The 110,808-nt window shown below is 35.9% G+C and overlaps 2 protein-coding genes across 3 annotated transcripts; both read left to right on the top strand.

Annotated features, from left to right (window-relative positions):
* Positions 1 to 20,116: 20,116 nt before the first annotated feature.
* LOC149773619 (synaptic vesicle glycoprotein 2C-like) lies at positions 20,117 to 99,686 on the top strand. 2 transcript variants are annotated; one of them, XM_089946350.1, is made up of 12 exons: positions 20,117 to 20,164; positions 34,738 to 34,785; positions 43,819 to 43,980; positions 46,159 to 46,321; positions 57,235 to 57,356; positions 62,118 to 62,278; positions 64,376 to 64,450; positions 70,601 to 70,711; positions 71,581 to 71,669; positions 74,914 to 75,155; positions 81,203 to 81,362; positions 88,621 to 99,686. In XM_089946350.1, exons 1-12 carry the CDS (start codon positions 20,131 to 20,133, stop codon positions 88,802 to 88,804), a joined length of 1,551 nt encoding a protein of 516 aa, XP_089802476.1. In that variant the 5' UTR covers positions 20,117 to 20,130; the 3' UTR covers positions 88,805 to 99,686. The 2 variants fall into 2 exon arrangements, with proteins under 2 accessions (XP_089802476.1, XP_089802475.1); XM_089946349.1 differs by lacking the exon at positions 20,117 to 20,164 and adding an exon at positions 31,005 to 31,183.
* Positions 99,687 to 99,742: 56 nt separating this feature from the next.
* Positions 99,743 to 103,202, top strand: LOC149773620 (uncharacterized). Its single transcript, XM_089946285.1, has 2 exons — positions 99,743 to 100,075; positions 100,644 to 103,202. The coding sequence occupies exon 2, from the start codon at positions 100,722 to 100,724 to the stop codon at positions 103,200 to 103,202; it is 2,481 nt and encodes an 826-aa protein (XP_089802411.1). The 5' UTR covers positions 99,743 to 100,075; positions 100,644 to 100,721.
* The last annotated feature ends 7,606 nt before the right edge of the window (positions 103,203 to 110,808 follow it).

Raw genomic sequence — 110,808 nt, forward strand, 5'->3', positions numbered from 1 at the left:
GGGCCTGTCCTGTACACGTCTCCGTCCTCGACTTCATTTCACTCCCCATAAAAAAATCTATAAAAACCTCAGACCCTTTTTCGTCTGTCTCACACAGTGTGAACATGACGTCCCTTCAGTCGCATCTTCCCGTCAAATTGATTCGTGCCTTGTATGGCATCAGTCGAGAAAAAAATCCACAAACACGAGCTCGTGTCTTAGAAGCTAGTCTCAAAGAAGTCTTACGATGGTTCACGGTGACGGCACGTCAATTACTCCAAGGAATCATTCAGATTCCTCATCAAACCAAACGCTTTTTCGATCGAAACAAAGTCGCTTTGGTCCAACTGGCCGATCCCCGCATCGACACTCAAACCAAAAAACAAATCATTTTGAAACCTGGAGGGAGCGGTACTCTAGGAGGGGTCATCATTCGCTCTCTCTTAAGATGGGATCCTAATGCCCCCAAAGTTATCCCCAAGAAAGAAGTCCAACGAAGCCCCAAGAAGAAGAAGAAAAAGACCAGGTCCCCAAGGAGAACTTCTCCAGTGGCAGGACCCTCCTCTGACCAGACACCACCACCCCGGAAAAAGAAAAGAAGCCCCCAGAAAAAGAAACAGAAAAAAGTCCCCAGAAAAAGAAAAGTCCACAGAAGAAAACTAGTCGCAAGAAAGGTACTTCGGCCAGGACGCAACCTTACACTCGCAAACCACGACCTGCCACAGCGGTGACTGCGTCTCCGGCAGCCTCACGTTTATCCACTTCTCCGTTAATGACACCCAGAACTGAAGAGTACTTGGAGACGTTGATCACACCAAGAACTTCTCCGTTGATGACCCTCAAAAGAACTTCCCCAGTGGCAGGACCCTCCAATTTAGCGGCAGTGGCTGCTGCTCACAAAGTACCTTCTCCCAAAATCAAAGTCCAAGAAAGATCGGGCATGTTACAAAGTTTACTGGATTTGTCCAAGCAAGAACTGGCTCGATTTAGTCCGTTACGTACCCCTGCACGACGTGTCATGCCTGTCCTCAAACTGATACGACGTAAAGACAATCAGTGGCGACGCGTTCCAGTATAAAAAAGGTCTGTGACCAAGTAGGGTATCAGTGTTTTTTTGGTGCTACTGAAGACTCAAAGATGTCACCCTCCAGAAAACCCCAAGGAAAGAAAAGGAAAGAACTACCACCACGTTTAGTCAAACATGGGGACATGTTATCTGTCCTGTCCAAAGCTTCTCCACCTCTACGAAAAAAAACTCATTCAATCGGCCTCCAAAGAGGTCATCGATACCGTGTGCGAATGTTGTTTGAACGTCTTGAAAGGCACGATCCCTTTGTCCAAACACCAGAAACAATGCTTAGGCAAACATCGTCACGTTCTTCGCCAAATAGTTCAAAAGAAAATTCCCATTCGTCAAAAAAAGAAGATGTTGGTCCAACGTGGAGGCATTTTACCCCTCTTGTTAGGTCCCATACTGAAAGGAGTCTTGGGAACCATGTTGGAGGACTGGTGGGAGCAAGATAAAAAGGCCCTCGGAAGTCCCAAGATCTCAGAATCGACCCCTGACAACCCCATGGAAGGACGAAAACTAGCTTTAGTGCCTTACAAACGATGGATGGAATACCATCGGTGGCAAGAACAACGCACCCCGCATTTACTTCCCAATCCCAAGCTGAGCGAGATGTCCCAGTTACAACACGAATTGCAGTCCTTGATGGATCGCCAAGATTTGTCCGAAACAGAAAAATCACAAAAGTACGGTCAACTCTTGCAACGACTGCAACTCTTTCACCACAAAGCTTTAGACGAAACAGCTCTACCCACTCTGAAAGATTTTAAGACCTTGATGAAAAGTCCAGCACCATCACCAGTACCAGTACCAGTACCAGTACCACCAGTACCAGTGACCAAGACAGAAAAAGGAAAAGAAGAAGAAGAAGAAGGGTTTCAAACTCCACCAGAAAAAGTTAACAACACCACCTACCTCCAGAATTGGATGGATTAAAAAGATGATGGCCACCCCTTCTTCATCACAAGAGAAAAAGAAAGTGAAGACAGAAGTGAAGATAGAAGTGAAACAAGAACCGATATCCCCCGCTCAGACATCCTCCTCTTCAACACCTATTGCCGGTCACACACGCAAAGCATTGCAATCCAAGAAAATACCCCAAGAGAAAAAGAGTAGCATCCTCCAAGAGTGGGTGCTTTATTAACACACCAACCAACACAAAAAAAAAATAAAAATGGAAAAAGTCTTAGCCAGCATTTACTACGATCCCTCGCATCCTGCAGGTTACGCAGGAGTTCAAAAATTGTATCGTGCTGCCAAAACTCGACTGAAAAGTCTCCGTTTACCTCAAGTGCAACGATGGTTACAAGAACAAGCTACCTACACTTTACACAAACCCATTCGACGCAAGTTTGCCAGAAGTCGCACCCGAGTGGAAGTCATCGATCATCAGTGGCAAGCCGATTTAGCCGATGTCTCTCATTTGGCCAGCTACAATCGTGGCTACAAATATTTGTTTTGTGTCATCGACGTCTTTTCCAAATTTGCCTGGGTCGTGCCCTTGACTTCCAAATCGAGCAGCGAGTTAGTGCGAGCCCTGCAACGGGTGTTGAAACAAAGCGGTCGTCACCCTCTTCGATGGCAAACGGACAAAGGCACTGAATTTCTGAACCAAGCTTTCCAAAAAGAATTAAAGAAACGTGACATTCATTTTTTTACCGCCGAGAATCCCGAAACCAAAGCCAGCATCGTGGAACGTTTTCAACGCACTTTGAAAGAACGTATGTGGAAATATTTTACGCATCACCACACTCTGAAGTACATCGACATCTTACCGCACCTGGTGCAAGCGTACAACCAATCTTACCATCGAAGCATTGGACGTGCCCCGCAAGACGTGACTCCCGACAACGAAGTGTTGGTGTTTGAGCGTCTGTTTGGTACGTCCCCGACGAGGGCTGCCCCCAAGAAAAGTGGAATGTTGGCCGTAGGAGATTGGGTGCGCATTGGCAAAACCAAACGCACTTTCGACAAAGGTTACTTACCTAACTGGACGACCGAATTGTTTCGCGTCACTGGACGAGTGCATGGCCGTCATCCTGCCGTCTATAAATTGGAAGACATGAACGGAGAAGTGCTCAAAGGAACGTTTTATTTGCCCGAGTTACAACGTGTCACCAAAAAAGAAGACGACGTGTACGACATCGAAAGCATTCTCGAACGCAGAACCCGTGAAGTGGGCAAACGACGTGTCAAAGAAGTCAAAGTACGTTGGAAAGGATATCCACCCAGTTTCGATTCTTGGATCGACGCTTCGCAAGTCATCGACTATAAAAAGAAGTGACCATCATGCCCTTTCACACAGCAGACGCAGCTACGTCGACCACTCCTTCTTCACCTAGTTCTTCTGTGCAAGATTTACAAAAACCCTTGTGGGTGTGGTGTGGAGAACGTGTGCCTAAAACGCAAATCGTCTTTTTCTGCCAAATCTTCGTGGTGTATTGTGTCATCGGTGCAGCCATCGCCAATTTGAGTTTGCAACAAGGAGACAAACAATTGTGGACCATTTTATTGAGCAGTTGCATCGGTTACCTGCTTCCTAATCCCTCCCTGAAATTCTCCTCGAACGGGAACCTTGTGTCCAGTGCCAGTGTCAGTCACCACTCCAACCACAATCAGAACCCCATTTTAGACGGAGACACGCCTCTGACGTCCAGTAACCCCTCGGAGAGCCACAGAACTCTGGAATTATGAGTCACGAAAACCAATTTTAATTAACCTTACCCAGTGACAGTTCCATTGAGGTGTTTCCCAAGAACACGTTGTGCTGTTACACGGCCAAATTACCTCAAGCCATCCCCTTAGATCACGAAGCCCATTGGGAAGTGGCTTTAGTAGAAATGATTCACCCGACCCAAGTCCTCAATGTCCTTCCCAATCAAAATAAATTTGATGTGGAAGTTCATGACGAGCAATTGCAACAGTGGATGGATACCCATAGCAAATATGAAAAGAAAACCCCTAGCACAAAAAATCAAAGGTACACCATCTATCACTTGTTCATTCCCCCAGGCTATTATTTTAGTGGCCAACATTTGGTCAGCACCATAGCCACCAGGTTTAATGGCGTGTTTCTGAAAGCTTTGGAAAATCTCAATAGAGGTATCGTCACCCTGGAGTACCACAAAACAGCTCGTCGCTTCCTGATGAAATTTCTTGAGGGCGTAAAATGATGACGTTCTTATTTTGTCCTGAATTGTTTGACATGTTGGGCGGAGACATGGAGCTGAGGAAGAAAGTAGAACTAAAAGGACAACCCGAATTACCAGTCATTTACGACAACGATTCTTTTGCCAAGTATTTTCGTACCCCGGTAGAACTGAACCAAGGACTGAATTTGATGTTTGTGTATTCCGATGTGGTGGAGTACAACGTGGTGGGACACACCTCCGTGCCGTTACTGCGTGTCATTCCTTTCAAAGTGGATTCTGCCGCAAACGCTGACGAGGAAGGTGGAAACACTTACCACATCCACCGCGAATTTGTCCATCCTCACTATCTGCCGGTCAGCAAGTCGTATTTGGACACGGTCAACATTACTATAAAAGGAGATTTGGGACAAAATATTCCATTCACCAAAGGAAAAGTCACGGTGAAACTCCATTTTCGAAAACGGTTCTCTCACGACTCGTAAGTAAGTCATGTATCCAGTGTACCGAGGGGTTGCTCGACAGCGAGGACACGGTTTAGGAGATATGTTAAAATCAGCCTTTCGTTCGGTGGCCCCGGTGTTGAAACCGATGGTGACACGCGGATTGCACGCCTTGAAAGATGCGGCACTGACGCAAGGCAAAGAATTTCTCCAAAATGTCATCATCGACAAACAAAACCCTAAAGAAGCCTTCATGAGGGCAGGCAGAAATGTCTTGCTACAAACAGGCAAAGACATTTTAGGCCGACGAGACACACCTATAAATGCCCTGCACGCTAGCGAGTCAGGCATTCAGCAAGGACAAGGCAGAAAGAGACGACGAAGAAGAAAACACCCTTTCACCAGACTTCAAGCTAGAAAGGCCAAGAAAAGAAGAACCGTTCGAGACTTAGACGTTTTCGATTATTGAGAAAAGAGACAAAAAAATGATGCACCGAGAGTCTTGCGCTTGTTCCAAGACGGAACTGGATCTGTTTGCCATGCCCCCCACCATGATGACCATGCAAGAATCCCAATGGGTGGAATTTCACCCCGTCTCCTCATTGACCGATTCCGCTCCCATCGAGTTTGAAATCAAAGGACAGCCTGAAGATTACATCGATCTGAATAGCAGTTACTTGTACTTGAAAGTCAAAGTTCAAGATAAGACTGGAACTGATATAGACACTGAGCCAGTAGCTCCCGTCAACAATATCATGCATTCCTTGTTCAGTGGAGTGGACTTGTACTTGAACAACAAACTAGTCAGTAGCAGCATGGATACTTACCCTTATCGTGCCTACCTGGAAAATCTCTTGACGTACGGAATAGATGCCAAGAACACTCATCTCAATGCCTGTGTGCTATGGGAAGCTGACGAAGCTGAAAAGTTTGAAAATTTCGAAACTGATGAAAAGAAAGACAACAATGATGGATTTGTAGAACGAAGAAAGAGAATCACGGGACCCAACAAAAGTTTAGAACTGATGGATCGTTTGCATTTGGACATGTGGTTGCAAGAGAAATATTTGCTAAACGGGGTGAATGTCCGTCTGAGACTGAATCGGAGCAGTACCGCTTTCCATTTATTGGCTGATACTGACGATAATTACAAAACCAAAATCGAAGAAGCCAGACTCTACGTACGCCGCATGGAAGTGTTACCTAAAGTGGGTAACGACATCAGTCAGACGTTGAGCAGAACGACCGCCAAGTATCGCATACGACGCGTGGAAGTGAAAACCTTCACCATTCCCAAGGGACAGCGATCCATGATCGAAGATCATCTGTTCCAAGGACAGCTACCCAAACGTTTGATCGTTGGTATCGTCGAAAATGAAGCCTTCAACGGAGCTATCGCTAAAAATCCTTTCTACTTTCAACACTTTGGCGTGTCCAAGATCGAAGTCAGTCGCGATGGCAAGACCTTGTGTACCCGACCTTTCGAACCTGACTTTACCAAGAAGAATTACTTGAGATCGTACTTGTCCCTGTACGAAGCCACCGGACAGTTAGGAACCAATACCAGTCACGGTATTACGTACGAGGATTATGCAGGAGGCTATGCTTTGTGGGCTTTCGATTTCACTCCAGACCAAGGCAGCGACGAGGGACATTTCCACCCTATAAAATCCGGCCAGTTTCGTGTGGAAATTCAGTTTGCAAACCGAGACCCTGATGTGACGGTGAACGTCATCCTGTATGCAGAATTCGATAATACCATAGAAATCAACAGTTTGAGAGAAGTCATCCTAGATTATTAGAAGCCATGGAAGACTGTTATCCCTCTTTACCTAGTGAAGAAACTTTGGAGATGAAATGTGAGGAGACCGTGGAAAAAGAAGAAGTGATCATGATGAAGTCGAGATGGCCAGAACAAGAAGCCCATTTAGTCTCCTATTTTGCCAAACACTTGGTGGAAAAAATGACGGAATTGGATCAAGAAAAATTGTTATGGATGTCAAAACGATCATCCGAGTCAAATTCAACACGATAAATGCCTGATGTTGAGTCAAGAAGAAAAATTGGACGAGTATCTGGACGAAGCTTGGAGTCTCATCTCGAACAAAGACGTGTTGTATCAGTGGTATAAAGACTTGCGTGAACATTCTTGTCCACCATTAACCACTCAAGAGATCCATCGTATCGAAGCTCTCCTGAATCAGAGTGAGGAAACAGAACGAATAACCGTTTATTCGTCAGACATTTTCAAGCAAAAAGTCAGGATCGAATTGACGACTTATTATTACCTGTGAAGAAGAAAAAAAACATGGATACCTGGGAACTTTATTACCTTTTGAACCACAGTTCGTATACGGCTTCTTGGAATCCTGTCGTCTGTGCTAAAGATGAACTCCCTCATCGCAAACCTCAAGACCATCAAGCTTACGTGATCAACACGGACGACAGTCATCTCCCAGGAACCCACTGGGTAGCCGTCTACTTTCCTCAAGAAGGATGTGTGGAATATTTCGATTCGTATGGATTGCCCCCTTTGGAAGACGATATCATCGACTTTATGAGAAGAAATGCTCAAACCACCCGATTCAATAATGTGAAATTACAAGGCACAGATTCCTTGGTGTGTGGACAATATTGTGTGTATTTTCTGCATCATCGCAGCCTGGGCTATTCCTTAGAACATTTAGTGACTCATTTTGATCCTCGTTCTTCTGCTAGAAACGATGTGAAAGTAGATCGATGGTTTTGTGACCATTATGCTTATCTTTTGTCTCAAGCTAGGAAACGTAGTGTCCATCAATGGCCTAATGATTTCCAACAGTGGAAATCACAATTTCATTCACAACGTTGTCAGCCCTGTTTAAAGTAGATTGTCAATTGAGAAAAAAATGTTTGTGATTTGAAACAATTGTTTGATGTTATATTGTTGGATTATTGTTAAAAATGTTAGAGTTGTTGTTCAGTGTTAAGCGATTTTTGAATAAAAAATGTTGTGTTTTGAAAAAAATGCCTTTGTGGTTTGTTTAGCTATAAGACTGTTGGATTGATGCTCTTTGACTTCTCTCTGTCCCTCCCATAACACTATTTGAACGTTGCGGCTCGAAAACCGTGTGAGGATGTTTTCCTTCACGTCCGCGCTTTGACTTTAAGAACCGGGGTTGTTTCCAGTCTAACCATCCATTGTCGACTCATCCTCCTAAGAAGATGTGTTCCAAACTAGCTAAGCTCAACGAAGCCTACGTGAATTTGCATAGGGTCAGACACAGTCTGATACCGAAGCCAGAAGAAATAGAGAATGTGAGAATGTTAAAAGTCACTGAAGACCTGATAGAAGAGCTCTTCAGAGAAGAAATGAACAGGGAAAAAGAAGAATGGACAGAGAAGTACAGACTTCAGAGACAGCAGCAACAGCAGCAACAACAACAGCAGCAACAACCTGAACCTGACAGAGGCTTTGTCGATTGTCGTATCGACACCAAAGAGTTCTTCTTCTCTTTCCGAAGAAGCAGACCTATCGCCAGAAAGTCAATCCTCAGAGGACATCGCATTCTTAGAAACTAAAAAAGAATGCCATAGCAAACAAAAAAAACAGCCCTTTTCAGGGCTACCCAATACTCTAGAAAAGAAATAACGATCGATTTGCCAATGTGTGTAGGTAGAGTAGTGTGAAAATAAAGACTAACTCTTTTTTAAAAAATGTGAGGGTATGTGTTTGTGTGTTTGTGTTTGTAAGTGGTTAAGTAAGTTGGTATGGATAGTAGATTACAATGATGTCTTTTTTGGTGTTTGAGGTGTATATTTGGAGTTAGATTGGATTGCTTTGCGTATGTGGATAATCTATTGAAGTGATTTATAAAAAATTTTAAAATAGTGATGGGTAGCATAAAAAAGTGAGTGAGTGTTTCTTTTAGGTCCGTGCGTTGTTTCTTTGGTCATGATCTAGGTAAGATCAATTTTATGTTTTTAGGGGGGATGTTTTCCATCACGTCCGCGCTTTCAGTATAAATTGAAACTCGCTCGGCAGTCTAGCTACCCTTGTTGACTGATCAACACCAAAAATGAACACGAGACTGTCTAAACTGTTGGAACTTCATGTGCATCTGGAATATGCCAGGCGCATATTAAATGAACTGGCCGCGGAAGCCATTGTGGAAGAGGGAAGGATAAAAGAGGAGGAGGAAAGAAGAAACAAAGAAGAGGAGGAGAGAAGATATAAAGAAGAAGAGGAAAGAAGATACAAAGAGGAGGAGAGAAGATACAAAGAAGAGGAGGAGGAAAAGGAGAGAAGAAGAAATTTCAGAATCCCAGAAACCGAAAATTGGGATTCTGAAGCCACATATCCTGCCTCTGCTCTCTCCCCCCAAAAGGTAAAAAGTAACTGGGGGACAAGATGTGTATGTGGCGCCAGGCCTGGAAGGTGCCACCATTAACCAGGTGTCAATGAAGTTCCAAAAAAAACAGCCCTTTTCAGGGCTACCCAATACTCTAGAAAAGAAATAACGATCCATTTGCCAGTGTGTGTAGGTAGAGTAGTGTGAATATAAACACTAACTCTTTTTTAAAAAATGTGAGGGTATGTGTTTGTGTGTTAGTGTTTGTAAGAGCTCAGGTATGTTTGTGTGAATAGTAGATTATGGGTTTGTTTATTGTTTCTTAGCGTATGTGAAGAGTATAGTTTGGGTTTTATTATAATAAATGAGAAAGTAGGGGGATGTTTTCCTTCACGTCCGCGCGTTGTTGTTTTTGGTCATGATCTAGGTAAGATCAATTTTATGTCTTGGGGGATGTTTTCAATCACGTCCGCACTTTAACTATAAATCTAACAGTTTAGCCATTAGAACCCATTCCACGGAATAAAGACAAAGAAAATGGTGGTAGCAACAGCGTTACTAAATCATTTGATAGGCATTTATTATTGGATAGTAGATGTTACGTTTGTCATCGAAAAGATAGAGAAAGAATTCAAATTAGAAAAGTGTCTCGACTGTTTCAATAATTTGAAGGAAGCAAAGGAGATAGTAACAGGAATGATGGAAGAAGAGGAAAAGAGACTTAGAGGATTGATTGACCCGCCTTATGTAAGAGTGGGAAGTTTAAAGGAAGCACTTGAAAATGTCATTGAAGTCAGGTGCTTCTTAGAAAAGATATTGAATTGGACGGAGTGGCGATATGTGAAATGGAGGTTGGACCAGCTGACAAAAACGGAAGAAGTAATGAGGAAAGTGATGACGGAAGAGGTAAAGAACATCAAAGAAAAGTGGACTAAGGAAAGAAAAGAAGAAGAAAATAGAAAGAGAAAAGAAAGCTTTGAGAAACTCAACAATAATTGGATACGAATACAGGAGAAGTTCCGAGCTATGGGTCACCCGGACTGGATGCCTGAATCAGAAATAAAGAAGAAGACAGGAATAATGGCAAAAGTTAGAAGATGGCTACAGAAGTGGAGGAAATAAAAGAAGAAGATAATGATGAAACCAAAGGCCCTTTTCAGGGCCAGCCATATTTTTCGAAAAGAGAATGACTTTTCAATTGCCTACCCCTTTTTTATTTTTTATTTTTTTATAAAAAATATATAAAAAATCCCATGTTCAATTTCCCTTGACGCTATAAAGTCCCACCCTGTTTAAATTCCTTTGACGCTATACAGTCCCCTATTCCCATGTTAATTTCCCTTGACGCTAATATGTCCCACGATTTTTCTCCATGTTAAATTTCCATTGACGCTAATCTGTCCCAGGGGAGTCTGTAATGCTAATTCCCGTTGACGCTAATCTATCCCCCTTCACTACTTACGAGACTCACAATGCCACCGTACTGTAAAACAATAGCAAAAAGAAGTACATGCGACCAGGTTGAATGACGATGTATATCTCATAAATCTTAGGTAATTGTTATATTTTTCTTTTTGCAATTGTTTGATCGTTTAGAAATTCAGAGAATTTTTCTTTTCCGATTGTAATTGTTGGATCGTTAAGTGCGGAAGAGTGTTTTTGGTTTGTTAATTTGTAATTAAGCATCCCCCCCCCAAGTGAACCCCGGGCGATTTAAAATGAATGCTCCTCTGAGGCTTGTGAGGGCCAGGAGAGTTGCACCTAGATTTGTTTTCTTTTAATTAAAGTTTACAATTACCCATTTAAGTATATCTCGTCTTTTTTCGATGCATCGCAGGTCCCCGTCCACTATAATAGCAATTATCGCCAACGCTGACAATATGTCATTCGCGATTTTGGATTCGAACCCATGAAGTCATTTTCACTTGTCCATCGAACGTTTGTCTGTACGCCTTAACCACTCGGCAAACAGACTCTTATATATATACAGCTAAATTTAAATATATAACTATATCAAACAGGCAGACATTCAACATAAACACACACACACACACATATTTAGATCTTATCATTATTTATCAAGTGTTCTAGTATTTTAATTTTTATGTTTAATGTAACAGGCACTGATCTCTTTAGAGCGTGTGTTGTGAAATATACAATTATTAATTTATTTTACCTGTAAATCTTGGCGAGTTATTAATAGCGCATAGGCATTTAACAGTTTCTGGAGCAGATATTGAGATGAACCAGACAGAATTGAGTTACAATAGTCCAGTCTTTAAAGTACTAATGAACACACAAGTGTTTTAGTGGCATCAACTGGAAGATATTTGCGAATGGATCTGATGCGTCTCAGCTCAAGATATGCAGCCTTGCATATGTTCATGACTTGTTGGTGCATTGTGAGAGTACTGTCCAGAGTAACACCCAGGTTTCGTACTGATTGTGTGAATTAAATGTTGGTGTTGCTGATATTTATTGCTTGAGGTAAAGGATGTGAATGAGAAAGTCTTTGTGTTGTGATCAGAATGGCCTCAGTTTTATCATCATTCATCTGCAGCTTGTTACATGTCATCCATGATTTCACATCCAAAATGCAACTCTCTACACCTTGGATGGTAGCATCAACTTCAGTTGGGTGGCTAGATTTGTATATTTGGGTGTCATCAGCGTACAATTGGTGAGACACTGGATGATGATCTATGACACTTGAGAGCGACTGAGTGTACAGAATGAAGAGAACAGGTCCAAGAACAGACCCCTGTGGAACACCACAACATAGATCAACTGGGCTGGAGTGTATTCCATTTGCAGATACAATTTGTGTCATGTTAACCAAGTAGGACTTGCTGGAGACGGTGAAGTAATATATCATGGTCTGTTGTGTCAAATGCTGCATACAAATCAAGGAGGGTGAGGACTGTAATCTTTCCGCTATCCAACGCAGAGAGAATGTCATTAACTACTTTTAGAAGAGTAGTTTTAGTACTGTGGTAAGGGCGATATGCAGATTGTACATTGCTAAAAAGACTGAATTCAGATGAGATACAAGCTGGGATAGAACAACCTTTTCTAAGATTTTTTATATGAATGGGAGATTAGAAACTAGGCGGTAGTTTTTTTAAATAGTTATTGTCTAGTATTGGTTTCTTCAGCAGAGGCTTTACAATGGCAGTTTTGAAAAATGATGGAAATTCCCCGGATGAGAGAGAGGTATTAATAACATCAGTTAGTGAAGGCAATACTGGATCTAAGCACTCAAGCAGCAGTGATGTTGGAATTGGATCAAGTTCACATGACTTTGGTGCACTCTTCATCACGATTGTACGTACGTAATCCATAGGGACAGGTTCAAACAGTTAAAATTTGAACCATTAATTTCCGTGCACCGGCACCATTTAACACTTTGGTTTTTCAAAAATATTTATGAATGCAGAACAAACAGATCATGCGCATGGTCGAATATACTAAATATAGCCAAATGAATGCGCCCTTACGTGCAAAAATACGTATATGCCAAATCATCTAAATAATACTGTATATTGAAAAGATAATGGTCCTAAACTTGATTGGGTTCCATTAAAACAAGATAATATCTCATTATGAGCCATGTAATTTCTCCCCCGAACTGAGAAATGTGGCAATTTTTCACATGTGTACGAATTAATCAGATGTTGATCGGCAACGACCGTGGGTCAATCAGTTATAGCCGAACGCTAGAACGCAAGATCTGATTACGTCACCATTGTAAACTTAGTAAGCCAACACCACGACATGTTGGATACGGTAAATGATCCTTATGTGATGCGCAATCTCGTTTTGTATTTGATATGATGCAGTACTCAGCCTAGCACTTGTATTTTTTCTTTAAAGGCAGAACTGACGTACATTATTGTTTTTACAAGTCTGTATCGTATGCTTATCAGTAAATATGGAAATCTGCAGCGGCTGGGCTTGTCTTTAGCCAAAGTTCGTTTATCAAAGTATTACAGCGCCCCAGTGGATCGCATATTCATCCGAGCATTTTTTCTTCTTCTCAGATCCGCTTTTTAAAACAATAAGCGGGCCTGCATCTCTTCAATCCACCTCGAACAGATTTGTCCGCTACGTGCGAATGCTGTTATTATATTAGTCACTAACGGAATTTTGTTACGAGTCCATGTTCTTCAAATAAGCACAGAAAAGAGCTATTAGCAGCAAGCTTTGTGAAATTCAACAAATAATGTATTTTCCTACAATACAAAGTCAAAATGTATTGAAAAGGAACTTACGGTATTGCGAATTAAATCCCAAATAATCATAGAATTAGAGCACAAGTCCTAATAATTTAAAGTCCTGAATACAATTTAGTAGAAGTACAAATTAAATCAAAAGCTGATGATGATGGTATGTCTGTGGTGGCTTGTAGAAAATTGATGTGCCAACACTCTTTTTTTAATCACAGTAATATAAATCCAGGTACGAATTCGCTATAAATTCCAGTGAATGTCTCCATCCAAGTATTTTATCAGAGCACTTTTTATTTCCAGAAAAATGAATCACTTGAATTCAATAATTTGAAGAAAATAGACCCCAGCCCGAAATAATGCTGGACACAACATATAATACAACTTGATTGTGCTTGAACTTAAAGCAAGAATGAAAAAATCCTATCAGTTACAACACTGTTTAGTTGCCTACTTGATCTCAGGTCACGATTAGCATTTTCTATATAAAAAGTGTTACCTAATGGAAAATAACATTATAGAATGATCCTGATGTTTAAAAAATTAAATATGTGTAGTTATTATTAGAAACCTATTGCTAAAATTAATATAGAACCTCAACTATGTCAAAATACACCAAAGAAATTCCAAAACCTAGACCCAAATAAACATATTTACTTCTTCTATTAATATTGATCCTAATATTAAGCCAATACTCAAAGAGAATATTTTAGCTATGCATTAGTTGTTTACAAAATAAAATTTAAAAAAGTCAATTCAGGTCAAGGAGAAATGAACTCGATTTTGGACAAGGTCATGTCCAACATACAGTGTTACATTACAATAGCAAGTAATGAAATTTTTTAAAAAATTATGAAAATAACTAACAAACGATGCAAATTAAATATACATAACAATTTGTTGAATATATCACATCACTACCTTTGGAGCACTTATAAAAAAGATCGGAATTAGGAGTGACTTAATTAAGGGGTGGTACCTCTTAATTCTAACCTGAATATTTGAACGTTCTTTAAATCTGATTATTTACTTTTTAAACCATTTGTGTCAGATAGTTTTTTTAAGAAAAAAAATAATTTCCTTCCTTCCAAACTTTACTTAGATTGGTGAAATCGTGAAATTTATAAGAAGAAAAAAAACTGAGGAAATGTGGCTTTAATTGATCTCTCTTACCGAAAAAAAAAGCGTTTCGGTCTGACTCTCCAGAAGCGAAACTACAACATGTCTCCCACTGGAGTTTCATTCTCTCTGCAAATATGGCCTAGTCCCTCTAAGCAGACTCCAAATGAGACTGATTTGCCTTCTGTCGGAAGCGGTGATCGATGAAGCATTCTATTAGACATATAACATATAAATTCTAAAATCTAATTCTAGAAAGTGGAACTTTAAGGACATGCAGTTTGATCCAACACATCGTGTTGGATTTCTCGACATACGATATTGAACTCTCAATTACAACCTTCTCATTGGACCAGCTTTTGTCCGCCACGGCGCCTCATAGTCTGGCTGAGCGTGGCAAGACTATATTTGGAAAGAAAATACAATTCCAAATGGTGTATTCACAACAGAAGGCTATAATATTTTGTTCTTGCAGACTCTCACAGCGTTTCTGTCATGCGTTCCATCAGGACTGACTTTCTATAGGAGTTTTTTTTTTTTAAATAGGAGTAATAATTTTTTATATTACAAATTTTCTCCTGAGAAAAGAAATATTCATAAAATGTAATTTATAACTAAAATGTATGTTTAATAGTTCAGACTATGCAATTGATTGAAATATTTTTGGCATCCTTTAACGTTCTGTATTTAAGATTTAAAAAAATGTATTCATGATCAACCTGTCCTGAAAATGAACCTCATAAATTTCTACCGGTTATGATCTCAATTGCTTTTTTTGTTTTTTTTAAAATATAATAAATATCTTTGATAAAGGAATAAGCCAAGGTTTCGAGGGTGGGGGAGAGGGGCACAGTTTTAATGATGAAAATAATATGGTTAATAAGGTATATTACTTGCAGCAGTAACGGTATTTCGTAGCTTAAAATAATCATCAAACAGGTTTTTCGAGACAATTGTATATGTCAAACATTCCATTGACGGGGATGTATATGCATTAATCCCTTTGACTATTTTCAACTATAGATTATCATGTCAACCATGTTATCCATCAGCATTATCAATACACTTATTTGGGTTTAGTTTATGTGCATATTTACCTGAAACACCAGGCAATCTAATCTAATGCCGTGTAATCTAATATTTGCACTAACGTTTGGGATCAAACTAATGTGGCTCAAATTTACACTTCAAGTGGTGTTACACGGGCCTGACTGCATATCTAGGCTTGTTTACTTTACCATGTAATCTAACCTCATTTTTCTTGTATACCAGACGTTGAGCAATAACACATTTAGTATAACAGTTGTTCTATATATAACAATTTATTTATTTATTCTTATTGAACAAAGCGATTTACATTGAACAATGTGCCAGTGCTTGACTCGCATTACGTAAAAATGACACTTTAACTTGGATTCTTGCAGACTTAATTTAGTGGAAATGAAAGTACTGCAATAAAAATATGATTCTTCTTACTTTAAGCACTGAACTTCAAAATAGAAATTATAATCATTTTTAAGACCATCCATCAGCTATAATTAGTTTTTAAATCTGAATATCTCGGTCTATACTGAGAAAATGGGTACGGCAACACCCAGGATCTAAATGCCATCACTGAATAAGGTGCACTGCATGTTTTCAGTAAATCGCCGCTGGCTGTATAAGCAGGTTACACCGTATTATCACAAATCAAACGCAAATTAAGAGTCCACGTTTAAAACTGAAAGTCCTTCTAAAAAAATTTTAATTCCATGCAACATAAATTGGGAAGAAAGGTAAAACTGTTGATTTCCTAAGGAAAGCGTGTTTTTTATGCATACCAGTGATGAATAAAGGGTATGTAATTGGAAAGCTGCGTGTTTTATCCATTCCAATCATATATAAAGAGTATGCAACTGGAAACATGGTATTGTATCCATTGCGATCATAAATAAAGGGTAACAATAATTATGTTGTCCAGAAATCCATGAAGATGACATGCAGTATAACATATCTTTATCCTATACTTGAGCTTGTACGTTTGCCAAATGTTAACACTACCCCAGTTTTTTTTATACCTTTATTAGGACGGACTATTTTAGTAAAAGTAATAAGATTGAAATTTTCTCTAAATTATGTCAAAAATTAGTTTTCATTAAATTATATTGAAGTAATTTTCCATTAAAATATATTGAGATTAAATTCATATATTTCGGTATTACAAGTATAAACTATTTAATAAAGATTGCGCCCTTGTGAGCAAAAAGCAAAACTCTCTTGCACTATACATTTCTCTTGTATCATAAGTCAGCAAAAAGCTACACTCGGTGAGTTGTGTAGGTAGCAGAACCAACAAAAAAAAAAAAAAACACAAAGATTCCCTCTAAATGGGTAAATGAGCTAACGTGGCAGAATTGTCTGTCTAATGACGTACATAGACCCAGACTATAGTCTGTAAGAAACCATGGAGCCTCACTTTGAGATTCTGGCGTTATCCAAGAACTAAACGTATGACTATATATGGCTGCGTTCTAAGAAACTGTAAAAAAGAGAGGGGTTTTGCGGACGAATCAGTCCATTCGTCGGAATCTCAAAGAGGTTTGTGTCGTTACAGGTAAGACCGGGGTTTTTCATATAGTGTAAGGACCTCTCAAAGAGGTTTGTGTCGTTACAGGTAAGATTGGGGTTTTTCATATAGTATAAGGAATTTTAGTGTTAAGATGTTAATGTAAGATCGGAACGTTGCAACATTGGATTATTTTAATATTTCTTTACTATTCTTTAATATAATGTATTGGAAAGTTTAATCGTTGAAGAACTTATATTTCTTTGTAATTATATTATAGATTATAGTATATAAAAACGACATTCGTTGCCAACTTCATACTCAGTAATAGTTAATTTAAGAAAAAGTACTCTTTAAATAATAGAGTTTAATATGTCGACATTTTAGATTCAATTCAGTAAAATATATTTATATTAAATGATTAGTCTGAAATATTGAATTTTAGATTATTTAACTGTCGTGAATTTGTTCGATATTTAATTATCTGTATTGTATTATGAAAGGCAGAAATTATACAAATGTATGATGTTGGTAAGTGAAGGAATATGGTGGTTTTATATGTATCTCTTATATCCGTAATTTCAGTCTATGTAGATTGATATTGGAATGCAATTGTATATGTTGAGTATTTTAATAAAGTCAGTCCATTCGGCGGAATCTCAAAGAGGCTTGTATCGTTACAGTCGATCCCAAAGTACCTCCGCTTGCCATATTCCCCAAGATGTAGCCATATATACGCCGTCAAAGTGACACGTCTTTCAAGAGAACTTGAACTTCTCTCTCTCTCTCTCTCTCTCTCTCTCTCTCTCTCTCTCTCTCGGTCATGGGAATGAGCATTACTACGAGTTTATGAGATTAACAGTCTCGTAAAACCATGATTTAAAATGTAAGACTTTAAAACCATGTGACGTAACTTGGATAGTTTTAGCCTCAACCTGTGCATGTCGTGGATTGTCTGGTGTGAGTCCATTACCATTTGCTGTTTTCAACTTCTTCTAAAATAAAATCACTGCTAGTTTTAACCGAACTTGGCAGGGAGCAATTTAGCTTGAGAGGCTTTTAAACTTTATGACAGACGATGCCAATCCGCCATCGCGCATGGAAATCATTGCTACAAGTAAAAAGACTTTCAAACGTCTTCTTAAAAACCGCTTAACGGATTTGTACCAAATTTGACAGAATACATCTTGGCATAATGGACTTTTAGATGATTACAAATGATTCCCGTTCCGTCATCAAATCTGACTGCTGTTGAAAAATATAGATATGCATGCACCGACAGAGAGAAAGACAGACAGATAGCTGGATAAATAGCCAATCAAATTCATCCTCGTGAAATATCATACAAAGAAAACTACTCATGAATGCACGGACGGAAGTACAGGATAAAGAAAACAGACCACAGACGGACTTATAAAGAACATTATCAATCGCAGCATCTCCGTAAAATAGTTGATATAATGGTGCACAATATATACACAATTTTTATACTACTACTAGTACTACTACTACTACTACTAATAATAATAATAATAATAATAATAATTCCCTTTATTTATCCATGTTGACCTAACAGCTGGCTTACATCATGTCCCTGCAATTAATACTAACATACAGCAATATACGTGCAATTAGTAAAATTCTACAAATTAAGCTGCATTCGAGAAAACAAATATAATAGCAGTAAATGCAAATTTTTAAAGGTTAACATCACCTAGATATTTTACAACTACTTCTTATGAAATGTATTCGGTAAACATATCAGGACTGCTCATGAACATAGCTGTAGATATATAATTTCTTAAAAACAGAAACATTCGGTGCTTGTTTGATAACATGCTGCAAACTATTCCATTAAACCGTACCGGCGTAAGCAAAAGTGTCTTCTATACTCTGGCCGAACCTGTGGTATTTATTAATCATAGTTTTCACTCGACCGTGCACTCCTTGTGCTTATTTTCCTTCTAAGCTAAAAACATAAAATCCATAATTGGCCTCCATCTAAGAAAGTTGAAAAGAAATGATGTAGACGTGTACGCTGTATAATTAATCTTTGCGCGTAAGTGGAATTGCAGTGTACTCACCACACATTAAACAGCAGCAAAATTCAAACAACTGTACTGTACTATTTTCTGATTATCTAATCCGACATAAAATATTTAGAACGTTTTAAAATTTCTGTTGTCCTAGACACATTTGTGAAGAGTGTTTCCACGTGGTTGGACAAAGATGAAGTCATACCCATGAGAATACCTGCAGGTTGGCACATTTAACAATGTTAACGTGCGTGTCAGTTGCTTTTATGTACAAATCTTGACATTTTGGCTCTTCATTACGTTGTGTCAGTTGCTTCCATGTACAAATCTTGGCATTTTGGCTCTTCATTGCGTTGTGTCAGTTGCTTCTATGTACAAATCTTGACATTTTGGCTCTTCATTGCGTTGTGTCAGTTGCTTCTATGTACAAATCTTTACATTTGGCGGTTCATTGTGGTGTGTCATTTACTCCTATGCACAATTCTTTAGATTTGGCTATTCACTGTCTTGTGCTATATACATCTAAGTACAGTTCTGCTTTTGTGGGAGGGGGGGCTGTTTATTGTGTTATGTCATTTACTTCTAAGTACAATTCTGTAGATGCTTTTCAGTGTCCTCACCAGAGCAGTAATCGTCACAATCCGTAACGTGTACGGTTTTTGATATCATAAATTCGGCAACATTTAAACAAGAATATTTGTATCGATAGCTACAACCTTCATAACTCCTCTTGACCTCATAATAATAGATTCTCTGATTCTATCTGCAACCAATGTAACCACACAAAAAAAATGTTTCAATAGCTAGATGGTGCTATTACCTATTCTGTTTTGTTTTATCCAATGGAGCAAAGCGCATTGATTGCCTGGTATCTGGAAAATCTGTGGAGATTGCAGTCCCTAAAGTGTATACCTTAATGTCTTTACCCATAGCCCCATTGGGTTTTAGGTATGTTGGGGATATGCAAGTAAGTCTTTCAATAAAGTAATAATAGCAAAATATTTCGGACCAATCTAAGAATGACTTGCTTTTTCAAGCATTTTATATGGGGATAGTTCTAATAAATTGTTTTCCATAGTATAATGTCATAAAATATAATCAAGAGTAAATCAAAGTTCCCAACATGTACAATATATATCACAACGCAATCTAATCTAATCCAGTTCAGCCCAATCCACTAACTCGTGTTTAAGGTCATATTTACAGCTTCGATTTACACTTCAAGTAAGTCGAATGGCTCGTGAGGGAATAAACTTTGGAAACTCAGGTTTGTTTATAAATTACCTATACATAAATTTATTCGGGACATCAGATATTGGGTAATTGTACTTGTATTTATGACAACATCAAAAGGTCTGGACTTTGCATATTTCCATAGTGAATGACATATGTCCACTTTTCACATTTATTTTGTTTATTTATGATAATTTACAGATTTGCAGGCGAAGAGAAACGCCGTATTTAAACACAAATGTACATACGTTGCATCTCTATTCCATATTGTTGGTTATTTCTGAAAAGTTAAAGTAAAATCAGATTGAACTGTATCCGTACATCGCTCCCGAAAATTCTCACTTTGAAAGAGGGATGAAAATAGCCTTATTGCGAATTTAGTGCTCTCTCTCTCTCTCTCCATTGAACAAAACGATTTTAAAGCTCGAAGGATACACCCTCTTCTATGGTTTAAGTCAACTTTAAGCAGTGGTGGACACGTTAAATAAGTCACATTGAACCTGTTCATGGTACAAGTAGGCCTACTTGTCGAGATGCACCGTCATTGCAACTTTGTTGGCTATTGGTGTAAATGAAAACAGCATTGCAGTTAGAACCCACGCGCGATTTTAAGGTAGTGTTGAATAAATCATGTGAACTATGTGATAGCGTTGAACAAATCTTGTGAAAAGATGATAGCTTAACAGCGTAAGGTTACGGTATAATTTCATCCCAAGTTGCATCATCACTGCTAGTGTATTCTAAATATATGCGTTTGATATTTTGAGTAAGACATACAGGTGAAGCAAGGAGAACGGACGGATAAACGAGAACTGCGGACTGCTTCTTGAAGCTTTCGTATAATAAAAATGGGGTCTTAAACGGAAATGAATCTGTTTCCACCCCACATCATATCGACTCATTCACCGGACTATACATTGACATTAACGGCTATCGGCGAAATGAATATACTTGCATCTAATGATTGATAAAACAACACGTTCTCAATTAAGACAAACATCTTCGCTTTATTTATGTTTATGAATAACTGTGAATATGTGCTCTTTTCTGCACATCTTACTTACCACAGAGGGGCTCGAGTGACCGAATGGTCTGAAGCGCTTACCGTTACGGATCATTGCCATCTCACCTCTGTCTGCGTGGGTTCCAGTCTCAGACTCGGTTGACGTGGTCAGGTGAGTAAGCTTGCCAGTAGCTTCTCCCGGGTCGGTGGTTCTTCCCGGGGTTTTCCAGGGTTCTTCCTCCACCAGTTATACTGGCCGCCATGTATAGCCTATCTTGTGCTGAAAATGACGTTAAACCCTACAACAACAACAACAACTTACCACAGTATCTGAAACAAGTGTACTTGTATTAATATACATCGGCTGAGATCATCCAGTTCTAGCCGACTGTGCACCGAGTTTTAAGTTTTAGATATGGAATATGACAGTACGACCCCGTTATTAACTGGGAGGCGAAAGGAAGAGGTTAAGTCTCGTGCATTTAAACTATCATTTTGAAATCATGTTGGTTTTTTTAAATTTTGCGTGACATGTGCATGGATGGAAAATAATAGTGTTCTCATAACAAGTCTACGTCCAGCTGAATTTTGCGTTTAGGTCGTTGTGGCCTGGATTTTCATGGTCCTTGAACATATTTTATAGATTTTAAGTCAATGTGGTCGACTATCAAGCGGTGTTAATCATTTGCTAAACTTGCTTCTTTGCACAATTATAATGACACGATGTTCAGAAAGTGCTTTCATTTCATTTCCCACGTAATTGAATGTCAAAATAAGCTTGGACTATCGGACGGTTATGAAACGATTGGGAGGTCAGTCATGTATAATGACCACTTTAATTGCATTGGTATCGTAACTTCGTAAGACCTAATGCATACGTTTGTCATTATCATTTAGTAATGGATTTATTGGTAACTATACTTACCTTGAAAATAAGCCAGGTCAGTACACATATTTTTCTTGTCAATGTCACATTTTGTCACGCCTGAGATAACAAATGGTATCACATTCCTGATGGCGGCGATGACGACACCGTTGATAGTATGTATTTAAAGATATGTGATAGGTTTTTACATGTCTGGTACCGTAGAGGTACGGACAATCGAAGCATAATGAACCTTTTGCGTCCAAAACAAAAGCAATCCAAACCTGGATAGACATATCGAAAAAAATTTCATTAAAAATAAGATTCAAATATTTATAGTATCCATGTTTAATTGATCTGCTATCACGTATTTATACTACTTCACGTATTACTACGTTACGTACTATTTTTTGCGTAAGAATCGTAAGCTGCTTTTTTTTCTCCCCCCCCCCCCCGCCACATTTAAACGTGCCTCAGCCACTTAAGGGGCGCTCACCAGTTTTTAGGTACTTTTGAGAGAGTGACGTATGTAAGGTGAAGTTGTTTGCACTTAAAACATACACAATGGAGAGAATGTTGGCATACCTCTATGCTACATTAATGTAATGTGGATGATATTTCTTTGGATATTGTAGTTTTGGAAATTGTACATGATCTATGAACACTGCTAACTAAAATGACTGCTCCCTTGTGCTAAAAAATCAGCCTCAATTAGTCTAAAGTACACTAACCATAGCAGCTATTAAAATAGGGAAAATGAATTTTGCCAGTATAGACAATACCAGTTTCTGAAAGTACAATGAATGAATTACCAAATATATAAAATGTAAAAAAAAGTTATCGGCTCTTTTTTTATACAATTTACCTCTGAAGTTCAGGAAGTGAAAATGACCAAGTGGAGCTAGCACTTTTTTGAAAGGTGCACATCTGGAGCAAGGCCAAGCCGTATACTATATAACCCATAGTACACCCATCAATCATACACCAAAATAATGTGAATTAAAGGTTCTTTGAATTATACCAAAGATATACGAGGTCTTTTTTTAAATATCTAGTATAACCAGTGAGGAAAGCCGGGGAAATTCTTTTTCTTTAAAGTGCTAACCCTATGCAAACTATGAAACTGTAGAGCGCCACCTTAAGCAAATATTAACATGTATGCAATTATTTTTTTATTTTCATATAATTATGTATTATGTTCTGAATAAAAGGGTACATTCATATTGATGTTAAGCATGAAAATAAGCTAATTATGCTCATTTTGCTCTTGCTTACATAATTTGCCATGAGGCATGTTTGTGTGAGTAGTGACCTTAATTATGGGGAAATTAGAAGTCTTAGAATATATGAAAAGAGTCAACTTAAATTTCAAACTGTTGGAATAAGTAAAAGAAATATATAGTGAAAATGTTTCTTTTCATTTATTTGTAATGAAATAAAAAAAGTTAATGATGAGAAAGCGAATTCGCTTCTTCCATATTAAACAATAGGCAAATATTTTACACTTTGACCTTATGAACCTGTTCTGTTCCATCCCTTTTCAAACTGTAAAATTCATTGTTGATGTCTCAGAAATAATTCTGGCTAGTTTCATGTTCTGTCATTCAGCATAAAATTTGTTGTTATGTTAACAAAATATAATATGCATTTTTAAAATAGCTCACTTTTTATCGGGGGGGGGGGGCTGGACTTGGTAGAGACTCTGGCACTCATAAATATTGTTCTGTGGGGAAAATGCAGGAGAATTATTCAAGAGGACTGTTTTGATGCTTGCGACTTAAATTTTTCAGCCATACAATCAAAATTAAATCATACAATAATAATACCTATGTTCTCTTTATGGGGGCGATCACCAGTTATTATGTACTTTTGAGAGAGTGACGTATGTAAGGTGAAATTGTTTGTATTTAAAACACGCACAATGGAGAGAATGTTGGCATACCTCTATGCTACATTAATGTAATGACGATGATATTTCTTTGGATATCGTACTTTTGGACATTGTACATGATTTAAACACACTGCTAACTAAAATGACTTCTCCCTTGTGCTAAAAAATCAGCCTGAATTAGTCTAAAGTACCCTATACATAGCAGCTATTAAAATAGGGAAAATGAATTTTGCCAGAATAGAAAATACCAGTTTCTGAAAGTGCAATGAATGAATTACCAAGTATATAAAATGTATATAAAAAAAAAAGTTGTCGGCTCTTTTTTATACAATTTAACTCTGAAGTTCAGGAAGTGAAAATGACCAAGTGGAGCTAGCACTTTTTTGAAAGGTGCACATCTGGAGTAAGGCCAAGCTGTATATTCTATAGCCCATATTACACCCATCAATCATACTCCAAAATAAAGTGAATTAAAGGTTCTTTGAATTATACCTAAGATATACAAGGTCTTTTTTAAATAGCCAGTATAACCAATGATGGAAGCCGGGGAAATTCTTTTTCTTTCAATGCTAACCCTATGCAAAATATAAAACCGTAGAGCGCCACCTTAAGGCTTGTACCAGCCTAAATTGCCAAGCCAATATCATAGACAGTAACCTATAAAATCTGTCTCATTAGTCGTTAGTTAGTGACATCATTAGCACAACAATGACGTCATTTCTATATCAGCTGGTTCATCATCATCATCATCATCATCATCAGTCTCATGACCTAGTGTGGTCGTTGAGGCACTGTGCTGCTGAACATCTGACCAGTTCCCTCCACTTGATTCGATCATGTGCCAATGCCTGTGTCTCCACAAAACTTTTCCTGGTCCATTCTGTGATGTTGTCAGTCCACTTTTTTCTCTGTCTACCTCTCCTTCTGCCACCCTGGACGCTGCCCTGCAGGCTGTTGTGGATAGACTGTTGGCTCTAGTGACATGGCCATACCATTTCAGCTTTCTCTTTTTGACGGTGGTGAGGAGGTCCTCATATTGGCCTACTTCGCGCCTAATGGTGTTACGCACTTCTTCATTTGTGATGTGGTCCATGTAAGAGATGCCAAGGATGGTTCTGTCGCATCTCATTTCAAGTGACTGGATTCTTCGTTGTAATTCTGCTGTCAGGGTCCATGCCTCACATGAGTACAAAAAGACTGAGATGACTAGAGCTCGCAACAGTCTGATTTTAGTTTTCAGACAGATATTCTTGTCTCTCCAGATGGGTCTTAGCTTTCACATAGCTGCCATGGTTTGTGCTGCTCTTGACAAAATTTCTGCTCTTGATCCCTCTTCAGTGATTATGGAACCAAGATATTTTAACTGGCTCACTGTTTTCAGTTCATGTCCTCTGACTTTAATCTTGGCTGAGATTTGTTTGCCACTATTTGTCATCAGTTTTGTCTTCTCAGCGCTTATCTCCATGTCAAATCTGGAAGATGTTTCATCCAGGTTCTTCACTAAGGTGGCCAGCTCGTCTTCACTGCCTGCCAGTCCATCAATGTCGTCTGCAAAGCGGAGGTTGGTGATGTTACGCCCTCCAATGCTGACTGTCCCACAGTGGTTTTCCAGGGCTTCGCTCATGATGCGCTCTAAGTAGATGTTGAAAAGCGTGGGTGACAGGAGACAGCCTTGACGCACTCCCACTGTTATCTGGAACCATTCCTCCACAGCACCTTGGGCAATTACTGCACTGGTAGCCTTGGCGTACAGCTGCTTGATGATATTGGTTAACGTTTGACCCATATTATACTTCTTCATTGTGGCCCACATGGCCTCATGCCACACTCTGTCAAAGGCCTTTTTGAAATCTATGAACACATGATAGATGTCTTGTTGGTGTTGAGAGTACTTTTCGCACAGAACCCTGAGATTGAATATTTGTTCTGTTGTGCTTCTTCCACTCCGGAACCCGGCCTGTTCTTCAGCGATTATTTCTTCTGCTTGTGGTTTCAGTCTGTTCAAGATGATCTTCAGCATTACCTTACTAGCATGGCTGATCAAACTGATAGTTCTGTATGTTTGGCACAGCTGGAGATTGCCTTTTTTGGGAAGAGTTATCATCAGTGGCTGGGTCCATTGTGTTGGCCATTCACCTGTCTGCCAGATCTTGTTGCAGATTTTTGTTAGTAGCTCTTTCACTGATTCTCCCCCATTCTTGATAAGTTCAGCTGGGATGTTGTCTACTCCAGCTGCCTTCCAATTCTTCAGTGCTCTTATTGCTGACTCCACCTCTTCTTTGAGAATGGGGAAGTCATCATCATTTGAGGAGTTTGGAACTTCAAGCACCTCTGGGTTTCCTGTGGACTGATAGTTGTAGAGTTCTTTGCAATACTCAGTCCATCTTTCTACAATGTCACTCGCTTCTGTGAGGCATTTTCCATTTTTGTCTTGAATGGTACTGACTCTTGGTTGTTTCTATCTGGTGAGGCCTTTCACAATTTGGAATGCCTTTTTGCTGTTATTCTTTATCAGACTGTTCTCCATTTCTGTGCACGTTTGTCCAATCCAATTTTCTTTTGCTTTGCTCAAGGTTTTTCTGATATTCTTGTTTATTTCTCGGTACTTCAATGCCCCTGTTGTGTGTCTGGTGTTTTTTAGTTCTCTTCGGGCATCACACAACTTCAGAATCTTTTCTGTAACCCAGGGTTTTTTCTTCGGGCGATGGAGGCCAATGATGTCCTTGGCAGCTGCTGTCATAACTGTGTTGAATGTGTCTGTCATCTCATTGACATCACCATCCATCACAAGGAGTGGAGCAAATTTTCCTCCAATTGTGGCTTGGAATGACTTGCAGATGTTAGGGTCCTTCAGTTGTTCAAGGTTGAATTTGAGCCTGATGTTCTTTGGCTTGTTAATTTTCTTCAGCGTCACTCGGAAGTTCATAATCACGAGGTCGTGATCACTCCCAACATCAGCACCTGGGAATGTCCTTGTTTTTGCTCTATTGATGCCAGATCGGTAACGGTTTTGAACCAGTATGTAATCGATCTGGTTGTGATGGGTTCCGTTTGGTGAGTGCGATGTCCAGAATCGTGAAGCTTTATGTTGTCCCAGGGTGTTGGCTAGTACCAAGTTGTTGTAGCTTGCGAACTCGAGCAGCCGTCTCCCTTTTTCATTGGTAAGCTCATTGCAAGAAGGTCAACAATGTACTTCCCAGTCTCTTAGAGCATCTTTGCCAACTTTGGCATTCCAGTCTCCTTGGACGATGAGGATATCTTTCTTACTGACCATGTTTAGAAAACCCTGTAGTTTGTTGTAAAACTCCTCTATTTCTTCATCATCATGACCGGTAGTTGGAGCATAGACTTGGATAATTGTGATGTTAAAGGGAGATGCTTTCAGACGAATGGAAATGATTCTGCTAGATATGGGGCAGCATTCAAGCACAGATCCCTTGATGGCTTTGTTTACAAGGAAGCCTACTCCATTTATGGACTTGTCACACTCTCCACTATAGTATAATATATGCCCATCTTCAGTTTGGTGTTCTCCTAGGGATTTCCATCTAACTTCACAGAGTCCCAGAATGTGCCATGTGTAGTGTTCCAGCTCATGTGTCAACTCTTGGAGTTCTCCAATTTGCGCCAGAGTTCTAATGTTCCAGGTGGCGATGGCAATGTTGTCTCTCGCTCTAACACCAATAATCACTCTCTACTCGATTTTTCTTTCATGCCAATAGATATTGTACATGGTGACATGAATAGACTCATAAAAGAAACTTATTGGATTCATAAGTTAGATACTTTGTATTATAATAGCCTTAATGCCAATGCACTATATAAAATTGTATTTGTTAAAATTGATATTCTGTATATCCTTTATAGCAATATAATTATATGTATGACTGTTTGTCTCTATTTTATTTTATTATAATACTGATTCAGGTTTCGTTAGAGACTCGTGTATCTTTTAGATCCTGTCACACACACACACACACACACACACACACACACACACACACATATATACATATATACATACATACATACATATGACTTTACGTAATGACGTAATTGACGTTACATAATGACGTAATTGTTATTTTAAAATAAAAGAGTCATCCGTTTCTTTCAAAACATTTCGTGCTTGAAGAAGCATAAATGCGAAACTAGTTGCACAGAACTTTCGGCGCTTGTGTTGTTTTTTTGAATCCCAATTCATGAGTAGAGCTGAAATATTATACATGAAAGCTGGTGACAGAAACATTTTTATTGCGTATAGGATTGTCTACCTTTTTTAAGTAAGAGAAGGCTGTATATAAAAAAAGTAAAATAAATCCAAGCATGAAGTCCCTAAAACGGTTACATACTAGTAATGTAGTGAATACATTTCAGGTAGTAAACGACAGTCTTATTGAAATGTTTGTTGAGTAGAATAAAAATAAAAAATAAACAAGAAAAAAAAAAAAAAAACATGCACTATGTCAGTAGGTGAAACAACAATTATTTTAATTCTGAAATCTTTTATCATATGGGAAGAAAAAAAAACACAAATCATGAATAAAAACAAAGGACGTATAAGAGAACTGGAGTAGTTGTAAGTGGGAATTGGTGGACACAATGAATTAACTTGATGCCGAAGGTTAATGTGTGTGTGTGTGATCTGGATTGTTTTTTACGTAGCTTTAACAATTTTTCAGTCATATCGCTACAATGTCTGCAGTGTGACAGCTTATAGTGATGTCTAGCACTGGGGCATCATGCTGCAGACATGTAGCATGCTGTCCCACCCAGTCACAATATCCTGACACAAGGCCGACCAGTTCTAACACTGCCATCTTAATGCTGAGCGCCAAGCGAGGCAGCTGTTAGTACCATTTTTGTAAGTCTTTGGTATGCCTCGGCTGGGGATCGAACCCACGACCTTCTGCATCCGAGGCGAACGCTCTTAGCACTAGGCTACCGGAGCAGCATAAAAAAGGTTAATATGAAGGGGTGGTATGGGGACACAGGGAAATCCTTTGCAGAGTAGAACTGAGCTATACAGTGGATAAAAAACATGGAAAAACGTATAAAAATCAGACAGAGTCAAACAACAAAAAGAAAAGAAGTCCTTTTGAAGCAAGCCATCATTTCCAAAGTGACCTTCTGTGGCTTCCCTTAAATCCAGAAACTTCAAGACATGTTTGCAAATTGATAAGCATTGCCAGTGTACACTAAAGTAGTTTTTGGAGCTTTCGTGTTTCGAATACCTATTTCCCAGATTGAAAATAGCTCGTGTATCATCATCAAGAGCATTTCGATCCCGTTAATAGTATCACGGGATTTCTTGGATAAACTTACTATTGTGAGAAATGTAATGAAGGTTTTACCAGTCGAGAGCAAAACATTCACTGTGGAGAGAACTATTGTGGGTGTTTAGCGTACAGACCATCCATTCATGAAGTAGAACGAATTCGATGCTCTTCTTGCAAGCAAACCTTTAACAGTGCCACTTGTTACGAAGAAAATTACACGAAACAAGTTCAACAGCAGAAAAGTGCTTGCAAATTGTTGACTTTGAGTGTACACAAGAGATTGACATTCAAATCTTTAATTTCTTCATAGCTCATCGTGTGTGTGAGAAATACATATTAAAAAAAAAAACAACAGATTTTTCTTGGTCCCAATTGTAGTAAGATTCCAAGGGACGTAAAAGCGACTGTCGTACTCTTCCAAATTTTGCGGAATGGATTTTAGACCATACAGATGACAAGGACATCCAGCGTTACAGAGACTGTCATCTATAAGCTGCAATCAGCGTTACGAAGAAAGTCATCGATAAGCTGCAATCATGGCTCGCAATTTCTTGGGATATGACGAGCAATTTCTTTTGAAATATTATTCAGAACAAGATACCAAATGCCATCAATCACCGTGAAAATTTCTAAATTCATTTACATGAGAGCGGGACAAATGCAGTTTCCACGAGTTATTGGGCCATTTGGAATGACCATAGGTTATTTTCCATACTTTTTCAATATCGAAGCTAATCCAAACATTGTGCTCCCACATTTACCGGACATTCGCTATTACGACCCTGACGCTATGCACAAAACAACGAGAAGCATTCTAATCCTGGTAGCAAACTTACTTTTCATACGCGTTTGACTTTCTAGAAGAAACGTTGATATGGACGTGGACAGTGCCGACGGAGGGGGGGGGGGGGGGGAAACGGCATATATCCCCAGAGCCCGGGTCAAACAACACTTTTTAATTTTATATAAATAAATAAAATTGTTTGAACAAGAAGTTCGAACTAGGAGAGGGCAGGGTGTTTCTTACCCCAGGACCCATGATCGCTCCCTGCGGCCATGGATGTGGATATTTTATGATTATATTATGGGGAATTTTGACAACTATTTCTAGATCAACGAGGTATCGATTCTCTGACAGAAGCTTCTACCATCGCTAAAGCGTGTGAATTATTCTGTCAAAAGAAGTTCGTTCCCGAGAATAAACTAGTTATCATACCCATCAATCCTATTTCCTTGTCAGTAGTTAATATTCCGCCAAAGCTTTGCGCTAGCTCCATTGAATGGATACAACACTGAATGGTGGGGGTGGGTGGGAATTGAAAGTCTTAATGTGGACATAGAACATAATTAATTTTACTATATGTTCTCTACATTTGTTTCTCAGTACTGACCTTTCCACTGTGTGACAATCATTGCAAATCATATGTTAATCTAAAATACCGTCAAAGATGACTTCAAGGTGAAGTTCTTGTCAAAGGTTGACCTGCTCTTTTTTGAGATGCTAGACTGTCAACATAGCAGCATGTAAACAGAACACAGATTTCACTTCGGATCATCACCAAGGCCTTATTACTCACTGTGCACTGTCGTCGAAATACACACAGACAACAACACCCTGAGCTAATATTATCAAGAATAAACAGTTACCATTAAATCCCTACCAAAAATGCATAAATAAAACCACCAAAATGAGAGAGGAGAAAATGTTCTAAAAATAGACCACAGCTACATGAAAGTAGGCCGAAAAAGTGTTGGGCCGAACAACAAGACGACCTGGTTTGGGGCCTAAATGTTATGGTTCGTATGTCCTCAACTTCAATGACAACAACTACAAGCGACCAGTCCAGATAAGCTTCCGATTGCAGAGGAATATTGTCAAAGTGTTATGGACGCTTATCATTCTGTAAAATAATTTAATCATAAATCGATTCAAGAGCAGTTAGTAATGGAAGAAGCTGTAGAAGACGAAGGCAAGAGTGCATATCCCGAAGACAGGGAAAGACTGTTGCACAGGCGTAAGAGTTATTTTGGGACTGAGTTGTTAAAAATGGGCTTTGGAGTTTATTCCCCCACCATTATTTAGTTGATACTCTACCGGCAGTTCGTAGTTTAGTCCTACAGTGTAAGACATATCACATGTTTTTGTTTTAGTGGGTGATGTGTCTTACGTTGTAGGACTATTCGTAGTTGTACTCCGTACCGCTTTTAAAACGCAATGCATCAAGGGTATGAAAAATGCACATAACTTCTAGTGAAAGTTCTAAAATTTTTGTCTTAAATAGTTTAACTTACACCTATTAAATAAACCTAACTGTTGAGTTTTCTGTACCTAACTTCGGATCGTGTAAACACTGATCCTCGAAAGGAGTATAGATAATATATATGATGGTCCAAATAAAATGAATAATTACCATTTAAAGTATTTGCAATAAAATTCTAACACGTTTCACCCATTACTCAAATATTTGATTCTGAATGCATACATGACATGTATCAATTGTATGCATTAATCATCTTATTCAACAATGTATAATTTCTGTAGGTGCATTTACTCAGATTAAATATTAATTGTTCTAAAATATAATTCTAATAGTTAACCAAAGTCTATTCAGTGCAGATTTTGGAATGCTCTGCACCTTAACTGTCATCTAGTCCAAGTTTCCTCTGACTTGCCATCTCATTTTTTATATTTGGACATTTATGTTGGGGTGTAGGGTCAGAGACCACTACCTATTGAAAAGATTCGATCTCCAGCCGAGTCATACCAAAAACTTACAAAAATGGTACTAACAGCTGCCTCGCATGGCGCTCAGCATTAAGAGGTTAGTGTTAGGACTGGTCGGCTTGGTGTCAGGATAATATGGCTGGGTGGGACATCATGCTGCATGTCTGCAGCATGATGCCCCAGTGCCAATCATCACTATAAACTGCCACACTGCAGGCATTAAAGTGATATGACTGAAAAATTGTTAAAGCTACGTTAAAAATCTAAGTCACACACACACACCTATAGAAAATGACATCAGAGGTCGTATAGTCACGTGATATCAATGATAAACCTTAACTAGTGTTGCTGTAGAAAAACAAATTGAACATATAAATGAAAGTCATGTAATCTTTATTGAAAAATGAAAGAACACAAACTTGTCAAAATATTTATTTGGAAAACAACAACTGGAAATCTGTAAATGTTGCAGCGACTTAAAGAAAACCAAATTCACTAAGCAGAAAGCACAGATTGTTTTCGTAAATAATTGGGTAAATAGATTAGAAAAAATATATAGTTCAGTAGATTAGAAAAAATATATAGTTCAGTGAAAGCAAAGTCAGTACGGTGGTCATGTGATACCGGCAAAAATGTAGCTGATGTGTGCTTGGTACTTGTTGAAAATAGTATTCTCCACCCTGCTGCAATACCAACAAGTTTCTGGTCATTTTTCTCAGAATGAAGATGTTTAGAATTAAGTGTGCATTATATCTATTTCCAAACATTATGTGACTTCTGTATAATATTTTCAGATTCTGTGTACAACAACTTTGGAAATTTATTTATTGTTGATATCATGTGACTATTTTACCCCTGATAGCATTGAGATGTTGGTTGCGAGATTTGTATAGTCATGTGACTCAGAATGCAAATGAAGAGCTCCAGGTCAAATTTCAGAAACGATGTACTTTCATCACATCTGTCAACAATTATAGACATGATGAATGCCATGCTTGTGATTTTTGAGAAAATAAATCATATTCCTATTGATTTCATGCAGGTATATCTCAATGAAATGTTGTTCAAGTGTGCTAGGCTGGCTAGAAAGCAGCTTCCCTATGCTGACACCAAATGGTGTCAGCAAATTCCAAGTTTTTGATATCCAGTGGACTCTGACCCTACACCCCAAGAAAAATGACCAAATATCGAAAATGGGATGGCAAGGGTCAGAGGAAACACTGACTAAACTGTTATCAAGAAAGTTATATGCAAAAATTATTGATCACTATGAATGGTAGCCAGTAGACCAATTAGTCTTTAACTGTAAGATGTATACCCTAATATTTATATTGTTTGGTTCAAAGTCTTATTGCGTAAATAAGTGGCATTGTCTAGTGTGTTCCTTGGTTAACTAGCAAGAGAAAAAAAGCCATATTTTCAGGAATATTTCACACACCTGGCAGCCCATGTTGACACCTTTCCACATATTAAAGTCTGTTTTACTCTTACTATGCATACTGATGTAATCTTTTAGTAATGGATTCAAATTCTGGCCCAAGTAAATGGATGTTTTCAGGTTCATTTGACCTACATTTCAGTTGGTTGAAAAGTGATGTGAGCTGAAGAATGCTAAAGTCAGTTTAAGGTGAAGCATGTTTCTTTATTGAAATGAATCAGAATATACTTATATTGATGAAAGTGATTACATAGCTTCTTTTTGTTAAAGGTATTTATCATCCCATTAACCAGTTTTGGCATGCGCTGCTTCCATTGCATTTCATCCAACTGAAATGTAGTTCAACGGAACTTTTAAACATTTTGAAATCATTGGGAAAATGACATCAGAGTAAGTATAGTCCTACTAAAGCAATTAGACTGAAATTTGTGGAAAAGTTGCTGGGCTGCCAGGTGTGTGAGATGTTCGTGGATATTGGGTCAGTGATTCCATTGTCAGTCATCTGGGGAACACACTAAACAATGCCATTTATTTAGGCAGGAAGACGTCAGCTCAAGCACCATAAATATCAGAGTAGATGTCTTACATTGTAGGACTAGTAGGCTAACAATTTGTTCACCAACCTTTAATTTCTGACTTGATCCATGGTCGAAAAGAACTGGGTATAGACACGGTTCATGTTGGAGTGCCTACAGAATTGTGTAATTCCTTTGGATTAATGGGCCACTTGCTATTAAATAATAAATTTATTTGGGTTACAGAGTATACTACTTGGTCTTGCTTCAGATGTGTATGTCTCAAAAGACTGCTAGCTATAATTGATCTTTTTCACTTCCTGGACTTCAAAGACAGATTTGGAAAAAACAAGCTATATATATTTATTACATAATTTATTTATTTTATTTTCAGAAGCTGGTATTGTCTACTCTAAAAAAAATTAATATTCTTAGTTATAATAACTGCTAAAGCTAGTTTTCTTTGGACTAGTGCCAACTCATTTTTTAAGTTCACCGGAGCAGCAGTTTTGATAGTTGTCTGCTTTAGTGCATGGTTTCCATAATTACCACAGGCAAAGAAATTGCAGTCACAGGATAACCGTAAAGGCAGTATGACCCATTTTCCAGCAGGAGACCTTACTAACAATGAACCACCTGTCAAGGCAGCAGGACTCTTTCCCCCACAAGAGACCTAATTAATAATGAACCTTCAGCAAAGACAGTGGGACCCTTTCCCCATCAGGGGCAGTTCCAGGAATTTAAATACTAATTGTTTTGCTCAAAACTTTAAGAATAAAATTGATCTGTCTTCATGTCAGAATCTACCAGGGAAGGAAAATCTTGCAATATCTGAAGGTAATATAAATAAAATTATATATTACATCAATAATTTCTCATTTCTTTTTGCAGACAGAGACTCTGTTGCTGTCCCATATGAGACTGCCTTGAAACAAGTTGGTAAGCTACTTATTTTAGAATTATAATACATTAGTGAAAGTCACTGTCAAAGATGGTAATAGTGAGGACTAGTCATCAAGATTTACAAATTTTATAAATGTCAGCTTACCCAGTGCAACTTGACTGGAAATTTGAACTTGCCTTCGGAAAATTTGAGCTTGACCTAAACATAATATCCCAAAATGAGTAATACAACAAGATAAAATTAAGAATGATATATTTTAGATTCATTTAAACTGGTCTTTTATTTTTACCTTTGTCAGCACCTTGAAACCAAATGCAGATAATTAAGATTATATTTATATATATATATATATATATATATATATATCAGGGGTTGCGGGGCCCTGAGTGGCCGAGTGGTCTAAAGCGCTTTTCGTTACGGATCACTGCCATCTCACCTCTGTCTGCATGGGTTCGAGTCTCGGATTCAGCTAATGTGGATATGTGAAAAAGCTTGCCAGTAGCTTCCCTTGGGTCGGTGGTTCTTTCCGGGGTTTTCCCGGGTTCTTCCTCCACCATTAATACTGGCCACCATGTATAGCCTATCGTGTGCTGAAAAGTGGAGTTAAACCCTACAACAACAACATATCAGGGGTTGCACTACCAGGCAAAGTGGGTCGCTTGAAAAATGTAAACTTCGCCTTCTTATGTTAGGAAAGTGAAAACAACATAGCCCAGCACTTTTGTTTGTACACTCAATGACTGACTGTAGTTTATAACTTTTGAGATACTCCCATGCTGTAGTCAGTAAGTTCTTTGTTGTGTTGTGTCATAAGGTGAAATATATTCAGTGTTGATACCAATTATGCTGGCAAATTCTTGTGTAGTCATAGATGTATTTTTTAATAGCTAACTGACCATTAACCCTTTCTTGAGCAAGATATCAATGCTTGATTTCCTAAATGGCTGTTTGGTGATGAATATATTCCAACTTTAAATGACAATATGTAGTTTTTTTAAATGAAGAGTTTGCATTTTTTTTAGTTTGAAAGTGTAAGTGAACCTGCAATGACAGACATCGCAGTGACTATGAAATACCACTTCATTAGATTGTCTCTTTTCATAAATAATTGGGTAAATAGATTAGAGCAAATATATAGTGCAATGAAAGCAAAGTCAAAATATTATTTGATAGAACATTTAGCCTAAATATTTAATCAAATAGATCAGAAACACATGAGATAATGCAATGTTGTGGAATTTGAATGAACGCTGCAAGGTCAAGGTTGTTTACTGACATTATTCACTTTTGTGAAAATACGAAAACAATAGTAAAGCAAATACTATTTAATCAATGTATGTCATTGCTACTTGTATGTGGGCAAATAAAAAACCCATAAATTTACAGTCCTGTCAATGGATTTGTCATAGCGAAGCTAGAAAATTAGTGGTTGTATTAAGAAAATCACACTTTGTAAAAATAGATTTACAATGGTTGTGTTGATTCAATTGGAAAGAAGGTTCAATCATATATCGACATTAATGCTTCAGTATGTTGTCTGTGAATAGTCACAGTACTGTTTTATCAGCAACAATGAAATTATGATGAACAGTATGGTATGAAATTACTTGTGCATTTTCTCCTATGTACATGAAATAGAGGTTGTTTAAAAGAAGTTCAGAAATATTTTTGACTGCAATTTTAGACAAAAGTTGTAGTTTATTAAGCATTTTACTGACTTGCAATTATTACAAGACTCTAATTTCATTACTCATATCAGTTAAATTAATTACAATGTATAGTTTGTGCTGTATTCTTTTAAAGTCATATGGCCAAAATTCACTGCATGTTATCTCAGTTTAAATATACAACTATGAATACAACGAGCATGAATATAATAATTTATATACACATAAAATTGTGTTGATAATAAACATACAACACAGATATTTCAACTTGTTAAAAAAAAGTATTGCTTAAAACTAATGTCAAATGCATGCTGAGAAATAGAGGACGTCATTAAAATTAAAGGAAAAAGTACACACACACACACACATTTATTACACATCTGATGTGTTTCCTGCTTTGCTTTTACTTCTTCTCTTTGTTTAGCTCCAACTATTTTGTCCAAAGGGAGACATCACTTCTCCCTAAAATTCAGTTTTGGCTTGATCCCTGGTATAGTGTATGCAGATCTAGTTAAAAGAGCAACATTAGACTTGTACATAGATAAATGGATAGGTAGATAAAGGTTTGGAAATAGCTCGATTTTTGAGAGGGAGAGAGAGACAGAGAATGAATGTCAGACTGTTTGTAATGATTTATTTATGCTTATAACTGAAGAATTTGTGGACATCAGTTTTATCCATTTTCTTAACAACTATCTTCAGATCGCCTTGAAATCAGCAGCATGCAAAAACATGTTTGACAGTCTGACTTTTGAGAATGATTTGAAACACTCATTTTTGTTGATTTAATTGTTTGCCAAGCAATAACAATGTATCATTCTCTTGTATTTATGTAAAGAACTGAACATAAACAACCTTTCTGGTTGCTATATTTTCATAACTTTATTCATGCTTTGAACAAAATATGCCATGTGGTTAATAATTAGGGAGCAGTGACTTTTATTACCAAACAAATCTGTCAAAAGAAATTTCATAAGTTGGAACTTATGAGTTAAAATATAAGTATTTATTCTTTATTTGTCAAAACTAGACTAGTAGTAAAGACTCGTAATTATCACATCTGAGAGAGAAAATGTGAGACTGACCTTGACCTTACAAAATGGAAACAACACATACATTAGATGGAAGAAACTGTTGGTTAAGTAGCTTGCACAGTTATGTATTTGACCCAGAACACTGATGTTAAATAAAATTTCTTGTATGTTATATACCTTTCTCAAATTTTTTTATTACTTGCCTACAGTCAAGTGCCATGCAAACTTGAGCTTGCCCAAACCAAATTAGAGCTTTTCCTGGTTGTCAGGCAAGAGTATTTGTAAATTCCTGGCCATACAAGACAGTAACTATATTGTAATGCACTAATCCAGATCAATAAAATGTATCTAGATATACAAATTGTATTGTATATTATCATTTATCCAGGGGATTATTTATTTGGACAGAATTCATATCTTCCAGTGTGTGGATGAAAGCTGTTTGACTATATTTTTGAGTATCATCATTCTTTGTAATTATTATAACAGGTATTATGATTATCATTTTCAACAAGGCAGCAATTATTTGGTGGAGACTGAAGCCTTTTTATAAATAATATCAATATTTATAAGTATATGGTTTGCTGGTAAGGTGTACTATGTAGTCGCAAAATGTTGAAAATGGGGGGGGGGTTTTCAAAAATACTTATCTTCATATCTATACACACCTTACATGACAAATATTTATTACATACAGTCTCTTCTAGTTTTATTCATTGAAAATGGGCATTGATACAGTGTCACCCCGCTATAACACACTCCATTATAACACCAATTTGGAAATAACATGTTTGCGGCATGGCTCTTGCAATTTTATATACATGTATTTTTCTTGCACACAAAAAAATTCTTTCTTAAAAGTACCAAAAAAAAGGTAAAAAGTTTATTATCATTTTGGGGAAGAGATTGCACATGAATAATACAAGACGATTGTAGCATGGCTCCTGAAATTTTATATGTGTTTTTCTTGTACATGAAAAAATAGTTGTTTCTTCTTAAAAATATGAAAAATAAAGTGTAAAAGTTTATTCTAGGATTGCGTAGGGCTTTGCCAATTTTGCAAACTGCGATTTTATTTTCCTTGTTGGCAGCAAAATATACCATCTGGTGATTATTTTATTCGCAACATTGTTGGCTGTTTAAACTTGTATATACAACTATTGGTTTGGAGTGGAGAAATTCAGAGGCCCTATGAAAGGAAGCCACAAACTTGATATAAAATGCACTGAAATTTATCTATTGTTATATAAACAATTTCATTGTCCATATTGACAAACCATCTTAACAGTGCATTGTTAAATCATAATTAGCTATTTTGTTGTTGACATTTCTGGTAATAAATATCAACCGGATGAGGCATTATCTTAGAATCTATCTTTCGTCGGATTTTTTGCTGCTTGTTAGTAATTAATATATTTAAATAGACTGTCATTTGTGTGTGGATGGTAAGTAAAATTCCTCTTATTTCCACTCAGAATTAAATCCTTCAGAACACCCACATTTTCTGTATTAATCCTTGTCATCAGACCAGAACACCTGCATCTCTATCATCCATTGACCCTTTGTTTAATTTCTGATGCATGAGTGGAAGGCAGCATCACTCCACTACCACAAATGTAATTTTAAAAAAAAATATTAAAAAAAAATAACCCATCTTACTTGTTGGTCTATTCAATAGTCAGGGAGGAATTGTAACTACAATTGATCCAACGATATCCAATTCCTTTTTTAAAATTATACCCAGATAAATTAGCTGAAATATCAAAGAAAACATTACCTTTGAAGCACCGACTGTTATGAAAACGTGCTCAGCAAATGCAGAAAAAAAATCAGTCTCAATCATGCAGTACAATTTTTTGATGTTGCCGCCACAATAAGAAACGGGCATTTGTTTGGTTCTCCAGAGCAGGCCTTTAGCAGTGACTTCAATAATGCATGCACCTTTTATCAAAGAAAGCTGATTACAATCTTCAATAAAAACAAAGTACTTTTCTTCAAAGAAGTCAGCACCAAACTTAATTAAAAGCAATGGAATCTGATGGATTTTTCATTTTCCAACGTGACTGGAACACATTTACTGTGCCATGAAAGTTTCCTTTTTGTAGGGAAAAGGTTTATGCTTATGAACACTACCAACATCAGCTTAAAATGCAAACTAACTTTTGCCAACTTTGGAACATACTGAAAAGTAAATGTCCTTCATCATTCATTACGTGATTGTGCTATGTTTATCCACTGAATTTAGACCTATATGACCAGTGACAAAATTATTGAATATTTTAAATCACTGTGTGTGCATTTTTTCAATGGAATTACTTCTATTGTGGATTCAATGCATGTGATTAGATTCGCAGGTGAGTACATAGTGTTGATACTCTATTCATACTATACATAAGACATATATATATATATATATATATATATATATATATATATATATATATATATATATATATAGTGTTCACATATATGTACCAACCCGTGGTTCTCTAAATAAAATAAAATATATGTGCCTTCTCTGTTTTCACTACAGGTGTATTTCCCATTTAATATGCATTGATTTAAGATGGTAACTGTGCCAATGAAACAGGTATTTTACAACCCACATTTATTACACACACACACCGCAATTTGTTTGGGGTACATCCATCATTTTCTTCAGCTGACTGATCTGGTTGCTTATAACACAGTTTGGTCTGTAACATGATCAGGTTCTATGGCTCCCAACTACCCTGTTATAGTGGGGTCACACTTGACTCATTAAAAATGTTTGATAGACCCAGTTGTTATGTTATTGTAACTGTCATTGACGTCCATTAATTAACTTAAGTATCAACATAAAAATGGGATGAAAGCATGATTGTAGAGTTGGTACATTTGAAATTTAGTATTTTTGCCATGGTGTGCATTGATGTTACCTTTTATATTTTCAGTACTTGATCCAATAATCTCCTTAGATATTTTTATTGAATCAGGATAAGTGCATTAGAGTCATAAAATGTTTCACAAAGCATGCATTAACATCATCAAAGTAAAACTAATTAAGATCAATGAAATCAAAAAGAAGTTGAAATAGTTAGATAGCAGTCTTTATTTCCCTTAGACTTAATGTCAAAATCATTAAATCATTTCTTTTTTAATTGCAATAAATGATATCTTCATTTATACTGATTGCCACGTCAAAGTGAAAATCTTTTAGGGATTGTCTTTCAATATGATTGTCATCAGGTAATTCAGTGCACTCTTTGTCATCATGTTCCATAAAACACTCTTTATTCTCTTCACAATCTGTACCTTTCACAATCTGGAAGAATAAAAATAAACATGAACTAGATTTATTGGAGAAGTATTTTAAATATAAATGAAGGAACACTTTTTATTTATATTTTAAAATAAAAGATAATAATGTTCCATTTATTACTTGCATTGACAGAAAAGATAAACCAGAAATAAATACGGCAGCACCCACTAAAGATTTTCTGATCAAATTATATTTCTCTTGCTGAGAGTAAACTATGTAAGTACAAGAGCAACTTACAAATAAAAAGCAACTTTCATTCCTGGTGACAATTTAATAAGGATGACAACAGTTGCAACTATAACTGCTGCTACCAGCCCAATATCACCTATCGGTAACTAAGATCTGAATCAAAATTTAAAATTATGGAAAACTTGCTCTTCCAATCCAGCAATTTCCACCCAAGGGTATAAAGTCTTCCATCCAGTGTTAAACTCCATCCTTCATTGCTTAACCTCTTTCTGTGGAGAAATCACAATGGCCATGGGGGCCCCGAGTGGCCGAGTGGTCTAAAGTGCTCTTCGTTACGGATCACTGCCATCTCACCTCTGTCTGCGGCGGTTCGAGTCTAAGATTCAGCCAATGTGGGCATGTGAGAAAGCTTGCCAGTAGCTTCTCATGGGTTGGTGGTTCTTTCCGGGGTTTTCCGGGTTCTTCCTCCACCATTAATACTGGCTGCCATGTATAGCCTATCGTGTGCAGAAAAATGGCGTTAAGCCCCACAACAACAACAATGGCTATGTTGGAATCAGAATCACTGGCACTGTTAGTGATACCAAATAATGATCTTTGTATCTAGGCCTAGATCACGCTAGATGGGTGCTGGTTAATTTGACAGTTCTTTTTCAATGGTATGTCCATTTTTCACAAGAATGTTAAACATAAAATCTAATATGTTTAACTATTTTGGCTGGTAGTGGAAATGACTGAAAGATATATAACATCACTACAGTAGCTTCCATCATCATTGGCCAATTAAGTGATTATATCAGTGCAGATGAATCCTTCCCTCACATCAAATGTTGTGCACAGGCAGTAACTTTTCTTCCCCATCCAGAATGGGGCAGAGTGGTGGGAAAATAGGCAGAAGTTCATTAGAGAGGTAAAAAATTTGAATGTTCAAAAAATTAATATAAAACAGGCATGCTACTAATTTTTTCAATCACATAATTTTAAAAAACCCAAAAGAAATCTGCATTGTATGGTTTAAAAATTATACAGATTTCTTAGTTTGATTCAGCACAATTTTTGTATGTCTTTTTGTGTGCAAAAGCTGGTATCATCAATAATATGTTTCTGTGGAAAATGGGTTCCATTGATGTGTATGCACATTCTACCTACTTTTACAAGATTAAATAATGAAATTAAAAGAGGTTGATCTATCCAAATGGATGAAGTTTGCTAGCTGTAAAATATGTTTTTATATTAAATTTATGTTAGGTAAGTATTAAAGATCATAAATTTATGAAGTATGTACTCTTGAAATTCGTAAAAAGGTCTTGGAAAAGTTTGGGAAAAGTCATGGAATTACATTTTGTAAAGACTGCAGTAACCCTGTTTCAGTTGTTTCACATTGGTCTTAGCACAGCCAAAAGACAAGTTGTTATTGAACTCAGATTGCAAAAGCATCCAGTTGTCAAGGAATGGGGCTGGATTAGTGCAGAATTAAAAAAAAATTGGAGTCAACTCCACTGTCTTTGCTTATCTGGGAAGAATCAAATCAAGCCCTAGCAGAGACTCTGCAGTACTACCCCCACCCCAGGCAAGGATGATCATTTTTTGAAATGCTGGAATAATTTACCGTAAGAAAATTATATTTATACATAGCTATGGTCCATGAAATCCAGAATCAATAATACAATATTGGTTCATGTGCCTTTTCTTGCAGAACCTTTAGTTGAATATTTGTCCCAAAGATGGTTTAAAGTAAAGTATGGGGAAAATATCATTTATCAGTTTTTACATAAATAATAGGAGAATGATAATTTAAACATTCATCAAATATGCAGTTTCAAGATCATAGACTCCTTATCAAATACACAGTGCAAAGGGTATGTTCTTGAAAAGGGTATGTTGAGTGGTTTTAACAGTATGACACAATTATTCAGATCACATCTGTTTCACAAAAGAATGCCTGCATGGATGATTTATGGAAGGTCATAAATATGTTTCTTGATTTTATCATTTTTCTCAGGACAGTTATTTCAGTTATTAAAACTGTATAAACGTTTTTCTTTTACATTATTTAAAAAGTGAAAGAAGTCTCAACTACATCATTTTCTGTCCACCCTCTAGGACTTCATTGTATTATTATATACTTAAGTAAAAAGTGACATATGAATGAGATCATAATCTAATGATCACATCATTTTAGCTGCACAACAAGTGTTGATTTTACAAAAGCAGACAAACATAAGACCACTGTTTAGGCTGGTGAAAAGTGGTCTTAAGTGGCTGGTGGTCTGATGTTGGAAAGTAAATTTGAGTTTTTATGTAGTAAATGGGACTTAACAAAAATTGTTGCTATTTGGAAGTGGTCACAATGGGAGGTTTTGCTTGTAAATGTTTGGCAATTTTTGGCAGGTAATATTTTCCACAGATCTATAGACACAAATAGGGAGACAGACTTCCATCTACAAGACAGATCATACATTCTTGTTTAGAGTCAGTTGGTCCTCATGTGTTTTATACTAAACATGATACAAGGCACTAGACCTATGTGAGCATCTAAGCATGAATCAGCATGTGCATGTTTGCATGAATCAGCATGTGCATATTTGCATGAATCCGTGTGTGCATATTTGCATGAATCACTGTGCATATTTGTGTGAATCAGTGTGTGCATATTTGCATGTAAAAGAGTATGATATTATGTAAACCCTTCAAATGCCTTTTTTTTAAATAGAGACTTCAGACCTTTGGATGTTTTGTAATCCTTTGGATAGTTATTAGATGGTCTTAGAAATGGATGAGATGTCTTGTAAGAATATTGATTGAATGAGAGGAACGGAAAGGTAGACATTTTACTGCTTGTTTTTGCGGTTTCAATCTTTTTGTATTAATTTACAGGATATGGAAAGTTCCATGTTGTCCTTCTCCTGCTGTGTGGCTGGGCTGTGTCCAGTGATGCCATTGAGATTCTGTCCGTATCCTTTATGCTGCCATCAGCAGAGTGTGACCTTCACCTTTCTTCTGCAGATAAAGGATGGCTTAATGCAATTGTTTTTGTTGGTAATCTTGTTCATATTTTCAGAAGATTATATGTTATTATTTATTATTTTATGCTCATTTTTGACTCCATTAACTTTACAGTCAGAATTATGTAATATTTTATCATATTTACACTTTCATATTGCACTCATGTGTGTCTAATAGTAGTATAGTGTATTAGAAACTACTTTGTAAACAAATAGTGTACACTCTTGTAGTAGGCGCTTTACATTTTGGTTGATTAAATTTGTTTCTGAATGAACTAAAGCAGCTGTTTCGTAGACTGCCATATACCAGCTGCTTTGCAATATTCCATGTTAACTTTTTTGATACAGTGTTTTAGATTTAGGCTAGCAATAGATGCCAGACAGGTCATAAAATTGCTGGAGTCCCTACAAATAGCATGCAAGTGACAGCGCATAAATGTGTCTTTAGCTTGTAATAAGAATGGTAAAAAATATACTTACAGCTTTATATCCTAAATTTCTTCAAAATGTTTCTTAGTTCTGCAGATCCAAATTACATGAGCTATGTCAAGGGTTCCAAAGCTTGATTACACATTTTGAAATTGTACTGTAATTTTGACTACATTCCAAGTGCGATAACATCCTCCTTACTGCACTCAAAATATTCCATAGCATCTTTTTGATAATTACAATTGAAAAAGTTCATATTTTTCCCACAATATGATTCCAAACATACAATGACAGAACAGAAACACACATGCAGATGAGTCAGCATGCTGCTCTTTTGCTGCACAAATCAGATGTTACTTCATGTAGAATTTACACAGATAAATCCAGTCCATAATCACAGAATTTAGTGTCAGTAAAATTTAGGTAATCTTTGATTTTGGTATATTAGCAGTTTAACATTATAGCAAATTACTTATAGTACAAACAATAAATCTTTGATTTTGTTATATTAACAGTTTAATGTTTTATCAAATTTCTTATGGTGCAAACAATAAATCTTTGATTTTGGTATATTAGCAGTTTAATGTTTTAACAATAAATCTTTGATTTTGTTAGATTAACAGTTTAACATTATAGCAAACTACTTATCACGCTAAACAATGAATCTTTTTTTAGTAGCTATACACTATATCAACAAAAGTTAGATGTGCTTGAATGTAAGAAAATCAAGTTTATTTCAACACATGGAATTATCAAATAGCAAATAATGGAATTGTTGCTGAAAGTGATGAAAGTGCCAATAAAATTACCATATTTCCTTACAGCAGGATTTACTGGTCTGAAAATTTTGCTTATTGAAATTCTATTTACTTGCATCTGACCTTGGTCAGAAACTTTGAGAACTGTCTGTCAGGGCAGTCCTAAGCATTTATACTATATACATTATGATCTTTCCATTGCTAAAGCTGAGTGTAAATACAATTTTTGTGAAAGTTAATGTTCTTACTAAATTTGCAATTTTTTATTCTCACTACTCATATTGAAAGGTCACAATGACCTACATTTCCCATTTTACTGGCATGTAGAAAGTGTGTACTTGCCTGGGAACAGAGTAGACCAAGACCTGCCAATACATAGTACAATTGTCCCTCAATGTACAGTGACTCATTGTAGCATGATTTCATATAATATGGGTGTGATGCATTTACTCATTACATCATGTTCTCATAATTTGGGTAAGATGCATGTACTCATTATACCATGATTTCATATAATATAGTTATGATGCATGTACTCAGTACACCATGATTTCATATAATTTGAGTATGATGCATGTATTTATTATACAGTGATCTCATAATATGGGTATGATGCATGTACTCATTATACTAGGATCTCATATATGGGCATTATTGCATGTACTCATTGCACCATGATATCATATATGGGTATGATTCATGTACTCATTATACCATGATCTTGTGTAATGTGGGTTTGATGCATGTAGTTTTTCTGTTGAACAGGCCTCAGTATAAGGCAGCCTCACTTATAATGCATTGCACTTTTATGGTTTCCCATGAGAGAATTATAGTGAGGGCCCACTGTATGTTGTCTAATCAGGATTTATACCATATGCTGTATTTTTTCTTGATGAAACATCATGGTGTGCTGATACATAATACCCTGACAGATTTTGGTCTACACAGTTAGAATTTGTGTATACTGTGAACATGAATAAAGATAAATATTAAACTGTAGTGTAACTGTTGTGTTGCTTTTACAGGAATGATGGTAGGTGGTTACTTCTGGGGCTCAATGGCAGATAGGGCTGGACGTCGATCAATCTTGATGTGGTCACTAACAGTTAATGGATTGGGTGCTTTGGCATCAAGTGCATCCCAAGTGTTTTGGCTGTTTTTATTGATGAGATTCATCAGTGGAATTGGGTAATATGGAAATCTGCTCAGGAAAATATGTGTGAAATACTGACAATAGTTTATTATATACTTATAAATACTGCAACTAATCTTTTTCTGACAATCTGCCATGCACTACTGTAACACTTTTGTCACACGTACAAGTGATTTCCTTTTTGATATCTTCACATTCTGATAATCTGATATGCACTATTGCAACACCTGCAAGTGATTTCCTTTTCGATATCATCACATTCTAACAAACTAGAAGACATCATATGAATGACCCCACTCCACCCAATTCTCACTGCAAGTGTATTTTTAAAATAATCATGCAGATATTCAAACTCCTTCAAATCAACCATCATTCATATCATACTCAGATCCAACCATAGAATGGACTCAAGTTTAGCTTTCAAGCCACCATCGAGGACAATTATAGGGTGTTGGCTACTTCAGACTGTAATGCTTAAGAATCAGTAGACCTCAATGAGGAGAAAGAGACACTGTCTCTCAGGTTCCTTCCCCAATCAGATAGACTTAAGACAACAGATGCCTTCATTACTGATCTCCCTGCACTTGACAAGAATATAGTAGTTTTTCCTATGTCCACTCGTCTGTTTTATGATGTGGACAAAATGTGCTCCATGTCACGTTCAGGCTGTTGGGATTTTGTCTCCTTGGCACTTTTATGCCCTGATGGAGACACCTGGCTCTAGCCACGCATAGGAGCTGATGGCCAAGATTGCTAGAGTCATTGATCAGGGTTGCTTGCCATACCATGGCCAATACTTGATAGATTGATATGATGTGTCCCATGTCTGCAATTCACATCACTCAAACCTCGCCATAATTCTCCCTTTCTGGGCAACCCTGTTTGGGTCAGCATTGCTGTTGGAGGAAGAATAGAGGAATTCCAGAGCAGGCAGCTCATTAACTGCTCCTCCACCCTGCGATTCAACCCACATGGACATTTGAAACCACTCAGCCCTGCCATTGTGAAGGTATGTTAAGCAGTCTCAGACAGAGTATCTTCTCAGTCATATGTACACCAATATTGATCCCTAAGAAGCATTTGTACAGAGCTGGTAATAAACGAATGTTGAGCTTGCTAGATCTCCCCCAAATCACTCAGAAAAAACAGGGCTGGGGTGTGTTTGGTCCAAGTCATTTAAGAGGGCTTTGGTTTCGTTCGTCATCAACCCCTCCCCTTGGCTCTTCAGTCAATTAATGTACCCCTATAATTCAAGATGGAGATGGTGAGATCAACCAGCCTCTCCATTCAAAGGAATGAATATGCATTCAGTCTCGATCTGATCGATGCATTTAACTTCCCAATCAACCATGTTTCTGATGAAAATTCTCCGTTTTGCTTGCCACGACACAGTTTATCAGTTGAGAGTCCTCCCCTTTGGCCTTAACATCAACCCTTGGAATTTACCAAGATTGCATTGTCAGCCTGTTCCAATCGATGTCTTCTGCTCATCTACAATGACGGCAGCGTACCTGGGTGACATCCTCCAAAACACATGGTAAATTCTACCTTACCCCAATGCAGGAACAATCTCCTCTCTCTCTCTCTCTCTCTTTAGATCATCTAGGCTTTCTAGTGAACTGGGAAAGTCAGACGTCCATCCATCCCAGAATTGTGTCCATCTGGGTATGGAATTTTAATCAACTAGAATTTAGTAGTGACTTCCTTTTGTTCCTGTAATCGGAACCATATCAAGTCCACAGCCAACAGGACTTAGATTTCAGCGAGAGAGTTTTTGCAGCTCCTTGGTTTATTCAATGTGGCAGTGGACTTGATCTTGCTAGACCCTCTTTTTATGCACCCCTTACAATAACATTAATGGACACCCCATTCTAAGTCTTCTTGATCAACAGTCATGACTACACCCAAATTTAATCATTCCTGCATCAGTGGCCCATCCCAGGTTGGCTGACCATGGGAATCCTGCTGGAGAAGCCCCAAATGGAAATAATAGCATGTACCAATGCCAATGCACATGGCTGGGTTACCCAAATGTTGCCAGACTTCACTACCATCAGCAGCACATGGAAGCCACATCAATATCCTAGAAATGAAGGCTGTCATTAACACCTTTCACTTCTGAAAAGATAAACTTGGGCAAAATGGTCACCATTAGGTCCAACAGCTCTGGTGATCACCTGTCTCCTCAAATAGCATGGCACCAAATTATCTGACCTATGTGTTCTGATTTGGCAGTTTCTACATTAGTGCAACAATCTCCATGTCAACATACAAATCAGACATATTCCCAGCAGAAAAACCAAGTCCTTTACACGGAATGGTCTTTCCATCAATCAGTCTTCACTCCGATTTGCACACTTTGAGGGCATCCAATGATCGACTTTTTGTGACAAGATGGATTCACAGGTTACCCACCTTCGTCTCTCTAGTTCCAAATCCAGAAGCTTGGGTCATGGATGCACTGTCAGTCACTTGTTAGGGGATTGTCTGCATTTGTTTATCTTCCTGCAGTCCTTTTACCAAAAATAATCCAGAAGATATATGGTCAAAATTGCAAGATGATTCTGATAGCCCCTCTCAGATGGGACAAGTCTTGAGTCACTGATCTAGCAATCAATCTGCTTAGGAAGATTCTGGCCAACCGAAATCTTCTTAACCACCACGGTCACAGGTGTTCATTTCATGCCCAGACAGTCTTCTTCTTCACATCTGGAGAGCCTTACAAGACAGACATTTTAAACCTTCAAGGCCTTCCACTCTGAAGGTTTACAGTGGAAATGGGCATGTTTTCAGAGACTGGTTTCACATCAGTGACATTGTTTTTTGAGTGCCTAAATCCCTCAACTGGCTGACTTTTTTTCTCTGGCTTTTTTAGGAGAAACGCTTGGCTCCATCTCTATCAAAGGCTACTGTTCCATATTAGACACATTCCAGCATCATGACAACCACAATTTTGGCCATAATAATGACTTATCAGATCTAGCCCATTTTGGTTTCAATCACCCAAAATCCATCACTGTTTCCAAATGAAACCAATCCTCTTGTTTAACATGAACCAATTTGAGCCTCTAACCCACCCTCCACTAAAATTATCATAAGTTTCCTGATAGCTTTAGCTTCCACATGCAGGGTAAGTGAGGTTCATGCCATTTTTGTTGACCAGAACTTTCTAAAGTCTAAAGTTCAGATTGGAAGGTTCGGTAGTTCTCTTGACGCAACCAGGTTTTGTAGCCAAAAGTAGGTTACCGTCTGCCTGTAACCAAACAGTCATCACTCACTTGAACCCTTCCATGGTCAGGTTGTGAACAGCAGCCCTTCAAGTTCCTGTTCACACTTTCAAACACTACTTGAAATGCACAGAGACAAGTTGTGGCACAAGCAAATGCCTCTTCTTTTTGGTGATAGCCGGGACACAGGATATCACCCCTCAACCCCTTGCTTCATGGCTGAAGGGATTTGTATGCTCAGCATGCTCTGATGTTGGATTAAGTTGGTTGTATGCTTAGTCTCCCCAGATCAGAGTCACCTCATGAAGATAACAGCCCAGAAACTTTGACCTATCTCTGTGAGCCTCGCATTCAGACATAACATTTCAATCAGAGATGTAAAAGAAGTTGTTGGCTGGCATGCGGAGTCAACCTTCTTGAGTTTTTATCTCAAAGATTTAGAGTTGCAGAGGAAAAATCTTACTTATGTTTGGTCTGGTGGTGGCAGAACAGTCAGCCACCATTCCCAACTAGGTCAATCAACACAACCTGTTTACTTTGCTGGTTTAACACATGAAATTTTGTAGACATAAAGATTTCAATATTGTCTTCTTAACTGTATGTTAGGGTCACAGGTCAGTTGACCCAGGCTGTGTTGCTTATCTAATTAGGAGAACAGGTTATTGTTCACATGGGGAGCCAACCATCATTACCTACAAAGGTACTCGAGGTAGAGGTCGGATGCTGAAAACATCCCCTCCTGTTATTCTTCTAACATATTGTGATTTGAGAGTGATTTTATTCATTGGAGAAGGAGGGGCCCCGAGTGGTCGAGTGGTCTAAAGTGCTCTCCGTTACGGATCACTGCCATCTTACTGCTGCCTGCGGTGGTTCGAGTCATGGATTCAGCCAATGTGGGTATGTGAGAAAAGCTTGCCAGTAGCTTCTCATGGGTCGGTGGTTCTTTCCAGGGTTTTCCTGGGTTCTTCCACCACCATTAATACTGGCCGCCATGTATAGCCTATCGTGTGCTGAGATATGGCATTAAACCCCACAACAACAACATCAGTGGAGAAAGCAAATTTTTAAGTAAATTATGTTTCTCCAAGAACAATTAACCAATCACATTACTGAAAAACCCTCCCAACCATCCCACCTTGCGAGCATCCTTGTTAATATTTTGCTCGGCTAAAAATAGCAACACCTGATGCTGGCAAGGGGAGGTAATGGGCAAGAGTTATTGCCTGTCGTCTTTATGAAATAGACATGAAAAAATGATCTTCATCTTTTTGCAAAGTTGGATTCATGAGGTAGCAGGCTAACATAATGTGTTTGGGTAAGTATTCTCAGAGAAACATAATTTACTATAAAAGAAAGTATTTTGTTCTTAGACAATTTACAGTTTGCAAATTCAGAAAAAATAGTAATGCTGCAATGAGAAAATTCATTTCTGTATTTCAAGAACAGGCAAAGGTTGTGTACTTGTACTATTTTTAGTACATTTCCTGAACACACAGAATCAGCTTGTTGCTTCAGACGACACATAGTTTTTCCTTCGGGTGATAACAAAATAAGTGTCATTACAAGTATGTGAAAGACATGAGTGTTAATTAATTTCTCCATATTGTGAGTTATAGAACAAACAACTTTTATCTGTTTTTGCCTGTTTCAGCAGTGCCCTTAAACCCCATAGAAAAACATCTTGTGAGTATGTGATATTATTTCATTAAATTTGCTGGTATCACATACACACCGGGCATGGGTTCAAGTCTTGTATTCAGCCAATATGGGTATGTGAGAAAGCTTGCCAGTAGCTTCTCGTGGGTCGGTGGTCTTTCCGGGGTTTTCCTGGGTTCTTCCTCCGCCATTAATACTGGCCGCCATGTATAGCCCATCATGTGCTGAAAAATGGCATTAAACCCTACAACAACAACAACAACAACAAAAATAATATACACACCTGAGATGATAAAGTATTCCCAGTCAGTTTCCTAATAATGGATTGTATAGGTGTATATAGTGTAAATTGTAGTAAAACTTTATTGTTAGAATTCATTTCTTTTGGGGGGCGCCGAGTGGTCTAAAGCATCCTCCTTTACGGATCACTGCCATCTCACCTGTCTACATTGGTTTGAATCTCGGATTTGGCCAAAGTGGGTATTTGAGAAAGTTTGCCAGTAGCTTCTCGTGTGTCGGTGGTTCTTTCCAGGGTTTTCCTGGTTTCTTCCTCCGCCATGTTTAGCCTGTCGTGTCTGAAAAATAACGTTAAACCCAACAACAACAACATTTCTTTTGTGGGAATAAATGTTTGTGTTTGGGAATATATTTGTCTGTACTTAGATTTGTCAATGTGGGATGTTATCTGATTGTTTCCATTAAGTCTTTAAATTCATGGTTTATGGCACCCCAATGAAAACTAGTGAATTGAGGTATAGTGAACATCGATCAGCTGGCATCACTCTGCTGTCTTGCTCAGTAATGTTGTTAAGCAAACAGTTGTTGTATGCAGCACTCTACAGTTTCACTTTATATATTTATCTCATATTGTAGCCTTGTTAAGAGATTCTAGTATTTCAAACGTATTTAATGTGAGATTGAAAGTGAAAATGACTTGTTTTGTTCATTTGTTCTGAGACATATGTTTGACATGTTATCTGCCATATTTAAAATATCTGTTATGGAAATTCTGGCCAGAAATAATCTTGAAATTTAGTTCTGTTTTGAAAGCTGAGTGTTGATCATTTGTTAGGTGATTGAATAATTCCATGTTTTCCTGCAGATTGATCTTTTTTTCCTGGCAGTCAGTATGACACTCCATCCAATAGTAATGTAGTGTCCTACATGTGTAAAGATATTGACTTGAAACTTTGGGACATGGTTGGGGTGCAGTCTTAGATTTGAACAATAGTTTAAAAAATGTGATATGACCCGTGGAGACAGGGTATGGAGAAAGGGATGGTTTTCCCAAAAAAAATCAAAAGTAATTTTTGTGTTCTTTATAGTAGGTGTTATAATGGGTTTTATGATTAATCCACTATCACCATTAACCAGCACAATCATGGGGGAGTGGGGCATAACATTTAAACTCTTCAGATCCCCACCCTGTAAATACCATATTGGTTTGATGCACATGAGGAGAAGAAATCTGACATAACTCAAATACAGGTGGTTGGTCACGTTTCAGGGGTAGAGAATTGCCTGTGGATCCTAACATAGAAACTGCTAATGTCCCAACACCATAACCATGTATACATTTAATGATAAACATCGAGGATATAAATTTAAATATGCATCCAATACTATCCCTGGGTTATGCCCCTCGTATAGGGGATTTGTCCCTGGGTCATCACTAGGAAATTCTTCTGACCCCTACCCTTTAACCACATACAAGAAGAAGAAAACAGACATATTTGCAGTACATTCCCAGGGTCTTGCTTATGTGATAGGGGACTTTCCCATGAGTCATAGTTTGGAAACTGTTTAGGTCAACACACTATAATCATGTGTACATTTAATGGGCATGAGGAGATAAATTACCATATGCATACCACTCAGGCCATGGGCCATATTCCTTGGGTGGGGTCATACCCCTGTATCACATCTTGGAAACAATGAAAATCCCCACCATATAACAATATAGGCACTTACTGGACATGAAGGGAAAATGATGTGCAGTGTGTAATATTGGTCACTGGATCAGGCTGTATCCCTAATGGCATAGCTTGGAAGCATGGGTTACTGTATATACTCACATATAAGCCAAAAAAATTTAGGAAAAAAATAAGGCCTGGAAGAAGGGGGTTTGGCTTATCTGCGGGCCAAGGTCCAAGTCTGAAATTTTTAACGCTTTTTTCCTTCGATTTCCAGTATTTATTGTTTCTGGCGATCGCCGAAGATGAGATCACATGCCTAATGATGCCACATGGCTCATAAGATTTGTACTGTCGTGAAGTGAAACAGATATTTTTTTCTAACTTAAGTGATAGGATAATGAATGAAAAACATGTTTCAACGTACTTGACATCTATTTGACAGATGTCCATCCACCAGAAAATGCAGCCATACATGTTATTTGAGCCACGGTGGTACGTGTATTTTCGAAAAGAACCGCCATATTAGTAATCTCCAGTCAGGTATTTAACCCTCAGTTAATCAGTAATCATTAAACTCTATGGTATCGTACAAATGCACGCTGAAGGTATATATGACAAACATTTTGATCGAGAGTAAAAATACATGTATGATAGTCTTAAAGGAACAATAGCGAGATGCTCCATAGGGGTTTGTTGTGCACACGCTTAGGAAGGGTAAATAACAGGGCAGTATACAAGTCAGCATGAATAATTGTAAAACAATATAATTTATGGGATTTTTTTGACAGGTGTTTTAGAAGTAATTGGCAGCCACAGTTTATATACACTTTTGTTTAGTTGTTTGTAAAGCAAAGTGTTTTGTTAGCGGTAGAGTGTTGTACAATAGCTACCATATGTGTAATCTGTGGTAAATGCCTCGGGGATAATAGGTTTGTTTTGTTGCACAATGCCAATGACTTTACTAATACATGCCGACTCTCAGATGTATTGTTTAATGAGATATGGTAGTGGACATGGTTTCTGCTCAAAGTTATAAACTGTCACAATACTTGAATAATGTCCACACTGAAACCAATCATATTTTGATCAAGTGAATCACATTACCGGTAGTTTAAAAAAAAACCCCACAAATAAACAACAATGATAAATAATTATCAAATACAAATTGATAACCAACCACACATGGAAATAATTACAGGATAAGGTATATAAATAGTATACTACCACTATAAGAAATTATTTCAGTTTAATCTCTCTAGAAGTTTATATTCAATTCAATCAGATAAAATGAATAGTGTTGGAAGTAAAAGAAAGCATTCTGCTTATAATGCAGCATTCAAACAAAGTTATTGAATATGCAGAAGCAAATAACAACTGTGCTGCAGCATGCAAATTTTTTGTGAACAAGAAGCAAGTACGGGAATGACGGAAAAGCAAAGCAGCATTAGAAGAAATGCCAGGAATCAAGAAGGCTTGTTGGACTGGGATTGCCTCTTTCCCTGAATTGGAGAAAGAACTCAGTGATTTTGTAAGTGAACGTCGACAAAATGGATACATTGTCACACAAACTGCAATTCGTCTACGTGCTGGTTTTCTCGTTTTATGAACCGGAATGGTTTCTGCCTCAGGCAGCGAACGAAGATAGCACAAAAGCTACCAAAAGACTTGGAAGAAAAAATTGAATTATTTCAGTAGTTCATCATTAAACGCAGAAAGGAGTGCTCATTTGGACTATCACAAATTGGAAATATGGATGAGACGCCTCTGACCTTTGACTTACCAAGCAATAAAACAATCAATGCTGTTGGTGAGAAAACTATTCTGATAAAAAGGACCAGCCAAGAAAAAATGCATTTCACGGTTGTATTGGCCTGTTTAGCTGATGGATCAAAGCTGCCTCCTGTCATCATTTTTAAAAGGAAGACGCTGCTGAAAAGCATGAAATCAATGCCATGGATGGAACAGAGGATGATGCTATATTTCAATCCGACAATGACAAGGAGAGCGAGAAGGAGAACGACACACTATCGGATGACCATGATGACAATGATGACGTATATGATGAAAGCACGCCCGTAACAGAAGCCGAGTTTTGTGAACTGTTTGGCGAGTCTGATACAGAGCCAGATTTTGAAGGATTCTAAAAGTGATAGAACTTTTATAATTCATGATATCAGAATGAAGATTAATTAAATTTCCATTAAGACTTAACACTTTAGAATTGTTTTTATTTCAACATATAAATTAGCTTTCTTACTTTCATTTTATTTAATATAGTGATTTGCCTAAATAAATGTATTCAGAACTCACTTTGTGCATCTTGTGATGTACTGGTAGTCTAGAAATTATGGGTTGGCTTATACGCGGGTCATGCACTTTATAACAGTTTTACCAATTCAGTTTGGGGGGTTGGCTTATACACGAACGGGCTTATACGTGAGTATATACGGTAGGTTTATTTTTTAAGTAGTAGTTATATTTTACATGCTATTATTGCATTGCTTTATCTTTTCTGGTGTTAATCCCCAGTCCAAAGTGATTATTTTCTCTGCCATTTATTATTTAGGTCTATGATAAAAACAGTATGACCCCGGTCTGATACTTCTGTCAACTTCCATCATTTGGAATATCATCCTTCTTTTTCTTAGACTTCTTGTTGTTATGACATGACTCTGAGTGCTTTACATTCTTTTCATTATTCAGTTTCTTTTGGCAAAATTGCTTTAAGTCATTTACTTTTCTGTTTGGTATTTAATATTTTCTCCACTATCCTAGTGTAATTTTTTTGTGTGTCTATTTTCATTGAATTTAAGGATTGTTTGTTGTTTTTTTCTAGTGAAGCAATGCTTCTTCCTTTTTGTATCCATGTCTTAATAACTGGTATTAGGGTAGGTATTTTCCACTTGTTTCTTGTTCTGGTTAATTGTTTTATTATTATATTTCCTTTCAGCACTTCATTATGTCTCAAGATTTTGGACAAATGTGTACTAGGTTTGGACACAGGTCACCAATCTAGGCAAAGGGATTGTATTGATACCCTCCCTTTCCACTTTCTTATCGTTCAGTCCCTATGGGGAACAGGTTTCAGGCTTCATTCCCCCATTTCAGGTGAGAGATAAGGTCCCACACCCACCCTTTACTATGTTCAAGTTCAACCCTTTTGCAGTTTGGGGAGTCTTATAACGTGATGGCGAGTTGGCCATGTCTCCATTTCCTCCCACGATGCCATGGATGACCTTCCTATGGAGAAAGGCAGACTGGACAGGCCTTGGACCCCATTCCCTCTGATTTCATTATCAAAGAAAATGTATGCTGCTGCTTGTCTCATTTGGTGATCAGAAGAGATTATCAATCTCCTACTTGAGGAAGAGAGGTAAGTCCTGTCCCCCTCCTCCCATCAGCTCGGGTGGCCTGGTGGTTAGAGCATCTGCCTCAGATGCGGGAGGTCGTGGGTTCAATCCCCGGCTGAGTCATACCAAAGACTTATAAAAATGGTACTAACAGCTGCCTCACTTGGCGCTCAGCATTAAGAGGTTAGTGTTAGGACTGGTTGGCCTGGTGTTAGGATAATGTGACTGGATGGGACATCATGCTATATGTCTGCAGCATGATGCCCCAGTGCTAGATATCACTATAAACTGTCACACTGCAGACATCGTAGCGATATGACTGAAAAATTGTTAAAGCTACATTAAAAATCCAAATCACACACACACACACACACAGAGTAACATGACTTAGAGATGTTGTATTATTCAAGTTCTAAATATTATGGTGATTATTTTATTGTTTTCATTACGTGTTTGTTACTCTATGGCTATGTGAGTTTGTTATATCACATTTGGGCATATGATTGCACCCCTACTTAGTAAGTGACAGATTATCCCTTTTTTGGTCAGACCACAATGATGATGCATGGATCTTTCCACAATAAAGGAGTTAAAGATGGATAATATTCCATATGATGGAATTTGACTTATGTATCATCAGACTGGGATCATGTTCTTGTTTTTTCTAGACCTCCAAATAATTAATGGAGGTGGAATAATCACCATAGACTTAAGACTAGTGCCAGGAAAAGAGATGGCAATGCACTAATAGCAGGTAAGTATTGCATAACTAAAATTAGTTTTACTTTTTCTTTTTCAGTGTTGGAGGAAGCATGCCAGTGATATTCTCATACTTCACGGAGTTCCAGCCAAAAGATAGACGAGGCCGGATGATCAGTGCCTTGGCCACCTTTTGGATGGGAGGGAATATCATTGCTGCAGGTGAGGATGTTTCTGGGCCTGTATTTCACAAATAGATCTTTGGTGTAGCATCCAGCACCATTTATATTTAACTTGAGTTTATATTTTACTTGAGTTTCACTGATCAGATATGATAGATGTATAGACCTAAAACTTAGGACACAGAAATGAAACCTGTTTAGTAGTCTTGTCTAATTAGAGCATAAGAGCATGATGGTTTTTCTCAGTCAGGTCATTTTAAGAGTGGTAAAGTCTTCTCTGAGAGCAGCCATCCTCCAAAATGGACATATTTATGCTCTCCATTAATGTATTTAATATAATTTTAATATAATTTTTTCTCTGCAAGTGGATAATAGGGGTCATTTATGCCAAGTTGATACCCAACATTCACATCTAGAATATTCCCATATGCCAGATATAAAACCTCAAGAAATTTCAAAGAAGGCACCCCTATGGATGGCAGGGTGCAGCACCCTTTGAAAACATGCAGTGATGCTGCCAGGCCAGTAGTGTGCTAATCAAGCCAAATTTACCATCTGACACATGATTTGAAATTAGTTATGTTGTAGAACTCATGCAATGAAACCTTGATCATCTGATACGTTTTGAAATTTACTGTTTAAGAATTCATGCAGTGAAACCTGAAGTCCTGCAAATTAAAATCTATGATGCATATGTAATCTAAACAAAGTCTAGCCACATTTTGCTCTTTGTAAAGTTGACTGCTTTCATCTTCATTACCAAGGTGTTTTTACATGTGTCTGGTAGCCTTTGCCATGCAGCTTTCGCACTGCCTGACTGCACATGACCAGTAATCCATTCATCTGTGTTCAAGACAATAGCAGGTCACAAGATGAAAACAAATGAAAGTTCCCTCTGGCAGGACTTCTAACTTGGATCAGGATTTTGAAAATGATGTTGATAACTTGGGAGACTATGAATGCTTCAGACACATCATTGGGGACCTCTGATTGAATGGAAACAACTGAAGTTTCTCATAATCAGAGTTAGTTAGTACTCCAGCTTCATGTGATGAGCCCCTCAAAGACCAGGAAAAAATCTGAGTAAATATTTCAGAAGTTCATGTTAATGATCAAGCTAGAAAAGCAAGCCTTGTTCATGCCTCTCCAAACTGTAGGTTGTGACTGTACAGACTAACTCTGCAATATGAAACTCATGAAAATGCCATCAGAATATTGCTAATATGGCTACAAGATGGTTCATATGATAACTGCAGTTTCAGTTGAACACAGGAAACATGGAAGGGAAATGGAATGACACATGTTCAAGTATTAAGGGTAAGACTACACCACCTGCAATTTTCCAGACACCCCTTCCCCTTCATTTCACCATAGGTGGGTACTCCACTTCTCCAGGGGCCCCAAGTGGCCGAGTGGTCTAAAGTGCTCACCATTCAGGATCACTGCCATCTCACCTGTCTGCGTGGGTTCGAGTCCAAGGCTCGGCTAGCGTGGGTACATGGGAAAGCCTGCCAGTAGCTTCTCGTGGGTCGGTGGTTCTTCTCTGGGTTTTCCAGGGTTCTTCCTCCACCAGTTATACTGGCTGCCATGAAAAGCCTATCTTGTGCTGAAAAATGGTGTTAAACCCTAGAACAACAACAACGAAATCCACTTCTCCATCTAATTCCTGGCAGCATCACTGACATTAGGTTATATTAAAATGCTTATTACGATATAAATTTGATCCTGTATCCCACTCTCCCTGATATTTTTGTGTGATTTTCATTTAATTTGTATAATAAGTTTTAGTTTTTAAAAGAATTTACATGCATAACCATTTTTATAAAATACAATGAAAGAACACTTAAGAAATCATGGTTTTGTCCTTGGTGGATTGGTGTTATTTTAAAATGCACTGTGTCAGTAAGAGAAAGAGGTGTTTTTGAGATGGAGGTGTCTACAAGGACAGGTTTCACTCTAAAGTTTCATGGTTTAGACACGTTTTGTTTGAAGCCAGTTGAAAGAATGAGTGTGATATTTTGAAGTGATACAAGGACATCCAGTCAAGACTTTTGTACTCCATATCAAACAAGTTCTTTATGTTTACTTGGAACAAAACCTGAATGCAGTGTTGTATTTATTATATACATGGTGTTCTAATGCTTTCCAAATTTTTTTATAGATATATGGTGTGAATAGAGTTAAAAACAAAATAGGAAAGAGTATCAACATGCAGATGTCATTGAAAACACCTAAATAGTTTAGTCTGGGTGTGTGATACAGAAGTACAGATTGAACATCTGTATTGAACGCTAGATAAACCATGTATTAAGATTAAATCAGTATTCAATAAAAAGAAGTATTTGGTTTGAAAGTGTTAACCCCAAGCATGCTGAATAAAAGAAGGTTTCATAGTATTTTGTTTTAAAGATATTTTTTATTTTAAATTTAATAATTATACCTCTCCCTCGATAACTCATGCACAACAGGGTCCACAAACATAGACTGCACTATAAGCGAGGCGTGAGTTACTGAGGGATCTCCAAAAATTGAGAGAAAAAATGGCTTTGACATCAAGAAAACCGTGGGGGGAAGCAGCGTTAGGGAACTGGGCTTTTTATTGACTGAACCCTCATTTTACAATCACGTCGATAATAATTTTTAATAACACGCTTTTCTGCTTGAATAAAAACAAATTCCAAAATGTCCAACATATAAAAGATTGTTCCAACTAGTTTCAACAACCATCACACATATGCGAAAAAAATCTGTGTATACGTAACTGCTTTTTGTTTTCTTGATGAGTCTGGTTCCCATACTGGTGTTTAATATTATCCTGCCAAATCGGGAGTCCACAGAGCAAGGAACTAGACTAACTGTTGCTACACCTCCAAACAAGATTCCTGTTTTTCCAAAAACACATGACATTTATTTTGTGAGATAATCGTCTATGTTGAAACTCAATTTTTTTATTGCTCAATTAGTACAACATTGATGTTGTGATTTCATTGGAATTAATAATGAAGCTTCTTATCATCCTTGAGGATTTCTCTAAGTGCCATTCAGGAATTCTCTGAAACTCGCTTGTCCACAATGGTCTGTATCTGTGAAAGCAAGTTCTTTATTTTATGAAATATTCATTTCACTTGGCTGCCTTGCTATCTTTGATCACAGTCATGAAAGAGTTGGTAAATTTAAGGTAGTTTATGTTACATATTAACATCTATAAGCATTCATTTGATCGATTGAAGTGAGTTCACCCGACATATGACTGGAGCTGCCAGATTTTAAGTTTGTAGGATTTTCGTGCCTTTTAACTTTTCTTTTATTCCACCTCCTTTATTTGATTCAAAAGACATAATTAATGTGATAATACAAAGGAGGCCAACTTTAATTCAGTGTAACAATACAACAAATAACTCCCTAAGTCAGTTATCAAAACGCAGTTGGCACTTAATTAGGTTCTCAGAGAAACGCTCGTGGACATGGCTGTTACAGTAGATTGATGCATTTTACATTTAATTACAAGAGGACACATTGCATTTATGACAATTACACTTAAAAGGAACTAAAAGATAGAACTAGAACACAAATTTCAGTTGATAAAAAAATTATTTAATTTGTATTTATTTATTAAAGTACTGCCTCCACTCAGCGTAAGTGACATTTTCATTGATCGAAATTTCCTTACATATCATTAATTTATGTGTACTAGGAATGTTGTTTGGAAAGAAAATTTATAAATTTGTATGGCCTAATTTTAAATTTGATATTTCATAGTGTTGATTAAAATTTCCAGGTCCTATCTACCGTTTTCTACGATAAAACGAAAGATACATCAGAGTTTCCGTTACCGATTTTCTTCAAGTTCAACAAATAAGGATAAATTTTTGGGGTATTTTCTGGTTTAAAAAATGGGATCCACACTTGACCCCATGTTATAAGCGGGTTTGCAAGTTATCAGGGTGCGAGTTATCAAGGGAGTGGTGTATACAAGATTTTTTTCTAAAGTTAATAATATTTTAGGAAAGTAAATATGTTGTTCATTCTATAAGTGCAAATATTTTTTAAAAAAAGATAATGGTTTATCTAGTGCTATAGTTTGTTCCATACACTTTTAATCATATATATATATAAACAAGTGTGAGTTTAAATTGAGTGTACTTGGATTTTGATTGGAAACAGAGTGGAAGCTGAAAATAGGGTTAAAGTTCAATATTATTGAAAACAAGTTTGATCCAAAATTTACTGCAAATCAAGAGACTTCCATCAATCCATTTCAGCAATTTCAGATATTTCTGGCTCTGCTGATTGACGTCCATTAGTTTATGTAATTGGTCCTGCATCTGGTACCCATTAGCTTTTGTTTGTTATCGTTGCTCCTTCAGATTGCCTTTTGGTTATCCAGTATGGGAGCCACAGTAGCCATCTTAATAATCATATCAACACATATCCTTCTGAATGGATGGTCATATCAATGTTGGGTAAAATACATATCTGCTTGTTTATTACAGAATATCAGTGATATGGCTTCAATTATTCTGGATTGGGAGCTTTGAACATTCTATTCAGAATGTTTGAAGACCACGTGACTGTGGATGATTTAAATGAATCTGAAATGAGTTATTTACATTGTACCTTGATGTGAAGCATTAAGTATAGGAATTGTCTAAAGCTTTTGTATTTATTAAACCTGTTGTATTGTTTAATTCAACTAGTAACTTACTTCACATTTTCTGACCATACAAATATATATCACGTTTACTACTAATTGAAAATGTTTTTTGAGATGGCCTATTCATGAGTGAATGTTAATCTTCAGGGCTGGCATGGATAGTGATTCCACATGCAGATCTGGGTTATTTTTCTCCAAATTTCAAGTACAATAGTTGGAGGATTTTCATTGCAATATGTACTGTACCAAGTCTGACATCAGCAGCTTTGTATTACCTGATGCCTGAGAGTCCAAAATTCTTGCTACAGGTTGGTAAATTTTTAATTCAGAATTTACTTACAGTAAACCCCCAATTTATGCATATATTGCTTTCCTGAGATACCTTGCTTATGTCAGATTCATACAGTTTGAATCCATCCACCATTAGAGAGCCAAATCTTCATCCTGGCTGAACTCATAAAAAATGGCATTTTTTGCTTCATATGCATGAATTCGTTTTGGGGGTGTATTTTTCTGCTTGGGTTTTAAGATTAATTGACATAAACACAAGATGCAAGTAAGTTGAATTCGCATAAATCAGTTGAATAGATAGACTTTACTATGTTGTGCACACCAAAATGGTTTCCAACCAATCTTTCTAGCAATTGATTTTGTTACTAACATGCTACATACTCAATTTTGATGTTTATGAACTTTTGTGATATATTGAACACTATATTCAGAATGTTAGAAGTTGATTGTGGGGTGGTGGATATTATTTTACCTTGTACATGCATGCTTCTTGAGAACCTAATGGACAATTAGCTGGTAATTAGCTAAAAGAGTTGTACCCTCTGTAAACAAAGTATTGCCAGAGACCATCCTTGGCTCTCACAGCAGGGAGTAGTCACCACTGGTAGAACAGGCAGAAGTGAGAGACCATTATGGAGACTTTATAAAGTTTGATCATTATCCCATAGCAACATTTGAATATAATATAATAATAATACTTATAATAATAATAATAATAATAATAATAATAATAGTGCTTGTTCAATAGTCTACATGTAACATTTATGACTAAAAGTATATTTTTTGGTGGATGTTGTTTTGTTGTGGTCTTCCAAATAGATAACTTGATATTAAAAAAATCTTGAACCAGCTTTAGTGTAGCAGGAGTTAACAGTTGGTACAACCTCTGATTTTACCCTTCTGAAATGTAAGCAGTATTTCTGGCTTCATGCAGCACAAGTTGACATCTTTGATGCTGACTGACAGGAAGTAAACTATGGATTAAGATTTGTAAATTCTGAATGCTGTTGTTGTTGTTGTGGGGTTTAACGCCATTTTTCAGCACACGATAGGCTATACATGGTGGCCAGTATTAATGGTGGAGGAAGAACCCGGGAAAACCCCGGAAAGAACCACCGACCCACGAGAAGCTACTGGCAAGCTTTCTCACATACCCACATTGGCTGAATCTTAGACTCGAACCGCCGCAGACAGAGGTGAGATGTCAGTGATCTGTAACGAAGAGCGCTTTAGACCACTTGGCCACTCGGGGCCCCCAATTCTGAATGCAGTTCTCATTTAAAGTGGCTGTTGAATATATAACGATGTATATGTGTTACTTTTTTATGTTTTCATTTTGGAGAAGAATTGCTCCATTAATTCAACACCAAGAACCTGAGGCAAAGATTTAATGTTAGTAGCCATTTAAAGCCCAAATTAAAAATAATCAGTGATGTGTGATGGTCAGATTGCCAAAACAACACTATTGCTTTTTGATCTTGATGATCATTGAGAACATTCTCAAATAACCTGACCCCATAGCTTGCAATACAGGGTAACCTGAACATTGCTTTTCTGCTGAAAGAGAAGTTTTGCAACTAAAAGGGATGTTTTAGTCACTCAAGTTATGTCCTATGATGGTCACTCTAATAATTATAGTAATTATTATTATTATTGACTCACTTAAAACCCCAATGACTCCCTTACATGCAGCATGTTGCATATGCCAGACCATATGAATAATATTGAATCTTGAAAGATATTGGTCCTCAACTTCATTGGGTTCCAGTAAACATTAAAACCAGATAATATTGATGTTGCATGACATTATGAACCTTGGACTGAGATACCCTGCCATTTCCCACGTGTATATCAATTAATGCGCTGTTGATCAGTGACATCTTTGGGTAGCTGACCACATTGGTTGTTTTACTTCCTATATAATACTGTTATATGAGGAATCATTAAACTTGGTAAGAGGGTACTACAGTGTCATCTTAAATATAGGTCATTGTGCTCCATATTTCATCATGATAATGCTATGCAATAATGTGAGATATTGAAATGAATAATTAAAAAGTGTTAAGACTTTAAATAAATTAATAAGGCAACTAATACATGTTCTTTCTATGCAGCAAAATAGAGAGGAGATGGCCCTTGAAGTTTTGAGAACAATACACAGTTGGAATTGTGAAAAATCTACTTTTCAGGTATAGTATGTACCACTTGCAATGTTTATGTCAATAAATTGAATCAGTCTGTTATACCGGGTTGTTTTGGGTAACTATCTTTTTTCTAACAATATCAGAATATTTCTCTTGAAGACAGAGTTTTTAAGCAACCTAGTAGAGCCAGGTCTGCTGATCAAAATAATTAGGCATGAAACTAATTATGCGCTTCGTTTAGAGCTCTCTTCATCACCATAGTCAGAAAGAAAATGACACGGTTCAGTTTTTTCCATACACCTTACCCAGTCTTCAGGACACACGGTACTAATTATACGGAAGAACTGTTAACCAGTCTAGAAATAGGTGAAGAAATAATAGAGTATTTACAGGTTTGGTGGTCCATAATTGGTTAATAATGAAAATTAAAATTTTAGTAAAAATATCTTTTGAGAGCTTATCCTTTATGTAATTTTAAAAAAATATAGAAAAGTTTCTACTGATGCAATTTTAGTCTTTTTACAGGCTTGACTCAGGAGTACTCAATAATGAAAGTAGCACCTGATTCATTTGGTACAGAATCAATAACGTGTTCTATGCACATGTATGTAAACAAAATGCAGCGGCTCATATGGTGTTCTCCACATATAAGCTTGCACCAAGGTTAGATGTGCATGGAGAATTATAGGTCTCATCATCAGCACCCAGAAATTTTAAGTTATTGAATTTTGAATATGATGGTGTTTCCATATGTTTACTATTGGAGTTGAATTAGTACTGTGTGTCCTATATGCGACCTATACCATAATAGGAGCTTGTTGTTTCCATGGTTACCATGTGCATCCAGAGTATCATTTTGGTGGGTTTTGCATATGACATTCATAATGGAGTCTATTTTGCATGGTTTGCATGTGATTTTGGAGAAAAATCTATACAAAAGGCAGATGGGGATGGTTTTATACACTGGACAGTGGCATTAGATAGCTCAGGCCATGGGGAAAAGAGCATAGTATGACCTGATGGTAGAATTTCATATGATGGTGCCCACAGATTGGCCTATATGGTTAAATACCATTTAACACATGCAACAATTCCCCAAAAGGGGGTGGGGGAAGATTTTATATGTAAGCCACTTATGTCACAATCACTTATGTATCAATACTGATCATTTAACTTTAGAGACACTTTCAGCAGATCAAAGCAGAGAACATTGTAAAAATCAAGGACTGTGCACAAAACTGCACATGCTGCATTGCCTCAACCTGTAAATTGCATTATTATATGTCGAGTCACATTGAATATCAATTATATATGTCTTATTTCTTGTCACAGAATTAAACTCATTGACACGTATTCTAAATTCAGCATGTTTCTCATATTGGTACATTAAATTTGTTGGCAAACAGTATTGGAACTTTTCTACATCCCTTTTGTTGAGGGAGCAGGGAGGGACATTTTCACCTAAAATAATAGTTTTCAACCCTTCATTCTCAATAAAAGTCTGCAAAAGTCCTATATGTATTGCATTATTTACACAGACAGTTTTTCTTCCCCAACCTCTCTTCATACAGTTGAAGCATTCTTGATGTATAACTGCATGGTGAACATATTGCTCTCTCCCACCACACCAGACCTCTTTTTTCTTCATGTACCAAGTCCCATGATTAAAACCTTTATAGTCGGGGTGTTGGAACTGGTGCTGTCAGAACACATTATTCCACATCTCAGCTTTTGTTCCTGTGTGCACTAAGCGATATGTGTTTTGTTCACCAGATATGTTGTTGTGAATAGATGAAAACAAGCTTCATGTCAGAAATATGGTTTCATATTTGAAACAAAAGCTATTTATAAAGCCAACATTGCTCTGTACTTACTATCAAGTAATATTAAGGAATCATTTAGCTGTAAATTAGAGCTTGCTATTTGGTTTGCCAAATCTAGGTGTATTACCTCCCCTTTGACTGTAATCGAGTGATTGCAAGGTTTGCTTTGTTTCTCTTTTGTTCAATAATTTCTGCATTTTATTCAGCTTTATATTAAAAAGTAAGTAATTTAACACTGCTTATATTGGAAAGTAGCCACAGTAATGATTTTGAGACTTTTTCTTAACTTTTTATGAGTTTTGGGTAAATGTAGGCATAGATTTATCTTTTAGACAACTTTAATATGCAATTCAATTCTATTACTTAAATTTAACAATGAGTTTATGCAGTGATAAGTTTTATCAGTGTCTGAATAATGCATAGAGACATGGACATGTTTTGGCATCACAAATCTTTTCACACATTTCTCCACCTCCAGCTTACTTAATAGCTTGAGCCGCAACAGTTTGTTCATACACTTTCTGTCTCCAACATCAATGTCAGCATTATAGGACCTTTGGATAGCTTTTTCAAATTTGTCTCTTGTTGTCCTTATGTAACAGACCTCATGTTGCTGTGTCTTTTGGGTTGATGCACATTTTCCCCCTTGTTGTGGGGAACATTACCAGGCTTGAAGAAATTACTCTATTGTCTATTCTTTGCTTCCTCATCCTTCCCCATAGTTTTATACTAAAAAGTAGCACTCTGTTATTTAATTATTCAGTATAATAAAGCTTATGGAACTTTTCTTTGGTTTTTATACCTTTTTATTAAGATTTGGGGGTGATGAATCACATGTGATGATAGTTTAAATAAGTTTGGAATGTCAGCATCTCTTGATGCTTCATGGGTGTGTGTATTTGTTTTAGTCACAAAAGGGCAATGGCCTCTTATCATTTTGACCTGTCATGTGGCACACTTATTTGTTTTGTTTGATTGATGTGAATAGGGATGCACTGCATGTTATTTCTGTGAGAGTCAGCAAGAAAAGTAATGCAATTTTGAAATTTAAAACATTTAAAACTTGTCTTATAGCCAGTGAGAGATGAAAATACAATGTGTCATGTAATTTTATACCCTGTGATGTCATACTTGCTGATGTCAGCATGCTTGTGTTTCTTATGTGTAGCATGCATGCCATAGAAAGATAACATGAAGATACAAAGGCAGAAAACAGTTATTTTAATAACAAGAATAAGCCACTAATAAGTACAATACAACACAGCAACATGTAATGAGGATGCAATTTAGCTATAGACATTGGTATCACATAAAATGCTATTGCACTATTATCCATGCACAAGTATGGCCAATTCTTTCTTACAATTATGCTCCAATATCAATGAGTAAAATACAACTTTTTCTAAAAAATTTAAATCTGGTTATCGGACACATGGTACTAATTATATGGAAGAACTGTTAACCAGTCTAGAAATGGGTGAAGAAATAATAGAGTATTTATGGGTTTGGTGGTCCATAATTGGTTAATAATGAAAATTAAAATTTTAGTAAAAATATCTTTTGAGAGCTTATTCTTTATGTAATTTTTAAAAAATATAGAAAAATTTCTACTGATGCAATTTTAGTCTTTTTACAGGCTTGACTCAGGAGTACTCAATAATGAAAGTAGCACCTGATTCATTTGGTGCAGAATCAATAACATGTGTTTCATGCACATGTATGTAAACAAAATGCAGCGGCTCATATGGTGTTCTCCACACATAAGCTTGCACCAAGGTTAGATGTGCATGGAGAACTATAGGTCTCATCATCAGCACCCAGAAATTTTAAGTTATTGAATTTTGAATATGATGGTGTTTCCATATGTTTACTATTGGAGTTGAATTAGTACCATGCATCCTTCAAGAGCATGTAACTTGTATAGGATTACAACATTGTATAAGAATACAACATTGTATAAGAGTGCAGCATTGTGGCTCTTTTTCTGATCTGAGATTTGTATATAAATATGTATGCAATTTTGAAACTTTACAGTTTTCTAGTATTGATTTATAGTTTTTTCTTATCTAGAATAACAGATCGTCAGCACATATTGGAGTTGGCATTTTTCATTTTAAATTCATTGATGATAAAGACCAAACATGATGTAACAGAATGGAAGGTATTAACGTTTATAACAAAATGGAAGGTATTAACATTTGTAACAAAATGGAAGGTATTAACATTTGTAACAAAATGGAAGGTATTAACATTTGTAACAAAATGGAAGGTAGTAACATGATGTAACAAAATGGAAGGTATTAACATTTGTAACAAAATGGAAGGTATTAACATTTGTAACAAAATGGAAGGTATTAACATTTGTACCATAAATTGTTAGGAATTTGGGGACACCTAAAAAGAGAGGAGATTGGAAGAGATGTTTCTAACTTTTAGAAGCAAAAACACTTTCTAAATAATTTTCTTTTTTAGATTCAGATTTGGGAAGAGGGGGGTGAAAAATATATTAGGCCCACATGATATTAATGTTATTTGAATTCAAATACATCTAATGCTATAGGTGTTACAAATTATTTTATAATTCAAACTACATGGCATTAAAGTTAATCAGCTCACCTGGATATTTAGTATTCAGTATTGCAAAATGACATGGCCCCAACAAATATATGCCATATTTTATGAAAAACTAGTGAGGAATATTGATAATTTGCATGATGAAAGTGTAATTTAGGCTAGTGATCTTATTAATCTTACTTTGAACCCCACTCAGATACTTATAATTATTTTAATACCATTAATTTCAAGGCAAGTGAACAAATGTTAGACCTATGTTTTGAATTTGATTTGATAGTTTGCATGAATTAAATGTGGATGCTTGAAGGTATACATGGAGAAAGACAAAGGCATTTTTTAAAAACAAGCTATGTTTGATTTCTTTTCTGATGGATAAATATTAGTGGATGTGAAGTATGCTTTGATTAAACCTTTGTCAAAGAACAGATCACTCATCTGTGATAATTAAATTTGAATTTTGAAAAATTACCAATAAGAAAAGGTCTTTAGAAATTTAATAATTCTTTATTGAAAGATGCAGAATCTGAACACATTTTACATGGCCTTATAGAACCATGTTGAGAGTCCACTTAAGGGTTCATGGACAAATATCACATTCCATTTGTGTTAAATTATCTAGTGTCTTTGGAAAATTTATTATTGGAAAGAAGGGATAAAACTATTATGCCACCTTTGAAATGATCACATTAAACATACAGCAGTTTTTAGACAAAACTAGTGAATTGGAATAAAAATTGGAAACATTTGATAATTCTCTAGAACTGAACAAGAATTAAGATGTAATGGAGTACCAAAAAATAAGAATGGGGTTATGAAATTTTAAACGCAGAATGGGTTGATAAAGCAGTAAAGGATACAAAATATTTCTATATGTGTAAAAAAAAAATGAAAATATGTTTGTAAAATTATGCCTGTGTTAATAAGTGATGATGGGTCACAGATATCACCTCAGCATGAACTTTTACAATAAAACCAAGGAATATTTAGTAATTTTATATAAATACATCAAAGTCGAATTTCTCAATTTATAAATGAACTTTTAAGTAGATTTTCTCAATTTATAAATTAATTTTTAAGTAGATTTTTTAAATTTATAAATTAATTTTTTAAAGTTTAGTGTATTACGATTTGGTCCATCCATCAGTCCTTCAGTAGTGGACAGTGATTTAATAATTTAAACAAGTAGTAAAGTATACCAAAGTTTAATACAAGCAGTTTTGAATATTAGATAAAAGTACAAATTAGATCTTTAAAAAAAGTAAAAGAAAGAAATATAAATATAACAATAATACAATACAATATATATATATATATATATATATATATATATATATATATATATATATATATATATATATATATATATATATATATATATATATATAATACAAGAAGGAATGTAAATGTAATTTCATTATGAATCATGTGGCACATATTCTGTCTCTTTTTGTCTCTCTCATATCTGAGAAAAAAATGTATTTTTGTCTGCAGTTACTGATGGAGTATTTTCTCTTTTATCATACAAAAAAATTCAGTTTTGTAAAGATCTGAGCCAGGGCACCATCCTTGGCATCTCTATGGATCGTGTGCCTGAGACACTAAAATAAAATCGTAACTTTAATAATAGGCATGTGGTACAGAACTTTAACAAAATTATTAAAGGTTATTGTTTAATAGTTACAATGTTCGTTTAGAAATAAAGGTTTAAATGTGGAAAGTAACTGATTATGGAGAAATCAGTAACATTGGGTTGAATGATGTTTCTTGCTTAGATTCTCTGTTGACATTTTTATTTCAGATCACATCATTAAAGATATCTGAAGATGAAGAAGATGTACAACTGAATGATTCTGAAGCCAGAAATAAGGATATTTCCTGTTATCATAAATTTACCTCACAAGCAAAATTAGTAAGTTTGTAAGTCTCCAATCTATGTGCATATTCTCGTTTTCTTTTTTCTCTGGATTTGTTAGTCTTTAGGTGAAGAAATTCACTCATTTGCAGAACAAATGTCTTTCTTTATTCCTTTTCTTTTTAAAAAAGACCTTCAATCTATCCCTCTTATTGTTTCTTTGTCTTTCTTCCTAATAATTTGTTTTGTTTTGCTCCAGCTTGATAGTGGTAGAAGCATGTACTTTTAACTTTTAAGATCCATTCATCCATGTCTGTCACACATTGATTAGGTTTTTTGGCCTTGTTGTGAGTATCCAAGTTCGGTGTACACATTTTAGTTTTTTCAATTATTCTTTCAGTTTTTCTGCCTTTGTACTTTCTTTAAGTACAATTGAATAAAATATTTAATTTCATTCTACAGTAATTTCCAAAACTGTTGGTAAGCTGCCTCCCATAGCTCCATAGTGGGCCCCATATCTTGTCCTGGACCTCTACTTTTTTGTTTTATTGGTATTGAAACAGAAGAGCTTATGAGATATTCTGTGTTATCGTCATTCATTATCTTTCCATCTGTTTGTTATTGCTACTTCCCCTAGACTGCTTGGGGGATTGCTATGAACCTTTACAGACATTCTGATGTTTTCTTGGCCATTGCTAAATTACTGACAACAAAACATCAAAATTTTTTAATATAGTTTTAGTCTGGCCATGACTTGTCTTAATATCCTTGATTTCATGATATCTTTTACAATATTATTGTTATTAATGTTATTTTTTACAGTATTACTGTTCATGATATTTGGACATTATTAGCATTATTCATGACATTTTTACAATATTACTGTTATTCATTGTGTGAAAAGTACCATGTTTTTTTACTGACAGATGTTGTCTCAAACTAAGGATGTGTTCAACCCCAGTCTCAGAAGAAAGGCTGTGATACTGTCGATAATTAATTTTACATTAAGTTTTGGGTAAGTATATGTTTTTCACACACACACATTTAGTAATAAGCCATATTACTAAAATTCAAATACAGTTTTCCCTCACCATAGAATAAAAGCCCCAGTCTCAGAAGAAAGGCCATGATACTGTTGATAATTAATTTTACATTAAGTTTTGGATGAGTATATATGTTTTTAACATGCACACACATGCAGACACACACAGACACACACACACACACACTTCCTCAGATTATATAATAAGCCATATTGCTTAAATTCAGATACACAGTTTTCCCTCACCCTAGAATTAAAAGGAATAATAAAATTCATATAATTCAGATACCACAGTACAAGCCTCTCGCACATCTACACATTTGCATTGTCACCTCTGTATAACTTGATTTATTATCATCAGAGCAAACTAAGCATTTGTATATGGTGCCATTTTTTGGTTGAAAATTACCCCAGCATAAATTTAGGTTAAGTTTGCACATACATTGAATATTTTGTGAAAAATAGTTGAAAAATATTGAAGTTACCTCCATTTGAATTTGTTAATGACATAAAGCTGGCAGTCAGGTAAGGGATATCTGACCTTTATGTTCAACAACCTTTCAATACACTTGTAAATAGATAATGGCACATATCTTTGTTGTTTGTAACATTAGTGGGCAGCCCCTAGGTTTTGGCAAAAGTATAAGTTTCTTTCTTCTTGAAATATGTTACCCAATCATATTACCTTACAAGAACTACTACATTGCGGATCACTGCCATCTCACCTCTGACCACGTGGGTTCGAGTCCAAGGCTCAGCTAGCATGGGTGCATGGGAAAGCCTGCCAGTAGCTTCTCTTGGGTCAGTGGTTCTTCCCTGGGTTTTCCAGGGTTCTTCCTCCACCATTTATGCTGGCCGCCATGTATAGCCTATCTTGTGCTGCAAAATGGCATTAAACCCTAGAACAACAACAACATCAAATCCATCCCTCCCAGCTAAATATATATGGATTGGTGACAAAACCCATGAATATCTCAGTTACTGCTTGCACTCATGCCACATGCAATTTCAAAATCCTGAATCAACTTTGATACAAGTTGGAGGAGTTCTTACTTTACATTTACAAGGAAAGTATACACCATCAATATTTCCAACTTTTCTTTGTTATGTCGACGAAGTCCAGCCTTTACAATTTTACCCCACACTTTGTCATCTTTACACATTTAATTGGACTTAGGTACTTGCATGGGTAGCCTGTGTGACTTCACAATTAATTTGGGCTGTACTTTTATGTATATGCAAGTCTCTGAGACCTATAGGAAACTCTTAATATGTTTATAATTCCACAGTGGCTGGCTACATACAGGTGAGTTTTTCTCTGCTAATACACTTAGTGTCTGGATTCCATGCTTCATTTGATTTTCCTCTATGGGTTGTCCTTTAATTTTTCACAGGTAGTATGGTGAATTATTTGGTTCTTACCTCTTGCTTCATAGCTTCATTAAATTCGTCTGCTATTTTCCAGGTAACGCGATATGGCATAGCTCTGTACTAACTTCATGTTCAGTAATAAAAGACAGGTGCAGAGCTACAACAGGTTTTTACATTTTGGCTCTTTGTGTCTTACAGATTAGACCATGGACAAAACGCAGATACGCATGTCTAAAGACGAAGACACTATAAGCTTACATGCTGACATAACCTCAGTGCAGGAATTTTTGGCAGATAAGGGAGATAAATCAACAAAAAGGCTCTCCAATTACAAAATGCCAGAAATCTACACAATCAGAGACAGCCCCAGTATCTGTGTCAGCACAACAGGACTCCTCATGTTGGACAATACTTACTTTATGCATTGCCTCATCAGGGTACCATTTGACAGCTTTTGGATTATAAACAGTGAGTGAATGAGCAAAACAAAGTCTCCTGTCACTGATACACAGACTGGTCATATGAATCAAACACTCCATAACTTGTCCCAGCATTATGACTTAGACAACATTCTACAAACATGTCATATTTCTGTTTTGACTGGCTTAGGCCTACTACAAGGGATCTTGACACAATAAGTTCCCGGAAATCAGTCTGTCATTAGTTTCCCAAACCTGGTGTATACATGCAGTTATGGAGACCAGTCTAACCCAAATATGGCCTCACTGCATTCTCCATTTACGATGCTGAGCTTAGTACCTCAGCTTCCAACAGATGCCACCTCTAAGTTCTCACAATCCTTGGTCAGTAGGAAGGACTCTTTTAATTGGTGACCAATTGGAAATCACTGTTTCTACTTCAGTGCGCTCCATGAGCTTTGTCAGTGGCAGACACTCTTTGCCAGCTCCTTCTCAGGCAACTCAAGAGACATCAATCTCACCACATGCAAGCAAAGATGACGATGCTTGCTTGCATATTCCTTCTTCACATCTTGATTTCACTATGTTGTGGGAAGACTCAGCCTTCAGAGCTTCCATTGAAGAAGCTTTGCGCCTTTTGCTTCTGGAGTTCTGCCCACCTTTTCTTACCTTATCAACCACTTGGACCAGAACGTCAGCATCTCTTGATTTTATCACAAAAAAGGAAGAATCCAACTTTAAATTACTTCTGCAGTCCAGCAGAATCACAGATATTTTAAACTGCATGTCAGTTGCAAAACCCCAGCATCAGCCATATCTTTTTCTCACAAAAATGCCTTCTAATAAGTTTTTGTCAGTGGTTCTATTATTGCCATACAGCAGTTTTTTTTTATTAGAAACCCCAACAGTTGACCGGGATATCATAGCTGTTGGGATGATAAAACCATACTCTATTTATATGGATAAAAAATCTTTCAACAATTATTCCACACTGTGGTAGCCATGGGCTTTTTGTTGGACTTCTTGATGGCTATCTTTACTCTTATTGGGTAAAAATAAATTGCATTTGGATAATGCACATTAATATAAGACATTTTATCACTAAGAAAAGGCTATCATTGACTGCTTCATACTCATTGCCAGATTTAACATACTTTGTAGACTTGCTTGTATAGAGTCAAATCCAACTGCAAACTGCACAAACTTGGATCTGTGAAGTTTGTTAGGAGTAATCAATACAACAAACAACATAGACACTGATCTGGTGGCACATTATGTGATGTCAAATCAGGGTCTTTTGTTGTTTGTAACAGGACACACTTCTTAAAGGCATATATAGATAGTATATGTACTGTTAGGAAATTCTGTTAAATTGTGAAGAAAAAAATGAAGGTCAACTTGCAAGAGTACATTGCCCTCTTTTGCAGATATTATGGTCTTTGGATGTGGTTTCCAGAATTATTTAACAGAGTAGAAAAATATGGTGGATCCCCATGTGACGGTATTAAAGAAAACATGCCAGCTGACCAGAACAACACTACAACATCCTGTAACCCCATTCCAGATGACTGGGTTTTCTTTGATGGGTTCATGACTGCATTATCAAATTTACCAGGAAACCTGTTGACAATCCTTGTGATGGATAAATTAGGGAGGAAACCATTGTTAGGTGAGTAGAATGTTATGCATCAGGATATTTCAAGGAGTTGTAAATTTCACTTCTCTTAGTAACTGTACATTTCACTGCATTAAGTAATGTACATTTAACTATATCAAGGAACTGTAAATTTTCACTGCTTTAAAAAGCTGTATATTTCACTGCATTAAGCAATGTACATTTAACTATATCAAGGAACTGTAAATTTCACTGCATTAAGCAGTGTACATTTAACTATATCAAGGAACTGTAAATTTTCACTGCTTTAAAAAGCTGTATATTTCACTGCATTAAGCAATGTACATTTAACTATATCAAGGAACTGTAAATTTTCACTGCTTTAAAAAGCTGTATATTTCACTGCATTAAGGAACTGTAAAATTCACTCCATTACTGAACTGTAAACTTCACTGCATTAAGGAACTGTAAATTTCACTGCATTAAGCAACTGGAAATTTCACTGCATTACCGAACTGTAAATTTCACTGCATTAAGCCACTGTAAATTTAACTGTATTAAGGAACTGAAAATTTCACTGCATTAAGCAACTGTAAATTTCACTGAATTAAAGAACTATAAATTTCACTGCATTAAGCAACTCTACATTTCACTGCATTAAGGAACTGTAAATTTCACTGCATTAAGGAATGTGCATTTCACTGCATTACCAAATTGTAAATTTCAGTGCATTAATGGACTATAAATTTCACTGCATTAAGGAACTGTAAATTTCACTGCATTACCAGAATGTGCATTTCACTGCATTACCAAACTGTAAATGTCACTGCATTAAGGAACTGTAAATTTCACTGCATTAAGGAATGTGCATTTCACTGCATTAAGGAACTGTAAATTTCACTGCATTAAAGAATTACTGAACTGTAAATTTCACTGCATCAAGGAACTAAATTTCATTGTATTCACAAACTGTAAATTTCACTGCATTAATGAACTGTAAATTTCACTGCATTAAGGAACTGTAAATTTCACTGCATTACCGGAATGTGCATTTTACTTTATTACCAAACTGTAAATTTCACTGCATTAAGGAACTGTAAATTTCACTGCATTAAAGAACTGAAAATTTCACTGCATTACTGAACTGTAAATTTCACTGTATCAAGGAACTGTAAATTTCACTGCATTACAGAACTGTAAATTTCAGTGTATTAACGAACTGTAAATTTCACTGCCTGTTTTAAGATAGTTTAAATAACTCTTAATTTCATTGCATATTTTTTTGGATAGTTTCATGAACTGCTAATTTTGCTGTATGTAACCATGATATTATCGCAAACTTTTATTTCATTGCACAGGAGCATGATACTGCAAGATGTCATTTCATTGCATTGAAGCATGATATTATTGCAAAGATGTCATTTCATGCATTGAAGCATGATATTATTGCAAAGTGTTATTTCATGCATTGATGCATGATATTATTGCAAAGTGTAATTTCATGCATTGATGCATGATATTATTGCAAAGTGTTATTTCATGCATTGACGCATGATATTATTGCAAAGTGTTATTTCATGCATTGATGCATGATATTATTGCAAAGTGTTATTTCATTGCATTGATGCATGATATTAATGCAAAAGTGTTATTTCATTGCATTGAAGCATATTATTGCAAAATGTAATTGAATTGCATTGAAGCATGATATTATTGCAGACTTATTTCATAGCACAGGAGCATGATATTATTGCAGAATGTTATTTCATTGCATTGAAACATGATATTGCAAACTGTTATTTTATTGCATTGAAGCATGATATTATCAGAACTTACTTCATTGCATTAAAACATATTTTCATGAACTGTTATTTTCATTGCATTTAAACTTATTTTCATGAACTTATTTTCACTGCATGTAAACTGGATATTTTCATGAGTTGATATTTTTAATGACTGTTGTCAAAAGATTTACATGAATTATTATTTTCTCATCAAGGTTTAAATGTATGATCCAGAAATCATTGTGACCTAGTTTGAAATTGGGAAACAAGGAAATTTAGTAACAGAAATAAAAGGTGGTTACAGCATAATAAAACACAGAATATAGAAACACTGTTTATAAATGTTACATCAGTAAAGATAATTTACCTGACTGAAAGATAAGACCTAATCTTATAACACAACAACATCTCTGAGAAAAACAATGTATTTACAGTATGTGGTAATTAAAATCTAAAAACTGATACAATATGGCACTCTGAAATCTGACTTATCTACACCACTCCCTCAATAACTCGTGCCTGATAACTCACGAACTCGCTTATAATGTGGGGTCAGGCATGGATCCCATTTTTTAAACTAAAAAATAAAATAAAAAATGATCCCAATTTCTTAAATCTTGAAGTAAATTGCGATCAAAATTGGTAACTTGAACGTTGATATATCACTTGTTTTATAGTCAAAAACGGTAGATAGGACCTCAAAATTTTAATCAACATTTTGAAATTATCAACTTTTAATAAGAAGTCATATAAGTGGTTACATTTTCTTTCCAATACGACATTCTTAGTACACCGTAATTAAAGATATTCAAGGAAATTTTGATCAATGAAAATGTCACTTATGCCTAGTGTAGGCAATACATTAATACCTAAATACAAATAATTTTAAGTGAAATTTGTTTTGTAATTCTATCTTTTAGTTCCTCTTAAGTGTACTCATCATAAATGCAATGTGTATTTAGACGTAAAGTGTGTCAATCTACCATAAAAACTATGTACGCAAGTGTTTCTCTCAGAACCTAATTATGTGCTGACAGTGTTTTGATAACTGACTTGCGGAAGTATTTGTTGTAGTGTTGCACAGAATTAAAAACTGGCCTCCTATGTATTATGATGTTAATTATGTCTTTTGAATCAAATAAAGGAGGTGGATTAAAGGAAAGTTAAAAGGCACACAAATCCTACAAACTTAAAATCTAGTGGCCCGATTGCATGTTGGGTGAACTCACTTCATGGATCAATCAAACACTGTTAAAATAATACTGTGTAACATAAACTACCTTAAATGACCCAACTTTTTCATAAATGTGATCAAAGATAGCAAGGCAACCAAGCTAAAAGAATACATCATAAAAAAAAGAGTTTGGTTTCACAGATACAGACCGTTGTGGGCAAGAGAGTTTCAGAGAATTCCTGAACTGGCACTAAGAGATATCCTAAAGGATGATAAGAAGTTTCACTGTTACTTCCAATGAAATCATGACATCAATAATGTACTAATTGAACAAATCAGAAATTGAGTTTCGACGTAGATGATTGTCTCATGAAACAAATTGTTTTTAAAAAAAAGGAATCTTGTTAGATCATGTATTAACAGTTATTCTAGTTCCTTGCTAATAGACTCCCGATTTGGCAGGATATGATTAAATACCACTCCAGGAATCAAACTAATCAACAAAACAAAAAGCAGGGATGTAATACACAGATGTTTTCGTGTGCACATGATGGTTGTTAAAACCAGTTGGAACGATCTTTCACATGTTGGATATTTTGAAAATAAATGTTATTTATACAGAATAAGAATTAGAAAAAGCACGTTATTAACAATTAATATCGACGTGATTGTAAAACAAGGATTCAGTCATTAAAAGCCCAGTCCTCTAACTCCCCTACTTGCTGTTTTCTAGATGTTTAAGTGGATTTTTTTTTCAATTTTTGGAGGTTCATCGGTAACTCGCACCCTTGCTTATAGTGTGGCCTATCTTTGTGGACCCCGTTGTGCATGAGTTATCGAGGGAGAAGTGTATGTGTATACTGTATTCAGGCCATTTTCATTTGCTGAAGCTTTCTGTTTTTTGGAGTCCTAAACAGCTTTCCAAACTTGTTGTTATCAAGACTCACAAATTCTACACATATTGATTCATATTGTGGTTTTTATCTTTAAAAAATGTCCTTTAATACTTGTAACTGGAATAGAAAGCCCTGAATATCATTCAGCATATGTGTACTTGACAGAAAATTCCATTTTGACATATGAACATATGACACTGTAAATTAAGTGTATATCAAAGAATTTAGGGCAGGTGCAGACTGAAATTGTCAAAAACCAAGACATGGAAGCATAATTTTAGTATCAACACTGCACATGGAGGAGAGAAAGGGGAATGTCACTCTCTTTTTCTGGGTCTGAAAACAATGTCAGAAAAAATGTGCATCACCTGCAGGAATCAAGAAATGTGGCCCACAATTGAGAAATGAATGATTTTAGCTCAACAAATATGAAACGTACCAAGCCACAGCACCAAATAAATTCAAACAGTGAATTGGAAACCAAGGAGAAGCTGCTTTCATATTAACATATAATGGGTTTCTGAACCCACCACTCACAGCCAGGCAATTAATGGAACAACCTGTATACAGATAAGAAGTGCACAAGAATTTTACTCCCCCAACTTAAAAAACTGTTATGTGCTGATTATTTGACAGAAATTTTTCTGACAAGTTTGTCATGCCTGCAATTAAGTCTTATATACCACTATAAATATCTAATTAATACTGATGTATGTATTGTGACTCAATGGTCTTAAACTATGTAACAGAAAAGGAGCAAAACCAAACAGGTTAGTAAAATAAAAAATAATATATTTTCTTATAGTACAAAGTGAAAATTAAAAAGACACTGTATTGTGAATTAAATCCCAAACAATCCTAATGTTCTTTCACAAGTCCAAAAGTATAGAATGTTCTGAATGAATTTCTTTAGTCTTCATTGTTTTGATTTATCACAGTGATATTAGTGAGAATATCTTTGAACGAGTCTTCAATAATCTCAAAAAAGTGTTCTAGACTACAAAGTCAAGGAGCACTTTATAATTTCAAAAAATAAGTTAAATGATTATGCTCAGATTATATTTGAACACAACTATAAGTGATTCCACAGACTGATCATATGAGAGGAATTAATAATTATTTACCACATCCTGTACATACTAATTTCACTTAATCTAAACACTCGAATGTCCTAGGGAAAAAAATGAGGTTTTGAACTCAGATGCAAGTAAACATCTTGTTTACTTATTAGAATCATGACAAAAATCATGTAGACAGTTCCCTCATCACTGAAAAAAATTAAGCACAAGATAGATATACAGAAATATATATACAGATATATAACAGATATCTTCTGTATCAACTTGTAATTTGTTCACAGCATGTTTTGAGACAGATTGCTAATGTACTTCTGTAGACAAGTCATTATATGTACCTTTAGGTATTGCTCCAAACACGTGCCAGATCTAAGAGGATATTGGCATGAAGAAGCTGAGAAAATACTGTTCTGAGAATTTCAACATGAATTTAATTAATGAATCATAAACAGCCTGCTGTATATAAACATTTGCCAGGGCATTATGGGTGATTGGTTTTTTATTATAGCAAACCATGTATGATTTTTATCCTTACTGATCAGTTACTAAGTACATACTACAAAATGGAGTTTAAGAAACTCAGTTAAGCTGTGCTCAAACATTTGTTATCGCAACTCCTAAATGGATGGTCATATTTAGCACGGAGTTTTCAGTAAAAGACTTTATGATACTTAGTTGCTACCAAATGAAAATGGCATTGATCTGTCATTCAATATGGCCATCACAACAGCCAACATGAAAATCTTATTATAACTACTCCGTCTGAATGAATGGTCATATCTGAGTTAGATAAATCAATGATCGTCTGAATGAATGGTCATATCTGAGTTAGATAAATCAATGACCTTCTGTTTTTTATGTCAGATTCAAGGTCAGTGGCTATGACAGATAATTTCGTATTGCACTTAAAGGTATCTTGACAACATCTTAACTTGGATTTGTAAGAAATTATTTTTGTTACCAATTTTGGTACATTGGTGTTTCTCACAATATCAGAGATGTGTTTCTATTTGCGGCAGTTACAAAGAATAAAAGGACAGAAGAAACAAACTTAATGTAGATTCCTTTGAAAGAAGTTCAGCTAATAGAGCATAGGTCCCTTTAAGGGATTATTAGAATTTAAATTTGTTTGATAACCTTATTTAAAGGCCTTCATTTTTTTCTGTTTCAGCCTCAAGTATGGTGATATCAGGAATTTGTGTTTTCTTCATCCCCATTGTACATAACAAAGTACAAAATCTGCTTATTTCCTGTGCATTTGGGGCAGTATCTACAGTGGGTTGGAATGCTTTGGATGTTCTGCAGACTGAACTCTTCCCTACAGCTATCAGGTAAGGAGAACTATCAGTGCCATAATAGTATGCCAGCATGATACACACATTTAATCTGATTGGCTGGAATACATTAGTGGAATTTTAAAGGTCAGCAGAACATAATCTTTTTATTAATGCTTAGTAGACCTCTGCTATGTCTGAGATTAGATCTTTATCAGTGCTTAGTAGACCTCTGCCATAACTGAGATTGGATCTTTATTAGTGCTTAGACCTCTGCCATAACTGAGATTGGATCTTTATCAGTGCTTAGTAGACCTCTGCCATGTCTGAGATTGGATCTTTATTAGTGCTTAGTAGACCTCTGCCATAACTGAGATTGGATCTTTATTAGTGCTTAGACCTCTGCCATAACTGAGATTGGATCTTTATTAGTGCTTAGTAGACCTCTGCCATAACTGAGATTGGATCTTTATTAGTGCTTAGTAGACCTCTGCCATAACTGAGATTGGATCTTTATTAGTGCTTAGACCTCTGCCATAACTGAGATTGGTTCTTTATTAGTGCTTAGTAGACCTCTGCCATAACTGAGATTGGATCTTTATTAGTGCTTAGTAGACCTCTGCCATAACTGAGATTGGATCTTTATTAGTGCTTAGACCTCTGCCATAACTGAGATTGGTTCTTTATTAGTGCTTAGTAGACCTCTGCCATAACTGAGATTGGATCTTTATTAGTGCTTAGACCTCTGCCATAACTGAGATTGGTTCTTTATTAGTGCTTAGTAGACCTCTGCCATAACTGAGATTGGATCTTTATTAGTGCTTAGTAGACCTCTGCCATAACTGAGATTGGATCTTTATTAGTGCTTAGACCTCTGCCATAACTGAGATTGGATCTTTATTAGTGCTTAGTAGACCTCTGCCATAACTGAGATTGGATCTTTATTAGTGCTTAGTAGACTTCTGCCATAACTGAGATTGGATCTTTATTAGTGCTTAGACCTCTGCCATAACTGAGATTGGATCCTTATCAGTGCTTAGTAGACCTCTGCCATGTCTGAGATTGGATCTTTATTAGTGCTTAGTAGACCTCTGCCATAACTGAGATTGGATCTTTATTAGTGCTTAGACCTCTGCCATGTCTGAGATTGGATCTTTATCAGTGCTTAGTAGACCTCTGCCATAACTGAGATTGGATCTTTATTAGTGCTTAGACCTCTGCCATAACTGAGATTGGATCTTTATTAGTGCTTAGACCTCTGCCATAACTGAGATTGGATCTTTATCAGTGCTTAGTAGACCTCTGCCATGTCTAAGATTGGATCTTTATTAGTGCTTAGTAGACCTCTGCCATAACTGAGATTGGATCTTTATTAGTGCTTAGACCTCTGCCATAACTGAGATTGGATCTTTATTAGTGCTTAGTAGACCTCTGCCATAACTGAGATTGGATCTTTATTAGTGCTTAGTAGACCTCTGCCATAACTGAGATTGGATCTGTATTAGTGCTTAGACCTCTGCCATAACTGAGATTGGATCTTTATTAGTGCTTAGTAGGCCTCTGCCATAACTGAGATTGGATCTTTATTAGTGCTTAGTAGACCTCTGCCATAACTGAGATTGGATCTGTATTAGTGCTTAGACCTCTGCCATAACTGAGATTGGATCTTTATTAGTGCTTAGTAGACCTCTGCCATAACTGAGATTGGATCTTTATTAGTGCTCAGTAGACCTCTGCCATAACTGAGATTGGATCTTTATAAGTGCTTAGTAGACCTCTACCATGAATGAAGTTGGATCTTTATAAGTGCTTGGTAGACCTCTGCCATGTCTGAGGTTGTTTTTGTAATCACATTGCATGTGAGATCACCAGTGATACCAGATGGTACATAATGGTAATGATTGGTAGGTCAGAACACTTAAAAATCGTGGGGGGAATATAGGTTGGTCATAATGGGGGGGGGGGTATTATTAGTTGGTTGGAATATGGGGGGAGGAATGATTGGTAGTTCAGATTATCGGGGTGGGTGGGTGATTGATTGGTCAGAATTCATGGAGAAAAATGATTAGTTGGTCAGAATATGTGTGGGAGTATGATTGGTTGGTCTGAACTAGTGGGGTGACATGATTGGTTGGTCAGATTATTTGGGGAGGATAATGATTGATTGGTTGAATATGTGAGGTAAAAATAATATAGCAGAGTACCATACATCACAGATGGCACCTACATAATGCATTGTCAACATACTGGCATTACTTGAGTATTTTTAGTTCATCTGACCATAAAGCCAGCTCTGTGTTCATTTATCATCTGTCACTCAACATTTGCTTGCTACCACTCTGGAGGCCATGTGTTTTGTCCCGTTTTGATCAAATTTGGAATATAGGTTTATATCAACAGTTTCAAACATAATCTTTTATCTAATTGGCTGAGCTTGTTACAATTCTGGAAGCCATAGTTCTGATACAGTTTTGAACAAACTTGGGCTTGTATCATCAGGCTCTTGGGTTAGTTCAGTGTTGAGTGAGATCACTGTTCCTGTTAAAAAGGTGATCTTGCTTCTGATATGCTGGACTTGTTACCATTCTGGAGGCCATTTTTCTCAAAAGATTTTGATCAGACTTGGAATGTAAGCTTATATGATCCTTATCTTACATGATTTCAGTAATGAGTGAGAGTCACGCATATTAATGAAGTGATCTTCTATCTAATGGGTTCAACTTATATATTTCTAGGGGCTGTTTTTTAAATCCAATTTTGAATCAACGTCAAGTTGTCCAGTGAGTTTAATTATGAGCAAGATTTACACTGAAATTCAGCACAGAAATATTATCAGATTGTATGCAATGTAATCTAAATTATTTTTTCCGCTTTAAAACACCTTCTAGAGCCTCTGGGTAGCTGAGTGGTCTGATCACTGCGATCTCATCTTTGTGCACATGGGTTAAAGTTTTGGGCTCGGTTAATGTGAGTATGTGAGGATTATTGGACTAACAGCAGCTCATTTAACTCATTCAGCCCCAGACCCGTTATCAGTATCACTGCTGCTACGCCCCAGCAGCGCAAAGCTATGTCTAGCTGCGTGTGCCCCAGAGTTTTTACCTGTTTGAAAAATTTTGTAAACATCGTGCACATGCATTCACTCTTACCTTAATTTCTCTGCTTATATCCAATTAAAATCCAAGAAAGTTTCACCATTTATTGCAAATGAATTTGTCTACACAGTGATGTATGTTTTTTCCCTATTTGTCCAAGTCTTTCACGACTTATTTATACAGAATTTACAAAATTATGTGCAACGTTTATCCGCAAGAACTCGATCATCATCGCAGTCAGCATCCTCATCTTCGGACGATTCAATCTCAGAAACTTCTATGTCTGAATCGAAATCTCACAAAATATCCAACTGCCGAACATATATTTCCTCAGCTTGCTCAGTATTTTCAAGATCAAACCCGAGAAACTCCTCATTTTTGTTCTCATCAAAAATCACTCTTACGTCCGCCATCATTTACGATTTTTCATGACCAGAACACGTGTAGTTAAACCGCTTTCAAAACAGGAGCCCTTAGCTTCTGAACAATTCAAATTTCCGCAAATGAAAGTAAAATCATTTCTGATTGGTTTAATAGTTGTTAGTTCTTGGAATAAACCCATTTCTAACCAATCAGAGACGTTGAATCTAACACACATTCATCACGCTTGGAGACGGAATCGGCCATTGAATGCAGTAAAAAAATCACGACTACAGGCGGGATCGGCCATTGAATGCAGAAACGGGATCGGGGCTTAAAGGGTTAAGGGCTCTCATCATCCATTATGTTGACAGCTGATTGATATACAGAGTTTTGTGGCCTGCCATTCTTAGAGGCCCCTGACTCAGCTGGAATACCTTAAATCACCTGGTGTTAATTCCTCCTCAAAACTTGACTTACGCAGGGATATATTTCATCCCAAATTAAGGAGCAGTTCATGTTTATCTGACAGGATCACATGCTGTTCATCATAACAAGAATTTTTTTGAAAAGACCTCATCCACTTATTGCTCCTGGAAACCCTGAATGCAGCATCAGATTTTGTTCCCCCATTCAAAAATCTTTATATGACACCTCCAGATTATGCTGCTATGAAACTGGAGATACTACAAGGACATTCTTTCAGGATCCAGATATTGTCACCTACTGAGTTTGTAGCTTTATCAGGCCAGGGTTTTAGATGGAGTTCTTATACATGCCCCAGAACCTTACTATGTCCAGTATTCACCTAGAGCCCAAGGGTAGTTCATCAGGGTTTGTCTTCCTGTTGATATTAATAATCTAGAAATGCAGATCATCTTCCTGGCACTTTACACCAACTCATCATGCATAGCTTTGTTATGGTTGCCACAGACATGTTAGTTATGGCATACCACAGACATCAGGGCACTCATGACCCTTTTCTTTGTTCAGAAAGTCAGAAACCTCGGACAGTTTTGAAGTGGATCACTCCACCATATTCCAGACAAGATAAATATTCTTGCAAGCAACCTGGCAGTCCTGACAGATTGCTTTCTGCACTAGCTGGTCGCAGAGAGAATTTTTTGTTGTAACCAGTTTGAACAATAAGCTACCACTTAATGCCTCTTCATTTCTGGACCTATCTGCAGGAGTGGTGGATGCCTTCAGTCTCATTTGGGATTTATTGGACATAAACACCTTCTCACCTTTCAGGGGTATCCTCCTGTACAACAATCCACAGATTCTCCACTTTCATGTCTGGCTTAAATAATCTGTCCACAAGATCAGTTTTTGAATAGGGTTGCCATCTGTATCACCCAGGCTAGAACACAACTTATATCAAAGATTTATGATACCATGTGTAGAATATTCTGTAATTGGTGCAGTAAACAATGCATTGATCCAATCTGTCACCCTTTAACTGCAGTTGCAGATTTTCTTTTCGATCTTTTCAACAACAACAAAAATCAACTGGTCTCCACCTCTCCAATACTCTTAAATTCTCTATGTTCTCCGCCTTATGGTTAGACCCTCATCCTTCACAACTGATCAAGTAATTTGAGTTTCAGTCTTATCACGTGTTAATGCTTTGATGAAACTTTCATGCGTTCTTTTATCATAATCTAAACAGCTTTATGAACCCTTGGATCAGACTTGCTTGTAGAACCTTTCCTTAACTCATTCGGCCCCGATCCCGTCTGTAAGCGTGATCCGGTTTCTGTATTCAATGGTCGATCCTGCCTGTAGTCGTGGTTTGTTTACTGCATTCAATGGCTGATCCCATCTGCAATCATGATGAATGTATGTTAGATGCAACGTCTCTGATTGGTTACAAATGTTTTTTTTCCAAGAACTAAACAACTATAAAATCAGTCAGAAATGATTTTACTTTCATTTGTAGAAATTTGAATTGTTCAGAAGCCAAGGGTTACTGTTTGAGAGCAGTTTCACTACACGTGTTCTGTTCATGAAAATCATAAATGATGGCAGACATAAGAGTGATTTTTCATGAGTGCAAAAATGAGGAGTTTCTCAGGTTTGATCTTGAAAATATTGAGCAAGCTGTGGAAAGATATGTTCGCCAGTTGGATATTTTGCGAGATTTAGATTTGGACATAGAAATTTCTGAGATTAAATCATCAGAAGATGAGGATGCTCACAGCGATGATGATAGAGTTCTTGCAGATAAACGTTGCACATAATTGTGTAAATAGTGTATAAATAAGTTGTGAAAGACTTGGACAAATAGGAAAAAAATACATCAATGTGTAGACAAATTCATTTGGAATAATTGGTGAAAATTGTGCAAATTTTAGTTGGATATAAGAAGAGAAATTATGTAAGAGTGAATGCATGTGCATGATGTTGTCAAAACTTTTCAAACAGTTAAAAACTCTGGGGCACAAGCAGCTAGACACGGCTTAGTGCTTCTGGGGCATAGCAGCAGAGATGCTGATAACAGTGCTGGGGCTGAATGAGTTAAGAATGGTCTTCCTTCTTTCTTTCATCAGAAGGTCTGAAATTCATGCCTTACCATTGGAAAGGGGTTGCTTTTGATTCAGTGACAACTGTTATTCAGTTTCTCTTCTTTGCCAACTTGTCCTTTAAGTGAAGAATCATTAGCCTCTAAACCAATTGTAATCCCTAGTCTTAGTTGCATCTGTGCTTGGGATGATCCGTATAGACTCCTTTTGTCTAGTCAGAGCCTTACATTTTTATTTAGGTCAATCAAAAGAGAGAACCTCTGATATTTAGGCAGCCATCATCTCAAGGTGGCGTATTCTTTTAAAAGAGCTTATCAGTCACAGACTGAGATTTTGATGAAGCCTATTAATGAGGTGAAATCATATAATTGACTGAGCTTATGAACACTCCAGAGGCCATAATTCTGATATGATTTTGTATGCAAGCTTGCATCATTAAGATCTCAGATGAGTTCAATTATGATCAAGACCATTGAATATTAATGAGAATTCTGGCAGATCATAGAATAGGTCATGACTCCAACACCTTAAACACTGAGCTACTGCAGCTTCCATTTGTGAGGACCTAATTGTGTGTAAATTTGCATTCACAGGCTGACATTTGACAACTAAAAGTTGAGTGATATCAGGGTCACTTGGGCCTCTTGGTTTTGCTATAGCTTTAATCTCTGTCATCAAGATAGATATGGAATTCAGGAGAATCGGCGGTATATTTACATGAACACAATGCTCACCATTCCTCAAGTTTTATTTCATCAGAAATTTTGTAATGATAGAATACACTCATGAAAAAGATATACATCTTGAACAATTTTCATATCTATTCATTATAATGTTTCCATATTGCATGTATGTGTGATGGAGGTAGAGACAAAACTTTGTGAAAATGTATTATAATATTTATTAGTGCATGTTCTTGACGTCTGGCAAGGAAAGGAATGTTTTTCACATTGAAAACAATGCTTAAAGTCATCAACTCTAGTAACTAAGTTTGTCCGTCTTATTAAGGGTGATTGTTAATTTTTAATAAAACTTTTGTACATAATGTAACAATGGGCCTTCTTCAGTCATACCTTATTACCCAAGATGGGTAAAACTGTTTTTCATATTTAAAGAGTAGCTATCAGTAAAGAGTCATATTCCTTGTTCACTTTTAATGGTTCTACATAAAGAATCAGTGATTACTTTCTTGACTCATTGGTTGTCTTGAGCAAAATAAAAACATAAAAAGTACATCTGCACCTTCAGGATTCCATATGGTTACAACTTGTAAAATTTGTGAAGTTAAATTGATAGATTTTGATTCTGATATTGACTTTAACTTTCTGTTTTTAGATCAACAGCCTTTGGTGTGATGACAGGTATTGCTCGGATTGCAGCAATTCTCGGCAATGTGGTATTTGGTCAGCTCGTGGATATTCATTGTTCTGTACCAATAATAATGGTTTCAGTTCTTTTATCTTTTGGTGGACTGTGTTCAATCAAATTACCAAACACTATACGAATTGATATACATTAGTTTTCACCTCATTATGTGCCCCTTGTCATTTACAATTCTTCGGTTTCAGTATTTTTAATATTTTGCCTGTTTTCTACCCATCCATCCATCAATTAGCCTCACTAAAAGTTTTGGGACATTTAAGATAGACATACTAGACTTTCTTCTGTTTCAATATTTTAAATATTTTTGTCCATTTTACATGCAAACATCAGTTGATTATTCATACTTTCTTTAAAGATGCAAATCTCAAAAAACATTTAAGATTGCTCTGAAATTTGGTACACATATTGCACTAGTAATATTAGATGTGCCTTTGGCTGTGTGCAGTTCCATCCATCCATATATCCTTCACACTTTTGTTTCTGGAGCAAAAATTTTCAAGATATCTCTATGAAACTTTACACATTGATCCAAATTGAGCAAGCATGCACATACACACACAACCACTTTACCATATACTTTACAGATATGAACTTCCTGTACATGAGATCTTTGAAAGATCCTTGTGTCTATTTACAGACACACTTCCTGTACATGAGATCTTTGAAAGATCCTTGTGTCTACTTACAGACACACTTCCTGTATATGAAATCTTTGAAAGATTATTGTGTCTACTTACAGACATTTTGCATACTTTTGTCTGCTTACAGACATTTTGCAGCACTGGGGACGTAACTGACTTGATCATTTCTGTTTCTTATATTAGCTTCAAATAACAAAATGGAGACATTGTTAATATTAAATTCCATGTTCAGGTTTTATGTTTTAGTTTGGAAGTCAGTTGCAGCAGGGTTAAATCATGGCATGGTGTTAGTGCAAAAATATTTGTTTCATTTGTATTTTGAACATTTGGAAAATGTGAAAATAATTTGTTATTTATAAATTCTTTTTTAATTTTCTTTTTTACATGCATGTATACTCAGATTAAAGATTGCATTGTAAATTTTTATATAGCCCATCAACCCCTATAATTTGCATTTTTGGGGTCTAAATTATAGCTTTGTTCTTGGGGATGCACAAATAATATAGAAATAGAAAGCCAAGAAATATTGTGTCCAGCAATTTCGGTCACGCCAGCATGCACAAAAGCTGATCAGTTTAGATTTTTCAAATTTGTTTCTCGTCATCTTGCATGAGGGTGGAATAGATTTAGCTCAGAATACATTCTGACAAATCCAACTGTTGCTTTATTTGATCATATTGCTGTACACAGTGGGGCTTGTATTGAGAGCCTTTCTGCCAATAAAAGTGGTCTCTCAAGACCGTTGATCTCTGATAACAGGTTTGTGTGATAGGATCAGTTTCTTATGTCAAAATTAAGTACTGTTTAAGAAAAAATTAACCACAATTACTGTATATGAACTTTGTTGTTGTTGTAGGGTTTAACGCCATTTTTCAGCACACAATAGGCTATACATGGCGGCCAGTATTAATGGTGGAGGGAAAACCCTGGACCCTGGAAAGAACCACCAACCCACGAGAAGCTACTGGCAAGCTTTCTCACATACCCACATTGGCTGAATCCAAGACTCGAACCCACGCAGACAGGTGAGATGGCAGTGATCCATAACGGAGAGCGCTTTAGACCACTCGGAGCCCCTGTATATGAACTATGTTCTTTATTCATGATTCTTCTTAAAATGTTGCATGCATTTGTCTATAAATAATTTCATATCACAATAAGATATACATTACACATGAATCATATTTATATTTGAAGATCACATGTGCATGTATTATCATATGAATTGCAAAGTGAACACAGACAGTGTTTCTCCAGTATTAGAATTTTTATTTTTTTTTCACCAGAGGTTTTATGGATTATCTCCAAAGACAAATGATGTATTAGACTGCTACATTGAATCCCAATAGAAAAATTTCTCAGTATGACATTATCTGCATTTTGTGGGTTTTCACAAAAGATAAAGAAACAGTATAAATCTTTTGAACTGAATGCATATGTCCTTGACTATTCCCATTTGAAGAAAGAATGGTTAATCATAATCATAATGGTCATTCTTATGAATTTGGCACTACAGTGGCAGTTAGTGACATGTACTTTAGACTGGCTTCCAATCAGTAAGAGACAACACTAAATGCATTGCCTGTAAAATTGGGGAAACTGGTAGCCAACCTAGTTTTTATTTTTATTTCTTAGGACAGTCTGTTCTTTCTAAACCTTCATGGTTACAAAGGATTAAATAAACGTAAGTGGTGTTTGTCTCTCTTCTTGCAGTACATTCATTCAGAGCATTGTTATTTAGAGTAATCTTCAATTTGCATTTATACCATCATAAGCAGTCATGGTTACAAAAGATTAAATCACGGTTTGTGGTATTTGTCTGTGTGTGTGATGCAGTCATTCATAGCAGTGTTAGAATGCATATATTGCAAAAATATTATGGTCATTCATTTTATTGTGCAGGATGTTGCTAATGACTTTGCTTATGTAATAATATTGATTCAAGCTAATGTGGATAGGTGAGAAAGCTTGCCAGTAGCTTCTTGTGGGTTGGTGGTTCTTTCCGGGTTCTTCCTCCACCATTAATACTGGTCGCCATGTATAGCCTATCATGTGCTGAAAAATGGCGTTAAACCCTACAACAACAACAAAAAAAAGATTCAAGCATTACTGTTGTGGTTGTATGTGGTCTAAAGCACTTATCATTCCGGATCACTGCCATCTCACCTCTGTCCATGTGGTTCGAGTCTCAGGCTCGGCTAATATGGGTATATGAGAAAGCTTGCCAGTAGCTTCTCATGGCTTGGTGGTTTGGTGGTTCTTGCGGGTTTTTTCCATGATTCTTCCTCTACCAGTTATACTGGCCACTATATATAGCCTATCTTGTGCTGAAAAATGGTGTTAAACCCTACAACAACAACAACAACAACAACAACAGTTGTGGATGTAAATAACCAGTTTTTGTTCATGGTTGAATTCACTCATTACAAGTTTTACTGTATATTCTGATGTCCTCAGTTTTAATGCACTTGAGCACTTACTGTCACATTTTCAGAAATATGCTCCATTGTTACTGATACCTCTCATTTTATTTTCTATGTTATTTTAGTAAAGAATGCATATCAAACAACAATGATTATTCTTTCAAACTATTTTTGACATGCTTACAACCAGTTAACCCCTTGTCGGAAACTTTGTGTACTATAACACACTTCATAAATCAACTTCTGCCACTTAACAATGCCATACATATGCTCTGCAACATTAATTTATTGCATAGCAATTTCAGGAGCACATAGAAAATGCACAATTATAGGAACAAGCACATGATTTAGCATTCCTAAGGTTTTCTTATTTTTATCATATATGTAGTGTTGGGTGATCTTATTTTCTGAAAAGCAGAAATTATCAAATTGGGGAAAATCATGATGGTATTGTAAAAAAATAGTTAACTTGTAAGCAAAAATTATTTGATTCAGCTTATGAGCTGTTTTAACAAATAGTTCACAGTATGGGTATACAGAAAAGAAGCGCTGTTTTGGAACTAGAAAAATCTTTTGAATATGTTCCTTTTTTAACTTGAAAACTCTTTAATGTGTTTCTTTTGGAACTTGAAAACTGTTGAATGTGCTGTTTTGGAAATTGAAAACTCTCTTGAATATGCCATTTTAACTTGAAAACTCTCTTGAGTGTGCTTTTTGAGACTTGAAAACTCTTTTGAATGTGTTCATTTTGGAACTTGAAAACTCTCTTGAATGTGCTATTTTGGTACTTTAAAACTCTTGAATATGCTGTTTTGGGACTTGAAACTCTTTGGAATGTGTTCCTGTTGAAACTTGAAAACTCATGAATGTGTTCCTTTTAGAACTTGAAAAGTCTGGAATGTGTTCCTTTTGGAACTTGAAAACTCTCTTGACTGTCCTGTTTTGGAACTTGAAAACTCTCTGGATTGTGCTGTTTTGGAACTTTAAAACTATCTTGAATATTCTTTTCTGTAACTTGAAAACTCACTTGAACACATGCCTTGTGGAACTTTAAAACTCTTGAATGTACTGTTTTGGAACTTGAAAATTCTCTTGCATTCTTTATAACTCATTGCTGTGGGAGTGCAAATAATCAGGGCCATAAGCCATGAAGTTACAGGAGAAAGGATTCATTTTAAGTTTACTTTCATTCCTATCTTAATTAAGAAAATTAAATATGTGAAAAGAAGTTAAATATCAAGATTCAATTAAAGGATAATAAAATAATTACTGTTAAAGTAAATTTGATAATTCCCATCAAATAGAATATGCTAATAATTTGATATAAAAAGAAACACTGTCAAGGATATTGATTGACCTATAAAATATATGGTAAAAAGTCTGTTTTTCTTGTAAATATGCACCAATTATAACAGCATAGATCAATCTCTGAATTAAGTATTGACCTCACTTCACATAAAACGTGATAACACAGTACACAACTCTGAATATGTTACTAATGCAGATAGTCACTGCGATTCACATTGCTGTCACCTGCTTTGTAGCTGACCAGATGACTATACTATGGCAGGTAGTTGATTCATTCTGTCAGAGAACTTTTGTCAGGAAACTATATGGAAAAAAGAAAAATTTGTAAATAGTTTTTTTTCTTTATGGTATTTATCTTAGTACGTGTAATAGGGTTTTTTGACTTTTTTTGTCATATGAATCATTGTTGACCAGCAAAGACAGATGTGGTCATGATATTGTTGAGAGATGTGTTCTTTCCAGAACTGGGTGTTTTATGACATTAGCATCAAAACAGGACAGGACAATACATGAAGAAAGCAACCCATGCATTCATTAAGAGTCTCCATGCAAGTCTGTATCATCATATCTACATTTTTATCTTCACATGGTTTGTAATTTGATGTTTGCCGACGTGGGGAATGTGCAAACTATATAGGTTCAGTATTTTCTTCAAGGAATTTTTGGGTGAAAAACAAGGTATATGCAAATTAAATAAGAACGCAGATTTCACTGGGGAGAAAAAGTAATGGAGTATTTAAGTTCGTGCAAATTAGGCTTGCTATAAATGCATTTTCATATTGATCTTTAAGTTAGTTTTCCAGATCCTAATTTATTTCTAATTTTCTACAGTTGTATATATGAATTTGTTAAATACTCCTGGTGAATGTGCAGTTGATGAATACCACTACTAATGGATTCACTTTTCATGCTTAAGTTTAAAATGTACAAATTGTGCTAAGCACGAGCTTTTGTCTAATATCTTTTTAGCTCCTCTGCTCATAAACTAGACAGTCTGTCATTCATTTGTTTATCTGTCTGTCTGCTAGAACAAGTTTGTTATTGCTGTTACTCTTAAACCTTTTGAAGGATTGACATGAAACTTTGTACTCACATTTATCCCACAGTCTAGCTGGTTCAGAGTGAATAGGGTGCCACCAGGACATGCAGAAAATCTTGGCACTATTCCTTATAAATGGAAGATCATATTGATATGAGGATTTTACTGCAACACTTCATATAAATATAAATAAGTGGTTGAAATTATCTTGTTGGTCTGCATAAGTAGATACATAAATATCACATACATAGTTATGTGCAGTAAGTTAGATGCTTTTACATTTGTAATTTTGTAAAATTTCTCTTCCAAAATACCAGAAATCCTGTGTGCATTTATTTTCTGTATACACGTATTGTCCATATTTACTTAATGTAAAATATTGACAGTAGATTTAAATTTAGACAGCTTTTTCATATCAGGTATGCTTTATACATTTTGACAACTATTTGGTGTCAGATATGCATTATAAATTTAGACAGCTATTTGGTGTCAGATATGGTTTATAAATTTAGACAGCTATTTGGTTTCAGATATGCTTTATAAATTTTACAACTATTTGGTGTCCAATATGCTTTATAAAGTTTGACAACTATTTGGTGTCAGATATGCTTTATAAATTTAGACAGCTATTTGGTGTCAGATATGGTTTATAAATTTAGACAGCTATTTGGTTTCAGATATGCTTTATAAATTTTACAACTATTTGGTGTCCAATATGCTTTATAAAGTTTGACAACTATTTGGTGTCAGATATGCTTTATAAATTTAGACAGCTATTTGGTGTCAGATATGGTTTATAAATTTAGACAACTATTTGGGTTCAGATATGCTTTATAAATTTTGCAACTATTTGGTGTCAAAATATGGTTTATAAATTTAGAAGACAACTATTTGGTGCCGGGTTTGCTTTATAAATTAGGCAACTATTTGGTGTCAGCTATGCTTTATAAATTTTGACAACTATTTGGTGTCAGGTTTGCTTTATAAATTAGGCAACTATTTGGTGTCAGATATGCTTTATAAATTTTGACAACTATTTGGTGTCAGGTTCACTTTATAAATTAGGCAACTATTTGGTGTCCGATAAGCTTCATAAATTTGGAGTTGCGTATATGTTTCAGTCATAATTTAGCATAGAGGAAGAAAGAAGAAATTTGGAAAGAATGTAAACAGGGTTCTTGCATTGGTCTGGAATTATGGAAAAGATCTAAAATTAAAAAATTGCTTTTCCAGGTCTTGAATATGTCTGGAGAAGTTTGAAAAATGACTAAAAAGTCATGAAACAGTCTTACATTTTCATTATTAAAACTGTCTTAGTAAGAAACCAGTATTGTGACTGATCGTTTCCATTTTTGGGAGAAGTTTAAGCATACGGATTTGAAGCTCTTCGGAGGTCTGGAAATCTTTATTTTTTGGTATGGAAAAAGGTCTGGAATCTTTTTTACATTTGTGGCAGGAACCCTTTGTAAAAAGAGAGGGATTTTAAATTGAATACATGTATATGTAGTGGTATTTATCTCATTGAACAACTTTCATTTCATAATTATATGTCTTGATACAGAACTGTGGTTCAGAATAAATATTTCTAGAAATAATTGTGATATTCAGATTTGTGCAAGAAATAGAGTTAATAGTCTTTAAAAAATTCAGACAGCATATGCATGCCCTGCATTGAATTCATTCAAGAAGAAACTAAAGTGATTAATGCTGTGCTTGTACTAGTGTAAGTTTTTTAAAATAATAACATGTAACATTTTTATCCTTGTGAAGACGCAGCCATTTTTGTGATACAGCCAGTCCATCTGTCCATATTTACATCTGCATGTAATGACCTTTAAGTCTTTCACTCTTAGAATTAGACACATGAAACTGGTATCAGTGATAACTCAGTGGGTCTAGATTGTGCCATCACTTTTGGAATCTTTGGACTATATTTGTGAGGGTGGGGAGGGGTGGAGGTGATTTTACAATAATTTCAGTAACTCCTGAGTTGCACATCTCACATATATTATAATAAATTTATGTCATCAGTGAAACAAGTGACCACACATGTAAGGTTAAGATCCCTGGGTGATACCCTGTGCTCTTTCCCTACCCCAGAGAACTTTAACCTTTGGGTCATAATATAGAAACTGTTGAGAGCCTCACTGAGTAACCATGTATACTGTAATCAGCACTAATTCTTATGTGGTTCTAAATATATTCATACCCCAAGGAACTTATCTCTTGGATTATAATCTCAAAACATTAGATCTCAGTACACTGTAACCATATCAACACAGAACAAGACAGGAAATGGCAAATTTATTTATTCATGCAGCTAATATTGAACTTGGGGTCCATCCCTACCCTTCAGCACATGTCCCCTGGGTCATAACTTGGAAACTGTTTTGATCCCCATCCTATAACCATATATACACTCACTTGGCATGAAAAGACAAATTTATTTATGGAAGCAAAGTGAGTGTTGGGCTCATCCACACGCCCATGGGCTTGCCCTCTAGGTCAGATCTTAGAAACTACTGAGATCTAAGTGACTCTTCATGCTTCTTCTTATGTGGGACCATTCTGGTGGCTATGTTGATAGATCATCTGCCTCGGATGCAGGAGGTCACAGGTTCGAACCCCGGCTGATTCATACCAAAGACTTATAAAATGTTAGTAACAGCTGCTGGTGCTCAGCATTAAGAGGGTAGTGTTAGGACTGGTCAGCCTGGTGTCAGGATAATGTGACTGGGTGGGACATTATGCTACATGTCTGCAGCATGATGCCCCAGTGCTACACATCAAATTAAACTGTCACACTGCAGACGTAATAGCAATATGATTGAAAAATTGTCAAAGCTACATTAAAAATCCAAATCACACACACTCTCTTTTTATGTGGTTCTAAATACATCCAACTTTCATAAGCCAAATGAAGTTTTATGTTCAAAGTGTGGGTATTTTGATACAGCTGGTATTGAGTTTTAATTTACTGCAAAGTGTTTGATAATATAGTATAATTTTACAGCATGTTTGCTTCAGGTGTGCTTCTGAAAGACCTTTGATAATATTGCTGATTTTTGTGATTACTATAATAACCTGCATTTTTGGAGTGAAGTATACATGCATGTATAAATACTATTCATACAAGTGGCCCAAATCAGTGCATTACTAGCAAGTTAATATTATTATTTTCCTTGATTCTGTATTTTGTTTTCTTCTTCGAATAATTGTTAGCTGGTATAGTCTACAGGTTTTGAGCTTTTGAAAATAACAATGACAGCAGCTGGCATCCTGGATAATTTGACTAATGACTATTTTTAATTAACCATTTAAGACTGTATGATGGATGTCTTTATAGACCCCATTGTTTAGTTTTTGTACATCATTGTATTTAATTTTTTATTTTCTCGTTTGGTACAAACACATGCTGACATCCCTTGCTATGCAGTTTATCTCAGTAATATTTTAAGATTGCATAACTTAAAACAGGTTCTGAACCATTGCAATGTGTGACAGTGTAAACATGGTATGTGCCACAAAATAGAACTGACTTTACTTTTTGGGGCAATTAATGATTATCATAGTATTGTGTAAAATGTCAAGGTGGTAATTCATTCAAATAGTTCCTTTTCAAATTTACTAAATGTACTGTTGCCATACTAGCTCATGTTTGTTTGAATATTCTTACAAACTTTGCGTGGTTTTTTTAGCTCGGGGGTTTTTGTGGTTTGTGGGTTTTGACAGATGTATATTAATCATTCTGGGCAGTCAGCTCAGCAACTCTCAAACTAGTCATATCACAATTGTTGTGAGTTTTATTTGAGCCAATTGACAGGGAAACTGGCCTTGTGAGATAAAATTTTGATATTTACTTTTTTTCATTTTCACTTTTCATTTTCTTAAGCAACTGTTGTTGATGATATCAACTCGGCCCTGCACTCTGAATCAGGTCCTTATGCTTGTTGATCTCAATCGTATTAATTGGGGTCTCCTCCTAACACAACATCCAGTGTATGAGCAATGACTCAAATATACTGGTGTTGTAAACACACACACCTATGTACTAATGTCAAATTTTATGTGTAATTTTCTTGAGTTATTGAGAAAAATTAAAGCAGTAAACAAACTTTTGCATAAAAGCATAGGAAAATAATATAGACCTTTATTCTATCCAATAACATTTGCTGTAGAATAAGTACAGATCTTTTATGATCCGTCATTGTGAATAATATCAACATCTTTTTATTGGATGTAAGGCACAAAGATGACATAAAATTGTATAAAGAGATAAACGTTATGCAGGAGCACCATGAACTGTGCAAAGTATTTCTTCCAGTCTCTTCACTGTTAGGTATTCTCTCCATCAGCTTGGCTTCTCTGTCTTCTTTCAGAATTTCACTCATGTTTAAGATGTGGTCATAAATGGCACATTGGTTCTGACTGGTAATACAATTTTCTCAGCAACGACAACCTGTTCTGATAAAATTTGCCACTATGATTTTACTGACCTCAGTTCTAAGTCTTTTTTAATGAATATATCATCAGATTCATTATTAATGATTTCCTCCTCGTGGGTGTATATTCCCTGCATTACGAAGAAATGGTTTTGCACATTCCTCTAGGTCTATTGTATTATATGTGACACCAACATCATCTGAGTCTAATGAGGAAGAATGGGATGTAGATGCATAAACCCTACCATATCCCATCTTCCATTACATATGAAAATGCTAAAGATGATCAAACACTTAATACACAAAAGGTTTCAAAGAATAAAATTTTTAAAATTATAAAATCACAGTGCGGTTAGTGATTCTTTCATTTTATTAGGATATGGGGTCATGGACATTTACACAAAAGTCCAGACAAAATGTTGTTTCTGTAAATAGCCAGATAGTAGTTTTCTCATTAGATAAAAAGATAATACTGGTATATCTCATTAGATATAAAGATAATACTGGTATATCTCATTAGATAAAAAGATAATACTGGTTGACTTCTGATTAGATAAAAAGATAATACTGGTATATCTCATTAAATAGAAAGATAATACTGGTATATCTCATTAGATAAAAAGATAATACTGGTCACTCATTCTACTATAATGTGACCAATTAATGATTATTCATGTCGTTAACAAATTTGCAGTCGTAAAACATTTATTGAATTCATTACACCATTAGTTTCTGTTTTGATATATACTATAACACGTTTTTTCTCATTTCAATTTAAATAAAGGTATCTAGACCTTTTTAATTGTGAAAATATATCAAAAATGAAAATCTAATTTACACGTAAAGTAATGTGTCGCTATGCATGCATCCACTTTTTGAATCCTTGACACTTTTTTGTGTTGGTGCTTTTCTCTCTATATTTCGATATTTCTATATTTTGTTGTTTTGCTTGATTGAAAGAAGACACGATCTCAAGCAATAAATACATCGATTATGTTTTATGCTGATTTAAACCTAGTCGCAAAAATTACATTAACTTCCGTAACCTTTTTATGTATATACCAAAACGTTTAGTTAAATCGAAAACAACTATCGGGTTTTTTGTAAGCTAAAAACAGAAAACCGTTAGCTCTGATCTTAGTTCTGTCGAAAAGAAATAGTTGGAAACTTTCTGCTAAGAAGATAATGAAATATAAAAAAAGGATGTCTTACTTAAGACATTAACTTCCGTAACAACTATCTCTGTGAAATGGTAAATTTAAACGGTAAATATTAGGCGAGTTTCACTGCAAGCGCTGGAAATCTTTAATATAAACTATTCAACGAAGACATTATCGATGTCTGTAACCAATAGTTCAATTTTAAATATAAAATATTAACTTCCGTAACTTTTAACTTCCGTAACGGTTTTTTCCGGAATCAGAAGTCGATACCGGATCGAGACTTGTACTTGGTGGTTATTTTTCACGATTCACCGGAAGATTATCGAATATAGCAGACATCATTTATCAACGATTTTTACTATAATTTAGAGCTACTTGTTGTTTTCTTCAGGTAAGTTCTTTGTGTACTAGTGAAAAAGCATGCCAGAAACTTGATTTTAATAGTAGAAAAGACAAATACAACTGATTTTCATCCCAAATACGACCTGATTATAACTTAAAAAAATCGTCTGCATGTTGTCGGTGTAGAGTGAATTTTTGCCCAATCGAAAATCATGTCCGATTCCGTTATGGAAGTTAATTGAAATATTTTTTATATGGTTTTTGTATTCTTTTACATGTTATGCTTTCAATTGTCACTTCTATAACTTTAAATTTAAGCTATTCATGTGTAAATTATAAAATGGGCGTAAGTTAACATCGTGTCTACAGACCAGTGTTCTATGATGATTCTTGATGTTGAGGTATGGCTTATCAAAGATAAAACACACAATGTTACCCCCCCTTCCTAAAAAAAGAAAAAAAAAACTAAAATCGTTGAACAAGAGATCGAGACTAGAAATAAAATTATCACCGTTTCCACTCAATTCTAATATTATTATATTAGTAATAGAAAAAAACGCAAATTGCTTTCGTTATGGAGGTTAAAAGGTTAAAAACACTTCTTGTATTTTTTTCAGTTAACCATGCCACTGTCAAATGCAGAACGACAAAAGAGATGGAGAGAGTGAAAAAAAGAACAGAATCTAAACGCATTCATGGAAAAGGAGAGAAAAAGAAAAAGGGAGTCATATGTTCCAGTTGAAAACCTTGGCGAGAGAGCACATAAAAGAAGGAAAAAAGAAGTAAACGAGAGAGTAAAGAGACATTATTTGAAAAAGAAGATTTCCCAAATGACCCCTGTGAATAACATAGAAGATGGTCCAGGTACATCAACAAGAAGTCATGAAAAGACAACAATATTGGTGAAGTTTCCATCGTTTGGACATAATAAGGGAAAAGGCTTAAGAAAACGGGACAAAAGCTCACTCAAGAATGCACAGAGGAAAATTCAAGAGTTAGAACAGAAAAACGTAGATTTAAGCAAGTGCAACAAACGTATTCAAAAGAGAATAGAAAGACTAAGAGCAAAAAGTACAAAAACTCATGACTCTTCGGATGCAGACTTAGACACAACTCTTGAAACAGACGAAAACTCAGTTCCTAGCTCACGTATGACACCACGATCAAAAACAAATGCACTGCTTAATAGACTTAAACTCACACCATCAGGAAGAAAAATACTTCGAAAAAGGCTTTTCTTTGCCAACTGCATCACAAAAGATTTAAAAGAATCTGTGGCTTCAGTTAAAAAAAGTGTTTTCAAGAAGCTCCCATTTTATACCGCTAGAAAGTATCGCTTCATGTCTGAGTTACATCGAAGAACTGGCATACACAGAAAACAGGTGGTCAAAATAACCACGCTTACAAAGAAACAAGCATCTAAACAGAATCTAAATTTACAAGTAACAAGTTTCCTGGAGAGAGAAGATAACAGCTCAGTACTTGTCAGCAAAAAGAAGAGTGATGTAGTGGTGATTGAAAACATCGAGCATCAAAAGAGAATTTTATCCGACTATATGCATAACCTTCATGACAAATTTCGCTTAGAGAATCCTGATATCAAGGTGTCACAAGCTCGTTTCTACCAGTCAAGACCGAAATATTTGTTGCTAGCTAACTTTGCATCTAGAAGAACCTGTTTATGCGCACGACATCAAAATATGGCTTTGAAACTTAAAGCAATGAGGTCATTAGGTCTAAATCTTCCAAAAAGTCCAGATGCTTTCATTAAAGAACAGGACACGAATGAAAAACTGAAAGAAACACTTGAAACCGGTCTCCCAGATATGGTTAAATACACTCAATGGAAAAAGGTAGTAGAAGGGCAGAAGTCAAGATGGAAAGAAGTTGATGAAGCTGTAGCTAAAACCGATTTTATTCATTTGATGGACAGTCAAACGTCAGAATTCAGAAACCACGTCAAGAGGGTAAAAGTACAGTACCAAGAAATGAGAAACCTTCGAGAAAATTTACCCGAGAATGAAGTAATGTTATGGATGGACTTTGCTGAAAACTTTGTGTGTACCTCCGTGGAAGCAGTCCAGTCTTCATATTGGAATCAGGCTATGGTCAGTCTCCACACTATGGTTGTTTATTTTCCAAAGTCACAAGGCCAACGTCTTCAAAGTTTTGTGGGAGTCTCTGATGTCTTATGTCATAACGCAACAGTTGTTTATACAATTTTGAAGAAACTCATACCAATGCTGCAATCAACTTATCCATCAATCAAAACCATACACTACCTTACCGATTCACCAACGAGCCAATATAGAAACAAAACAATCTTTAAAATTTTGGCTGACCACAATGAAGACTTTGGTATAGCTGGTCGATGGAACTATTTGGAATCGGGCCATGGCAAAGGCCCGTGTGATGGTTTAGGTGCTAGCATAAAAAGAGCCGCAGATATGGCCATTCGTCAAGGAAAATGTCTCATTCAAAATGCTGAAGATTTCTACGCGTGGTCTAAGCAGACGGAAGAGAGTGGTAGCAAAATAAAATATCTGTACTACAACCAGGCAGACGTTGACATGAGCAATGAAACAATACAACAGAAAGAGAAGCCTATGCAAATATCCGGTACCTTTAAGTTACACGCAATTGTGCCAATAAACTCTTGTACGATCCTTACTAGAGAAACATCATGTTATTGTAATGGTTGTCTTGTCAATCCTCAAACCAGCGTCCATGAATGGCAGGAACATGTGATATGTAAAAGACAGGATGAGGAAGTCATTGATACAAATGGAACTCTCATGCCAACTTTAGAGGTCGCTGCCGTTACAAGCGACCAGGAAGAAGTGTTTGAATATGAACGCATTCAGTACTCTGACATTCAACCATCCCGCTGGGTCTCTGCTGTTTACGAACGAAATTTTTATTTTGGTCAAATAGTAGCCATTGATATTGACGATGATGAAGTAGAGATCAATTTTTTAGAGAAATCAGGAAAGTATGGCAAAGCATTCCAAATGCCGTCTAGGGAAGACAAATTGTGGATAAAAAGAGAAAAACTTCTGACCATACTAGAAAAAGAACCAAGACCTGCAGGAAAATCCAAACGATTGGATAAAACTTACCTGATTGACAAAAGTGAGATGGAAAAGGCCGAAAGGGCTTTCAAAATGATCAAATAGACAAAAAAAATGTTTGCCTTTAATCAGTGAACTAAAAGAATAGAATTACTTCGTTCCCTGTAATACAATTTTTAAGAATTCTTTCATGTTCTTTCATGAACTTAGTAAAGTTAACTTCCGTAACGTTTTTACTTGTTTTTTATAATGGAGATAAAAATATACAAGTGCACAAAAAACATATCACCTTAACTTGAAAGATAATGCATTATATTAGCACAAACAAGGAAAGTTAACAATAACTGGCTCTCCCAAACATGCTTTTGGATAGTTTATTTGTTTATGTGTGACTGTTATCCAAACGCAGTTTAGTCTATTTTGAGACTTTATTTGTAAAAACAAAGTATAAAAAACAAGCCTTTCTATAGTATATAACTAAAAGATAGATCAGAATTTAGCTTTAAAAAGTAAGTAAAAGGTTGAAATTTACTATTAATTGGATTGAATAGTCTTTAATTGATTCAACTAACTTCCGTAACGACAAGGTTCACCATGAGAGATGCATTTGGCGTAAAATGAAAACGGTAAACAATTTGTGGGCAATTTTTTGTTTTCATGTGCGGTGAAATGTTAGTAACATGATTAAATATCCAAAACTATGAATTTAGATTGAAAAAAAAATCACTGTATTATTCCATATTTGGTCCGAATTTAGTAGAATCACTGTGGTATATCTCATTAGATAAAAAGATAATACTGGTATATCTCATTAAATAAAAAGATAATACTGGTATATCTCATTAGATAAAAAGATAATACTGGTTGACTTCTCATTAGATAAAAAGATAATACTGGTATATCTCATTAGATAAAAAGATAATACTGGTATATCTCATTAGATAAGAAGATAATACTGGTATATCTCATTAGATAGAAAGATAATACTGGTATATTTCATTAGATAAAAAGATAATACTGGTTGACTTCTCATTAGATAAAAAGATAATACTGGTATATCTCATTAGATAAAAAGATAATACTGGTATATCTCATTAGATAAAAAGATAATACTGGTATATCTCATTAGATAAAAAGATAATACTGGTATATCTCATTAGATAAAAAGATAATACTGGTATATCTCATTAGATAAAAAGATAATACTGGTATATCTCATTAGATGAAAAGATAATACTGTTATTATAATTTATCCTAATGTGCCCACTAAAAATACACCTTGAATCTAGGGTCCTGAAATATTTTGCATCTTGTGTCATCTTATATTTTAATATTTTGATTTTCCTAAACATACAATTCAGTTTATGGAACAAGGAAAAACAGTGGTGAAAAAGCTACAGTGGGCTTTAAAGTGGGTTCATTTGGATAACCATGTAGAAATATAAAAAATGTTTCAAAACAGTTCCAGTGTTTATGCCACTAAACTTACACTGTTGCAAATATTCTTTTGGTTGTCCTACATAACTCTTCTACCCACTGTACACTATTTCATGGAAGTAAACTTTTCATATCATTTTTTCCAATGGTCATAATATAAGTGATAACAAATGTATTAAATAATTCTTATATTTAATAGTTTCCAGTTATACACAGGACACGTGAGACATACTACAATATCTGTTCAAATATTGTTTAGTGTTTAGACTCATTCATCAATCAGAAAAGAATAATTGAATTGATAAGTTACAAAACATAAATAATTATATTTATATACATTTTTTATACATTTCTTCATTTTGTCATTGTTTTGAAATATTTTGTTAATATTCGTGATTAACATACCCAAAATATATTGTCATGTCCAGAATCCATGAAAAATTTGCTAAAAGTTTCTCATGAGTCCAGTATCATTCACTCTTAAAAGTAGCAAAATCAATTCGTATTATCATGATGTATGAAAATATTACGTCATACTTTGAATGGGTTTTTCCAGCATTTCCCGCTCAATGTCATAAGGCCAGTTTTTGCATGAACTGGCTTATTTTATTTATTTTTGTTTGTTTTTTATTTTATGTACAGAGTTGTGGAACTTTAGGCAATATTTGGACAGTGAAGTTTTGTTTAAAGTGTATTTAAGCACAAAGCAATATTTTCTTATAAGAAAACATATGGTCAAGTGAGTGTTGTCCTCACAGACCAATGCTTTTATTTATTTGTGTATAACTTTTTGGTATTTAATTATTTGTATGAAACTAAATGCATACTAAGAAATTTCATTATGCTACAAAAAGACAAATCATTTTTCTTAGGTCCAAAAATGTTACTAGGGATGTCCAAGTCAGTGTCATACTGACTGATTTGACATTCTCAATCCATTTTAATAATTACTGAACCTAACTCTTCATACACATGCATTCTTATGAAAGCTCAAATTTCCAAATCATTATGAGTGTTATCCTCACATACCTGACATCCTAAATTCAGTTCAATGCCTAAATAATCTAGCAATCTATAACAACATAATTTACTGATTTTTTTGTTTTATAATTTACTAATTGCCTAAGTTATTATGAGTGTTGACACTCAGTTTAATGCCATTTGTACCAATTCAGTTCAGATAAGTACAGTATGCTATAGTTGAAGTGGAAAGTCAAGCAAGTGTTCTTGCAGTTCTTAGATTTCAGATATTACATTCAAGTCATATTTTCTCTTCTGAAGAAAACTTTATAACAATTGAATCCAAAAATAGTAAATCTTATATAATATTCATTCATCAAATGAGGTATTAATACAATGACTTAATAGCATCGTGCTAATATATACTCTCACCTTGTGATAGTATTATGGCATTGTATAGAAACAAGAAGACTTTCATGGTTATGTACTGCACTTTATTCATGTTTTTTGTTTATAAATGAATCTTTTTGTATTATCATTGATCAAGAGTTAAAGTTCCTTCCATTCTTCTCTCATTAGTCAGTTGGGGCCCCGAGTGGCCGAGTGATCTAAAGCGCTCACCATTACGGATCACTGCCATCTCACCTCAGTCTGTGTGAGTTCGAGTCTCAGGTTCGGCTAACATGGGTACGTGAGAAAGCCTGCCAGTAGCTTCTCGTGGGTCGGTGGTTCTTCCCAGGGTTTTCCAGGGTTCTTCCTCCACCAATTATACTGGCCGCCATGTATAGCCGATCTTGTGCTGAAAAATGGCGTTAAACCCTACAACAACAACAACAATAATTAGTCACTTGGTAATAAGTATACTCATCTCTGGTGTCATACTCTAATGTAGTATTATTAGGACCAGGCTTGGCCATTATATTACAATGTATGGGTCATGGGCCTACATTGATCTTGAATAAGTTTCTTCTGATCTCAACATTTTTGTGACAAGCAATTCTTCATTTTTATAAATTTTATGATTCTTTATTATGTGGCCTATCCCAGACATAAAAGTGATATCAGATGTAATGATTAGATTCTTACATAAAATGGTGGTCTAAAGCACTCTCTGTTACGGATCACTGCCATCTCACCTCTGTCTGCGTGGGTTCGAGTCTTGGATTCAGCCAATGTGGTTATGTGAGAAAGCTTGCCAGTAGCTTCTCATGGGTCGGTGGTTCTTTCCAGGGTTTTCCCGGGTTCTTCCTCCACCATTAATACTGGCCACCATGTATAGCCTATCATGTGCTGAAAACAACAAAAACAACAACTTACATAAAATGTGACATCATTATCTCCATTGTAATTAAATGTGTCTTAAATTTATTTTATTTCCTTAACATGTTGTATTTTGTGACAGTATATATCATTTGAAATTGTTTTGAATGGACTTCTATTTTGTAATGAAACATTATCATTGATTGTCAGTTTCTGTACTCTTTTCCAATATTTGGAAGTTTATGCTGTGTGAAGTCATTAAATATTTACATACACATGTACAAAGTGTAAATCTGTTTGATTCTTGCAATACAGTTTGCAACTATAGTTCAATGGAGTTTCACAGCAAAATACAGCCTTTGGCTTTAGTAGTAAATATTACTAATGCTAACTCTTTTTGTGATGCATAAATATTGAACTACCATCATGATAAGTGTCATTGCTGATCAAAATAGCTCTTTTTTGAAAACTTAGTAACTATTAACTTACATCAAAAATTTTGTGTAATCTAAATTTTGTTTTTGAATTCTTCATCTGGCACTACCAGGGAAGCTTTATGATTTAAAAAGTTGATGTTTGTGCCTGCAAATGATTGAGGTTGTGTGTACATGTATTTGGAAACAAATATGATACAATGAACAAATATACCAAATAAAACATTTTATTTATTTTATGATATTCAGTTGTAAAGAGGATGATAATAAATTTTATTCCTAAAGTGTTTCAGAATTTTTTACGGAATGTACAAGTCAAATGCACTCAACAGTAATACAACATATTGGTTTGCTCACAGTGATTGAACTCCACAAACATAATTATTGAGCTGCATGGGGAGTATGTTTAGATCATGGTATGAAAGTAGTGAAACCATTACATGCTTTGCATTGGCCAGAGTCATATTTCACAGTTCAGTTATACAATGTACTGGATAAAAGCCCATCTTTGTCTAATATTGTGTGTAAGTCAATCCCAACTGCAAACAAGATAGATCCTAATCTACAATCATGTTATGAGCCAGCAGAGCAGGGTCTGTGTTTTTTGTTCTAATGGTTACTCCTAAGAAACTGCATAGACCTAGATCTGCTGGTGCATTATGCAATGGCAGAGCTGGCCCTGTGCAGAGTGCAGTTGGGCTCTACTTAGAATTGAGTACATATGGCTGTCTCATGGATTTGCCATTTTCCCTACCCATATTCAAATGTGTGGAATCAGGTGTATCTGATTGCTATAAAATTTTGTTTTTCTGTGGATAGATGCAATGGTATTTGGACAGTAACATGTGGCTTCATTTCAGTTATCTCTCCATTGCGGTTTTGTTAATTTTTTAAGCTTCATTCACTAATCAGTTTTGTAAATTTAAAAAAAAAAAGTTTACTCTGATTGGATACCTCCCTTGGAGTTCCAGTGCTGTGAAAATAACTAGTTAGTAGAAATCAGAGCACAAAGTTTACTTGATAATGTTTACTTTATCATATACTTATACGGTACTGTGCGATGTGTAGAACTGTGTCATTTACTGTTTGTGATGTGGGTCAGTGGATTATTGTGTCTTACAAAAGAATTTAGCTAAAAGTGAAACTCTTTTATTTGGTCTGACTGTTGTCTGAGAGTACATTCCAATCCTACATTTGTCTGAGGGTACATTCCAATCCTACAACATTTGTCTGAGGGTACATTCCAATCCTACATTTGCCTGAGGGTACATTCCAATACTACATTTGTCTGAGGGTACATTCCAATCCTACATTTGTCTGAGGGTACATTCCAATCCTACAACATTTGTCTGAGGATACATTCCAATCCTACAAAATTCATTAACCTGTCAGATAGTATCATTATTATGCAATGCTCTCATCGTTTTTTATTGTGTTCTCTAGCTAATATGAACTTATTACACACTCATGAAAAGATACCAAAATTATTTTTGTACTGTGTTTAAAACAACTTTTTTTCTTTTCCTTCTACTACTTTTCCCATTGGTTTTATAATTTTCTCTGTGTAATATTTTCTTACTTTTCCATTGGTTTTATCAATATATCTGGATATTTTCCCACTTTTCCCATTTGATTTATTAGTATCTCTGGGTAATGTCTTCCCACTTTCCCATTGGTTTTATCAATATCTCCGGATAATATTTACCTGCGTTTCCCATTGGTTTTATCTATATCACTGGGTAATATTTTGCTGACAATTGCTCTTCACAATTGTCACAAAATACATGTGTTAAAATAACGCTACTAGTATCGAATAAAATTCTATTCAGCGATCTACTTTTTAAAAAATGTCAAATTTCTTACAGCAAAATTTAAAACTCGCCAAAACTTTTGTTATTTCTAATTGTTTAGTTTCATTAAACATAATTTGAAGCAAAAGTATTGTTCTTCTCTTGGATGGATGGATGTATTATCTATCGTACATATACGTACGTACGTACCTGCCCACCTACGTGTCGACCTACCTACCTAAAGCATTGTTCAGAACTGAGGTTCTGCCGGATTGGCAGCTGTGAGCAAGACCTTCATGGTGCTTCTTCGTTGCTTTTCGCAGGACTTCAGAAAGAGGTTACAAAATCAGGACACTTGGGAAAATGAAATTTGGGGATTTAAGGCAGCAAAAACACAAGAAACAATTCCGTTCGTGTTCGTTTCAATAGACATTCAGCCTGTGCATGAAAGTAGACAAGAATTATTTGGTGTATGCAATTTGGTTGCACCTTACAAAGGAATAAGGACATTTTAGTGAGATCCAAACAAATGAGTATGGACAAACATAGTTGTTTTAAGTGTGAATTTACTGGTTGTATTTTTTTTATATTTTCTACTTAATTCAGATAACGGTATAACTCGAAAACGGGTGTACATTTTCAAATTAAACAATATAGTTTCATGTGATATGTAAACTATTATTTATGTGGTGCATTGTGTAGCGATTCCTTGGTCTTAAACTAAGTAACAGAAAAGAGCGAAAACCAACAAGCTTTGTCAAATTCAACAAATAATTTTTAAAAAATATACAAAGTGAAAATTTAAAACGAACTTACAGTATTGTGAATTACATCCCAAACAGTCCTTACAGTTATATCACACGCCCAAATGTATAAAGTTCGAATTGAATTCAAGTGGTATTCGATTAATAAGACTGATTCTGCTTCAAGAATTAGTAATTTCTCAAGGAAACAACACTATATGAGAAGCTAAGACACATAATAGACCCCTGATGTAGGTAGGCCTCATCTCTAAAACATCCAAAGTTGTCAACAAATTAATGAATTTCCAGGAGGAAAACCATGTCCTAGACTTGAATTCAAATAAACGTATTTACTTCCTTTTGATAATGATCTGAATATTTAATCCACATTCGTAGAGAAAAATTTAGGTAGATATTCTGTTGTTTACACGCAAAAAAACGTCCCAGGCAAGGTCAAGTACAAAATACAAATGTATATATTACATACTGTTTTTAGAAATGCCAACAAATAATACAAATTAAATATATACAACAATTGTTTGATTTGTAAAAAGCAGTATATAAGGGAAACATGCAGAAATCTACACGTCGGGATGGAGGGTCATTGTTCGGACATACAACTGCAAAGACAAAGAAAGAATCTGTCAACACATTTTTGTGCAAACTACAGTAAAGATCATTCGAGATTGGCGTTGTACACAATATGTTCTGGTCAAAAGCGGGTATAAAATCAAAAAGAATAATTATGGAATAAACATTTACAACTCTGAAATGCATCTTCACTACAAGGTGCGTGCACGATGATCATTAATGGATTGCTCGGTCAAACATTATGTTGAGAATTTGTTTTAAAAAATACATTAAAAAAGGCCGCTGCTCGTTATGCAGAGTTTATGTAAAGTGCTTAAATTATTCTCGAACCAATTTGATTAGATTAGTTTTTTTTTTTTTTTTTTTTTTTTTTTTTTACATGGTTTCATTTTTATTCATGAGGTACCATTTTGGTTTAATTTTTGTTGTTACAATTCGCGAAATTTACTGTCTAACACAAACTGTTTTTGTCGCTAACATTGTTGATGCTCTTTAT

This window comes from Sinohyriopsis cumingii, unplaced genomic scaffold, assembly GCF_028554795.1.
Source record: "Sinohyriopsis cumingii isolate HCF-2022 unplaced genomic scaffold, ASM2855479v2 utg000624l, whole genome shotgun sequence".
Lineage (NCBI taxonomy): Eukaryota > Metazoa > Mollusca > Bivalvia > Unionida > Unionidae > Sinohyriopsis > Sinohyriopsis cumingii.

Coding starts and splice junctions, on each gene's coding strand:
- LOC149773619 (XM_089946349.1), top strand. CDS start 31,114: ATGGAAGAAGCTGTAGAAGACGAAGGCAAGAGTGCATATCCCGAAGAC. Junction 62,279..64,375: donor GTCCAAAATTCTTGCTACAG/GTTGGTAAATTT, acceptor CTTTCTATGCAG/CAAAATAGAGAGGAGATGGC. Junction 75,156..81,202: donor AGGGAGGAAACCATTGTTAG/GTGAGTAGAATG, acceptor TTTCTGTTTCAG/CCTCAAGTATGGTGATATCA.
- LOC149773620 (XM_089946285.1), top strand. CDS start 100,722: ATGGAAAAGGAGAGAAAAAGAAAAAGGGAGTCATATGTTCCAGTTGAA.